The sequence below is a fragment of the Leuciscus leuciscus genome, assembly GCF_965113295.1.
Source record: "Leuciscus leuciscus genome assembly, chromosome: 14".
Taxonomy (NCBI): domain Eukaryota; kingdom Metazoa; phylum Chordata; class Actinopteri; order Cypriniformes; family Leuciscidae; genus Leuciscus; species Leuciscus leuciscus.
The window spans coordinates 34,557,846-34,702,024 of NC_138738.1; the positions used below are offsets into that span (position 1 = coordinate 34,557,846).

The 144,179-nt window shown below is 39.0% G+C and overlaps 6 protein-coding genes across 9 annotated transcripts; 3 read left to right on the forward strand and 3 right to left on the reverse strand.

Moving 5' to 3' along the window:
• Nucleotides 1-2,958: 2,958 nt before the first annotated feature.
• abcc4 (ATP binding cassette subfamily C member 4 (PEL blood group)) lies at nt 2,959-40,890 on the reverse strand. 2 transcript variants are annotated; one of them, XM_082189893.1, is made up of 30 exons: nt 40,651-40,890; nt 39,520-39,630; nt 35,442-35,562; nt 32,941-33,165; nt 32,586-32,675; nt 31,065-31,228; nt 29,754-29,879; nt 28,792-29,041; nt 25,903-26,010; nt 24,949-25,038; nt 24,656-24,847; nt 23,620-23,714; nt 23,173-23,259; nt 20,700-20,796; nt 20,421-20,621; nt 20,049-20,186; nt 19,911-19,948; nt 18,781-18,884; nt 18,543-18,689; nt 14,834-14,913; nt 10,207-10,357; nt 9,993-10,112; nt 9,794-9,904; nt 8,955-9,055; nt 7,881-8,072; nt 7,554-7,799; nt 6,431-6,603; nt 6,222-6,327; nt 5,071-5,205; nt 2,959-3,967 (listed from the first exon to the last, which is right to left on the reverse strand). In XM_082189893.1, the coding sequence occupies exons 1-30, from the start codon at nt 40,734-40,736 to the stop codon at nt 3,878-3,880; spliced, it is 3,975 nt and encodes a 1,324-aa protein (XP_082046019.1). In that variant the 5' UTR covers nt 40,737-40,890; the 3' UTR covers nt 2,959-3,877. The 2 variants fall into 2 exon arrangements, with proteins under 2 accessions (XP_082046019.1, XP_082046020.1); XM_082189894.1 differs by lacking the exons at nt 31,065-31,228; nt 35,442-35,562; nt 39,520-39,630; nt 40,651-40,890 and having other exon boundaries at nt 32,941-33,080.
• Nucleotides 40,891-41,200: 310 nt separating this feature from the next.
• cldn10a (claudin 10a) lies at nt 41,201-58,099 on the forward strand. Of its 2 annotated transcripts, XM_082189714.1 has the most exons (7): nt 41,201-41,357; nt 45,245-45,316; nt 51,793-52,023; nt 54,335-54,496; nt 54,599-54,680; nt 54,773-54,877; nt 56,861-58,099. In XM_082189714.1, exons 3-7 carry the CDS (start codon nt 51,804-51,806, stop codon nt 57,003-57,005), a joined length of 714 nt encoding a protein of 237 aa, XP_082045840.1. In that variant the 5' UTR covers nt 41,201-41,357; nt 45,245-45,316; nt 51,793-51,803; the 3' UTR covers nt 57,006-58,099. The 2 variants fall into 2 exon arrangements, with proteins under 2 accessions (XP_082045840.1, XP_082045841.1); XM_082189715.1 differs by lacking the exons at nt 41,201-41,357; nt 45,245-45,316 and having other exon boundaries at nt 51,210-52,023.
• A 3,294-nt stretch (nt 58,100-61,393) lies between these two features.
• Nucleotides 61,394-67,998, forward strand: cldn10e (claudin 10e). Its single transcript, XM_082189964.1, has 5 exons — nt 61,394-61,818; nt 62,479-62,640; nt 62,717-62,798; nt 62,997-63,110; nt 65,563-67,998. Exons 1-5 carry the CDS (start codon nt 61,587-61,589, stop codon nt 65,918-65,920), a joined length of 948 nt encoding a protein of 315 aa, XP_082046090.1. The 5' UTR covers nt 61,394-61,586; the 3' UTR covers nt 65,921-67,998.
• A 1,496-nt stretch (nt 67,999-69,494) lies between these two features.
• On the forward strand, nt 69,495-72,473 carry LOC309513875 (claudin-10-like; the record flags this gene model as incomplete). Its single annotated transcript, XM_082189965.1, has 5 exons — nt 69,495-69,882; nt 70,729-70,890; nt 70,965-71,046; nt 72,035-72,142; nt 72,245-72,473. The coding sequence occupies exons 1-5, from the start codon at nt 69,651-69,653 to the stop codon at nt 72,471-72,473; spliced, it is 813 nt and encodes a 270-aa protein (XP_082046091.1). The 5' UTR covers nt 69,495-69,650.
• Nucleotides 72,474-72,572: 99 nt separating this feature from the next.
• Nucleotides 72,573-97,994, reverse strand: dzip1 (DAZ interacting zinc finger protein 1). Of its 2 annotated transcripts, XM_082189918.1 has the most exons (19): nt 97,789-97,994; nt 96,724-96,843; nt 95,823-96,449; nt 91,203-91,287; nt 89,889-90,019; nt 89,652-89,810; nt 87,061-87,189; nt 86,923-86,985; nt 86,706-86,834; nt 86,386-86,434; nt 86,237-86,284; nt 84,680-84,739; nt 77,309-77,457; nt 77,028-77,214; nt 76,284-76,437; nt 75,201-75,523; nt 74,981-75,123; nt 74,433-74,607; nt 72,573-72,951 (listed from the first exon to the last, which is right to left on the reverse strand). In XM_082189918.1, the coding sequence occupies exons 2-19, from the start codon at nt 96,724-96,726 to the stop codon at nt 72,869-72,871; spliced, it is 2,697 nt and encodes an 898-aa protein (XP_082046044.1). In that variant the 5' UTR covers nt 96,727-96,843; nt 97,789-97,994; the 3' UTR covers nt 72,573-72,868. The 2 variants fall into 2 exon arrangements, with proteins under 2 accessions (XP_082046044.1, XP_082046045.1); XM_082189919.1 differs by lacking the exon at nt 84,680-84,739.
• Nucleotides 97,995-99,463: 1,469 nt separating this feature from the next.
• LOC309513637 (claudin-10-like) lies at nt 99,464-102,941 on the reverse strand. Its single transcript, XM_082189568.1, has 5 exons — nt 102,526-102,941; nt 102,258-102,419; nt 102,102-102,183; nt 100,352-100,459; nt 99,464-100,249 (listed from the first exon to the last, which is right to left on the reverse strand). Exons 1-5 carry the CDS (start codon nt 102,881-102,883, stop codon nt 100,021-100,023), a joined length of 939 nt encoding a protein of 312 aa, XP_082045694.1. The 5' UTR covers nt 102,884-102,941; the 3' UTR covers nt 99,464-100,020.
• Between the last annotated feature and the right edge of the window lie 41,238 nt (nt 102,942-144,179).

Sequence of the window (144,179 nt, forward strand, 5' to 3'; positions counted from 1 at the left end):
CTTCACATTGGAATACAGAATAAATCAAGCATTGTCTGCACAAACAAACTTTTCTGAGCCACTTGTCCAGTTTTTTTGAAGTCGGCATGAAACGAAGGTTGCGATGGTCTTTTCTTCCCATGTGTGAAGTAAATCTGAGTGAAACGGCTTCTCGAACAAGAACAAATGTAGGGCGGGACTTGATTTTGTTCATCAGGAATTGATTGGATGGTTGTGGTTTGCTATTGGTCAATCAATCTCATGTGAGTGACAGGTTGCCCCGCCCTCACGCCAGTAAACACGTCATCAGAGAAGAGAAGAGAAGAGAAGAGAAGAGAAGAGAAGAGAAGAGAAGAGAAGAGAAGAGAAGAGAAGAGAAGAGAAGAGAAGAGAAGAGAAGAGAAGAGATGTCGTAGAGAGGGGACGTTATTTTGATTATAGATTACGAGGGCACATGAATTTTTTTTAAATAATGCTATGTATGGATAAAGCATTCATAATAAATACTGCAATATTCCATAAAAAAATTTAATAAAATAATTGTTATGGTGATTTTTGGTGGCTGTATGAAGTCTGTTCTCCTCAATTTCACACTGGTATCCTAACAGAATAACCACAGATGTAGATCTTCAAATTAAAGAAATAGTTTTCAAAAATACATATTTTGAATGTGTTTACAAATAGCCAATGGGCTGCAATGTTTTTTTGAATCCAAACGTTCTTCAAAATATAGAAAGTCATACAGATTTGGAATTAAATGATGGAGGAACTTTCATTCCTTTGAACCATGGACATGTTCCACTAATATTAGACAACTATAAAGTGTCCAAATGTCTTCATTTTAAACATTTTAAAGTGTCTTTTTATACCTATAGCTGTCCTGGTAGTAGGACACTTGGCGGGTTGTTAATTGCCTTTTTTTTATAGTAATTATCATAAATTAGGTATCATTCAAAAGCTTAAACGCAAAATGAATCCTGTGAAAATCGTTTTGATTAACGATGCATGTCAAATAATTTAAGAATCTTAATGCAAATTCCACTTCAAATTATGAAAATCAAGGACAGGCATCTGAATTACAAGATAATGCACAAAATTAAAGTAACTCTGGCCTACTTGTTTAAGAGATAGTGTCTGTGTGTGTGTGTGTTCAGCTTTGCCATGAGATCATCGCTGTAAGGGAAGCATACCACATATCTTCCATTATAATGGATCTGGCTATCCTTTCATATCTTCTCTCCATTTTTGCGCATTACGAGAGTGTATTGAAAGTGCTGTTTCAATGGAAAGGTAAAGGCATGCATTCCTTCTTGTGCACACCTTTGAACTGAACACAATAGGATCGTCTACTGCAAAGATCCCACACTTTTGTTTGTCCATCCAGGAGGAGAAAGGCCTACAGTATCGCTTACTCTCCAGAGATGATGGTTACGATTACAGACAAAGCCACAAATGTCGGGGACAAGAGGCTGTGATTCGATGCCTGCTTGCCTAACACATTGCCTCTTGTTCGCAGTCAATCCAGGATTTTGCCTTCAGGTTAATTCCTTTATGCCCTAACATAACTTAGTCTCAAAACACCATGAGACACGGATGACAGACTGTAAACAAATACCTGCTGTCACCCCCGGCACCAAATCTTAAAGACATTATGGGGCGGGATGTAAAGTGACAACGGTTTTCTTCTCCGGGTTATTGGAATACAGGGGGATTCCCAGTTGTAATCAACACATATGGAAATGAAGGTTAGGATAACTCTATGCAGTAGGACATGATAATTATCAGTGTTGTTATTCTACTGTGATTAAAATGAATGCAATTTATCAAGTGCTAGGTAAGTACCTGATTAAATGTAATTTGGATTGCGTAATCAGATTCCAAAAATGAAATACTTGTAATTAGATCACATTATTTAAAAAATAAAATAAAAATAAATCAGATTACAGTTTTTTTTTATTGATTAGCTACATGATTGATATTCACAACATCACTCAGAATTCATTGATTCCCCTAAATTCTTCTCTTTTTTTAATCTTTTAAATTTTCCTTTCTCAAAAGTTTTATGGAATTGAACAGACCGGCCGCTGTAATTTTGACACGGAAAACTGAGAAGTTGCACATCAAGAACAAATACAATATTTAATCTTTTGTTTTGGTTAGTGTTTTATTTGGATTGTTTTCCTTTTCAAATTATTTATTTCTTATCATTTAACTTTTTTATTATTTAATCATTAACTTTTCATAAATGTATGAACCCCCAGCAGTTCCTTCCCAAACCCTAGTTAGGAAAACTCTGACATGATGTAATGTTTAATGCACTTCATGTTGTTGATAATAAAAAATACATAAAAAAATTGAATCATTTTTCTTTCTCTTTATATTTTATTGTATATGGTACAAGATTATATTATTCAAAGCAATGTTATAAAAAAAGCTAGTCCAAAGCAATCTAAAAGTAATCAAAAAGTAGACACACTGTGAAAAGTTATCGGTTTACTTAATTTAAGAGCAACAAACCATGTTGTTAACATGTTGTTTTAAGTTAACAAACCATGCGTAATTGAACAAATTAAGTGATGTGAACTTGACAATTCCACATAACTTATTTTACAATTCTGCATGTTTTTACCTAATTTTGATGCAATGGGTTTCCTCACTTATTTTTAAAAGTTGTCAACTGATCATTTTTTATAGAGCAGATTATATTACCTAAAATGTGTAATGTAATAGATTACATTACTAACAACAATTTGTATCATGTAATTTGTATTCAGTAATGGACTACGTTGTGTAAGTAATCCACCCAGCACTGCCCCTGATCCGCACGTAAATTCCCTAAAAAGCTGTATTCATACTACTAGTGCAATTCAAGCTACATGTTTTTGACTGGTTAGCATGACCAAAACAATTAAATAAAAATACCCATCAAAACACAAATATCAATTTAAGAAAATGATTGAAGAATGAATACAAAAAACATGTTTTGTGTAATACCAAGTGTTTAATCCAAATACAAGAATCTGATATGACACAATTTCAAACACAAATGTGAACATAACTGCAACTTTTGGACAGTAAACACTGATTCTTCAACTCACTGTCACTCAACATCACTTTCATTCTCACAGTTCCAAATTCACAAAAAAAAATTATTATAAAAATAAAATAATTTTTTTTTAAAGTTCAAAAGAATCAAGGACAGCATTACATTTAAAGGGTATATTAAACAAAAAAGTAAAAGTCCAGCACAAGAACTGTCTTTATATTCTATAAAAAAAACAACACATTTTCAGAAAGACTGTTTTCCAGCAAATATGTTTATCTCTAAGCTGTCTCTACAAAGTGTTTATTGTTTTTGATTAAGGCAAATGGAGTGTCATAATAATAATAATAATGAAACAGATGCTGTTTTTAAACTTGACTACTTTCAAGAGCCCTCTCAGTACAGAGTTGTCTTAATATTCAGAAGGCCTGATCGTGTTGTCAGAATCAGCAGCTTTTTAAGGATCATGGAGTATAAAGGCACCGGTAGAACTAAATTAGTCTAAATCATAGCATAGTGTTTCATTTGAGCAAAGGCAAGAAATCTCTTTGGCCCATAGCAGTCCTGTACTATACTTACACATTAAGGCACATATTCATAATCATAATATACAGTGTACAACCAAGTGCTATCACACTGGAGAAATCAGAGCGCTGGTGTAGAGTTGAGCCGGTGCTTCCTCTCGTGTGACTGCAGCCTGTCCTCTCTGGAGATGTTGGCGTGTGTACGCGTCTCCTGCTCCGCTCAGCCTGGTGTCTTGGGCGAGGGAGGCAGAACTTGTGGCTGTTGCCTTCCGCAGAAGCCGAGGATGCTGGGATAGCCGTGCCCCGTGTGCATCATCCACTCTCCAGGCTGTTATAGGGCAGTCTCGAAGATAACCAAGCTGCCATCTGCAGTGGTGGCGAAACCGTTGAGCTGGTGGGCCGGACTGCGGTTCATGTAGGCCTGGAAACCAAAAGAGACAGAGCAAGGTTAGTGAGACGTATATGCAGTGCTGGGTAGTAACCGATTACATGTAATCTGGATTACATAATCAGATTACAAAAATTAAGTACTTGTAGTTGTATTCCGTTTAAGGGAATTTTAAAACGGAATATAATCCAGTAACATTTTTATTGATTCTTCCCAAAGAATCTATCTATCACACATACATATATATATTATGTAAAGAAAAACTTTCGTTAGATGCGGTTAATCGTGATCAAATCGATTTGACAGCACTAATCCAAAACAATCTAAAAGTAGTCAGAATACATTACCAAAAAAGTGTAATGTAACTGATTACGTTACTAACTACAATTTTCATCATGCCATTTTCAATCTGCAACGCACTACAATTTGTAAGTAATCTACCCAGCACTGTGTATATGACCTTTTAATGAGACCTGGAAAGAGATGAAAGGCGTCACTCTTTTCCCAAACCTTCCCTGACAATGCTTTCCTAAACACAGGGGACGGAACACAGGAGGCTGAATGGAAGTAAAAATCCCCCCTTATTTAATATCATTATTATGCAGTAATCAAAACCTCTCATTGTATTTAAAAGCACCCATGGCTAACAATGAGCGTAAAGACAAAAAGAAGAAAAAGCACCTGGTGTTCCGACCCACACCCCCCGCAGATACACCGAGAAAAGTCCCAACAACACAAAGCATGGCCGACAAACAGTTGGCCACACTATCAGATATACTCTCAATTGAGCCGGCATTCAGAGCGCACAAAGGCGGAGTGGTCTAATATCAGGTAGATGTGTGCTTGAAAGCCCCGGCGGTCAGCTCCAGAGGGGCCGGCACAGAGAATGAGCTCACCGGCTGAACGAGGCGGAGAGGAACCCGATCCGAAGGGAGAACAACATGCCGCTGAGGAGGGGGAAACTAATACTGACTGACAGCACAAAGGCCTGGGCTCTTTGAAACACGGCGTATTGTGGGTTTCTGGCACAGGTACATGTGGCACATATTTGGCGACGGGACAGGGCGACATGGACGGGAGACTTCACATCGGTGTTAAACTGATGCGCTCCTGTGGACATCCGGTGATCTGCTCACCTGTTTGGCGGTCTGGAGGAGCGAGGATGCCTCTGCCTTTCCCGTCTGCTGCACCATCTTGTACAAGATCCCCTTCTGGTTCTGTAGGAGAACGTGGGGGGCGTCATACTCGTGGATCCGACCTGCATCCAGAACCTGAGAGAAAAATAAACATCTCGTTTTTTTTATGCTTTCCTTTTAGGATTGAGAACCGGTACTTTTTCCATTGAAGATAAATAAATAAATAAATAAATACTGGAGCCAAACGATTTGTGACATTAGGATCCGGTAACTGTAGTTCGATTCACGAATGAATGAATCGTTCATTCTTTTTAATGAACCAAAGAAAAAAGACTCAAAGATCAGTCATGAGTTGGTCTATTGACTCAAGTGACTACTTTCATTATGTCCAACTCAAAACGAAGAACATGCTATTGTGATATGTGCATTTAATGCTTGTAAGACTTAAAACTGTACATAAAAAGTACTGTAAAGTAATATAGGCTTGATGGCTCCTGGTTATATACTGTAGGTCCCAATAAACACTTATGTAGTATGGAAAAAAGCAGGATGAAAACATAAATTTCATGTAAGAACCATGCAGGTTTAGAAAGATATGAAGGTGAGAAAATATTTTTCACTATTTCTTTAACCCTCATAATGGATTAAAAATCTGCATTTGATTTTCATAACTTAATATTTTTCAACTGAAACCATACTGCCTCTGAATAATAACTTCTCATTAATAAGTGAATGCACAAAAAATCAGTTTTGAATGTTAGTTATTACCACGTTATTACTACATTTACCCCCTTTTTTTATTCTTGTAATTAAGCAATTGAGAAATGTCAAATTTAACATAAATTACAGAAAAATCACTGATCAAATTTCTCAGAATTCTCAACATTAACTGCTCAAAAATGATCCAAATTTATGAAACCTACATTTTCATTTTCTAACAAAACAACATTGATATTAAACTGGAATATTTTCCAAATTAAATATACTTATTTTATTGGGATAATCTTTCACTTTCAGATAAAAGATGATACATTTTTCATGCTGTAACGGTTCATCAGTTGGCATGAATGTTTATGTTTATCAACAAAATTCAGCACCAAATCTACTTTAAGTATTTGAGGTAAATCAAACAAGTAAAAAACTGCACTCACCAGGATGCGGTCACTGTCTATGATAGTGTTGAGTCTGTGTGCGATGGTGAGGACAGTGCATTCCTTGAACTTTTCCCGAATGGTTTTCTGGATCAGCTCGTCTGTCCTGTAGAGCACATGACATACATTTAAAGCTATAGCTCTCAGAGTGGCTTTATTTGATTATAAAGGACCTTCAACAATCTCAGGTAACCAGGTAAAGGACTCACCGAGGGTCCACATTTGCAGTGGCCTCATCGATGATGAGAATACGGTTCTTCCTCAGAATGGCTCTAGCTAGACAGACGAGTTGCCGTTGGCCCACGCTGAAGTTTGATCCTGACTCAGCCAGTTCTGTCTCGAGCTTACCAGGCAACTCCTCCACAGCAGCCTTCAGCTGGACCTTTGAGCAGACCGCATATGTCATAAGTCAAAGATCACTTATTAATGTAATAAGTAATTAATAATTAATGTAAATCTACTGGGGTAAAAGGTCACACTGGGAAATGGATCTATGGGCCCATTGGCAAAGAACAATCTTGGGTCGTTCCACTCAAAAATCGATATAAAAACCAGCTAAAAACCTCTCAGGCCACAAAAACCCAAAATTATTTTTCCATTGGCTTTTGGATTATTGCAGGCAATAAGCTCTATGACCAACAAAAGTTTATGATTCGTACACATGTTGTTTATCATGATAATCCTCACAAATGTACAAACCTTTTATGAATTTTGAAGCCTAAATACAATCGGCAGAAGTAAAAAGCTAAACGTAGGCTAAAGGCGAACTACACCACGATTGCTTGACTTCAATGTCAGCACCATTAAAGTCCGCGTGAACCGGAAGTTGCAAACGACTTTTCTCCAGTGCTGTGACGTATTTCCCAGTGAAAAGGAATATTGAACAGAGGGCAGAGTTTTACTCTAGCGCTCCTCCTCTCCATCTCTCGCTCATTACAGACTAACGATTTGAGGGGAGTGGTTAAGCGCTTCCCAAACCAAGCCGTCAAACCTACGTCATCAGGGAAGGTCCTCCAATGCAGAGGGGAGGGGCATTTTCAGATTTTGATTAAAGATTACGAAGCCAAAAAATGTTTTCTGTGTTTTAACTTGCACGGATTAATTGTTCACCACAAGACTAGTAATATGTGCTAACAAAGTAAATAGGGTCCATTTTGATTTCAGTTGGACTTTAAGCTTCGGACAACTCTTTCAGTCTTGACTTCAGACTGCCACTGACTTCAGAGCGATGGAATCGGAAGTGCTAAAATGTAAACTCGTTTTGGGGTTTTGGCCTACAAAAATTATGTCATCCCTGCATCTCTCTATTACAGCGAGTGTGTGCATGTTCACCTCTTCCAGAGAGTTCCACAAGTCAAGGTCTGAGTGCTGGCCGAAGGGGTCTAGGTTCTTCCTCATGGTTCCTGTGAACAGTACGGGATCCTGCGGGATGATTGACATCTTCTGACGGAGGTCGTGCAGGCCGATCTCTGAGGTCAACACTCCGTCCACGAAGATTTTACCATCTGGCTCCATCAGACGGAACAGTGCTGAAATCAGGGAACTTTTCCCTGCACCGGTCCGTCCAACGATTCCAACCTGATCAATGCAGAGCAGAAAACATCAGTGCGAATGTCCTGACAGACTCGTATGATGATCTGGAGCTGGTGCTGGACTCACCTTCTCTCTAGGTCTGAACATGGCGGAGATGTTTTTGAGGATGACGGGTCCATCAGAACTGTAAGAGAAGTTGACCTTGTCGAAGGTTATAAGGCCCCGATGTGGCCATTCGGGAGGTGGCCGTTTTTTGGTTTCCCAAGGTGCTTCACTTTCTAGCTCTGTGTACTCTAACACTCTCTCCACCGACGTCATCTAGAAGGACACATCATTCAGAAAGCAGATCAATTTATGTAAATATGCCCACACACACACACACACACACACACACACACACACACACACACACACACACACACACACACACACACACACACACACACACACACACACACACACACACACACACACACACACACACACACACACACACACACACACACACACACACACACACAGAGAGGTTTACGTCAGTGGATCTCAACCATTATGACTTCAAGGCTCCTCATTGTCCACAACAATATTTGATATAACAATATTTTTCCGTCGTCTTCGGTGCATTCATATGTGAATTGCACAAGCTTATTTTGTCTTTTAGATCAAAAGATCTGAAAAAACCCATACATTTACGTAGAAATCCGGACAGAAGTGGTTGAAAGTGGACAAAAGAGACGGATTAAAACACCAGGTGTAAAAGGGAATGTGTCTCCCTCGTCTACTTGTGACCCAGTTGACCAAAACACATCTTAATACCAGGTGTAAACAGAGCCATAGACAGCATTCTTACCATCAGCATCAACCAGCAAGTTACTTCATAACGGAGTTGAAATGCACCATATAGAAAGCAACTTGCATGCACATTACAGAAATAGCACTCCCAATTGACGAGTTTGATGTTCTTATGTTGCTAAGCTAACAATGCAATACTCCTATAAGAAGAGTATTTTCAGTAACTCCGCGTTACTAAATAAAACAAGCATTCAATTGACCATAATTGAGAGTTTCTTAAAAGTTATTTATATAATAATAAAAATATTTATGAACAGTAGTTCAGGAGGATTATTTGATTTACCAAAAGTTTGAGGCAGTTTCATGAAATTAATATTTCAGTAAATTCAGATATTTCAAGGTCCTTACCATGTTCTCCACCTCGGCACTCTGTCTAACGCCCCACTGGAACATTCCCATTAGGGTGAGTGCATAAGACAAGGCCAATCCCACATCTCCCGCCCTCATACCTGTGAGAGTCAGACATGATCAACACTTCATTCACAAACTGGTCTTAAAAAAAGAGATTCAGCTGGTACAGTTGGGTACCATGTAAACGCATGAGCTTGAAACGGTTGACATTAATCCTAGGAAAAAAAGATGTTTCCACTGATAATGATTTGAAACATCAATTACAAATTTATTTTCAATGAAAGTTGGTGATTTGAGGCTATATGACCATCAAAGACCATCAATTCTTGAGACACGTCCCACATAACATTTTCCCTTCGTATAGAATAAATGTATGAACGCAATCAAAAATACAGTAAAAACAGTTATTTAAAATTTTTATAATATTTAAGTTTTCTATGTTAATTTTTTCCTGTGATGCAAAGCTGGATTGTCAGCATCATTACTCCAGTCTTCAGCGTCACATGATCCTTCAGAAATCATTCTAATATGCTGATTTGATGCTCAAGATTTTTTTATTATTATTATCAATATTAAAAACGTAATATTTTTTTCAAAACAAAGATACTTTATATATAAACATTATGTATTTAAATTTAAATGAAAGTGTTTAATTTCACAGCTACTTTTTGTCAATCCCATTAGATATTTATGAAATGCAAAATAATTATAATATTTCTCCCCCTAGTTGTGCAGCTTGTGTTGTCTCAGTACTCAAGATCCAGTGCACTGCCACCATGAACCCCGGGGATTGTGTTTTGGTGTGTAGTGTGTATGCTTTGATCTGGATTTCTCACTGTCTTTAAGAAGAAGACATCCAAAGGCTGTGATGGTCACAAACACAGAACACATTCCATCCAAGCGCACTGCAAACCAGCGTGAAGTGGCCAAGAACAAGAACCAGGCCTCTGTAGGAGTACACATAACCTTTTAAACAACACATTTACAAAGTAAGAGCTAATCTGAGTCCTGAAAGTGACCGACTCCTTTACTAACCTGAGTGCAGGTCTTGATGGGCATCAAACGTTAGCTGAAACCTTTCCTCGGCTTTAAAGGCACGAATGGTCCAGAGGCCTTGCAGTGAGGAAGACAGATGGGAGAACACAGGACTTCGAGCTGTAGGAACGCAAATACACATGGTCATCAACATCAGAACGACTAAACGTACAGGACACATTGTGTCACAGAAGACATGCTTGAAGATGCTTACTAGTGGATTCAATGCGCTTGACGTCTCGAGATGTCCGCAGGAAGTAGCGGCGTAGAAACAGGAAGCATATCAATAGGGGCAGCACAGGAATCAAGATCCAAGGGATGACTGAACAAGCCACAGCAATGGTTCCGATGATTTGAAGAAACACCTGTAGTGCATAAGAGCATGAAAAAGGGAGAGATATACATAATACATTTTTTAACATTTAATGTTTCATTGAATACATTTAATTTATAATACAGTAAAATAAAGTATAAAGTGTTCCAAATGGGAGGAGAGCTGTAGAAACACTGCGTCACGGCGGTTGAATGCTGGCTCATTAAAAGCACTTTGTGGTTTTGGCTGCTACTTTTGACCACAAACATTAATCAAAGAACACGGAAGAAAAACAGTGAGGCTGCCATGACAGCATGACTCGACACTTTCCGAGTGAGATCTCACTCAAATTACCCATAATCCCTGCAACCATGTTAACAATTTAAGGTTAGTGTGGGAATGACCATAGACTATGGCAGAATACAAACTGACAAAAGCATTTCTGTGCTCGTGATTTTGGGACTCGCCACATAGAAGATCCACAATAACGTCAGAGTGAGATCTCCCTCTTTAAAACTATTTAAAGAAAACGCTTTGGTCAAAATGCCAGCGTTGTCATGTTCAGTAACGGAATATGAGAATACTGTGTGTGCACTATACAATGTATGCCTACTATTTCACAAAAATAGTATGTGAAACTGTATAAATTATGTAGTTACAACAATTCCAAAAAGTAGTATGCATTGCTGCTGTCGCATGCCCTCATCATGTTGCATGTTTAATTTAGTAAGTGGCATTCAGTGGGGGTGTCTATACAATATGTATACTAGTGGTTCTCAATGCAGGGGCCGGGGCCCACTAGGGGGCCTCAACAAGCCAAAAACTTCTAAGTTGTCCTTAAAATAAGAAAAACAAGTATTAATAAACAAGTATTACCTCCTTAAAACTTTTTTTTTTTTTTTTTTTTTTACCACCACGACGATTCTCATGGCCTTGTAAAAAATGGATAGGTGAGGGAGTTTAACTCTTTCCCCGCCATTGACTGGATTTTCCGGCTTTCCATGTTTTCACTGTTATACGGTAGGGGGCGCTATTACGCATCTTCTGAAAGAGTACTGAATCTCCAGATCAAAACACAGTTGAAGAAGATGCAGGAACAAGCAATAGCATATCCAAGCAGAGGCATAGGTAAAATAACGTGATCATCAACTTTTAACACATTTCATTTAACACGGAATGAAATGTGGACACAGGACGAGCTATAGGACAGTGAAGCTTTGGGGGTGTTGATGGACGCAATCCATTTTTTGATCATCATTCTGAATCTGATCTGGGTGTAGTCTTTAACAAAAACATGTTTTTCTCAGCTTTTTGCTCAAAATGTTGCTTTTTTATAGCCTGGGTTTCCCCATGCTGCCTTGCGCGCAGCACGATTTTATTCACGCTGCTAGGCAGTCTGGATTCCATGGACCAGATTTTCACCTCAGCGTGGGAACCAATCACAGAACGGGGAGGGAGCAGCAAGACGATGACGACGTCTATGCGACACACCGAATCAGTTTGTTTATATCTATGGATCCAACATGGCATCAGACGCGAAGTTACCTTTCGATGCAGCCTTAGATAGTGTTCTAAGTAGTTTAGAACGCAAGTTTATTTCGTCTTCTTCCCCGTCGAATTTCTGTCGCTCTACATACGTCATCTGGTATAATTGAAACTATTGGCTATGAGGTACGTCCAGGAGCATTTGATAGACATTCGTAGCGCCGAATAAACCGCTCTGGGCATTTGTAAACCACGCCTCAAATACGAGAAAATGAACATGTGGTTCCCAGACCACGTCTCAATGAGAAAGAGGTCTGACGTTAGCCAGGCTAGCTTTTTTATGAAACTTACCCAAATTCAAGTGTTGATTATAAAAATGCATAAAGCTAGAATGAAACGTTCTTTAATTCCTATCCAGTTAATCACAAATGACTGGAAAAGTCTTGCAATTCATTAAAAAGAGTGGGACCATTGAACAACATTCAGCTCTTAAAACTTCTGGAATCTTGAAATGTAAATATTCAGAAACTAGGAATGTTGCCCGTAGATTAAAATTGTACAAAAGTTGTCATTATAATCAAATGTACCCGATTTTACCAACACGGAGTCAAGCTTTCGTAGTTAATCTGGTTTTTCTTTTTTTGGGGGGGGGCTTGTAGAAGTTCTGAATGGCCGGTAAACAATTTGTAGCCAAAGTGGCCGGTGAGTGAAAAAGTTAATTTCAAAACCTGCACCTGACCAGTCAAAAATCGCCTTGCTTTAGTAGGAAATCTTAGCAAACTTTTAGTCATCATAATGGTGTCGACTTGTAGTGTTACCGGGTGCAAGAATTCAAAGAGTAAATATTTAGTGGGAGCGAGTTATTTTCAGTTTCCAGTGAAGGATCCAGTGTGTTGTAGGAATTGAATTCCAGACATGTGAACTCGTAAACATGAAGAGAACTCTGTGGCAGAAAATTGGAAAAACATCCATGTTTGTAGTCAACATTTCAAACTGGATGACAACGAACACTGTTTTAGGCAAAACACAGGGGAAAATAACAGAAAGACACTGCCATTCTGTCAGTTCCGCTCAACCTCGCCGAAGTAAAACGCTGTCGCGTACAGGTTAAAGAGCGGTTACCATAGTGCTCCATTTTTACCATAATGCTGTTTACAATTTTCAGTGAAAAACCTACTCTAGCAACAACTGTTTTGTTAATAACCCTCATTCAATCTGGCTGTCTAATGAGTAGGGATACAAAAATGCAGAAGTACAACCTATAGTTTTTATAGAAGCCCTGGAGCTGACAAAAGTCAGCCGAATAACACGTTATGCAACATCCAACAGACTTTTAAAGACAAATAAACAGGAATTTCAAGGTCCAGGTTAGGTAACACAAAGAAAGAGTAAACATTGTTCATTTAAAGGGATAGTTCACTTTGAAATAAATTTTTGGTATGTTTTAGCTTACCTCAAGGGCATCCAAGATGTAGGTGTCTTTTTTTCCGCAGTAGTTTCAATTTTGATATTTTTAGGTCAAACCGTTCTTGTCTGTCAGTCATAATGCAGGTCTATGGTCACGGTCTCAAAACACAAGCACAGAGTCCAAATTAAAACAATTCCCCGTCGTCCAAATTAAACAATTCCCCATCGTAAGTACACATTGATGGCCTAAGACACGAAACGAGCGGTTTGTGTGAGAAAACGAACAGTATTTATATCGTTTTTACCACTTATACGCAGCCATGTCGAAGTGCTCTGATCTGACGTGTGCGCAGACTGGTGCATAGATATATACACACTAGATGTCGCCTTGTCTACGGCAGTTCATTGGAACGAATGTCTTTAAGGCGACATCTAGTGTATATATCTATGCACCAGTCTGCGTACACGTCAGTTCAGATCACTCGGACATGTCTGCGTATAAGAGGTAAAAACGATATAAATACTGTTCGTTTTCTCACACAAACCGCTCGTTTCGTGTCTTAGGCCATCAATGTGTACTTACGATGGGGAATTGTTTAATTTGGACGACGGGGAATTGTTTTAATTTGGACTCTGTGCATGCTGTTTGAGACAGTGACCATAGACCTGCATTATATGACTGACAGACAAGAACGGTTTGACCTAAAAATATCAAAATTGAAACTACTGCGGAAAAAAAGACACCTACATCTTGGATGCCCTTGAGGTAAGCTAAAACATACCAAAAATGAATTTCAAAGTGAACTATCCCTTTAAATACCGAAATTGTAACAATACAAATTGGGTTAAAAATTGTCAAACTTTTTTTAAGTGATTTTACTAAAAATAAAATGAATGCATTGGGCAAAGTTTCTTTCATCTTCACTTTCACTAAACAGAGGAACACAAAAAGTGTATTGGCACTAGCACAAGAAAATGAAACAAATGATATTAACTTCCTTTGCGATTCCTTAAACTACGTGTCGATCTCAAAGTCAAAGTTGTGTATGTATGTGTACACAAAGTTGTGTACAAATATGTGTGTATGTGTCACCAGTGTATGTATCATTCCAAGACTTGAAGGCAGCAACACTGGAGAAATAGTACAAGCAGGATAGTGGTATGCTATTCTTTAGGAAGTATTCAACAATGCATGCTGACTTTGCTGCCACACGAAAGGGAACCAATAGTGAGAAAGGACTGTGGGAAAGGCTAAGTGACTGCAGAGTTTTCTCATCCTGAGAGAGAACAAGAAAGATTCTGCTGCCCCACACAATGAAAAGCTCCTTAAAAGAAAGACTATTGTACTTCCACTCAGTCTGTCAAGCTTCAGACAATAGCGCTCTGAGCACATAAAGTGACGCCTGTCCCCCATGCATTGACCACATTGTCATTTGCCAGGGGAAAAGCCACAATATGTTGTTAGACTACAACACTTGGTTTACCAGAGCGAATAATAATGCGTATGGCCACAAGTGATGGGTGCTCTAATATAGCCACGTTACCAGTGTGCAAATTATACAGTGTTTAACAGACGCTCAGCTACAAAACTTGCTTTACTAGGAAATACTTCTAAGCAAATTAAGCAATAGCAAACCTGGATAAAATCCACAAATGTCCAGGGAAGTAAGGAATCAAGTTGGCCAATGTCTTTGGAGAACCGGTTGAGGATTCTTCCTGAAATGAAAAGAAAAGAGAAAAACCATTTAGCAAACACAACTACTTCCAGAACATCTACTGAGCTAGACAGGACAGCATGAAGAAGGATATCAAGGGGAAAAAACCCTCATTAATACAATGAAATTCTTGAATATAAAATCTTCTAAGCATAATCTTCTATTGTTATTATTTCTTAGAAAGTGACAATAAATGGAATAATACAATAAACAAAACTGCTTTATTGCTTGTTAATATTTGAATAAGCTTTATCGAATCGAAGTCATGACACTCTTAATCTTGAAAGCACCACTAATTAAAAAGTAGAAATGCTGACAGTGACATACTGGGCAAACTTTTCTGTTGCATTATTTTATCAACAAACAACAACAATCCCATAATGCCCTTTACTTATCTAACTGGTTATGATAATACAGGCCATAAAGGCCTTTAACCTACAATTTGAATCACTGAAAGGATAATAAATGACAGATTAAACAAATAATGCAAACAAAGGAGGGCTCAATAAACAATGGCACCATGCTGGATATCTATTTGTCATTTGTCAGAAATGTTTACAACTAATTATACTGAGATTAAAAGTTCCAAAGAACTGACAGACAAACACCCACTAGTGCTAACCATTCTTTATTACTAGAGACCATAGATTATAAATGATAAAGGCTAGAACGTAGAGACACAGGATACAGTAGTTGTGGCAATTAATCCACAACACAAGCTTATTCCAACCATAAAAGTCTTTCTAAATGTGATTTCTGTGAGTGCATCTCGCAGTAATGCGCCTCGTGTGTGCGCTGCTGATAACAGGATCACGGAAAAGGGCTCCAACTGACTCTTCAGCAGTCATAAAAACTATCTATTAGACTTTTGAGACTTGTAAATGCTCTTTTGCTCATGTTATCAACAGTAACACCCCGATAAGGAGACCACGATGACAGAACCCAGGTCTGCTGTTTGCTCTTTAGAAGGTGAGAAGAAACTACTCTATACTGGTCATATCTGGATACCACCATTATCTAGCACAACTGTCATTCTAATACGCTGATGCATTTGTACATTGATAATTTATCCAATGTTCCTTGAGCATAAAATCAGCATATCAGAAGGATTTCTGAAGGATCATGTGACACTGAAGACTGGAGTAATGATGCTGAACATTCAGCTTTACCACCACAGGAATAAATTAAAATTTTAATATATTCAAATAGAAGCCATTTTTTTTAAATTGTAATATTATTTCACAATATTACTGTTTTTACTGTATTTCGTATAAAGCATAACAATCATTACGCCTATGGAATGTCTTTATAATGATAGGTGTTCCAACAGAGTAAGTTTTGATGGTATCTCCAAATAATTTCATTAATGACTGAATAGGTGAAATGTTATAGCAAATAAGGTGCAATAAAAACCATCAGAGGCTTATAAAAGGCAACAGCTCAGATTGTGCTAATAATGCTTTATGACTTATCAATCCAGACCATCATTTTCTATTTTTCAAAACAGCCAGTGAGAGCCGAAGGATCGCACCTCAATCCAAACACTTCACGCGCAACACAGCCAATGTACCTCACTGCATGAGCAAAGGCCTCAAACGCTGCCATTTACACAATACTCCAGAGTAAACACTGAAATCCAGGGTAAACATCGAAGACACAGCTTTACACTTTCCTCCTCCACTGAGGAAGTCTGGGAATCTCTTTACAACAGACAAAGTGCACCTCAAAGACTGTGACTGCTTCTAGATGAATGTCATCCAATACCCAGAAGCACTAAATTAAAGACATTTTTGGACAGTGCACATAATAAGTGCAATAACATTCAACAGCCACAATCCGTACAAAAGGAAAACATAAGACACTTACAAATAAATAGCTAAATTTACCATTGAATTACAGTAACATGTTTCGTTTGCAAATGTACCATGGTATTTTCAGGACACAAAAGAAAACCCAATAAGCAATAGACACTTACAGACATACCACAAAGTACCATGGTAACTATATTATTTTATAAAGAGGTATAGTGGTAATAACAAGGTATTATTGGAGTACAATGCTAACACTACGTTATATTTATAAAAATGATATCATTCAGTAGTTGGTATGTACATTTTCAGGGATTTTCATAATTAAATGTCATTCAAATTAATAACAATTAATCATTAACATTAATAACACAAAATATGTTGAGGATTCCAAACACCATGTGTGGTCCTTTTAATTACTATACATACAGAGTATATACATTTATATAAAGTAAAAATTTAAAATACACATACAACTTCATTAAAACTTTTGACTTTGTGGATGATGAAATGTGTTGGACATTACTTTTGACTTTAAATTGAAGTTAAACTACCATTCAAAAGTTTATATATATATACATACATACATACACACATACATACTTTTATTCAGCAAGGATGCATTTAATTCTATTCTAAATAAAGGCTGTTCTTTTAAGTAAGCAAGTATGTAAACTTAATTTATATATCACCTATCACAGATAGAAATCACAAAGTGCTTTACAAAGTGCAACAATTTAAATAAAAGAACAATAAAACACAGATAAAACTATCAGAGCTAAAAACAAAACATAAAACATAAAAGCCCAATCAACTAAAAGCTTGTCTAAATAGAAGTGTCTTCAGCTGCTTTTTAAAAGAATCAACAGATGTGAACCAGCACATGGTTGTTTTATGTATTTAACATTGATAATAATAATCAGAAATGTTTCTTAGCACCAAATCAGGATATTAGATGCTGATTTGAAATAGATATTAGAAAGATTATGTGGCACTGAAGACTGGAGTAATGATGCTGAAAATTCAGCTTTGATCACAGGAATAAATTGCATTTTAAAATGTATTCAATTAGGAAATAGTTGGTTTTAAATTGTAATAATATTTCACAATATTACTGTTTTTAGTGTATTTTCGATCAAATATACAGTGTTGTTGAGCATAAGAGACTTTCAAGAACAAATAAAAATTACAGACGCAAAGTTTTGAACGGTAGTGTGTATAAGAACACACAGTACATATCCAATGGATATAATACAGCTATACCGGTCAGGTGAGATTCCAGGTGAGTGTTGCTGCATGACACACTGAGACTGACAGGTGAACTGTGCTTTTGACATGTTTATATTAACTCATTATCACACGCAGTGAACGGAAACACTTTTTATTTTTATAAAAATATACTCCAACACTGTTAAGTTGAGTCCACTTTACTATTACTTGCTGAGTATTAAATAACAATTGATAATCTTAATCAAATTACTTTATAAAAATTAATCAATCATCCATAATGAACATCCTCATCTAGTATCAAAGTACCAGGGTACCACTCTACCACAGTATTTCTTCTGATCCCTATATTATTGACGGATAATATATGGAGTCTGTGTATGAGGGATTTCGTATGTGTAACTGCACATCGGTAGAGGTTTTCCAAGAACAGCACAGAACAGATCAATTGCTCGTAAGACTAAGAAAGAGGAAAGGAGGACATTTCACAGGATGTGCTGCCCTCTGTTGGTCACTTTCAACACTGCCTTTCAAACTACCTTGATAAACAGACACAGGAATATAATAACTAAGTCATTCTTATTTTTGAACTCACCAATAGGGTTGATGTCAAAGAAACGGACCGGGGTTTTCAGGATGCTGTTGAACATACGGCTGTGTAATGTCTCCGTTGACCTCACCAGACAGTTAAACATGATCAGAGCACGCATGAAGCCGAAGATGATGGTGGCTCCTGTTAAGCCTGATGATGAAGAGAAGCAAAGATACACAATTTGGAGACATATGAAACATGTATACATTTGTACTTTGGCTGCCTTCGATCATGAGCATACCTGCATAGATGCCCAGATAGAAATCCAGGTTGAGGGGTTGAGTCGCGTTAGTGCCGTTGGTTAAAGTGACGTTTGTGGAGTCCAGCTTCTCCTGCTCTGTGGCCCTGTCAATCACAAAATAATGACATTACAGAAGCTAGTAATAACCAGAACATCACCACATCTGTTGTTTCACAAATTATCTGTGATTCATGTCTGGGGGCATTTTGATCATCACTTAAATCTACACATAACAGGGGGGTTACGTAAAATGAATTGAAAGGTAATTTTAGGTGTTATACCATTGAGTTTTACATTTTTGCCTACTTTGATTTAATTATTCTATATACATTTATGAAGATACTTTTTCAAACCATTTTTAGAGTGACTTTGCCACAAACAAGACTTTAAGTTGAAAATGTGCAAAGAAAAAGATATATAATTGAATGAATATAATGTATTGTTTATAAAAAAATATAATATAATTTAATAATATTTGGTGGGTACATGCATTATATTGCATATAATGTGTGCTGGTCAACTAGTCTAAAATTAAGAAACCCCTAGAAAACAGTAAGAAAAAAACAAAAACAAAAAAAAACATAGGAACATTGTGTGTACATTTAAGATAGGCTACTTAATTTATTATTCCAATACCCAAATATGACACTAAATCCCACAGAAAAAAGGGCTTCTATTTGTGACGTTCTGTCTTTGCATTTGAACATTGCACATTTTAAACAGGACACGCATTAGCTGAATAAATGTTAGCCAATACAAACATATTTATAGAAAACAGATGACAATGTATAGACAGGAGTCACAAAACAAATCACTTATTCTAAAAAGAATATCAAGTATAAGTTAGACGAATCCGACATTTAATGAGGGCTGTGTTAACAGTAAAATACAAAATACAACCATTGTATAATACAAAATGCTTTCTGACATTTTGACAGAAAAAAACACAGGAAAGACAACAAAATTTAAACTTAACCCGTCAATTTTCATTTTACTATTATCCTCTCTCTCTGTGTGATATATGCGTGTGTGTGTGTGTGTGTGCATAAATATATATAATTTTTTGGAGAAAATGCTTTACAGTACTTTAATGCGCTGAAAATTGTAGCTTAGCAGCAAAGAGCACTCACCAATATGAAAGCCACCAGTCCTGAAGGACATAAAAAACCTATGGAGCAGAAAACAGCATTAGCATGAATCTCAGCGCGCGAGCGAGAGGTCTTTCAGTGTGTAACTCTGAACCGCAGTAGCACTGCTATGCCTTTTACCTGTGCCAGAAGGTTGAGGAGCACAAGAAAAATCAACATGACGGCGTTTGCTCCAGCTCGAAAATATTTCCAATACACACGAAGACCAATGGTCCCCTCTGAGCGCGTCTCCTCGACCATGGTTTGCACATGCTCCATCTATACATTACAAACAATTTTAGATGAAAATGTCTAGTCTATGTTCATGATCAGACAGTAATTAAAATCCCACCAATCCACTAGATGAAGCTATTGACCCATCTGATCTGTATATGTGAATGTACAGGGAAAGATCCCCCAAAAATAAACAAGAGAGTGAGTGAATCATGACAATTTTATATTATTCCTCACAATACTACCGGATGGTGGCGGAGAAGTCAAAAGGACACCTACTGGCAGCTGATCGGATTCATCTTTAACAGATGAAGTTAGGGAACGACTGGAGTTCTGGGAGAGAGTCCGAATGCGGGGGGAGCGAGGAGCCTCTCCTTTTTCACTCCCACCCTCCTCTTCCTCATCCTTCTTCAGCAGAGAGGTGAAATCCACTCCTGACTGCTGAAGCTCAGAGTATGTGCCGCTTGCCACCATGTGTCCCTGAGAGCGATAAAAACGATTACATTTCGCCTCATTTATTCACAGATAGTGGAATGCAAATTGAATGAAATGGCTCACCTCCTTCAAAACCAGGATCTGATCGGCAGCCTTCAGGAACTGCAGCTGATGAGTAACCAAGATCCTGGGCTTCTCCTTCAGAATACCACAAATACAGCTGCAAGGACAGTCAGTGCTCTTAATAATCACCTCAAAGAAATGTTAACATAAGAGTGAAAACTACAACAATACTCATGGTTCAATACTTTGAGGTTGGTAAGATTTGTTAATGTTTTTGAAAGAAGTCTCTAATGGCTGAATTTATTTGATCTAAAATATGGTAAAAATAGTAATACTGTGAAATTAATATATTTTAAAATATAATTTATTCTGTGATGACAAAGCTGGATTTTCAGCATCATTACTCCAGTCTTCAGGGTCACAAGATCCTTCAGAAATCATTCTAATATGCTGATTTAATGCTCAAGAAACATTTTAACATCATTAGCACTAGCAGTACACTAGCGGTTACATTTAGTCATTTAGCAGACGGTTTTGTCCAAAGCGACTTACAAATTTGGACTAAATTAAGCGAGTCACCGTGAAGAGGCAAAAACAACGCAAGAAGTGCTCAAAATACGAAGTTCAGGCATTGGTCATAGTAGCATAAGCCCGATAAGTGAGGATTAAAGGAAAAGGAAAGATTTTTTTTTATGAGGTTAAGTGCTCACGGAAGAGATTGGTTTTCAGCTGTCTTTTGAATGTTGTCAGGGATTCTGCGTTCCGGATGAGGGTGGGGAGAGCGTTCCACCAGCATGGAACTGTGAATGAGAATGTTCTGGAAAGTGATTTTGTGGCTCTCTGTGATGGAACCACGAGACGTCGCTCGTTGACCGATCGTAGGTTTCTGGTAGGGACGTCGTAGACTCGTAGGAGTGAGTGAAAGTAGGAGGGAGCTGAGCCTGTGATAGATCTCTAAGCAAGCGTCAATGCCTTGAACTTGATGTGAGCAGAGAGTGGTAGCCAGTGCAGAGAGATGAACAGAGGAGTGACGTGGGCCCTTTTTGGCTCGTTGAAGACAAGACGAGCTGCAGCGTTCTGAATCATTTGTAGAGGTTTAGTTGCACATGATGGAAGTCCAGCCAGAAGAGCATTGCAGTAGTCAAGCCTAGAAATGACCAGGGCCTGGACGAGAAGTTGTGTTGCATGCTCAGTTAGGAAAGGCCTGATCTTCCTGATGTTGTGCAGTGCAAACCTGCATGATCGAGCTGTCTTTAAAATGAGCGGTTGAATAACTTCCCATTTTTCAAAGTCAACGTTTATGTGGTGAAAGTCGACCATGAATGAACAAATAAGCCTGAACCTCGAGCTTAGACTTGAACTCGGGTTTTCTTGTGCACAGTTATGACATATGACAGCACTCCTACATAACAGCTTATTTTTATCAGTTCTTTTGTCTTGTTCTTTGGTTGTTGTATTTCTTACAGATTTCTGCTCTTTCTAAATCAGATACAGATAAAGTAGCACAGTATAGATAACATTTATATGAATGCATTAATGAGTGATTGCCTGTGAATTAGTTATACTTGGCAGTGTCTCTATACTAATAGTGAAGCTGTGGGTTTCATTTGCTAAGAAATACATGCTAGAACTTTTCAGTTTTTAAGCTATTTTATTGATATATCAAAGAACAGTGCTGACAATACTTTTCTGCGCTACTGAATGTTTCTGTGTGCGTGCGATCTGCGTGTGATGGGTGAGCTACTGTCTGTATGTGTGTGTGTTACAGTGCAGCAGGAAGAGTTCACTCGATCAATTTTGAGCATCTAGTTAGTATAATCAAATATACCTTATGGGGCACTCTCTGAGTATGCATTAATTTGCCATTTTAACTGTTGAAAACGGAGCAGAAAAGTGGACTTCAAAGATTTCTTATTCTGTTGCGCTCTCTATAGGCCATGAACAGCGACTAGACGACATCAAGCTTAAAGCGTCATGGCAGGGCATTATAGTACACTGATAGCAGATTTCTCTCCAGTCAAGAGTCGGTTAATGGTTACAACAGTTCTCGAGTCACCTGTACACTGAACTAAAGAAACAGTCCAGAGTTGGAGCCGTCTGTGAAGAACCGATGAGCTGCTAATATGAGCATGCGTAAACCGAGCAGTTGACTCGAAAGACGGAGCGAAATTCGTTTTTTAAATGGTTTCTAATGGTTTAGGTAAAAAGGTGAGTGATTAAGAATGATTTATTCACTTTATATGCTTTAGGCATGTAAAACATCCACGTTTCACATCATTTTTGTATACGTGATGTCATTGCGTGATTACGTAGACGAACTGGTGAATCGTTTTTTTGAGCCTATTAATTGAAACGAACCGTCCAAAAGATCCAGTTCAAGGAAAATAATCACTTTCATGAAGCTTTTATGGTTTATTTGGACCTTTATTGAGTTTGACCGCCCCTAAACACTAAAAGCTCTTATTGTATGGAAAAGAACAGAGTGAAGAGCAACAGAAAAATGCAACAGGATCCGTGAAGAGTAAAGACTTACTGTTCAAACAGGTGTCTGCCCACTTCAGCATCCACTGCACTCAATGGATCATCCAACAGGTAAATGTCAGCATCCTGATACACAGCCCTAAAACCCACAGACAGTAACAGGTCTGCTAAAAATCTAGTAAAACAGCTCCAAAATATACACTTCCTATTAGCAAATATATGTCAGTTTGTTTATATAGAAATGGCTTATGGTTTGATATTTTTCCCATTATATTATACACCTTACAAAGTGTCATTGTTTACATTAAATAATCCATATGTCCAAGAAGCAGTCTTCTGTATGCACATTATGCAATATATAGATGATATATTTTTCTTTTCTTTCTTTTTTTGCTCACACTAATGTATCGGTTAAGGTTAGGAAAGGGCTTGTGTTTAATTGTATTACTGAATAATGAAGAGGAAAAATGGTTGAGTTAACATTAACAGGTTGGGATACCTAGCCAGGTTGACTCGAGCTTTCTGCCCTCCACTGAGAGTTGCTCCTCGGTCTCCGATCACAGTCAAATCCCCATCAGGAAGCAGCTCCATGTCCTATACGACACAGAGAAAACTACAGTTTGCTTAAAATAACTTTAGCTTTATGCTGGTGTAGATGTCAATTTAAAGTTTACAGTATACAGCTTTGGAGTGAGCTACAAATACTGAAACTAGTGCTGTCAATTAAGTGTTATTTGACGTTATTAGTGAATGTTTGCTTTAATACACTTAACAAATAACCCTGATGCATTAAATAGAAAATTACACTAAAAAGGCAAAATACAACACAACAGCCAAATACACCAGTCTGTACGTACATAGACCAAAAAAAAAAAAAGTCTATTAAAATGCTTTCTTCCAACACAAAAATGTAAAGTCTTTGAATGATCATCTTTGGAGGCTCTCAGCAAATACACTACTTTTCAAAAGTTTGCAGTCAGAAATTAATACCTTTATTCAGCAAAGATGCATTAAATCGATCGAAAGTGTTACAAAGTTACAAAATATTACAGTTTCAAATAAATGGTGAACTTTCTATTCGTCAAAAAATTCTGAACAAAAATGTATTACATTTTCCACAAATAATATTAAGCAACAAAACTGTTTTCAACATTGATAATAAGAAATTGCTCCTTGAGCACCAAATCAGCATATTAGAATTATAGAAAACAGTTATTTTTAAATTTTAATAATATTTCACAATGTTACCGTTTGTACCATTTTTCATCAAATAAAATGTAGCCTTGGTGGCATAAGAGACTTGTTTTAAAAAACATTAAAATGTCTTACAGAGCCCAAACTTTTAAAGGTAGAGTAAAAAGTATGTTCTTAATTGTTTAATTTAAATAATCAGCATGTGTACTTAATTCATTTGACGATCCTGTTTAAAACAAAGTAACCAATAAAGTAACCTTACTAAGAATGTAATTTGGAAGTAGATGAATAAGATCAGAAAGGCAAGAGTGTGATGGATGAATAACTAATAAGCATCTCACCCTTTTGAGCGCACAGGCTTTGAGGACCCTCTCATATCGCTGGGGCTGCAGCTCCTTTCCGAACAGTATGTTGCTCCGAATGGTCCCTGGAAAAACCCAAGGCTGCTGTGAGGCATACGTCAGCTCACCTTTGACCTTTATAACACCCTTTTCTGCTGGAAGCTCCCCCAGAACAGAGCTGAGGAGAGAGGACTGCAGGATACAGGTCATGATTAATAACTAATAACACTTGTGGTTGACATGATCACTATTTTAATTGGCAAGCTTGGAAAAATGAAATTATTGTGACTGACCTTTCCAGCCCCCACAGGACCAATAACAGCCAGAAGTTGACCTGGCTTCACAGTAAAAGACAGATTTTGTAATGTTGGAGCATCCAGAGTCTGTCAAGTAGAAAGGAGAAAACATATTAGTCTTAACATGCAAAAAGGGGGAAAAGTGAAACCCTTTGTTACAACAAATATCTATTTCAAATACATTTTGTTCTTTTGAAATTATTATTCAACAAAGTATTCTGAACAAAAATGCAACAAATCAGCATATAAGAATGAATTCTGAAGGATCATGTGACACTCAAGACAGGAGTAATGATGCTGAAAATGAACGATTGTCTAATACACTTTATATACAACTTATATTGAACTTATTTCATTATTAAAATAAAAAGTTAGGCCTATTTCTATAACATCTATAAAAGGTAATTTTGAGGTCATCTGCTGTTGCTGTTGATTAGCAAACAAGAAATTTAGTCTTTTTCTTCCAAGAAAATGGACCCAAACACTGATATCATCCCACTAGGCCGCGTGTCCACCAAAGCGTTTTTTAACCTGCTGAAAACATACATAATGGGAAGAAAACGGCACTTCTTGAGCCATTTCATTGAGTATTTAATAAATACATAAATATATGACGATAAATGTGTTAATATCTATAAACGTAATATTTAGGGATGTGTGAGACTATTCGACTAGTCGATTAAACAATATTGCTGTGCATTTGATTATGATATTTCAAATATCAACAAAATTTAAAACAAACAACATCTACACTAATTAATACATCTATTACAAAAACATTTGATAAAATACATAAGGAAGCAACACAAAAAAGACACTATGCTTTTGGGATCAAGATAAAACTTCCACTGCTTGATGGGCACTATATCGGCTTGAAGTTCTGCATTTCCAAAAGTATAACTCCGGGGGAGGTGTGTGTGTACTTTATATATGTATATACACTGAACTCACCTTGTCCCAGTAGCATATGAGATCCTGAATTTCCACAGATGCCTCTTTCTTCTCCTCCTGAGAAAGGGGGACGTTGGTTCTCACAAGCTCATCGAGCAAGAGGAACTTCTGCACGAGAAAGAAAAACCACAGACGCTTATGGTGTATGAACACAAGATCATCACACAAAAAAACTGCTGTAATAACACTCACACTCACTGACAGTGTAGTTGCAGTAATTGAGTTTCTGTGGTTAACCCAAACTAGGATTGTCCAGCAAGCAGAAGAAATTAGTTCAGTGTGTTCAAATCACAAAATAAATATAATCAGCTTTTTCTAAACAGACACTCCATGATCACAAAATCTGCACGTTCATGTTGGACTTATGCAACAGTAGCTGCGTCAGTGGAAACTTTAGAATAGATCTAAAATTAACCCTGAAAATGATACCAACAGCACAACCAGAGACGACAGAGATTTGTATGCTATTACTTGTGGCAAATAGTCTTAACAATTTTTTTATTTGTTATTTGTATTGAAAGTTGTATTCAAGTATTCATGTTATACAAGTTCTGCTCATTTCTAATGTGCAAGATTGGGTTGGAAATATAGACTTCTCGATTTTAACTGATTCTCATTTTGATGAACCGGAGTCGATTCTTAAATCCCAAGGATCTATCTTTTAGTCTATGCTGTTTTCAGTTCATGTGTACAAAACTTCACTAAACTATGGGTGTATCAGTTTATCGTGTACACAAACTGGGGCACTGGTAAGGACATTAAGGACACTGGATCACTACACATTTGTACCTTGATGTCACATGACGTCACTACTTGAATTTATGAACAACAGCAGAACTGATATTTTTCTTGCATTTATGTTTTTAATGTTATTTAAAGTACATTGTTAAATATTTTGATTGTTACATACACCTGTAACATTTCAACTATAGATTAATTATAAATGTTAGCTAGATTATGTTAAATACCTGTTTGGCCATGTATGTTAATGCTGAAATATAATTAAATAAATAGGTTTTTTCAAAGCCTCTATCCTGTGTTATAATGTGTAGTGATTTGCCTCACGTCACGTGACATACTTTTCGCGCTTCAGAACTTCTGGTAAGGGAACCTAGTGAGCAACGATACTCCACGGTTTTCACAGTGCATTGTGGGACTTTTTAGGGAGCGAACATTTCAGTGCACTGGAAGGATTTTGCAATTGAGGCAACCCGTAAAATGGCCGACTCCCTGATCAGTGCCCAAACTAGGGAGCTGACTGAGACGCACCCATTATTTGTAGCGCACCCCCCATCCAATAAATCGCAATAAGCTTTGTGCTGTTACTTTTGATATGAAACAATTCAAATTATGTCAATTTTATTACAAAAGTCTAACAATAATTAGAGTTTTGTGGCTCTTTAATGTGTCGTGACAGATCGCTGTATTTTAAGCGGCACGTGAACGATCATCTTATCTGCTTTACTACTAGTTACAGCACAAAATAAACATGAATGAACATCAGTAGGAATGTTGAAAGATCTGATACAACTTACTGAAATCCATATCATATCTCATGTTATCGCTCAATCAGTGTTTCAACCACGGAAAGGCGCAATAAAACAGCTTGTAAACCATGTCATGTAATGTTAGAAAAGCCATAAAAAAACAAAGTCACCACAGAAAAGCCATTCAATTGATCATAAACTCAATAGTTAGCTAGAAAACATAGAAAATAAAATTGCTAACTATGGAGCATTTTGCCAAATATGTTATCCAATATTATATATATTTTTTAATTATATTCAAAACTGCCTTGTGTGCAATTTAAACATTTGTATACAAATCAGTTGTTAATTTTAACCTTCAATATTATAGTAATGCACCAACTGACAGGGTTCCCTATATAGTTTACAGCATTAGTTCAGCGAGATTAGTTTAATCAAGATTGAATCGATTCACAAGCAAGTTCTCAGAGTTCAATGCGGGATTCGCAAAACGCTTGCTCTTAAAACATGGGTCAGTACTCAGTTTATTTGGACCAGCTTGCTCCTCAGAATCACAACTTGTAAGTATGAATAATTATTGATTTATAAACAGCTGCAACACTCATAATTAACCTCAAACTGAGTAGCGTATCAGTGAGAAACGTCTTGCGATGGAGGTTCAGGTTGAATAACTAGTTCTTCCACCGTTTCATCATCAGATTCGCGCTCGGATTGATATGGTAAAATCGACGTCATCATTACGGTCTTTACAGAGTGTACAATCACTGAGGACTTAGGAAGTAGCTTGCGGAAAGGAGGGATTTAGAAAGACTGATTCATCCGTCATCCGTTTAAAAATGTGGTGACGTGCAATGTATGAGAACATTAAACAGTTTTTTTTACCTTTGATGCATGTAAACCTGTTGTAACAAAATTAAGAGCCTTTAAAGTAGCATAATAGGGGCACTTTAAAATTGAATCGAATCTTTAAATGTGTGTCAATGCCCAGGCCCTACAAGTTTTGGCCCAACAAAATCTGGTTTTGCCTAATTTTTTGCATATTAATCAAAAAAAATTATTAAAAAAAATTGTCATGGCAAATCTATACATTAAGAAAAGAAAACATGAAGAGACTTCTTGGACGCCATGTTGCATGTTAGTGGCGTCCTGTTGCCAACTTGGAAATTTACATTTTGGATAAAAAAAATGTTGTCAAAATCTCATATTTTGGCAGGGATAAAATAATAAAAGTCATAAAAGAGATGATAAACACATTGCGTTGTGGGATACAATATTGTGTAGTATGCTCTAGGTTTTCTTTTCGAGATTGTAATAATTTCCATGACTTTCCCAGAAATAACTTTAGGTTTTCCATGACCGTGTAACTTCATTGAGACAGTTTTTCTAATGATAGAGGTTGTACCTTGATCCTCCGGATGCTGATGGCAGTCTCAGACACTTTCTCGATAGCAGAGGGGAAGAACAGAGTAACGGTGAGGCGGACGGCACCGTACAGCGACACGGCCACAAACACACGACTGGCAGAGATGGTGTTGCCCACTAGCACGTACACGGTGAAGGTCACAAACAGGATGATTTTATTCGCCGTGAAGAACGAGGCCATGTTCAGGCCACGGAGGTAAGAGCTATTCATGATTTTTGAGATCTCCTTCCTACAAGAAACAAAAAGTAAGAGCTTTATCCACTCATGCCCAAGAATCCCAAATATATTACGTCCTAGAGCTGGATAGTACTTCACAAGGACGGTTTGCACAATAAAAATTCATTCTGTCTTTAAAAAGAAAGTTAAAAAGACAGATCAAATGCAGAGCCACAGATAACATAAAAGAAGCATTGTTTGTGGCAATGAAAGGTTAAAGCTTATCTGAGATATCGTGGCTTCTAAATTTAATACACATTACTAAACACATTAAGTTTTTGACATGCTAGCATTTACTGAAACATGCTATGAAAGAATGTGGACACAACCGCTTCTAGCCATGTGATGTTTTGGCACTGGATTGTGTATGCTGTGAATTCTCTTCTATAGTCAGTTTTCACTTTCATGTCAACTACTGTCATGGCAGAACAACAGTCTTAGAAGACTTTTGCTGAGAAAGTTGGATAGTAAAACCGTTTATATATAGCCATATGAATAACAACAAATCCAGTTTAACGGCACAGGCATGTTCTATCACTCCCTTGATTGACCTAAGATTTTACAGACCTTTAAAATAAAGTAATGTTAAGACTTTAAATCAAAAGAGATAATCAAAGCCCATAAATCCTTTGGCAATGTGCTGGCTTCAGTGAAGAATTCTGCTGACCTATGTCAGAGCCATAGCAGTATAATAACACCAAATAAACGCACAGTATATAATTTACCTTCGTACATCAGTAACCAGCGCTGCAAATGGCTTCTCCCAGGCGTACATCTTAATTATACGTATACCAGATACCACCTCATTCATAGTGCGTATCCTATTGTCAGTAAAGGCTGCGGTCTTACTCCTGTGAGAGAGAGAGAAACAGACAGCGAGTGAGACAGAGAGAAAGATAATGTTTTTGGGCTATATTCTAAAACATAAACGATTATCCTGCAATTAGGAGCATCTTATTAGGTTTAATCTTTGTTAAAACACATTACACAACCTAGAATTGGATCTGACCATGGCCTTGATCAACATTGAAATGGATTTTTGATATTGTGTGCGATGAGTGCTGGTACTAACATTTTTACAAGAAAATTAAAAAGCTGGATAAGCTTTAACTTGCTAATTAACTTCTAAAAATGCAAGAAATTCTGAATTAAAATGTTCAAATAATAATGATTAAAGGTCATTAAGTTCTCAGATTATGATGTGAAAATCTAAAGATTACATTTTTTCGATTTTCATACTGTCAGTCGCCTGTTCTGGCCTTTCTTAAATTATATTTTTATCAAAAATTAAAGTTGTATAAATGTTTGAAGTGGTTGTAATGACAGGAGAATTGGGGGCATTGTTTTCTTAAGAGAACTAAATTGAAAAGAAAAATACATTTTCCTGATTTAACACTTTCATTTACTATAAAAGGGACTTTACTATAACGTCCAAGTCAAAAATGAAGAAACTCTGAAATATTTAACCTTTTATCTCTCAAGTATTTATCATAATATTATCTATGTATTATTTTTCCTTTAAAGTAACATGATTTTTTAAAGGAATGTTTTCTTTAAAATCATATTACGTGACACAAAAGTTCCTCTAACTCAAGAATCATATGGAGTAGAAACCTGAACTCAGACCTCACACAGAAAGAGTGCATGACCCCAGAAGGAAAGAGCGTGTGGTTGAATGTGTGACTCGGTCTCATCGTGTTTGAGCACTGTGGGAACTTAAGACTGACCACAGTAAATTCTTATGAACGTAAATTTGTGCTTGTGTGAATTATTTACATCGAAACTATGATTTTAGAAAAACTAAAATAATTGAAATTACAGCTCGTTAAAATTTAAAGGGCCCAGTTTTTTTTTTTTTGAGGTTTTTAAGAGATAATAAATGTTTTACATATGATTCTGAAGTCTACATGACACTACATGAGGAGTATCTTGTGACTGTAATTAAACCTTTCAATTTCTCACGATTCCTTTTTTCTGATCCATTTAAAAAAAATTTTTTTTTTAAATCCCTGTCAGGAGTAATCCTGAGATTGTACCTGTACTTGGAAAACAGTTTCCCAAACATGGTCTGAAGTGGCATAAGAAAGACCAAAACTGCCATGCCTGCAAGGCATGATGGTCCGATCTCTTGCCAAAGCAAACCAATCACAACTGCGGCTTGAAGAGGCCCTACCCACAGGAAGTGCAGAAAAATAGTCACCTGGGAATACAGACGTAAACAAAACAGCACACAATTATTTCATTATCAAAAAAAAAAGTACCATGTTATTACCATGGGGTTTTGATCTGGCACTATAGCAACACCATGTTTGTTTTGGGGCATTTACCATTCAAAGATTTTAAATATTTATCATTACTCCAGTCTTCGGTGTCACATGATCCTTCATAAATCATTCAAATATTTTTTTTTGATGCTCAGGAAACATTTCTTATTTTTAGCAATCTCAAAAACAGATGTACTGCTTAATGGAATAATACGTAATCGTAATAATATTTGTGGAAACAGTATTCATCAAATAATCCTGAAAAAATGCATCAAAGTTTAAAACAAAAACAAAAAACAGTATTTATTTGAAACCAAAATCTTTTGTAACATTTTAAATGTCTTTACTATCACTTTTGATCAATTTAATGCAACCTTGCTTAAATAAAAGTACAAATTTATATATATAAAAAAATATATATAAAAAAAATTCTGGATGCCATAATAAAATGCATCAGTGTTAATTTATTTAAGCTTTTAAAGAGTGGCACACAACCATAACGTTTACATGTTGAAGTTCACGTGTAAATAATTTAGTGTCGTACTTGGAAATACACAATGTACTGCATTTGTAGTACTATATTTTAAACAGCCCAAGAGCTTGAACTTCAAAGATCTAATTTTGTGTAACACGGTCTGAACAAAAACAGAACTTCCTGTAATTCTTCATAGAACCCTCTGATGTCTGAATACAGGAGAAACGCCTCAACGGACACATTTAAAACAATGACATTCCTACTTTGATTAGACAGAATAAGTGCTCAGCAAGAACATGGTTAAAAATGATGTCATGTGTGGTTTATGGGGCTGTAAAGTAATGTTGCACGCCACAAAGCCAACACTTTACATAACTGTCCATCACATAATGTTGAGACTTGATGAGTGATCATCTGAGGGAAACTCCTCTTAATGGGCGAGTTATGTATGTCAGAAACCACAATGAATAAATACAGTTTAAAACGGTTTAACTAATCATTTTAATTTCCTAATGATCTGGAGTCAGGCTGTAAATGCACAATAGGTTGAGACTATTTGTGATTTCTCCTTGTCCTCTGAACGCTGGCCAATCTGTTACCCGCCCAGTAACACAAGCCCTTTTACAGTAAATCACTCGTGCTGCCTTTGGCTGTTTTAACTGGAAATTGAACAATTGCCTGATCAAACGAATGCCATGTCCAATTCTTTAAATAAATAAAAAAATTCACTGATAAAGACCTGCTTCAAAAACAGGAAATGGACAACCTGTGACCATAACACTTAAGAGGAAGACAAAGAAGTTATGGAAATTTCCTACCTCATCAAACTTGTTGACGTCATTCGACAAAAGGTTAACAATCTGCCCTGTGGTGGTCTGGCCCATAGCTGTGGCACTAAGGCACAGCGCCTACAAGAAGAAAAGATTGTTTGTAAGAGAAATTGTGATAAGGAATTACCCTCAGCTCAGCCAAAAAATAAATAAATAATAAAATAATTTGTATTGCTTAGGCCTACATCTAGAGAGACATTTTTAAAAATATTAATTTAAGATGTGGTACACTTACAAAAAAAAATTAAAAAAAATGGTACTACCATATGATACTAACACTACGGTGGCAACACTTCAGCACTTTTTTTGGAAGGCTTTTAATTTTTTTTTAAGAAAATCTTACCTTCCTGTAGATCATGTGACACATTGCAATGCGGATTTTCATTCCAGCTCTTAGGACGTGGTAAAAGTAGAGGTGGTGGAGTAATGCCAGAAAAAGAGTGGATAGAGAGACACCTGCTGCATATCCATAAGCTACATACAAAGCTGGCATGTCATTGGGGTCATAGCTCTCAAAATACCGAATGAGTTGTCCCAAAAACACTGGTTGGATCACCTTGATCGCCTCCTATAATGGGGAAGAGAATAACATCAGATAATACCAATGTCAAATAATTTATATTTTGTCCTGTTCTACATACTTACAGTTTAGGGCTCTATATGAAATCTGTATATTTCCCACCAAAATAATTTTTTTATATTGTGAACACAAAATGAATGAAATGCATAGTTGATTTTAAAAAAATTGGATGACTAGTAATTTCCTACTACTTAATTTTGAACAGAGATTCTAATTATTGGACCAAAAACCTCCGCACGTAATAACCTAGAACACTGTCTAGCACTGTGCTCTTTGATACCAATCTTTCATTTGAAAGGCACATTTCTAGCATCTGTAAAACCGCATTTTTCCATCTTATAAATATGTCCAAAATACGACATATGCTCTCAATGACAAATACAGAAAAGTAAGTTCATGCGTTCATGACCTCAAGGCTAGATTACTGTAATGCTCTACTGGGTGGTTGCCCTACACGCTTAATAAACAAACTCCAGCTGGTCCAAAACGCAGCAGCTCGAGTTCGAGAACCAGGAAATATGACCATATTAGGCTAGCCCTGTTGTGTCAACACTGCACTGGCTCCCTATTAAACATCTCATACATTTTAAAATCTTTCCAATTACTTACAAAGCACTAAATGGTTTAGCCCCTCAGTACTCAAGTGAGCTCTTAACGCATTATAGTCCTTCACGTCTATTGCAATCTCAAAATTCTGGCCAGATGATAATTACCTAGAATATCAAAATCAACTGCAGGCGGTCGATCCTTTTCCTATTTAGCACCTAAACTCTGGAAGTCTTCATAGCCTTGTTCGGGAAGCAGACACACTCTGTCAGTTTAAACCTAGACTAAAAACACATCTCTTTAACCTGGCATACAAATAACACATTATCAATTTCTATTATTTCAAATCAGTTAAATGATTGTTAGGCTGCATAAATGAGTTCAACCGGAACCAGGAACACCTTCTATAACACCTAATGTTCTTGTTACATCATAAGAAGAATGGCATCTACGCTAATATAAGTCTCTCTGTTTTCCCTGAGGTTACCGTAGTCATCCGGATCCGGCCCATATCCAGATCAGATGCTGAACCTGCACCTAGACACGACCAAAACACATCCCTGAATGTCAGCAGAGACCGTGTCTACTAGACAATCCCCTGTGAAGGCCTCGTCCACATGACAGCCATCGGCACAGATCCTCAGCAAAGACCACAAGAACCAGACAAGTCCTCTGCACATACCCTATGGCCAGCTTCTGCTTCATACTGGCGTGAGGAATCTTCAAGCAAAAGGAACTGGATGAATATTTGAATGCTACCGATCCCGATGTGAATTCTGACTTGAGATGCAGCCTAGTAATATATTTCTGTCATAATTTCTCGAAGTTAAACCGAACTTTTATTTTAGTTGGTTGTAGAGAAGACCTTTGAGTTTCAGTGTATCTGACGACAGTTTTATCAAATGAAATGGGGAAATACTCATGAGGTAAACTATCAGATGCTGTCCTCATATAGTGAGACAGGCCGGCAGATGCTAAAAACACAAGCTTCACACATGCTTGAGTATGTGTAGGTGACGAAATTGCGACATTCACACAAAAGACATACAGAACTAGTGTACAAAAAAAGTGTACAGTACAGCCCTATTTTTTTTAATAGCCCTGAATCATGGAAATCATAAAGGCAGGGGTGGGCGATATGACCAAAATCTTATATCACGATGAGAGTAATTTTATTTAATGATAACGATATATTTATATATTACAATATAGTTATTTTTGCCTTAAATAAGGTTATATCAAAATGTATGATACCATTGAAATTTCATAATTCTCATCACAATTTCGACATCACAAAAAAATAATACTACTAAGTAAAACAAAAAAACTGTTAAGCTTACTGAAGACAAGTAAACAGACTGATAAAATAAGAACAAAGAATCTAATTACAAGCAATAGTGAAAAAACCCTGGATGTCTGACCACTCTTTCTCGGATCTCATGGATATACTTCAACTCAATCTTCTATAAACACTCTTAAAACTGACTCCTGTGTGATGCACTTCAGGAGACTCACAGCAAGCCGGTGAATCATCAACAGAATTTATAAGATGCGCCGTGTCATTTGACAGCCAGCAGACTTGGTTTAAAAATTAAACTAAATGTAGTGTGAATACACACCAGACTAGTAGTTAACTAGAGGGGGGGGGGGTTTACTGCCTTTACCTAGTGCACCATTTACAAAAAGAACATCATGCAAAGTCCCAGATCAGAACGTACCTCTACAAGAGTGAAGACTCCCAGTACAGCATAAGATTTCCAGTAGCACCTGATAATGGCTTTGGTAAGTTTGGGTTTCCTGAGTTCTTTGGTTGCTTTCTCCACTTCTTGGTCCCAACAGCTGTTGGGAAAAAGAAAAAGATGAGGAAGGCTAAATTAAGAAGGCTGACAGAGAGAGAGAGAGAGAGAGAGAGAGAGAGAGAGAGAGAGAGAGAGAGAGAGAGAGAGAGAGAGAGAGAGAGAGAGAGAGAGAGAAATATCATAAAACAATCTGAGAATTATAATTCTCCTTTATTACCTACATTGTGTAACGATATGATTACTTCAACATATACACTTGTTCACTCCTTGTCCACAAAATGATTTAACTATGTAGACATCTGTGACATTAAACATCTTGATTCTTTATTACTCAGCTTAACAGAAAAAAAAAAGCAAACCAAACAAGGTCCAGTCCTGGACCACAAGGGCAACCCGGTGAACAGGTAACATAAGATGGGTGTATGTTGTACATTCCATGTGGGCAACATGATATATGTACTGTAGCATACAGGCCATATGACAAACATCATGAGCAACATTCAAAGCACATAAGAAACAAATCCTGAGCAGAAACTACGGAATTTCTAGCCAAATCAGGAAAACTACTAAAGCGCTCCTTCAAAACAGCTGCTGAGACTCTTCAGTTGATGTTTTCCAGCAGCAAAGTCCGGCAATAAATTCTACATCTGCAAATAACAGTTTACTTCAAGGCAGAACATTTGTGTTTACGCCACGGCTCCATGCTGCTGATCGCAACAAAAGCTTCACTAATTAGTGTCGTAGCCCAGAGCTCTGTGCTAAACGAACCAGCAATGATCCATTTAAAAGTGCATGATTAGAGGTTAGAGAAACGCTGTGTGTGGAGGTGCTTTTTAATGAACGACGGGATTGTGTTCATCGTCATTCATTTCAATGCTTTCACGGCTGGAGAATATGATTAAATGGGAACTTTGTGGGAGACTGCTGATTGTTAGTAGTTTTAACTACTGTACAAAGGGTCAGCAAATCCTGCATCTGCTTATCTGTTCTTGCGTAATAAAACCTCAAGGTGAAGAAAAACCTTCACTAACATGATAGATTAAATCATAATGGGTGAGCAGTGATCTTTATGTTACAGTGAGTGTTATCTGCGGTGTGAACAATTAGTAAAATCAAGACTAAAAGAACAAAATAACAACCATGAAATCTTGGATTGCACAGTAACAAATATCCATGAAAACCGAAGTAACCCATTTTACGCAACCCATTTTACTTCTGTAATGTGACATATTTCTGAATGTAACAGGATATTCAATGAGCAAAAAACATGACACTGGATAAGTAATAGGGAATTTAATTTACTGGATGGTGAAAAGGGGCCATTCAATACCAGAACGTAGGAAAACCAGACATGGGTTTGACTCCCAGGGAATACATGAACTGATAAAAATGTTTACCTTGAATGTAGTTTAAAGGGACTATTCACCCAAAAATGAAAATTCTGTCATCATTTACTCACCCTCTTGTCGTTCCAAACCCATAAGACTTTCATTCATCTTCGGAACACAAATGAAGATCTTTTTGATGAAATCTGAGAGATTTCTGTCCCTCCATTGCCAGCTACGCAACTATCACTTTGATTCTTCAAAAAGTTAATAACGAGATCATAAAACGAATCCATATGAATTGAGCGGTTTAGTCCAAATATAAGCTTAAGTCGCTTTCAGATAAAAGTGTTTACCAAATGAACAAATGTAATGAGAAGTTATGAAATAAATGCATTTCATAGAAGCAAAAGAGGAAAGATGTTTCAGAGGTGGACCAGTTGTATTTGAATTAAGGTTTACAAAGAATGACGAATTGCTCGCAATAAGACGAGGACCTTGTATTTAAGTTGCAGCAATACTAATGTCTGATTTCACGTTGACTTCATGGTCAAATGAGATGCACAGTCACCTCAAGAGCATTAAATCAGAATTAGATCAAAAAAACTGATGCCTGTGCAGCATTTTACACCTTTTTTTGCAGTAATAGGCTATATAAAAGAACATTACAATTATTTTACAAGGTAATATAATATTTATTCAAATGCTGCTATTCATCATTATTTTTTACGTAGGTTATATACATTACGGTGGTTTCTAGTTTTGGACTCACTGTTTAATTAATACTCTTTGTTTGTGTCAGATAAATACTTCTCTGGTCAAATACTGAATTGAGTTCCCTTTCACGTCTTCTTGCACTTGAATGGTTTAAAATCACTTTTATGTTTAAATTGGCAAGACACACATGCAAATGATACATTTTCATGACGATGTCCTGTCAACTGTCCCGAGCGTCTTTCATGCCGACCCCGGGCCATCGGGCAGTCCATTGTCGTATATATAATACGTATGAAAGTATATGTACTATAATTATGTTAGAAAAAGCTATAGCTTTAATGTAGTAAACAACTTTGTATGATCTGCTTGTAGTTGTAGCTACTTTTTCAAATGAGTAGCTTAACTTCTGTTGCACAGCTTTTCATTATGAGTAGCCTGTAGCTTCAGTTTCAGAGTAGGTTCTTCCTGAACACTATAAAACAAAAGCGAGCAGGAAAACCAGACAGACTGTTAACCTCGCGTCCTGCTCTCTGTATCCTCTGCCAAAAGTTCTGCTCTAGCAATAGCAACAGCAAAACCTTCCAAATTATGTGCCCTTCTGTTGTGGCTCCACAGATTATGAGAGTTGCTTAAAGAGGACCTATTATGCTTTTTTTGCATGTTCAACTTTCTTTAGTGTGTGATGCTCCTGTTTGAGCATGAAATAGGTCTGAAAATGTACAAAGCACAAAGTTACACCAAAGGGTGTCACTCTCTTTATCAATCAGCACTGTTTCTGAACTCCCTGAAACACCTCCATTGTAGTCTTGAGTTTTCTTTTGGCAACAAACACATCACAAAATCCCTCATATAAATAATCCCTGCCCATGTGTACGAAAAAATAAGAGGGACGATGCCTGGTTGAGTTGCTTTATTAGTGCGTTGAATCTCGTGGTTATGGTAAGGGGTGTGGCATATCTGAAACAACACAATGATCCAGCTGCCCAATCAGAGCACATTGTGCTTTTCGGAAGGAGGGGTTCATACAGACAGGAACTAAATAGGGGTGCGTTTCCCGTACAATGACGTAACTCGCTGCTTCACTACCATAGTTTGATGCATCGTTGAAGAAATCAATTAGCTAGTCACGACTGTTTCCCAAAACCATATTGTCGCAAATTGGTAGTTCAACCGCGTTGGTTAATGATGTCACGCACTTAGTGAAGTAATAACTTTGAGATCTAGATGTTTTGGAATAACCAGAGCGTTACTGACAGACAGGAAAGAGAGGTGCTGCTAGAATGTAAAATATGTGAAAAATAAGGTTTTTTGAACATTCAAGAATGAAAAACTACTCCAGTAGACCCCCAAAACAAAGCCCAGACCTTGTAAAAAGGCATAATATTGGCTCTTAAAAAAAATCCTAACCCTAAATACTAAATTTTAATGTGTAACTTAACTTGTCCCACACATTTTGTACTACAAACATGAATGATCATCAAATCATGTGGCTTGAGAAACGGTGTTCTATTGCTTTTCGAAGTGATCTGACATTTTCACCTGGCCGATTATCCAAGGAAACTTTTTTGCCTACAAGGACAGCCTTCCATAGCAACCTGTTCCAAGGCACAGTTGTGGTATTCCTTGTGGATATTGAACCTACGGTTTCCTGGGTTACCAGGCCAGATCTTAATCCACTAAGCCATGTGCCCACCCACAGCTGCTTCTAGGAGTACTAAACCAGCCTAAACTAATTCTTTCATTTCAATTTGCATTTATCATTAATGTGTGAATGACTTTCACAAAAACTCAACATTGCATAATGCACTCAATGCACAAACGGCGGGAGCATCACCTTTCCAACATCTAATGGGAACCGCACCAGCCTCTGTTCTCATATTTCACCATAAGTCTTCTGAGGGTTTGTTTGAGAACAGCCTGTTGTTTAATCGGTTTATTCCCAGCGGCTCACTCACCTCTGCAGTTTCTCCCCAAGTCTCTTGGACCCGTCCTCCGGAAGCACTTTAAACATGTCATCTTCTTCAAGTCTTCTCTTAGATCCGATACGGAAAAGAGGGTTCAGCCAGCTGATTGAGAAGAGAAAAAAGGATTTGGTCAAAAGAATGCTTTAAAGGTGTAAGAAAAAGGATGCTAAATTATTGATGAGTGATGATGATGACAGGTGTGTACAAAGTGTACAAACCACATGTTTCATGACAGTGAAAGCAGTAATTAAACACAACCAACACACACGCAGGTAGGCAATCTCTTTAAAACAACAGTAACAGATGCTCTCCTCTATCAGCTTTAGCTTTTGTTCCTGAGAGTGAAGGGTTTGAAAGCAAAGCCTAAAAACCACTTTTTTCCAGATCTAGGCTATTAAGTTAAAATAATACAGAATAACAGTACTAAAATGTGACTCATAATGATAAGTAAACCTGACTTAATTTTCTAAAAGTCCATTTAAAATATTTTCTGATTAATAAAAATGCCTACCAAAGGCGGTGTAACTATTCAGAGATGGCAAAAAAAAAATTTAAAAAAAAGATTAAAAGGCTTTTTTTTTTAAACTTTCACTTTATTATTTCTTTTCTAAAAAAAAAAAAACAAGTCGAAAAATTCTACATTAAAATATTATTTGAAAGACTTTTATCCAACAATTCAAAGTCAGTCTGGTGTAAGCAACAAGCAGGTAATTTATTTTCGCCCTGTGAAAAGAATGTAATTTCAAATATTATCTAATATCTTAAAAGTATACATACATATATATATATATATATATATATATATATATATATATATATATATATATATATATATATATATATTTGTAGTAAGTATAAACGTTTTTCAGAAATGCTTTGAACCAACATGAATACAAAGTTCACTGAATTTTATCATCAGTGTGAAAAGCTTTAATAGCTAAGGTTGAACTAATAATATCTTTAGTTTGAAGAAACAACACACATAAGGAAACAATAACCACAAAGCTTAAATTCTCTGTTTAAGGCTTTAAATTTCACGACAGAAAATACAAAATAGCTTATAAACTGATCATCTGTCCCTCTCTTTCTCTCCTGTATAGATTCGTAAAGGCTTAACGTTACCAGAAAAATATCTGTGAGAAGAGATTAGCTGTTGCGGCCGGGTTGCTTTTCGCATCTTTGTTTATTGGCTCCATGTCGTTCGCCATCCTCCCTGCAGTTCAGCTGAACACTGGTACTCCACGCATAACCTGCGACCAGTCCGAGACATTTATTCTATAAACTGTTGTGTAACTTTCTAACACGCACATGTCAACGTCGGGTACAACAAGGAGGAGGTAAACCCTTCATTTCCTACTGTAACACAAGCGCCCCGCCCCCGCCTTAGCAGCTTAGTTCACTCTGATTGGCTCTCAGGGCGCTAATATGAAAGGCGTTTACATATATATTTTTTGTTTTTCACACTGTTCAAACTAATTTATCTGACAGTGAGAAGATTACAAATCCCACTATGGTGAATAACTATCTCATGAATATTAATTAAAGCATACCTACGTTGCTTGGTAACCCTCCCAATTAATATTCAGGCACCAACGGCGATCATTTCCTATCCTATCCTTGACTTTGCGACCAATCAGACCAACTGGTCGAGCGTCACCTAATTAATATTTATGACCCAAACCTTCACCATAGTAGGATTTGTAGTACATTTTCTTTCTTTGAGGACGATCGGATTCGGCAGGAGTTTGAGATCAACCGAACTCACGAGGAAACGGCAGATTTTCAGAAGATTGCTGTGAGATGCAATTGGTGAAGGATTCAATTTTATGGTTATTACTCTTTTTAAGCAAGTTAAGCAAGAGATGTAGCTACATTTGTAGCTTTGATTGTGTTATTGTGCTTCGGGTTGAGGAGGCTTCTTGTCTACCATCTGTTCTTTATTAGCTCTGCATACACAACCCACTCATGCAGTGTGCTGGAAGCAATCATATTTAATTACAGTGTCTAAACAGAGGAAAACAAAAAGTTACACAACAAATCTAGTCTTTTTAACATATAGAATGTTTCAAAAATGAAAATCATTTACTCTTCCTCATGTTGTTCCAAACCCATATTATTGTTTTGTCTTCTATGAAACACAAATGGATACATTATGAATAATGTAGCTACTGGTTGTTCTTTTCCATTCCATACATTTACAATAAATAGCCTAGGAATACAAGTATAAAACAATAAAAGTATCATACACAGTTCCATCTGACTCTTCCAATTCTTCTCGAACACACCAAAATTAGTCTGTAAAAATAAAAAGATTAGTTTGTGAACAAGATCGAGCGTTTCATAAAGAATTCAAAAGAACGTTTTGTACACTAAACTTTGAATTTTAAAGCTGACCTATTATGCCCCTTTTTATAAGTGGAGGTAAATAAGTTTCAGGTGTCCCAAGAATGTGTTTGTAAAGTTTTAGCTCAAAATACCCCACAGATCATTTATTATACAATGTTGTAACATATTAGACATTTTTGAGTGAAAGGAAAAACATGCTGTTTTCATGCATGTGTCCTTAATGCAAATGATCTGCTGTTGCTCCCCGCCCGCTTTCCAGAAGAGGGCGGAGCCTGTACAGCTCGTGCCTCCAATACTCTGCCAAAAGCTAAAACATCTGTTCTGGTTTTTTTTAATTGCTTTTAATTTGAATCAAGCAACAAAAGAAAAACTGAAAATCACTCACTGCTCTTGATTGAGTAACTTAGTAGCATTAATAAGAATAAATCTCTTACTTGAATGCTGCTGTTAAATGATATGGTGAGGAGATAAACATGGCGGACTGTGTTCTGCTCACTCAGGGCGGGGTCAGCAGTCGTGGGCGGAGCCTAATCATTTGTGACGTCACAAACGCTACAATCTGCAATCTGCTTGTTCTGAAACACTGCTTATGATTTATGGGGATTAAAAAAGAGGAATGGGTGGATTTTTTACCATTTATAGCAGGGAACGGCAACTGGCGGCCCGCGGGCCAAAACTGGCCCGCCAGCAATATTTTCTGGCCCGCCGGATTATTTTGGTAGTCCTAAATGCTGCACAAAACTCTTCCACTACTTGAGAAAAGCCGTAGTCGATTTCACCGCCGCATACTGTGTGAAACGCCCATAGGGAATCATGCGGCGCGGGATTACATTTTAAAGTATAACTGTGCGTTCCCACCGGACGCGAATAGCGCGTAAAATTCGCACCTGCCGCATCTAGTTATACGCTTGACCACTTTGTGTCCATTCGCGCGTCAAAAGACGTTAGCGGTCAGAACTCTGGTGTACTTTGGACGGAGCGGGCGGTCGGGAAATAAAGCGGGTGAACACCGAGTATATTTTAAGCGGTTGCTGAATAGAACCTTGTGGGAGCGGGACGGAAAAAAAAAACAGTCCCGCGCAGACCTCCTTAAACCTTAGGTGTGTATGTGTGTGTCCCTGAATAAATAATAATAAAAAAAAAAAGGAATAAAGTTCAAAAGGCGGACTGTACGGAATGAGGCATGATTGCTATTCACACCTTTATTAAAATGGCTGTAATCTGTTACCACAATAGTACTTGATCTGTTTAAAATGATTTCCTTGATATATGCATAAGGTGTTAAATTTAAAATTTAAAATCAAAATTAAAATTTGTCTAATCCAGTAATTCATTTTTTCTATTTTTGATCTGAGCACAATCAGAAAATCAGAAAACCCGTCCTTATTCGTTTTTTTCATTTCAGTTCAGGAAATAAATAATGGAAAAACAAGTCGTTTTTCATCTTTTTATTTTTGGTTTTAATAAAAAAAAAAAAGATTGAATGAATGGTCCACGGACGGTGACGGACACATCATATTCCACAATAATAGGCCTATATAATGGCGCGTTTCCACCGAGCGGTACAGTACGGTACGGTACGGGTCGGTACCCTTTTATTTGCGTTTCCACTGCCAAAAGTTGAGAATGGTACCAAAAAGCCGAACCGTACCGTACCACTTTTTGGGTACCCTTCCGTTGGGGTACCTAGCACAGTGGTACGGTACTAAAAGGTGGAGCTAGACTCATTGCAGGACGTTGATTGGTTGACAGAGAATCGTCACTTGCGCGTGCTACGAGGGGAATGACAACATAAGAAGCGCCATTTTTTAATATACAGTTTAATATAATACTACTGTTACTGTGTCACGAAATGTAATTTTAAGAGTTTTTCAGGCGAGAATGTAGTTGTTTAAAGCTCAAATCTGTGGTTTATTTATAAAGATGATTTGTTTTTCCCCGGTTGTGAGATCCATGCGATCAGCGGGCGCTCGGCGCTCATGTTTCCCGGCTGGATGAGCCTTTCCTCGGCTAAGTTAGTTCTTCTGACGTTCGCCGATGACTCCGACGGTAGTGGTTAAACATGAGATATAATAATTCGTCTTGTGTAGACCTAACGGGCGATCTTTGGTCTCGTGAATATATAATTCGTTCCCTGTCAATCGTTTTGGCCGAGGGCTAAGTTTAGTTTCATATTATAGGCTATTTGTATTTAACTTTACTGTTGTAATGTTAGACTAGAGCGCAGCATTTGGACATTTGACTGAATTGTTTGCTTTATTTCTTATTGTATAGCTTCTTGTACCTTTTACTTAAACTTTTATATGGGCTATTATTGATAAAACTGAAATTTTACAAAAAGAAATATGGTTTCTTGTCATTTTCTTATTACAAGATTATCACTGATGTTTATTGCAACATTTGTACAAATGCATATATTGCCTGTAATATGTGTAATTTTTTTTATTATTTAAACGAAAAGAGGTAACGTTAGGGTTGTGTTTTAAATTTCGTTTTGTTATAACGTTAAATAGAATAACGTATAACGTGCAGTGAATAATCAATATGCGTTGTGCATGAACCACATTTGTGTCCCTATAATGTTTAATTTATTTAAATGAAAACGAAAAGAGGCAGAGTAGTGTTTTATAACATATTTCGTTTTATTGTTGCTTAAAATGTACATACAGAGTAACAGAGATAACCGGAGTAGCAGAGCGAGCTGAGTGACCTTTTAAGAACGCGCTGTACCATTTGCATGTAGGAGTCGCACATGGCAAGTACAAACTTTGCGTACTTAATATTGAGAAAAGCCTAATGTCGGCGCTTGTCTTCTTGTGACAAACATGTCGAGGAGCAAGAACAAGATCTGCTGTATATGTCATCCATTGTAGTTTACTATGTTCTTCTTCGCGCAAAAATGACGTCGATCGAAACACCACGCCCATCAAGTAAGGGTACTGTTGGCAGTGGAAACGCTAGCCAGATCATGGTTAACAGACCCGAACCGTACCGTACTGTACCGTACCGTACTGTACTGCTCAGTGGAAACGAGCCATTAGAGTATTTAATTTGTATCCATAGGCCTACTCCGTGTAGCTGGCCCGCCATCTACTGGCTAAAAAAAAATATTGGCCCGCGGCCAAAGTTACTTGCCGACCCCTGATTTATAGGGTGGTTGTGAACACACACTGCCGTCACACATTTATGTTCAAAAACATAAATAATTTTTTGCACAATAGGTCCCCTTTAAATTATTACCAACGAGAAGTAGCCTACATTGTAGCTCAATCACAAATAAATCTCATTCCTTTTTGAGAAACACACTGTATGTTCAATCTCTCTCTTCCTTCCTCGCTCTCTGTCTGTCTCTCTTGGATTTCCGATATAGATAAAGCACTGAAACAACAGAAGATGAGAGACCCATAATGATACAGGGCAGGTGGCCACTACACTGATAAAGGTAATGCTGACAGACACAGATCCACACACACTTACACACACGTGAGAAGGGAGGCCCTGAACTGAGCCAGAACTGCACATTAGGAATGATTGACTTCCATGCCATGCTCTGTAAAGCCTAACTTGTTGAGTCATTATTACTTTGCTTAATGTTTTATATGTAAACTTTACTCCAAAGGCAGCGCTGAAAGTGGCCAACTATTGACCTTTGCTCAGTTTGAGTATCGTAAATCATATTCTTCAGGGTTATGTAACTCAAATTTGTGTGGTGTAAATACAGTAAGTGGTGCATTGCTCTTAAACATGTAGAGACATGTTCAGTCAACTTCCCCGGGAATGCTATCATGAAGTCATTCTGATAAACCGTTGTGTCATTTTTCAAGGGTAAATCTTAGTTAACTTGAGGGTACTCTACTCTGTCTGGCATGCAAATATTAACTAGTTTTGTGTGACTCATTTGAGTCTTTCACATTTTTCTAAGAAGTCATGTCATGATGATGTCAGGTTTGTGATCTTTAAGCTTCCTGAAGATGAATGCCCCCATCCTAAATTACTCTGCAATCATAAAAGTGCCACATTCTCCCTTTCGTATGGCAAGAGGGGTGGTAGGGGTGGTAGGGGTGGTAGGGGTGGCGCAATGGATAAGACACATGCCTTTGGTGTGAGAGACCCGGGTTCGAATCCACTGTGAGACACCAATGTGTCCCTGAGCAAGACACTTAACCCCTAGTTGCTCCAGAGGCGTGCGACCTCTGACATAATTAGCAATTGTAAGTCGCTTTGGATAAAAGCGTCAGCTAAATGAATAAATGTAAAATGTAAATGTAAGATTAATTTCACACATGTAATTTGCAACAGTGTAATTGCACATTGGAGGTGATACATGTGTTTAATTTGGCTCAATACAGAGATCTCGAGGGAATCTACATGGTTGTTATGACAGCAGATATTTGGTTTGACGTTCTCGCTGACCTTGTATCACTCAGCAACAGCTCACCTCAAAAACAATTACTGGCTGTTTTGAGTCATCCATCCCCACGGGCACAAGAGAGAATGTCTCTCTAACATGTTCAGGGGAAAAGAAGTTGTTAGTAATTTTGTATTTTATTTAGTTGCTTAACTGATCTTCACTCACTGGCCACTTTATTAGGCACACCTATTCAACTGCTCATTAACACAAATATCTAATCCGCCAATCACATTGTAGCAACTCAACGCATTTAGGAATGTAGACACGGGCTGTGTCCCAAATCGCTCACCTATACCCTAAAGCAGGGTTTCTCAAACTCGGTCCTGGAGGGCCACTGTCCTGCACAGTTTAGCTCCAACCCTGATCAAACACACCTAGCTGTGAGTTTCTAGTGATCCTGAAGACATTGATTAGCTTGCTCAGGTGTGTTTGATCAGGGTTGGAGCTAAACTGTGCAGGACAGTGGCCCTCCAGGACCGAGTTTGAGAAACCCTGCCCTAAAGGGACATTGCTGAACACTGTTGATACTTAAAATCCCAGACACCAACATAGTGTCGGCCCAGGGACCTGTACCATGAAGGTAGCTGAACAAACTCGAGGTTACAGGATTAGTTTTGAGTTGACAAAACCAAACCGATGCTATCAGGCTTTATTGGTACCATGATGCAGCTCATCAACTTTCTCTGTCAACTCAGGCTTTGATCCTTAAGCTATGATTACTCCACACGCGCGTGCACATAAAAGAGTGACGTCGACACTGAACAACCAATCGCGGGTCGAGAGCGATATATTTTTCCGCGGAGGAGCAAGAGATAATCATTCAGAATTACGATGAATTTAAATATGTATTTCAAGCTCGAAACAATACGGTCTCTGCTGCCAAAGCAAGAGAAGACTGTTGGAGAAAGATTGCTGATTGTTAATGTGTAAGTTAAACAAATACGTTCTATATTTATGTAAAATGATTTATGTATGTATGTGTAGCCTATATGTGTAATATAGCCTATATACTATTTTTGCTGCATGCAATATTTTTGCTATTTTTGATACATGCACATTTTTATATACCGGTATATTATAAAAATAGGCTATAGGCTATATTACACATAGGCTACACATACATACATAATTTTACATAAATATAGAACGTATTTGTACTACTAAGAAAGCTAGGGAATCCTATCATAAGATGAACAGAATAATAATAAAGATAAAAAAAAAATTCTTAACATGTATTATATTGTATAGTACATTTGTGCAATTTGCTTTTTAAAAAAAAAAAAAAAAATGTGTTCATGTGATGTCACCCTATCAATATATCTTACCGGCAATTTTATAAAAGCCCTCTTTTATCGACAAGGCCGATACATGTCCGGGGAACACTATTATTTAAACTATTCATGTACTCCTGCAGAGCGAGGACCACCTTACGAATGGTTCGACAAACCGTGTTTTCCCCTATAGCTTCTGTGCGTCACCCACCGTGCAAGAAAAAAAAAAACGCAACGCAATACCATTTGCGTTACAGTAAGTGCATAAATTCGACGTGTTAAATTCTTTATGTGCGGCTCAAGAAGTTCGCAAAGATAAGACATTCCTTCCGCGGAAAATCTGTATCTTTCATACAAATAACTATCAGGAAAGGCAAGGGGATTTTGTCTGGCTAAAAACTCTTTCTCTACGAAGTGCTCGTCAAACAATTTGCGCTGAGATGTCACAGGATTTGGAAGAAAAGGTAAAGTCATTGTAACAGACACTTGTAATAAGTTACGTCACCTATATGTTTCTTTGCTCTCAGCTGATTGGTCAAACTTCAGTCTGAGATCTTGAATCCAGAACATAACCTGCCCCGGAGCAGGTTAGCCGTGCAGCGTAAGATACCATGGCAACGAACACCGATTAAAGCCAAGCTACTTTCATAGTACCTAAAACCCAAGCTACTTTCATAGTACCTAAAACCCAGGGTTGGCGGAAACTAAACTGAAACATAGCTGGCTAGCCACCTAAACCGGCTTCATGGTATAGGCCCCAGATCAGGGCCACATATAGTAAATGTGGATTCAACACGCCCACATATGTGTTGCTTCCCGCTACTCTCTCTCCAGCGCTGGAAAGCTTTACAATTATTAATGCGGGTCCTAAAACTTTTACCTGATCATAACCCTTTCTTTTTCCAGTGATATTCCTCTGAACCTTTTTTTTTCTTTTTTGAAGGGATCGTTCACCCAAAAATGAAAATGTTGTCATCATTTAATCACCCTTAAGTTGCTCCAAACCTGTATGAGTTTCTTTCTTCTGTTGAGCAAAAAAAATGTTGGTAACCAGACAGTTGACAGCACCCATTGACTTCCATAGTAGAAAAAAAATACCCAAATAGTTGCAAAAGGGGGTCCAACGCGTTACTAACAAAGTGTACCTAATAAAGTGGCTGGTGAGTATATAGTACAGTAGTCAACATGTGAAGTGGATCAAAACCTTTATCAAAGTTTTACATGAATTTTTAACAATACCTGTTCCTGTCTTAGGACAACTGTGATGCAACACTTCAAATGTTGACTTCTATATATATATATAGAGAGAGAGAGAGAGAGAGAGAGAGAGAGAGAGAGTAGAGAGAGTTATATCTTTATAAAGATATAAAGATTTGACATTGAAGAGGGAGCAAAGCCTTTTGACCCGAGACCACATGTTTTTGTTTTTGACCAGTAGGCCACTACCTAGCTACACCATAGCAACCACATAGAAATGCAAAAAAAATTTTGAAAGTTATTTCCAGAGTTGTGCTTTGTTTCTGCACTGCTCTTCTGTGGGGATGAATCTGGCAGTTTGTAAGGCCAATTCATACCTATTTTCCGTTTTAGCGAATTAGTGGCTAATTTGTATGAATTGTATGAAAAACCCAGACAACTTCCGGCAAATTTAGATTTGCTCTGCAAGTAGTCTGGCAAAGAGCTCATTCAAGCCCATTTCTAATCCGTCGAAATCGCGGCACCAATCAGAAACGTTGAGGCGGGCTTTAAACAATGACGATCGCTCTGATTGGTTTTAGGTCTATCCAATTGCGACCAGAGGCATTTGAGCGACGTCCGTTGGTGAAGCGCACCAACTTTTAAATGCATTATTATATTCAAATTGCAAACACATGAGGACAGTCTCCATGAAAGACCCACTGGCAGATGAACGTGCTGCTACATTTCTCTCCGAAACGGTAGGAAATGTAATTCGATTAGAGGATTTTAACAAGATGATTGATAGGGCAGTTTACGTGACAGGACGCACGCGACAGATCCGTCCGATAAAGATGACAAAGTAGTATGTCCCAAAGCTTGCCTACGTTTTTGCTACACATTCAAAAGTAAATACCTTTTCTTCACAAAAAGAGTACATACTTTTATGGCGTAGTGTAACTTAGGCGAATTGGGACGCAGCATATGGCTTTACACGATGTCGATCGCTCTGATTGGTTTTAGGTCTATCCAATTGTGCCCAGAGGCATTTGAGCGACGTCCGTTGGTGACGCCCCTTTGGAAATGAGTTATTAATGAAGCTTTGCCAGACCATAACTCAGTAACTACTGAGAATGGTCTGATTTTAACCAGGCTAATGAATTTGTACAATCTCAGTTGTATGTGTTATGCTGTATCTGCTTATGCCCCACTAGGCTACTCAGGCCAATAAGAGACAATGAACTACTGTTCTTAATTTTTTATTATACAAATGTGACCTTAAAATAATAAAACTGATCGTCTGAGATCAGGTAAAAAATATATAGATATTTCGCCTGTTCTGAACATTTGAAACATTTTGTAACAGTTATTATTGAACAAAGCCTCGTTTACTGAAACCACATGACTTTTTACAGTTTCTTCAGAATTTAACAAATTTTTGTAGCCTATTTATATTGTAAAGGTTTCGTTACATTCCCGAAATAACGCTGTTGTTTTGTTGACCTAATAAGTTATTAAATGAAATGATCAATGTAACTGATACTACCTTCAAACATTATATAATTGTAATTTATGTGTTCTTGGCTGAGCCGAGCAGCTGTTGACTGAAGAAGCCTCACTGTTTTGGTCAGGTCAGGTTATGTTTTGTAACTCCCTCTGGGGGACTGAGGGAAACCTTTAACAGGATCCTAGCCTGAGAACAGGCAGGAAGACCCATTTGACCTCTGCTAACTGGAGCCTCCTGGTTACACAAACATGCTCTCCAACTCACACATACAAACACATTTACCATTTCAATATTCTTGCCAAATGCTCCTTTTTTATTAAACAGCAGTAAAACACCGGTGACATTTTAGAAAAGTGAAGATCTGTTATTTTAAGCTCAAGGTGTAGTGTTCACACAGGAAGCATGACTGAAATTCTAGACAGTGTGGATATTTTACATGCACTCTCTCCTGCGAGTTTTGAAGCACACTTTTTAACACATAAAAACATAATTGCAGGACCAATGCAAAAACATGAATTGCAATGAAAGATAAAACTGGTGCTTATATAACAATACATCATTTTTTATTCATTCTCGTATCACAGAGGATTCACCCAAATTCTTACAGTACCTCTAGATGGCAACGAAACCTCAGATTAGAACCTCAACCTTGGTCCAAATCTTGGTTGTTATAGTTAAACTGAAACCATAAAAAACATTTTTGATAATAAACATCAACTTAAATAAGAAACTTTTTTTTTTATTTAACCGTAAACTTATTTTATTTTCATACAGTTTAACTTCATATGCTAAAATAATTAAAATTAAGACTGAAATAAAATCATTGTAATAAAAAATTTAAACATAACACATAAAAAAATTTACTAAAAGTTTAGCTAAAATGAAAAATAAAATATAAAAATAAAAACGAATAAATAATTTTAAAGGGTTAGTTCACACAGAAGTGTACATGTGTATATCTACATCAAAATTTTTTGAAGAGACTCAATCACTTTATATGATGAACAGATTGAATTTAGGCTCATGCGTGTTCGCTTAACGTGAGAGAACCAATGAGGTTCATTCTCTTGTTACGCAGCACTTTGAGCTTCCGCAAGAGGTTTGTTCTCGCGCTGGTCCAAATGAATCCTAAATACAAAATGACAGACTTTAAAGTTCTATCTCTCACATCAGACCCTTATCTGAACATTTTTCCTCAATATCCGCTAGAAGCATTGACTTTTCAGGCCCTTCCAATAACACCCATCTTTTATGTACTCACCTCCTGACCTCCAGCATCTTTGCAGACTCTCTTAAAATGATTCTTGCAGAGTGATGTTTGGGTGGGTGTGTGTGTATGCGAGTGTGTGTGGTGTCGTGGGTAGTTAATGTGAAAACAAAAAGCTATTGGTCAGCTGTTGAAAAGGTTAGTAGCCAGAGCCCTCCCTGCTGAATATAAAGCAGCTTTGGGGGGGAGACCCGTCAAACAAACGGTTCAGTCCAGACTCAGAACCCCTTACGGATGAACTGAATCCTGCTGAGACCAGACTCTTCTCTGCATTTAACTTTAATAGAACATTGGGAAATGGGTAATATGGGAACCGAGATCATTGCCTTCATTTTTACCATATCTGGATGGATTCTGATCTCCTCCACAATCCCAACTGACTACTGGAAAGTGTCGTCAGTGGATGGGACGGTCATCACCACGGCAACATTTTGGTCCAATCTCTGGAAGACGTGTGTTACGGATTCAACCGGAGTCTCCAACTGCAAGGACTTTCCTTCAATGCTCGCACTGGATGGTACTTTATTACTTACTTTTATTGACTTTTATTGACTTTTTATTTCTTGCCTGAATGAATGGTCTGAATGTGTTTGTGAGTTATTGGTCCCTTTTCCTTCTCCCAGAAGATCCTGGTGTCTAATTGTTCGGAAAAAGAGTAGCATGGTGTTGGATTGCCCTTATGCTGCTTTAGCCAGAAGCTTCCACAACACAAACAAACCGAAGCCAAACCGATCACTTGACCATTTAAACAGGGAGTTTATTGTGTTATGATTGTGCTTAATGCATTTAACATGATGCTGACACCAGTTTAAGAATGCAATCATTTGAGCTCTGTGGAGGTAAAAAAGAGAAACAAAATGATCTGCTTGTCTCAAACTTAATATTTCTGACTTGCTACTTCTGTTACAACCTGCAGGAATGTACAGTATTATCTTAAGGCAAGTAGAAAAATAGTGTTTATAATAACCACACTTTAGCTTAATTATGTCTGGATGGCACACCCACAAACAGGAGAAAGCACACAGACACAGTTCCCTCAGGCTGCCGTGCAAAAGCAGGTGGTTAATAGGTCATGTATTGAATGTTTAATGCATAATTGGCTTGTTTGAGGCGCTGCATATTTGTGATGTGACCTCTTTGACGGCTAACTGGAGAGTTTAATCAATCAATCAATCAAATTTTATTTTTAGAGCGCCTTACAACAGCCAAAAGGTGCACAAGGCGCTTTCCAGTAAAAGCATCAATAGACAACAGAAAATAAAACACAAATATACATAAAAAATAGCAGTCGAGTCAGAGTTATGTAACACAGTTACGTGTTAAAAGCTTGTCTGAACAGATGTGTTTTCAACTGCGATTTAAAAACACTCAACACGGTGATGCTTCGTAGGAGTGTTGGTAAAGCGTTCCACAGATTAGGGCCCTGGACGGCAAATGACCGGCCTCCAAACTTTTTATATTTGAATTTGGGAAAGATGAAAGATGCTACATGTGTTGAGGGAGATCGTGGTGTCGTCTCTGTATGCTTGCTAAGGTGAGGGTGCGTATCAATCTAGTTCAGTAGTCGGGGCGCTGATCAGGGAATCCGCCATTTTAAGGGCTTTCTCAATCGCGAAATCCTTCCAGTGCACTAGAACGTTCGCTCCCTAAACAAATCCCACAATGCACCGTGAAATCCTGGGAGCATCTATGTTCCCTTACCGGAAATTATTTCACATTTCTGAAGCACGAAACGCGCGAGCCAACTCAATGAATATAATGACACGTGATAGAAGATTTGAAAAGACAAACCTCTTTTTATTATATGTCAGCATAAATCACCAGTGAACACATATGTTACAGAACAATGTGTTTATACAGCGTTTTAATCAAAAATATATATGTCCTGCTAGTTGTCGATTTATACCAGCGGTAACATGTTGCTGGAAATTGAGTAATCACTGTCCCAGTGAGTAGTGGAGCAGGGTCCTTACCAGTGCCCGGATTCGTGGACACGATATGCTGATTCACGAGCTGGGGAGCGGATTGAGACGCACCCTGAGGGATTGTTAGCCTGTTGCTATGTGGTTGCTATGGTGTGAGGCCCATTTGCAATGTACATTACTGGGAGTATCAGTGACATCATAACATAGATGAGGTGTTATCGAAGTTGCAAGAATGGCTTGTGTTAGTCTCGGTAGCATCAGTAAGAATGGGTTGAAAATAATAAGCCGATCTGTAGTGTTTTGTGTAGATGTATTCCATCATTTTCCAGACCAAGTTTATGAATTTATGACTTTATACCTATTTAGAATGACTTTTACCTTTAGCTTTTATTGTAGATTTTCTCTGTAAAGAAAACTTTAAATATTTTTTTATATAAATAATAGTGAATAATAATAATAATAATAAAAGGTTTAAAATACATTTTCTAATAATTTACAATCATTTTAATAATTCAGTTATTGTATTATATATACACACAATTTATTGTGCTTTACATAAAAATGATTTAAAAATAATCATAAAATAATCAGAACAGATTAAAGAAAATTAACAAAAATAAAACTAGATTTAATTTGTATTAAAAACCAAATAAGCAGAAATATAGGCAAAGTAAATAATTATGTTAAATTATAAATTTAAATGATACATTTTCAGTAACTGTATAACATATAATTTTTTTTGTGTGTTGGCACCAGTGAAAATGTTAGTGCAAGCAGAAATCTGATCTACTGGCCCGACCAGGCAAGCAAAAAAAAAAAAAAAATCTTCCTGTTTATCCCAGTGATTGTATAATAAATTATTCCCTGATATATATATTGCTTCTGCTTCTGCTGTTCCTGCAGCTTATATCCAGGTGTGTCGTGGACTGATGATCTCAGCTGTGTGCCTGGGATTTTTTGGAGCTATCCTGGCGCTAGTGGGCATGAAGTGTACTAAAATAGGGGGATCAGAGACCACCAAAGCCAGGATCACCTGTCTGTGTGGACTGCACTTTATTCTCAGTGGTAAATGTTGCCTATAGGTCATGGTTTCTTTTCTAAAGCATTTGCAATTCCCACTTTTCAGAATGAGAGTGTCCTGTAACTATACACCCATCCTCTGTGCAGGAATCTGCTCTTTGACCGCCTGTTCTCTCTACGCACACCGGATCACGTCAGAGTTTTTTGACCCCTTATTTGTGAAACAGAAGTAAGCAATAGCATCCCATTGTAACATTCTTCCTGCAATTTCCTTTCTCATTACCTATTACCAGCACCAGTGTTTTGCCTGTTTGGATTTAGGTTTGAACTCGGGGCGGCCCTGTTCATTGGCTGGGCAGGATCAGTTCTCAGCATTCTTGGAGGATTTATCTTTTGCTTTTCCATGTCAGAGGGATTCATTATCAGGTCTGATTCTTAGATTGTCCACATGCATACTGTTTCGCCTGTTTTTAAGGGGTCCTAAAATATATATATACATATATATATATATATATTTAAACCTCCTATTGCATTCGGGTCCATCTTGACTCAGAAGAGGTACATAAATAAATAGAAAAAAAAATCCATAGTTTTTAGAACGAAGATGAAGATGGTAAGATGTGTATTTTGACCGCAAGTAAGATGGTCAAAATACACACACTTTTCCCCCCTAGAATTTTTTATCATACAATGTTAGAGATATAACCATTTAAACTAAATTTTTAGGCCTTTTAAGTTCGGGTCCATTTTGACCCGAAAGTGAACTGTGGCTTTTTTCTTACATCTATTTACATCTAGATTTGTCTAAAATTACTTCCGTAAAAATACATTTTGTTTATAAACATTGCACGCTCATGCACACACAATAATTCTAAAATTGAAATAAAATGCCAAACTAATTAATGTGTTTGTAGAGCAAAATTTCATTGACCAAATGGTCTAAATTTGAAAAAGGAAAGAGGGTTTGGAAAAGAAAAAGTCCATATTCCACTTTGCTGCCACCTATTGGTGAACCATTGCAGCGTGAAAAGGAGATTAAAGCTGTTTATCGTAATTTTTTTCATATGAAAGTAAAAGTGTTGGCAAGTAAAATTTTTATATTTTGTTTGAAAACATTTCAGAGTAATATTGATGTTGTTTTGTTAAAAAAAATTTTTTAGGTTTCATAAATTTAGAAGTTTTGACCAGTCATGAGTTATAAGTTTCAAATAAATGAAATTAAATCCACTGAAGTGGATAACAATATATCAAATAAATGTTCCCATAAATATTGATTAAAATATATATTTTCTTGCATCTCATTGGTTTTTGCTAGTTCTTGAAAATTTTTAAATTTCAAAGATTTATTTTATTTTATTTTAAAGGGGGTAAATGAAGTAAAAGCATGGTAAAACATGGTAACACTTAAAACTCATTTGTGCAATAATGAGAAGTTACTGATACAGTATGGTTTTATACTAAAATATTAAGTTATGTTGTACAAGCTTACGTTCCACCGGGTCCAAACAGACCCTGGAATGAAAAAGGCGTATACAGTTTTTATAATGCATTAGGAGGGTTTAAAAGGAATTTCATTTGGAATTTTCATGTCCGCATCCTAAAATATTAACAAATGAATGTCCATGTTTACATGTCAAATACACCTCTTTGAAACATAGCCCATCCATTCACAGTAATTTTATTTTAGTATGATATTTAAAAAATATATTCTTAAACATCAGAAAAACTAACAACTTAAAATTGTGTCAAACTGTTTCTTAAAATCAATCAATCAATCAACTAATCAATCAATCAATCAATCAATCAATCAATCAATCAATCAATCAATCAACCAATCAATCAACCAATCAACCAATCAATCAGATTGTTAATAGGAATGCTTCGCCCAAAAATGATCATTTGATGAAATTTCTTTATTCTGTGCACACAGATATTTTATTCTAATGGTCTGAGAGAAGGTTGTGCAAAACATTTTTAATATGTTATTCTACACTGTAAAAAAAAGTTGCTGCCTTAATTTTAAGTACAATTAACTTGGATGTTTAAGTCATTTACATTAAAGTGATTTTAAAACGAGTTGAATCTTGTATAATTGATAAAAAAAGGTGAAAATTGCTTAACTTATTTTGATAAGTAAAGGCAATGTAAAAACGACAAAAAAATTCTGTATTGTTCTATATTATTTATATAATAAAGTAGCTATTATTTTATTAATTATATTTCTATATAGCTTTAATTTGTTTAGTTTTTCAATTTCCGTTTTAGTAATTTTATTGTTTCAACTTACTTATACTTTTTTTTTTCAAATTACTACTAGTTTTTGATTATTATTATTTTTTATAGTTTTGATTTTAGTTAACAATAACAACACTGGTTCTAATATCTTGAAATCATTCTCCTCTCTGACAGGGAATACTCCTACAACGGTGCCACGTCTTTCATATCAAAAAGAACCAAGATCACTGCGATGGGCAAGAGCCCTGCGACTCCTCGGAAAGATCCTCCAGACCAAAGCTTTTCTGGCAGGCAGTTTGAGAGGAACGCGTACGTTTGACTTCAGCATCCTCAGTCAAGCTGGAAATGACAACAAGTGAACAAGGCCAACAAATACACACTGTGTAAAGTCAACTATCAAACAAATCCTTGAATGGAGAACCTGAGGTCATAAGGCTGCTTTCATCATTTGAAGACTGCACAGAGGCAAATGCCATATATTATAAATATATATATACCCTGTATATATGAGTAAATCCAGATATTTTTCTTTTTCAGAGGCTATTTTGGTTAAGATATATCTATAGACAATACATTGAGACATTTTTCAGTTTCAATCCATATATATTAGCCATTAGAAACCTCAAGAAAGTTTCCAAGTATGACATTGTGAAACAATCAGCAGATTTCTTCACTTGGGACTTTGAAGTAAGTCAGGTGAACTGATGACAGAGAAGACGGGGAGAACAGCTGCGCTCCACTGACCACAGGAACATGCTGTCTCAGTTCGGAAATTGCGCCGGTCCTGGAGTCTCTCTTCACCTCCTGATCAGTGGAAACTCGAGACTCTGACCCCAGTTTTTAGAGCTGGAGCTTCCGTGAGCGGCTGCGGGTTGGCAGAGTCTCCTTGTTCTGTCGGATTCTTCCTTAAACAAGTGTGCAGTGTCTCTGTGCTTTTTGTAAGAAGGTTTTCAAGTATTTTAGGGTCAGTAGTCTGTTTTTATTTTTTTAAAGAAATGAACACTTTTATTCAGCAAGGATGCATTAAATTGATCAGAAGTGGCAGTAAAGACCTGAAAAAAAGATTTATTTAAAATAAATGCTGTTCTTTTTAACAATGATAACACATTTTTTGAATGTATTAGATTATTAGCATATTAGTATGATTTCTGAAGGATCATGTAACACTGAAGACTGGAGTAATGATGCTGAAAATTCAGCTTTGTATCACTAAATTGCATGATTTAAATACACGCTGTATATGTTCAATAGAAAACAGTTATTTTAAATTAGAATAATGTTTCAAAATATTACTGTTTTTACTGTATTTTTGAGCAAATAAATGCAGCCTTTGTGAACATAAGAGACTTTTTTTTAAAAAACATTAAAAAATATGTTTTTCAGTGTAATCTGATTAACTGATTTTTGGATGAATCTCCCAAATGTGACCATCAAAAGGAATAATAATAATAATAAATAAGCTTATTGAAAACCAAAGTGGGATGAAAGATTAGGACAATTCTAAGGACCCTGGCTTAAAAAACAACAACACTTTATACATTCAAAAGTAACGTTCCCATAACATTTGAATAATTCTAAAATGAAAATGTTTTTTTTATTTTTTTATTATATTTTGAACGTTCAGAGAACATTGTTTTATCACAGTGCCACAAATCTGCACCAAATCTGAATACTTAGGCTTACAGATTTGTTCAAATATCAAATTTAGAAAAACACTTCTTATAAACAACCAATGACCTTCATCAGGAGTGATTGAGTGTAGAACTGGCCACCAGAGGGCATCATGGTCTTGTTTAAGACTAACAAGAAAAGACATCTCTGACTGGCCCTTCCACTGAAGATAATGTATCTTAGTAAGAGGTGAAGTGCTGTTTCTAAAGAGTCATCGGGATAATGGCTGAGGCTCTTCCAGCAAACAAAGGCGTAATTCAACATCCCAGTCTTGGCTTCATTAGTTTAAACCATGAAGAAAGCACTGATCTCTATATTCTCAGAAGGTCGTTACATTCTGCAGGAGACAGAACAAGCAAGTCCCCTCAAAACCTGATCAAAGTTCAGAACGCAACATCAAACGCCGGAATCTGGGACAGTATATTACAACACACACACACACACACACACACACACACACACACACACACACACACACACACACACACACACACACACACACACACACACACACACACACACACACACACACACACACACACACACACACACATACATACGCCTGATAACTCTTAATTAAGTCTCTTGAACACACACACTTTTATGAAATTAATAATGTTATGAACCCTGCGGCTATTTTGTGGAAATATAAAGGCCCTTTTGAAAACGGCACCCTGTACAGCACCTAAAAACAGATCATCTAACCTGTGCACAGCCTTGTGAAGAAGAAGTACACTTAATTGTATTGAATGTGCACTTGTAGTGTATTCAAATATTAAAAGTATATATTTTTAAAAACTTGACTTGCAGATAATACCTATTAATGAAATAAAAGGCAACTTAAATGTACTTAAAGAGAGTACACTTTCATGACTTTGTTTTTTTTAACACAGTTAAAGGGATCGTTCACCCAGAAATACAAATTCTTTCATAATATACTCACCGTCAAGTTGTTCCAAACCTGTATGAGTTTCTTCTGCTGAACACAAATATATTTTGAAGAATGTCAGTAACCAAACAGTTTTTGGACCCCATTGACTTCCATTGTATAGGCTATGGAAAAAATAAATACTATGGAAGTCAATGAGGTCTATCAACTGTTTGGTTACTTCAAAATATCTTCTGTTGTGTTCAGCAGAAGAAAGAAACTCATACAGGTTTGGAACAACTTGAGGGTGAGTAAATTATGAAAGAATTTGTATTTTTGGGTGAACGATCCCTTTAAGTACACTTTTAAAAAATCCACTTAACTTCAAATTAAAACATTTAGTTTAAGTACATTTTAAATCATTATGTTTTAATAATCTTTTGAGGTGCTTTAAAGATGCATTTATTTTGATGTGTTTTCTAAAGCTCAAGTAAGGTACTTAATTATAATTTTAACTGAAGTGTGTTATTCAATATTACTTTCAAGTTATTTTTTAAATGTAATAAATTGCAGCTTCATCATTACAAATTTGTACAGATATTTCAGTTTCAACAGAAATGACATTACCATATAATTACGGGTAACACCACATAAGGGTATATGGTTACACTTTATTTTAAGGTGTCATTTTTGCAGTGTAATTATATATTTAAGGACTGAGTAATATTAAGCAACTATATGTACTTACTATAGGGTTAGGGTAGGATTTGGGTTTGGTTGAGGGTTAGTTGCATGTAATTATGCATAATTTACTGTTATTTCTACACTGTAAAATCTAATTAGTTGGACTTACTTAAAAAAAGCATGCAAACGATTGCCTTAAAAGAACAGGTAAAGTGAAATAGGAATAGTATGTGGTACTGACAAATGCTCAGTTAGTATAGTTCACTTACACAAGAGTTCTAGTAACTAAAAAAGAACTTTAGAGAGTACTTGATAATTTACTTTAAATAAAATATAATTGTTACCATTGTTGTGTTTTGCAGGCTGAATGAGGAAGTCTGTGTGACTCAAGTATGATCAATTGCAAGATTGTCACAAAAATAGAGGGATTATATAATAAAAGTTTCACAAGGTGTTTAGGACATGCGTGTTAGCAACAAAATTATAAAAGGTCATTAATTGACATGAATATAGTTTTTTAAATATATTTTTATATATATTTATATATTATTATTTATATGTACAGTATATATATCTCTTCTCTTCCTTTGAAACCGATGAACTGATTTCTTGTTGCATTCGCTGCATCAATGGGAAGAGAATTACAATAGTGTGAAGTTCCAAGTGCCCAACCACAGGGATCACTAATCGCCATAATGGTGATTAAAAACATTTTAGGAAAATAAACATCAATTTATGAAGTCAGCTTATGTGATGTTCTCTCAAATGTTTCAGTTGTATTAGAATTTCAACATTCAAGATGACTTTGGGAAATGAGAGAATGCAAACAGAGAAAAATAACTGCAGAATTGGAGGAAATGAGTGAAAAGTCCATTAAGATTTTTTCCACCTCAAAAAACACACTCAAACCAATCAATTAATCTTAACTTGGGTTTTCTTAGTAAACAAAGCATAGTATGTGAATAGTACAGATTACTAGATTTTTACAATTAAGTTAAGACATTAAGTAAAGTTAACTAAAAAGTGTTAGTTAGAATCACTGTTGGATTTTACAGTGTATGGTAAGTACATGTAACATATGTAACAAGGACACTGTAAAATAAAGTGTTACCTAACTATAAAGTATGTATAATTACATGCAACTAACCCTACGAAACCAAAGCTTTAGTAAGTACATGTAGTTAAATACATTTTAATTGCAGTTAACATAAAATTAAGTGTGTGAAAACATTAAATTCAATTTCAGAGTGTACTTCTTTCTATTTTTTTTTTTTTTTTTAACAAGGCCCCTGTGCTGTGTTTCTAGAAATTAAGATAATGATGAATAAGGGGTTTAAAATGACTGTCCGCCTGCATGTAGTGTGTCCTCTCGTTTATGAAATATGAGCTGAAAACCGAGGTAAGCATTCTCTCTGTCCTCCATAAACTTACAAACAAGACCCTGGGAACATGGAGAGTCAAACATTCACATCAGCACAAAACAGAAGTGAGTTTACTGGCCTGATAGAGCAAGAGATCCTCATGAGGAAACAGTTTTATGGATCACAGACTGACATGATAATGCAAATGACAGGCAGAGAGATGCTGGAAGTGACACAGTGTTGAGGACTAAGAAAGGCTACAAAGTGTGAGGTAGGTCGATCAGATAGACGTCTTGGAGTGTGAACCAGAGCAAAGATGAAGATCCGTGCTATGCAGATCTGGGGATTCCTGTTAGCGCTTCTGGGCTGGATCTTTGTCTCCTGCTCCATGGCCATGGAAGGCTGGAAGATCTCCTCAATCGGGGGGCAGGGTGGGAGCGCCATCATATCAGTGGGCTGGTACTGGTCCAGTCTGTGGAGGGCCTGCTTCACGGACTCCACTTCCACATCCAACTGCTACGACTTCCCTGTGCTGTGGTCCGTGGAAGGTATGGGCATTATTAGAGTCTTTGAATCTACATGTACAATTCTTTTAATGGCTATAATGAAAAAATAGACAAAATACATTCATTTAATGTGCTCTGAAATCTCAGTGGAGGGCAAAAGTGATGTCCGGTCTAGGAAAATTAGTGAGTATTGTGATTTTGTAAGAGGATTGTGTAGTTGTGCTTGGAGTCAATTGTTTTATTTGTGATAATGCAATGAAACATGCTAAATTGTGCAGACATCATTTTTGGCCAGGCTGCCATAAAAAAAAAAATTATGAACACATGCAAAAACAAGAGAGAACCAATTAAACATAAATAATTGATTATGTTCAACTTTTTCCTGTGAGCTTTTTAATTTTTCGATGCATTTTTTTTGGGGGGGGGGGGGGGGGGGGGGGGGGGGTAGTCAAATAAAAGCTGTAGTTTGCTTTTTTTTTTTTTTTTTTTTGGGGGGCCAAATAATTTTGTCTGATAATTTTGTCATATTTAAATATTTTTTAAATATATTGAATATTTTCCTCATATTTTGATGGTTTAATCAAACTTGTAGGGTCTTTAAAAACATCACTTTTTTGCCACTATCGATGGATGGATGGATGGATGGATGGATGGATGGATAGATAGTATTATAATAAGTTCTTTTGGATCTTGAATGTTCAGGTTACCTTCAGATCGTGAGGGCTCTGCTGATGTCCGGGATGGCTGTCGGAATGCTGGGATTTATCCTGAGTCTCGTAGGGATGGAATGCACTTACATTGGAGGAAAAGACAAGGAGAAGAACCGATCTGTGTTCACAGGAGGCATCTGTCATGTAACCAGCGGTAAATTTCTTTGTAAAATACAGCAGAACCATGGTAAATTAGGTTTACACGTATTTTACTGAGTCTGTTCTCTAAGGTATGCTGGCTGCCTCTGGTTATGGAGTTTACGCTCACAGTGTTTCTGCAGAGTTTTTCAACCCTAGATTTGATGGATTGGAGTAAGTATATCAAGCACCTGATCCTGTTTTATCTATCCTTGTAGTCTTATACTGTACGTTTCCTGAAATCACAATCAATCAGAATTAATTTTGCAAATATATTTTCTTTTCAATATTTAATTTACTGGTTGTGTTGTATATTTAATTTATTAAATATATTTAATTAATGTATCATATTTAAATGTGGTAATATTTCAGATTTGACTTGGGAACTCCATTGTTCCTTGGATGGACAGGATGTGCTTTTCAGATCACTGGAGGGATTTTCTTCCTAGTTTCAGTCCGCAAGGTCTGGTCTCAGACACACAGCAGGTAAGTGTTCAACCTCAGAATAATACAAATAATAATAAATAAAAAAAACATAATATTTTTAGACGTGCCAGTGTAAAGTGCAAACTATCTATATTTAACATAGAAAACTATAAATTGCTGCAACAAATAAGGGCTTTCTTGTGCGGCAAATTGGTAGTGCTAAAAATATAATGGTTTTTTTTTTCATGCATCATAAGTGGAGAATCTTCATGCATCAACAACAAGGCCAAAATCCAAGAACACAAAACAACACCCTTAAAGGGTTAACACTTTACAGGTTGAATTGAATAATCATGTACTAATTCCTGAATTAATACTTTAACATGAACTCATGATTAGTGAAGATATGAATCATGAACCAATGAAGAGCGATCCTTAACTACGACAGGAGTCATAACGATTCATGCATTAATAACAGCAGCCTTAACTACATGTTAGTGCATGTTTGATAGTTAATGGTAATTGACGCTAACGCTACTTAATTAACATTTAGGGGTAAACTAAACCAATCAGGCTCCATAAGAATGAATAAGAAGTAGGACTACTCTGACTTTGAATTAAACGTGATTTAATAGGCAAAAAGCTCAACATGAGCTTTGGAAAATTATAAGTGATCTAGCAGGAGCTTTAAACAGCTTTTTATAGCGTATGCCATTGAAAACACGGTAGGCTAAGTCTATCCCTCACAGGCACAGCCTCGCTCTAACTATACTGGCGTTTTAATCTAATCAATGTGGACTGCTTTACTAAACCGAATTAATAATTAAAGACATGTTTGCATGTGTGTTGTATTGGGATTTTTCAGGGAGTAATGTACTGTAATTAACTGTATTTCTTGTCATTTAAATGTATATGCTTCGATTAGCATTAGCTTATGGACGCGCCCTATTTTACATGTACCGTACCTTGTGTGTCTTAACAGGTATGTTTGGGCTTTCTTTTGAGTCCATAATGTTTAATTACATAAAACAACTAAAAATTATTTTTATCTTTGGTTTTTGTACTGGTGGTTTAAAGGAATAAGGATGGCACTCTTAGTGTATGTTTACTCACATTTTAGTTAATGATTTGTAAGTGCGTCATTGTGTCATGACTTTTCTTTGAGGGGCACATCATTACTAACTCATTATACACTGACATTAGCTCATCTTCTGTTAATGCATTATTTTGTCATTAATTTACTTGGGGGCACATCAGAATTAATTCACTGTGAACTACTTACTAAATTCAACTAATGATTTATCATCATAAACTTCCTATCAAATACACATGTACTAGTACAACTAGTATTCAGCCCAGTTCAGTGATGTTGTGCGGCTTTTCAAAAAGTCAGAGAGTTGAGGTATGGTATCATCATGGCCTGTGTCTGCATGGACAGTGAACTGTACTGATACCAGCAATGTTCCCCTGATCTTAGGCTTAGTGCATGTTTCTGGTTTGGTTCTTTTTTTGGGAACCGATTCCTCAGAATGTTTGTAACCAAGCAGATCTCGCCCCCCATTGAATACCATTGTAGGAATAAAATAATATGGTGGTCAATGGGGGGCGAGATCTGCTTGGTTACAAACATTCTTCCAAATATCTTCCTTTGTGTATAGCAGAACAAAGAAATGTATACAGGTTTGGAACAACTTGAGGATGAGTAAATTATGACAGAATTTTCCTTTAATTCAGGTATTAGTACATGATTATTCATATACCTTTATTGTAAAGTGTTACCCCATAAAAGTATATTGAAAATAGTCCATATGACATGTGCGTAAGTATAACAAAGCTATACGATACATTAACATGATGAAATGGACGAAATTTGCTCTTAAATCTCAATTGCGTCCATCTTCCAATTAAAAAATTGTGCCTCACTCCATCATTTACAACATTTGTAACATTACCCAACTGAGGGCAGACTTTCTGTTAATATTGAACTGCCTTTTTTGTTTTTACAAAAAGTTATCATATTACTTTAAAAGTCTCATTCAATAATAATTGCACAGGGGAACTTCTCACGAAAGATTTCCACCTTACACATTCGCACGCAAATTAATTTGTTCCTAACTTGTTCTAATGTTAATGATTTTTGGTGTATTTTAAATGAGTGTCTGCGTTCCCAAAGACAGTCCTCTGCATAAAACACACCCAATAAGGACTTTCCGCACACCCTTTCCTTTGTAGCCTTTCACTCTCAGCAAACATATGACGCTCTATAAAGACAGCAAGCAAGATCCTCAAACAATGCCAACGTTTTTTTCATACATTTAAAATACTTTTTAGTAAGAAAGCTGAATCATGATTTATTTGTGAAAACCTTGATTTCACGTAGAGTGTAGGTCATATGGAGTACTTTAATTGTTGGTTTATGTTGGTTTGGTATTGCTCATTGTCATTGTAAGGAAAGCTATGGGAAGATGACATTATTCCTTTTATATTTTAATATTAAAATGTTTGTCCTCAGTGCACCAGCTCTCAGCGTTCCTGTTGTGGAGAGCAATGTCTTACGTTCTTCTCACGCAAATATTTCCATCATATCTGAACTCTCTACAAAATCCAACATATCAGCCATATCTGAGCTCTCCTCAAAGTCTGAAACATCACCTTCGTCAAATGTTCCATCAAATACCACCTCCAGAACTGGACGTCTCTCAAGATCGCGACACTCTGATAAATCAAGAGGCTCTGTCAGATCAGAAGTGTCACGGTCAGTGAGATCCACACGGCCCTCAATGATCAGCAGATTACATTTAAACAGCAAGAAAGTGTCCTCACCATCTGGAGCCACTACACATCTCTTCAGCAAGAACTCTTACCTCTGAAACATTGAGCTTAGCCTTAGATTATTGGATCCGAAAAAAACCCTGGTTCAGGAAAAAACACATTGGAAATGACTTCTAACCAGTTAAAACGTCTCAGGTTGCATATGCAACCCGATTAACTGAGAAGGGGAATGAGACGCTGCGTCTTTAAAGGGAACGACGTCAGTATGAATGGTGTCTGAAGCATGTGTACAAGCCAATATTCATTGGCAGATGGCAGTCTGTGACGTCACACACGGAGCGCATGTGCGTATAAAATTATTTTGTTTGAAGGAGACGCGCAGGCAAGCCTGAGGCATGGCAACGAGACGCAGCATCTCTATCCTCTTCTCAGGGAACCTGGTTGCATTCGAAACCTGAGACGTTCCCTTTCGAAGTGGAACTTCAATGCTGCGTCTTGTTGATGCTTTAGGCAACCAATACCAATTATGCTGAAGGAATGCCTGCCTCACTGAGCTGTGATTATGTACAAGCAGAGTGGGCATAGCACTAAATGACTCTACGGGCCTAGGCCGGAGTCAAGAGCGCGTCAACCCCAAGGGCGCATCCTATGTGCCTTGAATAGTGGCATCACTCCCTAAAGTCAGAGTGCACAAATGCTAGTGCACCTTACTCCCTGTCTCTGCGGGACAGGCCTCAGCCTAGAGCCCCAAGCAGAGCTGCAGGGGAATACACAACATCACCTCTCTGGCATGCCTCTTAGGGAGCAGTCTACCAATGGGAGCCTGCGAGGTCCTGAAAACCTCAGTAATCGGTGCTATCAGACTGAAATACTGAGAAAGGCGCTGGACAAAGAGTGAACTGCTACTTGTTTTTCTAAAATGCAGTCCATCTCTACTCTGTCCCAGCTACCACCTTCAGTATTGCTACCCATCCCAGGAAGAGAACATATCCCTAGCCAATTATGATTGGGGAGAGCGGCAAAGAAGAGAATAGGACGCATATGCAACCTACTTCAATTCTCCTTTACCAAGATCATACACTGACTTGAGTAAAGGCACTTCCAAAACCTGCTATAGGTAGAGAATTAAAATGCCACACTATAGTAGGTATGGCTATATCCCCACCCTAAGGTGAGCACATATCTCTACTTCAAATCCAACCATAGATGGGGAGGGAGGTAAGTGAAATGGAAGAATACTTGCAGACTGCCTCCCATATTTTCATTTTGCTTGCCTCAACCCTAAGAAGGTATCTGTCTTAAGGGAGCGTTTAGCCTATACTTAAAACTCCAATTAACAACTGGAGAGGGTGGAAACCAAGCAACCAGCCACAGGGAAGTATACAATTCTACTTTAGACCCTAACATATGGGAGAATAAGGAAGAGAGGTAGTTGGAGAAAGGTACTTTTTGGATATCAGAGCGGAGCAAGAGAGAAATGCCAAAGGTAATTTACCTCTGCTCACAGCCACTGACCAATGCTACTCTCACCTTGGGGGGCAGGTGAAGGGGACAGGATGTCCTCAGACATATGCTCATCCTAACTAAATCAAAAAGTATGTCGAAAACACGGCTTTCAGCGTGTAATATAAAACAGGGGAGCAATTTCTGATTCTTGTTTTTCTTTGAACAAAATCTGTTTTCAGTGTTTTTTTTCATCAGTCTTGTTGTTTTTCTGTCCACTTTTTGTCGATCCCTTCCCTGAGGTCTTGACGACTCCTGGCCTCGCACCTCCTCTGCCCCTTTACTTCTCGGAGGGGGGACACGAGTGGCTTGCCTTCTTACCCAGTCTCCAGTTATCCTACGACAGGTCAGGAAGGTTGGAGGTTGAGGGAGATGAATTGGATTGGAATATACAGTATATATGTATAGAATACTGTATATACACTCAAAAAAATGATTCAAGGCCTTCTTAGGTATGACACATCCAAAATTGAGTTGGACCAACTCGTTTAAGTTGGTCATAATTGAGTTGGACCAACTTGTTTAAGTTGGTCATAATTGAGTTGGACCAACTTGTTTAAGTTGGTCATAATTTAGTTGGACCAACTTAATTACATTTCATTGCATGAATTAGTTTTTTATGAGTTGGGGCTATACATATTTATTGGGTGGAAATCCTGCCCTCAATTAAATTGAGTTTGTCCAATGAGTTATTTTTTTGAGTGTATATATATATATATATATTTATAGGCACGCACTTTCTAATGAACTTCCTGAAGACAAAAAAGGTGATGAGGTGTAACTCAGGCATCTTTTATATGCACGGGCGCTGACCTGTCAATGAATATTGGCATGTATGTACTCGTGCTTCAGACACCGGTCACGCTGATGGCGTTACCAGCATCAACACTAAGACGCAGTGTTGAAGTTCCACTTCAAAAGGGAACTGCAATGTTCAACATAGTTCTCTAGATCATTTTTCCTTTATTAGCTCATAACAATTGCGCCCCCTACAAATAAACACAGTGTTAATTCAAATCTCAAGGAACTCTCCAAATTATGGATTTAAATGCATGCATTTTTGTAACATGAACTGAAAATTGTGTAAAATGACATGCTGCCTGGAATCTTTTTGAGCAAAAATGTAAAAAAAAAATATATATTTTTGATGTTTCATTCATTCATTGAGAAAAGTAGATCAAATATTTGCAGAGAGCATATTACCCATGACTTACAATGAAATGTGAAATGTGGAACAACAGTTTGTGCTTTGTCAAAACTACTATTCATTTTATGTTTTGTGGAGTTTGTGGATGTAAAAAAGCAATGCAAGAAGACAATAAAACATTTTAAAGATGTTTTAAACAAACGTTTTTTTATTTATCCATTTTCTTCTCTTCTCCAGTGCAATGCAAGTATAGGTCTAGGGGTCTTATCATTATCATTATTCGTTAAAAATAAAACTATTAAAATCATTTTTGTTAATTGAAATAGAGCTGAAATAAAATATAAATATTAGAAAATAAATTTGAACTAAACAAAAATGAGAAATGTTGCTTTGGCAACAAACTGAAATTAGTTGAAGCAGTAAAATTACTAAATAAAGTAAACAATAAACTACAACTAAAACTACAGAATTGAGCAGTTTCACTAGCTTTGTTTCCTTTTCTACAACATTGCTGTATGTTGTTTATACATAAACAGCATCACTTTCCCTGTACGTGCAGATCTACAGCAATATTTTATAACTTATGTTATATAAGCCTGTATATAGAAGATAAATATCTTATTTAAGAAGAACACTCGACCAATATGATATTGAATACCTAGCCGAACACACACAGGTCCTCCACTAGTATACTGTTTTTACTGTGGACATGAACAAAACCTTAAATCTTTTACATTTATAAACTATCAGACTTCTGGCCTGAAAATATGATAAAACAGGTGAAAACCCAAATTTTCCACACATCCTTTAATTTTTCATCGTTTCGTTTCTGTTTCCTTTATCACAAATGATGTCCTGGGAAAGGACAAGTGATGTCCTTTTAGGGACTTGTGACCCTGGTTGTCAGATTCAGAGATTTGATAGAACTCATGGAATGCGAAATTGCTTATGAGGTGAAACAATGTAGTTTTACCAGTTTTAAGCTGTAATGTGCCGAAAAAGCATTGTGGATGCACTGGGTTCAGATACCAAGACGGGAGGAAGATGTCCTTGAGGGACACACACCACCATGTAATTTTATTCCATGTTGACTTGAAACTTCTCAGCAGTTCAGGGAACTGTCTTTCCATCGCTCTTTTAACTTTTCTTCCATTCATCCGTCGCATGAAGCCGGCAGCATGAGGCAGCGAACAGTGGCGATGTATGTGGAGATCGGCTGCTTTGTGTCCTGTCTGTGTGGCTGGGTGTTGATCTGTTCTACTCTGGCCATTGAGTACTGGGTCTTCTCTGAGGTCAGCTCTGTGGTTCTGACCACCGGGAATTACTATTCCAACCTCTGGATGGACTGTGTTTCAGACACCACAGGAGTATCTGACTGTAAATACTACCCTTCCATGATGGACCTGTCTGGTGAGGAATCACTGCTTACACTTTATAATAAGGTCTCACTTGTTAACATTAGTTAACGAATTAACATGGACTAGCAATGAGCAATATATATTTACATCATTTATTAACCTTTGTTAATGGTGCTTAATAAAAATGTTCATTTTCATGTTAGTTCACAGTGCATTAACTAATGTTAACAAATACAACTTTTGATCTTAAAAAGTATTCGTAAACGTTGAGATTAACATTAATAAGTATTAATGAATGTTGTAGATATATTGTTCATTGTTATATGTTATGTTAACAAATGAAACCTTATCGTAATGATATTGAATCACTCTTCAAACTGAGAAATTGATTCATTTTAATAAATGGCTCATGCTCTCAGTAAAATCTATTTAAAAAAAATAATATATATATAGGGTGAATGCAGGTTGATTGGGAAACTTTTTGCCATTAAGATGACTAGGAAAAAGTGTTAAATAAAAGCTTACTTTTATTTTTATTTTAATATTTTTTCAGCAAAAACATTAAGCAGCAAAACCGTTATCAGCATTGATAGTAAGAATTTCTTGAGCAGCAAATCAGCATATTAAAATGATTTGTGAAGGATCATGTGACACTGAAGACTGGAGAAATTATGCTGAAAAATTCAGCTTTACCATCGAAGGAAGAAAAACATAATTTCAAAATATATTATTATAAAAACTGTTATTTCAAATTGTATAATATTTCATAATATTACTGCATTTTTAATCTAATAAATGCAGCCAAGTTGATAGATAATATTATGATCTTTCTCAATCGGGAGGAGATGCTGTCATGTGTTTGGTGAATATTAATATGCTCTCTTTGTGTGGTTGTTAGTTTTCCTCCATGTGTCCAGGGCTCTGTCTGTGGTCTCTGTGATCTTTGGGTTCTGGGGAGCTGTGCTTGCCCTCATTGGGATGAAATGCACCAAAATTGGAGGCTCTGAACTCGCCAACGCCAGAGTTACATTCGCAGCAGCATTGACGTACATGGCATCCGGTATGAATGTTCCTTCATAATAATTTTTGCATAAAGCATAAATTGAGTTTCATTAACCGATGTCTGTTTTGCAGGGTTCAGTGGTATGATAGTCTACTCCTGGTGGGGAGAAAAAGCACGTTCAGAATTTGTGGATCCATATTACTTACAAACAAAGTACGTAATTATGACAGTTGTGTTTGTCATATTACTGTATGTCTAACTTTGAAAGTGTTCATTATATATATGTTTATTTTTTTTTAAATAAATACATGTCATGATGTACCAAAGGGCTTATAGGGGTCATATAATGAGGAATCAAATATCTTTTGGTCTTCTGAGACAGAATTGATCCTTGGATCATGAAAAAAAAAAAAAAACAGTTTATCAAAATGGATGGATGGATGGATGGATGGATGGATGGATAGATAGATAGATAGATAGATAGATAGATAGATAGATAGATAGATAGATAGATAGATAGATAGATAGGCAAAAGCAATGCAAAAGAAAACTTTAATTCTAACGGCCAATTCACACTGCACTGACAGACGTCGACCAACGTGGACAATCACCAGATTACAGTACAACATTTTTCAGACATTCCAAGACCCGACAAACGCTGATTCAACATACAAACTGCAACAGACGCCAACACACACTGACAGGAGTAACACACTGATCCGACAAAACCCTGGTGCAGTGTGATTGGCCGTAAGATTCTAAGACAGTAATTTGCATTGACAAAGCAGCCAGTGAAATAAGAGAAAGTGACAGTTGGCTTTTTAAATTAAGTGACTGTGTAAAACACTTTTTTAAGGGTCAATTTCACATGTTATTTCAGTGCAATGTTATTTTAACAAATAGTTATTTAAAAAATGTGTGGCACACGACGTAGACGTAAGACATTTTTAGTACTTCGTTGTCGTGTAAACGTACTCTCAATTGCAAAATAGACTTAAGCTAGTGGTAGACTTATGTTCAATGAAATAGAAATGTAATTCAACATTAATACCATTTCATTTCATTTCATTAAAATTACTTAAAATAAATTGTTCATCAATTGATTCTTAATCATCTGTGTAACTCGATAAAGAATTAAAAATGTTAAAAAGGAAAGCGGTTATGATGTGGTCCTTTAAAATATGTGCCTTTTATTTCTCAGGTATGAGCTCGGTGCCGCTCTCTTCATTGGTTGGGGAGGTTCGTGTCTGGTTATATGTGGAAGTGCAGTCATGTGCTATTTCTCTGGGAAAGAGTCATTCCCCAAAAGGTCTGACCCGTCACACAGTATACATCTACTGTACGTGGAAACAAGCTAAATACGGGGGTGCAATGAATATGTGGTTAAATTGGTACCTTTTTTCTTCCTCAGATTCAATAAACAACTCATAAGACCCCCAACCAAAATGACGGGACGTACCAGACGTGCGTACATGCTGCCCGTCTCGTCCAGACCCACAACAGTCTTCATCCCTCCTTCATACCAATCATACAGTGAGAGAAGAGGAAGTAGAGAAAGTGGAGGGAGGAGAGGAACACAAGGAAGCCAGTCATCAAGAACCGTCAGACCCATAAGGCCTCCTATAGACTCAGCTGTGTAACATTTGCAATGTTTGTTGACACTTTTCCAATAAGAGAGCTTCTCTAATGCAAGAAATTTCAATATAACAGGAGAGCAAAGCAAAGAAGAATCTTTGAAGTGTTATAAAAAGTGAATTTAATAAATCATTTAGCATATAAACAATCAAAAAATACGAGGCAATTATTTTAAAGTGCAATATCCCTTAGATGTTCCTCAGTATTAACTGTACTTGTACCTTTATATTTCATATAAAGTACCTTTAACACTGTCAATATCAAACTCGAGGAATGAAAGGCTGTTTTTGCACTGCTGTCCCTGAATAAACACTAAGCCTGAGCTACAACAGATACTGGGTATTACAATTATGAGGTTTATTAGCTTGTGAATGTTTTGGTATTGCTCTGCTGCATTTTCTTATATCTCATCTGAATCATCCCAGTCACTGACGGTCACTAAGCTGCTCTTGAGAGTGCTGCTGGTTCCTGCGTCTGTGAGGCCTGCAAAACACAAAGAAAGAAATCAGAATCACCGTCCGAAGACTAGCAACAGGTGTTGAGCTGAAGAGCCTCTGCTTATAAGAGAGGGGTCACGACTCACGAAACACTGGTTCAAATGTCTTTTAACACCAGACAAATATACTACGGGTGTGCTCACACTTCAGACCGACTCTGGTGCGATTGCTCTGTTAGTGCGGTTCATTTGAATAAGTGTGAACGCTGCCATCCGAACTCTAGTGAGGTTTGACTGAAATATGAACACAACACAAATCGAAGACATCTGAATTAACCAAAAACAGGACGTGATGTCACAAGATACGACCCTAAAGAGGACAGAATGCTCAAGCATGCCTGTTTTTTCTCATCATAAGAGCTATGTTGGCCATTACAGTTCAGTCCAGCAGATCCTCGTTTGTGTGTGTAATAGAGGAATTCCTGGAACTTTTTTAACTCCTTTACATGTTTTATAGAGGCCAGCTTTACTGACTGCACAAATTAATGTGAGGTTTATTCGGGGGTTTTTTGGTAAGTACTGTACATGACAGAAAATATTATGGATATTTTAAAAAGGTTCATTGAAGTTGGTAAGTAAATAAATTGAACAGTGACTCACATAATTCTTCAAAAGTAAAAATACTACTTTCATATTATAGCTAATTTAGCTTTTGTTTACAGTAAAATTAAGTTGTAAAAAGACTAAATTAAAGGTTAGGCTGTTAGATATGGGTCATGGACTTAGCCGAGGCTTTGTCTATTTATTGGTAGCTCTGCTTTTTTTCTATGTATGTAACTCTCTCATGTACTCGCTCATTATATACATTTAGTACATTTTGAACATAAAAAAGTTACATAGTGTAGCTTTAAGGAAAAAAAACAAACATTTAAAAATATATTTTCATATGGCAAACAAAGGCAACAAAGGCTCATAATGGCAACAATAGGAAACATGTTTCAATGTGGATACAGAAAATATGATGCATATTTAAAATGGTCCATTGAAGTTGGTGAGTAAATAAATTGACTGACTAAAGGTGATGATACACAGGGCAACTTTTTGAGCAATGTATCTAGGCAATGTTGCCGTCAACGGGCAACCAGATGAGACACAGGGCCCACGACTGATCTATTTATCCAGACAGAAATGTATTGCCCATTTTCAATGGGAAAGTGCCCAAGCAACAATCGCTCAGCAAGATTGCCCAGCAACATTGCTCAAAAAGTTGCCCTGTGTATCATCACCTTAACCGAAATATCCGAAATCTTTGTCCTTGTGGGGATATTTTTTGGTCCCCATTAAGAAAACATTTTTTTTTAAATGTGAAAATGCAGAACGTTTTTTTTTTTGTTGGTCCATATACTTTTTTTTCAGTGTAGCTTTTCGGCAAGCAATCTGAGTCTCTATGATGTAAATCATTTATAACCATGACTTCTTATTAGCAAACTCCTGAAAATATGTTTAGTTAAAAAGGAATTCTATGTACCTGGCTTGTGCCCTTTGCCCGTCGATGAGCCCCACACACTAGTGCTGGTGTCCAGACTCTTGTCCAGGCTCTTCCTGATGACGGGCACGGGACATTGGCTGGGTTTGGGTACAGCGGGCACATCCTCTATAGAGGAGATATCCCAGTCATCATCGTCATCATCTTCATCTGTGTACTGAAAGCAACAGAGCAGAAAAACAACACTTTACAAATTTGGCATAGAGATAAAAACAGCATTTATTTAAATTAAATATCTTTCTTAACATTATAAATGTCTTTCCTGCCACTTTTGATCATTTTAATGCGTCCTTGCTGTATAAAAGTATTAATTTCTTACTGAACCCAAACTTTTGAATTGTAAATCTACAATATTTCCTACAGTTATGTGATGAGCTACATTATTTGATTGAAGTGCAAAAATATCATAATATCAATATAATATAAAAATATTTAAATAAATAACCTGTTCTCCATTGTTGTAGATTTCAGTGCCATGTTTATGCAACATAATATAAACATCTATATCTGTTTAAAGGGGCAGATCTCACCTTTAGAACTTTCTTTACATCTTGCTTTGTATTTTTGACAGCTGTTGGCTTTTCCAGGAATGTATTAACGCCCCCTGCTGGTTTCTTTGGGCCTCGCGTCGCCAGCTGTTTTTCAAGGCTTTTGCCAATAGCTTTGACATTACCTACAGAAAACACACACAATACAAATATAAAACAAATCCAATGCAATACAACAACTGACATTAGAAGCGAGTCTTACTGTGAGTAATCTTCTCCACATTTCCATTCTGGTCGGTGTGTTTGTGCAGCTGTGAGAGGCTGATCTCTTTGATCTCGCTGCCGTCGGTCCACTCGCTGTCGCTCTCGCTCAGAGCGGTCACATCTGTCCTGTTCGCACTGATCACGGGAGCGGCGGAGCGCACAGCAGGAGTGTGAGGGCTCGAGCGCTGCTGTGTTTTAGCAGTCTGGGCTTTGACTGCGGTGCTGTTGACCAGGACAGATTTCTTCGGTGTTTGAGGGGCTTCGTCCTCAGACGTCTCCTCTTCCTCGGACGAGTCTTCATCAGAGCTGAATGGAGGGGTTCTGCAAGCGAGACATAATATTTACATGTTCAGACAACACAGAAAAAGCCACTCGATCTAAGTATCAAAATACTGATAAAGAGTGATAACATAAAATCAGTGATCATTTAAGCCAAAGTGATATCATGAACAGCAAACGAAATAAATTGAAGTCAACAGGAAATGGCATTTGCGAAGCACTTCACTTCTGTAATGTGATGCATGTCTGATTGAAACTTGGTGGTGTTCGTCAACTACTAATAAAACTACAAATATTATACATTTCTGTTCAATAAAATAAGCATGAACTAAAATAAAATAAAGTATAAATAAACGTACATTATGCCAAGGCAACATTTTCAAGAAATTCTAAAAATAAAATGTAAATAAAATTTGTAAAAACTAAATACACATATAAAAAAAAACGAATAAAAATGACAAAAACAACAAAATTACTATAACTTTTACTAAAAATAAAATGATAACAAAAATGTATAAATAAAACAAATTCAAAATATGAATAAATACTATATTAGTATATTAATAATAATATAATGACACTGTTGATTGTATTTTTGTAAAAAAAAAATCATCCTCATGGATATGTTAGCAGAATACAATTGACAGAGTATTAAAACAATAAAAACCTTACAATAATGTGCATTATAAGACAAGGATTTCTATGATTTCTTTTATTTTACTTATTTTTGTGTGATTTTATTTTAAATTTGAAGTACATATCTGAAGATAAAACCTTAACACTGCCATGAGCTCCTCCGTACCTGTGATGCTGCAGTGGTGTGGAGGTCTTGGGCAGCGTGCTGGTTCTGCTGCGTGGGACTGGTTGTGGAGTGTGATGCTGTTTGGGAGCAGGACCTGACACCACACGAGTTACTGTTGATGGAAAACTGCTGGATCTGGGTCTGGACTGCATCACTGCAAATGAACAAGAAAAAAGCTGCATCCTTACTGAAACAAGTGATCCAAGAGAGAAACAAAACATCAACTAAAATACAAAGCTTTAATACGTGCGTATTAAACCGTGTATTTGTTCTTCCTTGTCGTTCATTCATCATCTTCGAAATTATTATTCACAAAGCATTGTTTTGCTTTGCCTCAGCTATGATCGAGAGACATCCACTCTTGCATTTTGGGGGCGGAGCAATGAAGGGAGGGGTGTGTTTGTTTGGGTTGATTTCAAATATCAACAGTGTTTCTCAGAAATCGTTTGCTGCACCTTTTGGCAGCGTGTTCACCAAAGCATTTCTGGCCAACTGAAAACACCAGGCACTGAAAACGCACAGCTGTGGGAACTTGAGAGCGTTTTTTTCAGTTGAGACGCTTTGCTTGCTATGATATGGAATAACCTAGCGTTCAGCATGAAATAGATGCTCAGCACCTCGTCACGCTGCTGCCGTTTTAAATACGTGCCGCTCACATTGAATACAACTGGAAAAAACGCTTTGGTGGACACACGGCTTTAATGCCTTGTTCTCAGCCTTGAAACTGCAAAGCTAAATCCTGACCTTGTTCGTGTGGTTTGGGCTTGGCTGGCTGCTCCGTGTTTCTCTCCTTCACTCTTTGCTCTAGTTTATGGTTGATCTCTTTCTGCGCCCTCCGATACGCTGGATCCTCTTCCTGTCTCTTCTGACGATCAGTGATAATCTGGACCATGGTGCTCTTATACACCCCTTTAGAGAGACCATTGACTCCCTGAACAACACCAGAGACATTGAGGTTATACAGTGCTATGGCTTCTCAACTGTCATAAGTTTTTTTTTAACTCATGCAGTTTGACACTCAGTACCTTGATGCCTAAGTTCTGCAGTCTATCATCCAGGTTCTGCTGAGCTGCCAGACGCATGTCTCTCCTCAAACCCGGGTTCTTCAACAGCTCCTGCACTTCCTGCTGCCACGACCGGCTCTCCTCGTGGCTTTCAGAGATGCTAGAAGAATCTGAAAATATAAGATGAATGATTATGGTAACATGCTGGATGGCACATCTTCTGGAGTACATTTTCTGTCATTCTACAATCGCTGTGGCAGATGCTGCCACTCATTGTAAAAAACACTTTTAACTTGGAATAGCAATGCTCTATAATGCAGTTGCATAGAGACTCAATTAAAATTATGAATATATACACAATACCGTTCAAAAATTTGTGGTCGTAAGAATCTCTTATGCTCAACAACGCTGCATTTATTTGATCAAAAACACAGTGAAACTAGGAATATTTTTATTTCTATTTTAATATTTTAAAATGGCATTTATTCCTGTGATGGTAAAGCTGAATTTTCAGCATCAATACTCCAGTCTTCAGTGTCACATGATCCTTCAGAAATCATTCTGATATGATGATTTGCATCTCATGAAATATATCTGATTATTATCAATGTTCAGTATTCTTTGTTGAATAGAAAGTTTTTAAAGAAATCATTTATTTGAAATCTTTTGAAATGTCTTTACTGTCACTTTTGATCCATTTAATGCGTCTTTGCTGAATTAAAGTATTATTTATTTATTTTTAAATCACACTAACCACAAACTTTTTAACAGTATTGTATATAAATGTACAATTTCATTATAAAAAAAAAAATATGTCACCTGACCACTTCAGATGTTAATATTAGCTGCAAATATGGATTTTCTTTATTTAGAAAACGTCTCGGTTACGTATGTAACCCTCGTTCCCTGAGTAGGGAACGGAGACGTTACGTCGGATGACGACGAATGGGGTTTCGCTTAGAAAGCCTATCAACTTCGAGTATATAAAACGAGCCAATGGCAAAGAAATGCCATGGGTCTGCGGAATTTGCATAGCGTAACTCCGCCCCACCCTAGGGGTATATAAGGAAGTACGCTGCAACATGCAGATATGTCTTCGCTGAGGAGCCGAGACTGAACTCAGGCGTTCCAGCGGTACAGCGGAAGTGGCAGGGAGACGTAACGTCTCCGTTCCCTACTCAGGGAACGAGGGTTACATACGTAACCGAGACGTTCCCTTTCGTTGTCACTCCGAGTTACGTCGGATGACGACGAATGGGGTTCCCAGTGTAATCACGCCACCTCCCGACTGTCCTCCAGTGCCCTGCGTAAGTGTGAGCTCCCTGTCGTGAGACTGGCACGGACGAAGGACTCCTACTTAACACAGGATTAAACCAAGGTACACTGGGAAGCATATCTCAGTGGAAATATGCAAACATGCCCAACCCAAAGGGGGGGACTTGGAATACACATATGACCCCGGAGGGCTGCATATGGAGAAACACTGGGGTATCCAGCCGCAGGTGGAATATTTCAACCCCAGGGGTGGCAAGGTGGCTTGCCAAGGGAAAGACACATGCTCAGAGAGGCTTACAGTGGAAATACACATGTGGGGGTCGCCCAGAGGGGGAACCATGCACATGGAGGCACCTAGCCAAGCGCGAAAGCTGCCGGTGGCAACTCTGGCGATGACATCGTCAGTGCTGGAGGAGACTCAGGGCTTATGAGGCTCACCTGAGGAAAATCGCACGTATCCCATCCGTGGAGAGGAATGGCGAGCAAGCGAAGACACCTGAGCAGAATCTGTTACCGGCTAGTTGAAGCGAGTACATGAGAAGAAACTGGCTCCACTCGGAGATTATAGAATCTCGCGAATGTGTTAGGTGTCGCCCAGCCTGCAGCTCTGCAGATGTCTGTTAGCGAGGCGCCATGCGCTAGAGCCCAAGAGGATGCCACACTCCGGGTGGAGTGGGCCGTCACACCAAGGGGGCATGGTCGACCTTGCTGCTGGTAAGCCAAAGCAATGGCGTCCACTATCCAGTGAGACAACCTTTGCTTGGAGAGAGCCTTTCCCTTCAGCTTCCCACCATGACAGACAAAGAGCTGGTCAGAGGTCCTGAAACACTGCGTTCTGTCTACGTAAGCACGGAGGGCGCGTACTGGACAGAGCAGTGCCAAGGCTGGGTCTGCCTCCTCCAAGGGCAGCGCTTGCAGGTTCACCACCTGGTCTCGAAAGGGTGTGGTGGGAACCTTGGGCACATATCCAGGCCGGGGTCTCAGGATCACGTGAGAATTAGCCGGCCCGAATTCCAGGCACGCTTCGTCAACCGAGAATGCCTGCAGGTCCCCTACCCTCTTGATAGAGGCCAATGCAACCAGGAGCGCTGTCTTCATAGACAGGAACTTAAGCTCCACTGATTGCAGAGGCTCAAAGGGAGCACTCTGCAGGGCAGTTAAAACCACTGAGAGGTCCCAAGAGGGAACGAGAGGAGGGCGAGGAGGATTCAGTCTCCTCGCTCCTCTCAGGAACCTGATGATCAGGTCGTGCTTTCCAACGGACTTACCTTCGACTGCGTCGTGATGTGCGGCAATGGCGGCAACATACACTTTCAGGGTGGAGGGAGACAGCCTTCGCTCCAACCCTTCTTGCAGGAAGGAAAGCACGACACTGATCGGGCATTTCGTGGGTTCTTGATGTTTAGAAGAACACCAGTTGACGAAGAGGTTCCACTTCAACGCATAGACATGTCTCGTGGACAATGCTCTAGCGGAAGTGATGGTAGCCACCACCGCTGGTGGTAGGGTACTCAAACCTACCTCGTCCCGTCCAGGAGCCACACGTGGAGGTTCCAAAGATCGGGATGAGGGTGCCACAGGGTGCCCCGTCCCTGAGAAAGCAGGTCCTTCCTCAGAGGAATAGGCCAGGGAGGTGCTGTCGCGAGGAGTACTAGTTCTGGGAACCAGGTGCGGTTGGGCCAATACGGGGCAACCAATATTACCTGCTCCTCGTCCTCCCTGATCTTGCGCAAAGTCTGCGCAAGAAGGCTCACTGGGGGAAACGCATACTTGCGTGGGCCCCGCGGCCAGCTGTGCGCCAGTGCATCCGTGCCGAGCGTGCCCTCGGTCAGGGAATAAAACAGGTCGCAATGGGACGAGTCGTGGGAGGCAAACAGATCTATCTGAGCGTCCCCGAACTGATCCCAAATCAGCTGGACCGACTGGGGATGGAGTCTCCATTCTCCAGCGAGAGGCCGAAACCGAGACAGCTCGTCGGCCGCACGGTTCAGCTCTCCCGGGATATAAATGGCTCGAAGCGACCTCAGATGCTTCTGACTCCATATGAGGAGGTGGCGGGCGAGTTGCGACATACGGCGGGAGCGTAGACCACCTTGACGGTTGATGTACGCTACTGTGGCGGTATTGTCTGAACGGACTAGTACGTGTTGACCCCTGAGCAACGCCCGGAAGCGGTGCAGGGCAAGGCGTACAGCCAGCAACTCGAGGCAATTGACATGCAAAAGGCGTTGGGGACCTGTCCAGGAGCCCGCGGCAGCATGTCCATTGCACATGGCGCCCCAGCCCGTGGTGGAGGCATCCGTTGATACAACAACATGCCTGGAAGCTCGTTCTAAGGGCACTCCGGCCCGTAGAAAACTGAGGTTCGACCACGGGGTGAAGGTCTGACGGCAGGCCGGAGTCACTGGGACTCGGAGCGTGCCGTGTTGCCATGCCCACCTCGGGACTCGATCGCGAAGCCAAAGCTGAAGCGGTCTCATATGAAGCAACCCGAGCGGCGTAACCGCGGCTGCGGATGCCATATGCCCCAGGAGCCTCTGAAAAAGTTTCAGTGGGACCGCACTCTTGCCCTCGAATTGACGAAGGCAAGTCAGCAGTGACTGTGCGCGCTCGCTCGTAAGCTGCGCGCACATGGCGACCGAGTCTATATCCATACCGAGAAAAGAGATCCTCTGCACGGGGCAGAGTTTGCTCTTCTCCCAGTTGACCCGAAGGCCCAGACGAGCTAGGTGCCGGAGCACTAAGTCCCTGTGTTCGCAAACCTGATCTCGAGAGTGAGCTAGGATCAGCCAGTCGTCGAGATAGTTCAGGATGCGAACCCCGTGTTCCCGAAGGGGAACAAGGGCTGCCTCGACGACCTTCGTGAAGACGCGAGGAGACAGGGCTAGCCCGAAAGGGAGAACCGCGTACTGGTATGCCTGCCCCTCGAAAGCAAACCGTAAGAACGGTCTGTGTCGAGGAAGAATGGAGACATGGAAGTAGGCGTCCTTCAGGTCGATCGCTGCAAACCAATCCTGCGGCCGCACACATTCGAAAATGCGTTTGGCCGTGAGCATCTTGAACGGCATCCTGTGAAGGGAGCGGTTCAAGACGCGCAGGTCCAGGATTGGCCGTAACCCACCGGTTTTCTTCGGTACAATGAAGTAAGGGCTGTAGAAGCCGGACCTCATTTCGGCTGGAGGGACAATCTCGATCGCACCCTTCGCCAGTAGGGTGGCGACCTCCGCTCTCATGACAGGGGCATTGCCACCGACCATTGTGAAGCGGACTCCCCTGAAACGGGGAGGAGATCGCGCGAACTGAATCGCGTAGCCGAGCCTGATGGTCCTGGCGACCCAGCGGGACAGTCTGGGAAGCTCTAACCAGGCTCCCAAAAACTGTACCAGCGGGGTCATGCGGACCACAGACGTACCCTCGGTGGTGCAGCGAGGCGGAATGACCGGCCCAGGCGTGGGTGGCATAGCGGCCCGGTGCGGGGGCACGGTCATTAACCGCGTCCTGCCAGAGGATGCCAGGGGAGGACCAGCGTCCCACGGGGGCATGCTCTGGCAGGGGTCTGGCGACAGAGGGGGATGAGAGTGGCGAGGCCCGTGAGCGTCGCGCACTGCCATCCGAGAACTCTGTGTGCTCAGAGATGGGTATGTCAGTTCTGTCTTTAACCACATTAGGGTGCTGCCCGTCGAGGGACGAGCAGCGGGGGTGGGAAAACCAAGGATTCTCCCCCGGCCCTCCACCGGGGGAAGGAGCGGCCCTGCTACCGTCTCCTGTACAGAACTGAACGCCAACTCTGAGCAGCCCGTCTCAGGAGCGCCGCTTGGCCTGGCGTTTAGCGGGGCGCGGGGCTGGAGGGGGCTGTGACGCCTTCCTACGGCTTCCTCCACGAGGCGGCCCAGATGGAGGCTGCTGCTGGGGCCGTCCGGGAGGGAGGGGAACCGCGGGAGGGCGTCCACGGCGGCGAGCGGGCTGAGGCGCCTGTGCCGACGGCTGGGGGGCAGCAGCGGGCCGTCGGGGCAGGACATGCTTGAGAGCCTCAGTCTGCTTCTGGGCAGCCGAGAACTGCTGGGCAAAGTCCTCGACTGCCCCGCCGAAGAGGCCAGCCTGGGATATGGGGGTGTCGAGGAACCGGGTTCGCTCGGCCTCCCGCATATCAGCCAGGTTGAGCCACAGATGTCTCTCCTGGACCACACAGGTGGACATCACCTGACCCAGGGAGCGTGCGGTCACCTTCGTCGCCCGGAGAGCGAGGTCGGTGGCGGCACGCAGCTCATCAAAGAGCCCTGGGTCAGTCCTCCCCTCGTGCATGTCACGCAACATCTGGGCCTGGTAGACCTGGAGTGTTGCCATGGCATGCAGTGAGGAGGCTGCCTGCCCCGCAGCTCTATAGGCCTTCGCCACAAGGGTGGAGGAGAACCTACAGGCTTTGGAGGGGTGCTTTGGGTCACCGCGGGAAGAAGCACTCTGAGGACACAGTTGCATCGCAACAGAGCGTTCAACCTGGGGAACCCCAGTGTACCCTTTGACAGCCCCCTGATCGAGAGGAGGAAAGGCGGAGGAGGCCGTCGAGCGATCACGGGAAGACAGGGGTGCCTTCCAGGACCTCGAGACCTCCTCATGCACATCCGGGAAAAAAGGAATCGGGGTGGGGCGCTGACGAGGATCAGCGGCCGCACCCAAAAACCAATCGTCCAGCCGCGAGCGCACTGGACCGGGTGGCGGGGACCACTCAAGCCCAATGGCCGCGGCTGCCCGGGAAAGCATGGCCGTCAACTCGGGATCAGACTCGGGCAATGCTGGGACACCCGAAGGTGGCAGCACAGCCGAATCTTCCTCTCCCGAGGACTCCTGCCCACCTTGTGATGCAGCAATCGACATAGAATCCTCCTCTGGAGCGCCGAATGAGACCCGCGGCAAGTCAGAGGACTGTACCGCGGGCTCATTCGGACGACTCGCGGGTTGCACGGCGCTAGAGGACGGTGTGGAGCGTGGAATAGTCGGCGCTTTGTTCCACACCGTAACCCTCAGATCACCCTGGCCGCCAGCCGAAGTACCAGCCCTCTCGGAGCTGCTAGATCGGGGTGCGGATGAGGGGACTCTCACACGAAGATCATTGAGTCTCGATCGCAACCGTGCGATGGGCATGTTCCCGCAGTGGGAACATGACTCATCCACAAACGCTGCCTTAGCGTGCTCAATACCCAGACACACAAGACAGCGATTGTGCCCATCAGAGTCAGAAACTAGAAGACCGCAACCAGAAGTGCACGGGCGAGGCATCTTTAAAAAGACGTGCCGCGTGCAAGCTCTTTTAGAAAGGAGATTTTCTCCACAAGTGTTGAAGCGACCAGGGAGATGAACACACAAACTCTGGCAAATCACTGCACAGATAAGCAGGGAATGTGCACTCGCTGGAACTCGCTGTCACACCAACACCTGGAGAGAGGCTCGTCTCGAAGAGAATAGAGATAACTCAGAATTGGCTGTGGAGTGAAGTGAATCAACTTGGCTCCGAAGCGAAAACATATCTGCATGTTGCAGCGTACTTCCTTATATACCCCTAGGGTGGGGCGGAGTTACGCTATGCAAATTCCGCAGACCCATGGCATTTCTTTGCCATTGGCTCGTTTTATATACTCGAAGTTGATAGGCTTTCTAAGCGAAACCCCATTCGTCGTCATCCGACGTAACTCGGAGTGACAACGAAAGGGAACTATAATTTTTTATATTGTTTAAAATTCTTTATTCTGACCTTGCATAAATAGGAAAGAAGAAAAAATGCAAAAATTAAAATGTAAAATGCACAACCGAAAAAAAAGAAAAAAAAAACTGTAAATGCCACTGCACTTGTACAATGTCTCTTTTATATTTTTTAAACCCGTAAATAACAGAGAACGGCAAACAATTAAAATATGTTAATTTCCTGTGGCTCCACATTGACATTCCCTTTCTCTTGCTCTGATCTGTCCAATAATTACATGCATGCTGTAACATCTGTGTCTGTTTACTGAGGAGACAGATCTTTAGTTTGCTGGCGACACAAGCTCAGACTGAACACGCAGACCTAAGCAACAGATCATGCAGACAGGGTGCGAGCATGCCACTCAATCACTACCGCTTTACCTTTCTCCTCCTCAGACAGCTCCACTATAGGATCCAGTTTATGGCCTGAGCTGGACTGCTCTAATAGGACAGCGCAAAGAGGTCAGAGAAGAGTGCAGGGGTTACGGAAGGACTGAGGCATATTCAAATCTAAACCCCTGGCCTAAAACATCTCATTTTGCACTGATATTACCCATACTGACCCCATTAAATCACATTTTGTGGCTGTTTGTTAATACATGTACATTTGCTTTGAAGCCATCCATATGCAAGTGTCCACCAAAAAGACACATGCTGGGGATGCTGCGTCCCAATTTGCATACTGTCCATCCCAACTAGTATCAAAAATTAGAATGAGTGTGTCTCAAATTGTAGTATATTGAAATTAGTATTCCAAAGATACCCGGATGGTCTACTTTTTCCAGTTAGAATCCGAAGTGCAGATCCGTGCACACTCTGACGGCTAATGTTGCCCATCATTTATTGCACGTTGGATTAGATTAGATTATTACTACAAACACAAATAACTACAAACATGGCGGATGTGCAAGACAAACAGTTAAGTAGAGAGGATTAAATAAAGGGGTTTGAGTGATTAATAATCAGTTTCTAAATTGACGTAAATATGTTATCCACATAATATTTAATCTGCAAAAGCATTGTGAACTTTCATAAAGATTCGTTTGGTCATTAAAGGAGGGTTCTCTGCATGAAAGACCGATGCCTAGAAGATCAACGGTAGGAAATTAAATTAAATTGAATGTGGAGGATGTTAACTGTGACAGATGATTGACAGGGAAGATTAAACCATGATGGGATGTATGAAACTAAGCATCAGAGAGGTCAGTTAAAGATGCAGTTATGATGAAGTAGTATGTCCCAAAACGTACCTACTATTCTGCTACTCATTCAAAAGTATGTGCTTTTTCTTCACAAAAACAGTACATACTTTTAGGGCATAGTATAAGTAGGTGAACTGGGACGCAACAACGGTTAACCGTTAGCAGATATACACGACTGTTAAACATTTTGGAATCAGTGAGATTTAAAAACAAAAAAGAAGAAATTAATACTTTTATGCACAAAGGTCGCATTAAATGAATCAAATGTGAAAGTAAACACATTTATGAGTAAGAGTAAAGAATAGCTCTTTCGGCGTTATCATCTCATGTGTCATTGAGTAGAAGGACACGTCACATCCTTTTGATTTTCCCGGCAAAAACGTTCAGTGTCCTTCACATAAAAATCATTCTACATGCTTTAATAGAGAACCAAGGAAGTTGGGTCTAGTTTTTTAAAGATTTTTTAGGTTTGTTTACATATTGGCATTGGCAATTTAAAAAAAAGTAATTAATACATGAAAATTCTTACATATAGCCCATTTTATGTTTAAAAAACAGCATGATGCGATGTCACTGTGACCTGGGCAACCCAGCAAGACTAATTTAAGGAAAAAAAACAATAATAAAGCTGCATGTAGATCCTCTGCTCCAAAAGCCTGGCATTACAGTGTGCAACACCATGCTGAGATAATGCTTATCTGGACATTGTCTAGCAATATGTCATGCAGGAACTTACCACTGACCACTACTTTAGCTTTAGTCTCTGGAGCCGGGGCAGCAACCACTGAAACAAAAATGTATTCCGATTAAAATTAGGAAGTTAATTTAGCACTGATATATTAAAAAGTTATTTTACGTTTGTCTAAAAACATAATATTTACATACCGTCACGCTGTACTGTTATTGTTGGCGGCTTTGACGAGATCTGTTTCATCTGTAAAAAAGAAACGCATGTTATTTGCTATTACGAAAACACGTTATCTGAGCTCTGTGACTTTAAATTTAAATGTTTCACTGAAAAGACAACATGCATAATGATAAGCTGACAGCATAATCAGCATGATGATAATAGCTCAAGTGTCCGGATATGTTCCCACATGTACACTCCTTAAGCTCGAACCTAAAGATTACACTGTGGGCCGCTGCGCTAATACAGGATATCCTGAACAATCGAGGCTCTTCCTGTGCCGAGTTACAGTACTGACCTGCTTGTTGTGGGAGGCAATGATCTGCTGCTGTTCCTGCAGCCTGTGGCTCAGCTCCTGCACCTGTCTGCGCGATTCCTCCCTGCCTTCTGACACAGCAGAGCGCAGTTTGAACAGGTCCTCCTGAAGCTGATGAACCAGAGAGAGACATTACGCATATGCGCACATGTGAGTTATTCCCATATTTAAAGAGCTACATGACCTCTGTGATACCTACCAGACTTTTTTCACTGTCATGGTCCTCCTTTATTTTTTGCATTTTCCCTTTCCACTTCACCTCCTGAGTAAAGAAATTTGTTTATTTTATAACTACAGCCATATCTATTTCAAATGATCTGAATGCTGCATCTCTTACTTGTTTGTGGAGTTTTTGTTGAAGTTTAACAGCTTCCTGCCATTGTTCATTGCTGGCTGATGGACTGGGCTGTGTCAGTACCGGCTGAAGGCTTTCCTGCATATTTTTCTGCTGCAATTTGATCAATTCCTAAGGGGAGAAAAGTAAACATATTAAATGTAATTTCAGCACAATCACATCACATAATATCAATAACTTTTTACCTTATTTGATCAATTTAACTGATCCTTTATAACATTGTAAATTAAAATCCAGCCAAGGTTTATGACATTATATTATATAATAATTAGTGCTGTCCATCGATTGAAAAACAATTAACTAATTAATGGCACATTTTTCTGTAATTAATCGAGATTAATCGCACTCAACATTAAAGTTTTTTTTAATATTTTAATAATTTCACATTTAATCTACAAATTAATGTAGAAGCAACATAAAGACAGTAGCCTATATTTAAAATATTTGTTTAATAGCATCTTATGAAAGATAAAATACTGCTAACGTCTCTATGAAATATTTTTTTCTCAAGTTTAGCCGTTACAGCCATTCAGCATTACAGTATAATTGAAATCTATAAATTTGAACATTTATTAGGCTTTAAAAAAATATAACAACTTTTAATTTAAGTGACCTTAAGTGAACTTAAATCTTCACATAAACCCATTATAATAAATGTCACATTTACCTATGCCCTTTAATATATCAGGGCTCAATTTTTTCTATTGACCCAGTCAGACCACTTCAGATTTTTACTTGCCTAGTAGAAATGTACAAAAAGTTATTGTTTTCATTGTTTTTGACCCATGTAACCTTGTAAAAAACGCTTTAAGATTTTCGGGTAGGTCTAACAGGAAGGATATATGCAGAAATTGAATACAATACATTTTTTATTAAATATAGATTCCTTATTAAAGCTACAAAAGCTTATTCAGTCAAGAGCAATGAGTGATTTTCTCTTTTTCTTTTGTTCTTTGATTATCCTTATAGACAGACAGCAGCAGGTTTATTAGGATGCTGTCACTTTAAGACCTGCCACAGATCCCATTTTCTCAGAACTCTTTACGTTCATTTAACTCATTTAAAGCCCTCATTATGCTTCTGCGTCAACTCCACGGCGTAGCTACGCCGTCACTCCAACGGCGTCGTGACCGTTTTATGGTTCTGCGTCGGGTTGCGTTGCATCGCGGTGCATTTCACCGCCAGAACGCTAGGGGAGTGGTGTGGTTCGCGAATCTCTTTCCTAGTTTGTTTTGGTTCCATGCGCCGGTTCCGCTTTTTCATTTCCGACAATGGCGAGCGAAAGAGAGAGAGTGTTGTTGCAGCTGGAGCTAATCAACGTTGAACAACAAATGATTTTATTGCAAATGTTTAATCGTAGAAGAAAAAGACGTCAGCGAAGGTGGTCTGTACGACCAGTGCACGAAGACAGGGGAAGGATTGGCGAATTTGTTACGGTTGTTCGACCGCTGAGGGACTTGGACGAAGAAATGCACTTTAAGTATTTTCGGATGTCGAAAGGTCGATTTGACGATCTTGTTCATCGTTTAAAGCCGTTAATACAGCATCAGACTACACACAGTATGCCTATTGACCTCGCTCAGAGACTGGCAGTGACTTTAAAGATTTTATCTTCGGGTGCAAAGATCACCGGGTTGGGCTACAAAATGGGTTCGACCACGGTGCCATGGCAGGATAATGTAGTGTCCCGTGGCAGACTTGGTTAATTACTTGATATCCATGATGTACCCGTGAACATTGTATTGTAAATAAACAACAAACTTTTTTTCAAAACAAACATTGATTTGATTGATTGAAGTTTATTTCTAGCAACAACAAAAAAAGAAAAGAATATATATAAATATATACATATACACTACCGGTCAAAAGTTTTAGATCGGTAAGATTTTTAATGTTTTTAAAAGAAGTCTCTTCTGCTCACCAAGGCTGTGTTTAGTATATAAAAAACAATAAAACAAAACATATTTTATGACAATTTAAAATGACTGTTTTCTATTTTAATATATTTTACTCCGGAAATGATGTATAATCTGACCAATCACAGCCCCTGCGGTCTGCGTCACCGCGACGCGTAGTTACAATTTTTTGGAGGTGCACGTCAAGCTACGGCGGAGGGGTCGCGTCGAGGTTCGCGTCGACGCAGAGGGGTCCGCGGGGGTATGCCGTCGATTCGACGCAGAAGCATAAAACAGGCTTAAGACTGTCCTTGTGAGGATACTCAACAAAATGGGCATTTTGGCATAATTTTGTGTTTCTGTCCGTTCAACCGCTGACTGAAGCGGCTTTCTGTGCGCACGAATCACGTGTGTGTGTCACACATACACAGAAGTGCGCCAGTACACCACTGCGTTCTCTTTTGTGTCTTATCACGCTTGGATGGTTTAAAAGCGTTTGCATGAATAAGAGCGTGAGCGTGGTCATATAATGTAATGCTAGCCAAAGGATGACTGTGTTAATTGTGTTAAATATTTTTAATGCGTTAAACTGAAACAATTAACACATTAATTTTGACAGCATTAATTATATTATATATATGGTGACCAATAAAAGCTTTGTCTGAAATAAAAACATACGGTTTCTAGGTTTCTGTTCTTTTGATGCATTGACTCCATGTCCCGTTGACAAGCTTGCTTGATTTCATCTATTTTGCTGTTCATCCGCATTTTCTCATCCTCCCTCCATATTTCCAGTTGTCGCTTAAACTCCTCCTGCCTTTGAATAATCTCTTTCTCCTGGAAAAAATTGAGAATGAAATACTTATTTTAAATAACAAAATATACTAATAAAAACATGGTGTGGTCTTCTCTAACCTGTTTAGCAGTGTAGTCTTTCTGCTGTGTTTCCATTTGGGACGTGACCAGGGTCAACTGCTCTTGTAGTTTGTTGATCTCATCTTGTAACTTCACAGTCTGAATTTTTTTTTGATTATCTGTTATCAGTTCTGGAAAACATCAGATGCTTGAATCACCCTTGTGAAAAAGAAGTGAATTGCATTAAATGTGAACTTGCAATGCCGTGTATGTGCGGCACAGGACAAGTTTTGAATTTCTGAGAGCGGGCGCAAGAGGGAAGATACTGATATGTGTGCGGGAAGCAGGAGAAAGAAATGACTCGTGGGCTCCTGAAAAATAGAATTATCTATGTGGCGAGCAGGAAGAGGCCGAGGGCCGTAAGAGAATGGCTTGAGGCCGGTGGCGTGAATACTGATGAGCGACACCTGCGCGACGCACCGGACTCGTATCTCTCACGGAGGAGCGGAGGCATAAAAGGAGGAGCGACGACAGTGAAGGATGAGAGAGGCCAGGTCTGGATTTATGTTGTGTTTTGTTATATGTGACATCGTGGTTGTCTTTACTTTCATTTTGTATTCGTTTCATTTATTGTATTAAAGTTGTTGAACGTTTGCCGGTTCCCCCCTCCTTCTTCCCACAACAACGAACTCGTTCGGGGAACGAGGGACTCCTGCCGACTGCCCGAACTCGGAGGAGCCGTCGCCGTCCACCAGGTGGCGGAGGAGTGTTGAGCCCCTCACGGACGACTGCTGTCACATATAACAAAACACAACATAAATCCAGGCCTGGCTTCTCTTGTTCTTCACTGTCATCGCTACTCCTTTTATGCTTCCGCTCCTCCGTGAGAGATACGAGACCGGTGCGTCGCGCAGGTGTCGCTCATTAGTAATCACACCACCGGCCTCGCGCCGCTCCCTCACGGCCCTCGGCCTCGTCCTGCTCGCCACAATCTAATAATAACAGCACATACAAGTCTGTCACTGGAGGTCTTAAGCGCTGTGTGTGTGGAAATTAGAAATAATAGCCTAAAGACTCCAGAACAAGACAGAATCTAACTGGACTGGGACTGAAAAATCAGCGTAGACCTCTTCCTATGGGCTTTTGCTTGAGGAAATGGGGCAAAACGTGAAAAACTTTCGGGTGGGAGCGGGATAAAATAATACATATTTTTAGCTGATTGCATTTAATATAAATTTAAACTGTAATACATTGTCACTGACTGAATTGCAATTAACATGCAGTATAGTGTCCGAAAACATTAGCTTCATTTTGATATTAATTCTGTAATAAGTACTCTTTTTAAAAGTATGCTAAACACTGATGGTCACTCACTGATATCAAACTCCGTAGGGTGTCTGCGCTGCGTGTGACTTTGCAGGAAAGAGGCATTCATGAAGGCTTTCTCACAATGTTGGCACTGAAAAACAAAAACAATCAGGGGCTTTATTAATTTACATGACATCAAATCTGTGAAGACCAATACTGATTACGTTTTCTTAAATGGCTTGCTTCTCCTTTTGTGTTCCATTGAGAAAAGAAATTCATAAGGGTTCGGAAGAAGTTGAGGTTGAGTAAATGATGATTTTCGGATGATCTAATTTCTTTAATGACAATCAACAGGTCGAAAAAAGCAAATGAGCCTGGGAGGATCATTGCTGAAGGTCGGAGTGAACACAAGCCTCACCACAGCTGTCACTCACACTCCGCTCAGGAATGATACCAAGAGACAATGTGGGCATGTTGCCATGGAAACACCGGGTGGTGCAGGGTTGATGTTGCATCTTATCGCCGCTCTACCTCTCGCTCCAATTCACTGATATGTAGAAAATCCACAACACTGCACATCACACACCACATTTAGCATCTAAAACACCCGTCTGGTACTCTCATTCAAATTTAACCACACTGCCACTGATACCCCTCAAAAACAAATGCTCTGGATTAGCATTTTTTTCTGCAACAAGAATGCCCCCGTAAAACATCCACTGTGTGACATAATTGCATTGCTGCACTGACATAACTTCCCAAATCAACTGTGAAATGCAATTATGTTTTAAGGATCCAGGCAAACAGGGATTCACTGGTGTCAATCTGCAGCCTCAGCAGGTTTTGTATTACAGAACCAGAGGAAGAACCTCACGGAAACAGTCCCATTTCACCCCAGAGTCGAAAGAAATAATATATATTGCAATGAGAAAAATTAAGGCTATTTACAGTTTTTTCAAGATTTTTTTCAAGACCCACCCTCCTCCAGTTGCATACTGTTGTGCGAAATAAAATGAAGGCTAATTGTCATAATTGTAAGTAGCCTATATATTATGGTAGTATTCATTGAAATGGTTTGTATTTATTCTGTATTTATTCATTGAGAATCATAATTTTGTTTGTTTAAAATAGAGATCACGATTCTCCCATGATTCCGAATAGACAACTAAACAAAATAACATGTCATTTGCTAAAGGTTCTGACTAAATGTTAATTCCTGCAGTCAATCTAAAAATATTAAATTACTTTGAATGATTTTTTTTTAAAAATCGTCTTGAATGAATGATTTAATGCTCTGACAGCGTTTTTGAACAAATCTACTAAATGAATGATTCAATGACTCGCTCATAAATCCTTCACTTTTTTCATTACTGGATGAATCAGCATTTTTTAACAAATCTTTTGAATGAATGATTCAATGACAATGATAATCGATACAATCTTTATTTGACGTGTTAAGTTAATTTCAAAAGGTATTTTAAAGGTATTTCTACTTTGATCGCTACTGTAGACATCAGTGTTTATATCCGAACTATAAACTTCTTTCCTCGTATGTCTGTGATAATTTGAATGTAACAACAGAAATAATGATGCGAATACATAATGTTTGTGAAGCTGTGTCATACCTATATATGTCACAGTGTTGGTTTATGTTCCCTGGTCTCCACTAGAGGTCCTCTTCCCCCACGGTGTCATTCACATTATAAACTACATTTCCCACGATCCTTGTCTGCACTCATCACTGTTCATTGTACTCAGCTGTTCCCCATCATCATTGTTAGGTTCTGTGTATAAATACCCTGTCTGTTTTAATGTTTGTTACGGAGTCCTTGTTATGTATCACACCACTTCGGATGTCTGTTCTACCTGGTTCTGTTCTTGCCTGTTTCTTGGTTTGTTTCTTGTGTTGGATTGCCTTTTGGATTTTGACCTTTGCTTGGACTGGATAATGATTTACGGATTACCCTATTAAATACTGCATTTTGGATCTACCCCTGTTTCCTGTGTGTGGATCGTGACAATATATGTCATGCTCTCTCTGGGTCAGCGGCAGCGAAAATACATATTTAAATGTGATCGTAAGGTTTAATAGACATAGCCGAATCGCTGTCATTTAGGAATAAAATCACGTGGGTGTTTGAATCGAGATCGTAATATTTTAATAATTCGTTGTGCAGCTCTACTGGAGATTACAGTATTACTGTACAGTCTCATCTTACAGTAATGAGAACAACTTATGTTTACATTATAGTAGTGAAAATTTGGGGAAAACGTGCTTAACTTTAATGATATTTGTCATTGACAATTCTTATATATATATATATATATATATATATATATATATATTTATATATGTTAAAAAAAAATTTTTTTTGTTAAATTACATTTTTCCCATTTTGACATCAATTTTATTACATTTCCCTTATTAATACTCATAGCATAATGAAAAAAGCATCTTATTCTCAGTACTGTAATACAAAATAATTAGACATTTAATATTATACTGTAATACAAAATAATTAGACATTTAATATTATACAATTATACTGTATTACAGTACACTGTATTACAGCAAAAAAAATTCATTATAATATCAATGCAAGACAATATTAACTAAAAATAGCTCTCGTTTAATTTTTGCAACATACAACTTCTAATTGTCTGATTTTGAGCTACATTTTGGTAACCACTTCACCGCTCTCTGATGAAATCCCTTCATGATCCTGAAATAAACAGTAAATCATGAGCGGCACTTTCATTTCGATTCTGCTGTCAGGCGCCTGTGCTTCTCCTAGCAACCACATGAAACACCAGGAGTTGCCTTGGCAACAGCTGGCCACAATCAGGAAGGGACAGTTGCATGATTACAATGAGCAAACATCTGATATAGCCATGAGACAAAGACTGTAACATACATCAGAGAATTTTCTAAGATGAATGCAGCATGCAGTTTTATTTCAATGAAGAGACGAGTGGGAGGGAATGATGGGGGATGGGCGCTTTGATTTGTTTCCTCCACTTAAGGCTCTTTTATAAGTAGAGTACAAGTCATCATCACCGGCTGACACCATCTGCTCTATTCGCCAAATCCTGAATGCTGTGTCCAAAAAACACAGCGTCTGGTGATTAGCTAATCCTGTCCCGGCCTGCTTGTCCTGATTATGGACTTAAAAGTGTTGACAACTCTTAATTCAGGATAGAAACTTATTTACATACATCTGCTGGATACGAAAAGCACAAATTACACTAGTGATGGTAAAGTACTATTAACATTAAATCAACTATTAACTATTAATGTTAATCACTATTAACATTAAACATTAAATCAACATTTTAGTCCGTTCTCTTTAATGCCATCTATAAGCTAATATACTCCTAAAGTTAACAAAATTTACTTTTCGGCAGATATACACATTAAAATGTTCGATGTGGCAAAAAAAACAAAAACCTGTTGACTCATTGTAATACACTTTTTCCCCCAATAAAATCAAATTCTATGAAAAAAAAATGAATGAGCGCATCAATATGTCCCACAACAACTTCCTGTTTCAATGGGACTTACACAACCATTCCAAAAATGTGAGTTTTTTTTTTTAAAGGCTGCTTTTTTGAAGTTACAGTCAAGGCATTTATAATGTTAAAAGGATTTCTATTTCAACATTTTTAACATTAATAATAAAATGTTTTACTTGAGCAGCAGCAAATCAGCATATTAGAATGATTTCTGAAGGATCATGTGACACTGAAGACTGAAGTAATGATGCTGAAAATTCAGCTTTATAAATTACATTTTTAAAATATATCAAAATACAAAACAGTTTTTATAATAATAACAGTATTTTACAATATTACCGTTTTACTTCTTTCAAAAATATTAAATGAAATAAAATAAAAACGTATGACACAGGAAAGAAAACTGTACTTTTCAAACTAATTAATGGGATCTATGGCAAACTAGAGATGGGTAACAACTAATTGAGGGTGACTAGTTTTTCCTAGACTTAGTGCTCATATCCATATTTTTAGTTTTGCTATTTATAGCGGCAATGCTCTAATTAGCATGCTGATTGCTTGATTGGTTGTTGCTTAGACAGCTCACTGCTGCTATAGTATTTATGATTAATATTTGAAATTTGCCATTATTTCTGCCGTTATTTGCTTCTTTTTTTTTAAAAGTTTTAGTAATTTTGACAAAAAGTGCTTTCATTTTAGTGCTGTCAAAACGATTAATCGCATCTAACATAAAAGTTTGTAATTATATATACACACACATTTATATTTACATACTTTTATGCAAGATGCGACTAATCGATTTGACAGCACTATTATAATTATTTTAATTTCTGTCTAGTAATTTTTTTACTTTTAGTGTCCCATTTAGTTTTTCAAGTGCAATTTGAATTGTTTTTTTAAGTGATATTTATATTTGATTTAAGCTTGATTTCAATTAATGAATGATTTTTAATCATTTTAGTTTACAATAACAACACTGATGGGAGTATAGCATGCAAATTGAGATTCAGCTCCTTCACGCCATCAAACAGTGAGAAAAGCACACGTTGAATTCCCTGGGGACAGTGAACAGTGAGACTGGGGTGGAAGCAGAGTCTGGCCTTGGGGGGAGGCGACAGCGACAATGAAAATGCTAATACACACATTCACACTCCACCATGGGGCTGTACAGACCTTGTGGTAATTGGCACCGATCCCCGCGCTGAACATGGCTTGCTGAGAGGCAATGATCTTCTTCCTCTGCTTCAGTTCCTCCTTTAAGGTCTTGGCATCCTGGCTTTTTTTCTGCAGCTGGACGAGGAGCTGCTCTCTTCCCCGTGCCTCCGTCAGGAGTCTCTCCTCGGCCGCCTGCAGACTGACGCTCAGGCAATCCTGGGAGTGCAGCAGGTACTCCACAGTGAGCTGGGCCAACCGGAAGAGCTTGATCAGGGCCGGGTCTACAGGGCTTTGACAGCGGTGGCAGCGCTCACCCTCCACGTTGCAGAACGTCACCGCTGTGATGTGCTCCTGTAATGCGTGGAAATCCATTTCGCAGGCCACTCGGTCCACATCCACTGCATTGATCCGACGCCAATCCACATTCTCACGCCGGACTCTGAACTTGAAGGGTGGGGGAATGCTGGTGCTGGTGGCGGCTCCGGATGAAGTAAGCGGTCCGGACATGGTGGATGCAGCCGGTCTGCTCTGGCTGCCGGATGAGGGCTGACTCTGTGGAGAGCTCAGCAGAGACGGGATCCCTGCTGAGGAATGAGTTCCCGGGGGATCTGACGGGTACGGGTAGTAAACGTTGTCATAAAATGGCTGAAGGGGAAACAAAGAGCAAGGTGAAATTTATAATTCCAGGCATATAACATTTAATTCATAAACAAGCCGGTTTTTCAAGGTCACACATAAAAAAAACATTCCTGATCGATTCCACCACTGAAAGCTAACCATTACCAGCTAACAGCAACAACACAGGTCCACATGACTAAATGAGCGTTCATTAAACGCGAGAATGAAATGATGAAATCGTTGATATATTTATTAAATTCCACCTTATTTTGCGGCTTCGTGGTGTCTGTTGTCTCCTTACCATCTTGCGGTTTTTGTGAAGTCTTGATGAATGATCAGAGCGGCGCGAGGCACAGCAGTGTCAGAGCGTCCTGAGCGTTTCTATGGAAACAAGAGCGCGCGTCCCACTTTGCACAGCACACTGCACGAGAACAGAGAGGAGGAAAGAGCACGTGCATGTTAAAGGTATTTTGGGGTTTTCCTGTTTATTTGTCACTCAAGACAGATCGTTATTATTATGTATTAGTTCATAAATTCGAACATTTGAACATAGTTTTCTTCTGCGAAATGATGTACAAAAAGGAAAAAAAAGTTATTTTTATTTTATTTTATTCACTAGCCCAAAACAATCACACATCAGGTATTTTTTTGGCTTTGTTTGACGTTTTAAAATAGCAAAATATTTATATTTATCTTACGTTTGCACTAAATTTATATTAACCTTAAAGAAAATTAAACCTGTTTATGCATTGCGAATTATTGTATTATTTAATTACATTGTTTATTTACATAAGCATATAATAAACGTCACTTAAACAAATACCACGTGCCATGTCAATACTTAAATAATGTATCTCTATTTTTCGCATTAAAACAATGTATTTTTATTCATTGCGTTAATGGGAATTAATTCGGGGTTGTTAAATGTCATGAAAATAATATCACGATGCAATCGAGGAAAATCTTAAGTGTTCAAATGTTTACTCTTTTCGTTTGTTATTAAAGAGAAATGTGACGTACACATGCTCTTGGTTTACCCATAAACATGGAGCAATTTTCTGTTACACAGACTGAACTCGAACGAGAGTCTCTCCCAGCCTTCTTCTCAGATTACTGCCCCTTAAAAACATCTCAAGTTGGGACAGGCTCAGTTAAGAACAAAAGGGGGGCGGCGTGCACAAGAACGACACAGAGAGAATGGTCAAACCAGAAGAAAAAGTTTTAAGTTTTAACCCAACAAAACGATAACATGAAGTTCGTCTTCAGCCATTTTCACAGCAAACCAAAGTATTTCGGCGACTCACTCACTCACTCTCTCACCCATCGGCCGCGGAGTAACGGGAAGGACAGATGCAATGGCTCTTACCTCTCGAAGTTTTTGCAAAGATTCCAGTTAGAAGTGCGTCGAATCCTGTCCATCCGAAAATCCGCTTCACCTCAGCGCTGTGAATCAAACAAACGCCACACAGTTGTGGGAAACTTTAACACACGGGCAGAAGAAGCAAGCCCGACAAAACGATTCCCCCAAAACTGTGAGGAGGATTCAGACAGAGCCGCGTGACGTCACAGCACATTCCTGGCGCGAGCCTCATCTCATCTCTGGGGCTCGAGGAGGGGGAAGGGCAGGCGAACATGAAGGAGTCCCACAGGGAACATCCACGGGCCCGAGAGCAAAATCAATTATGAGCTTTATTGACAACTGGGCTTTTCTTTTATTCTTTTATACCAGACATTCAGAAATATGCTCAGGCATAATTCATCAACACCTTATCATTTAGCAAGAATATAATTTTCCACCTCTTTCCCTTAGGCTATGTATTTTGACTACATCATGTTCCTTATATATAGTTACTATATATAGTTAGCCTATATTAACAAGAAATAAAAAAATAAATAAAAATTAGCAGGATTCCTAACCGGATTGAAATAAAACAGATTTAACTCATGACAGGGTGGAACCTAACATGATATAACTCTTTGAAATTTTGAAATGTATTAATTTATGAAACTTGAACTTTTGAAACTTTTACAGTATACTTGTTTTCTGTAGTTTTATCAAACACAATGCTCATAGCACATAAAATATTTGAGTTTAATATTTGATCCATTATATTAAGATGTATACATGAAAATATACAGCATAACAGGAATGAACCGTGTGTGCTTACAATAATTTTCCACCTCTTTCCCTTAGGCTATGCATTTTGACTACATCATGTTCCTTAATAGAAAAAAAAAAAAATAATAGAAAATATCAATCAAGCTGCTTATATACCTAGTCAAAACAGTTTAACCCTAAATATACAGTATGTTCACAATGAGAAAATTTGTATGAAACGTTGCCAATTCAACGATCATCATCATCATCATAAAGTTAGTGTTTCTTAGTGAGTGACGCCATCCAGTGGTATTTATTTTACAGTGCTTGTTTGAAGAACATTTCCAAGTAGGCTCGTTAGAAATGATCAATTCTATTTTTTGTCATTTGATTAATCTTCTTTAGATGTTGCTTTACACTCTCCTGGTGCTCCCTATTAGTCTGGTGAAGCTTATTTATAAGCAAATTGTGGTATTAACAGTGGAATGCAGAGATATTGTGATTTACACTATAGGGTGCGGATGGAATAGAATACTGAATACTATACAAACAGTGCATGCTGTTATTTTAACTGGGGAGCAAATAGCATCTACATGTTCAATATAGCTCCAAAAGCTTTTATTCATAGACCTGAATCGTGAAATAATGAGACTATTGCTTGATATTAAATGCTTGAAAATATGCATTTTCAAAAAGACCATTTTAGATAGGCTACCATTAGGTAATAATGTACTGCAAAGCAATGTTAATTTTCTTAGTTAAAACATTTTCATTTTCACTGATACATTTTCATTCATATTCACAATCGCTGTACCAATACCCATCCAATGATTGACTCATTTTTTGTTAATAGATAATTATAGAAAATGTCTCACAAAAAGAAAAAAGAAAGAAATAGCCTCAAAGGACAAGATTTTTCTAATGTGTAATATTTATTTATTAAATCCTCTTAGTTTTTTCCATATACCGTCCACAAATGGTGGATTTGAAAGAAACTACACTGTAAAAAAATAAGTTGACAACACGTTTTTACATTGCTTTAACTCATCAAAATATGTTCAACTTTTTTTATGTTATACAAGATTAAACAAAACATTTTTAAGTCAGCTTTGTCATGTTGAAATTACTTTCATTTCTTTCACTCAAATGAGTTTCACAATTTTATTTTTATTTTTATTTTTTATTAGAATTAGAAACACTCAACAATTTCCAGATGTTTCTCCTTTTTTCTTTGGTAACACTTTACAGAAACATTCTGTACATTAGCATTTTAGTTGTTGTAATAACATGAAATAATACAGCATTTAATCATTTATAATGTTGATTTCATATTACATTTTACATTTAAAGTAATATAAATTAATATCAGTAAATGTATTAGGAAAGAAGATTAATAAACAATGGGCAAAAGAATGTTAATAAATTAACATAGATGAATGTTGTAAAATTTGACACTACCTGATTTTATTACTGTTGTGTTATCGTTTCTTAAACACTGGGTTACACAGCTGAGTCTATAGGAGGCCTTATGGGTCTGACGGTTCTTGATGACTGGCTTCCTTGTGTTCCTCTCCTCCCTCCACTTTCTCTACTTCCTCTTCTCTCACTGTATGATTGGTATGAAGGAGAGATGAAGACTGTTGTGGGTCTGGACGAGACGGGCAGCATGTACGTACGTCTGGTACGTCCCGTCATTTTGGTTGGGGGTCTTATGAGTTGTTTATTGAATCTGAGGAAGAAAAAAGGTACCAATTTAACCACATATTCATTGCACCCCCGTATTTAGCTTGTTTCCACGTACAGTAGATGTATACTGTGTGACGGGTCAGACCTTTTGGGGAATGACTCTTTCCCAGAGAAATAGCACATGACTGCACTTCCACATATAACCAGACACGAACCTCCCCAACCAATGAAGAGAGCGGCACCGAGCTCATACCTGAGAAATAAAAGGCACATATTTTAAAGGACCACAACATAACGCTTTCCTTTTTAACATTTTAAAAAATTTTATTGAGTCCCACAGATGATTAAGAATCAATCGATGAAGTATTTCAAAGTTATTTTTAATGAAATGCAGAATGCAATGAAATTGTGCAATTGTTGAATTCAATTTCTATTTCATTGAACATATGTCTGTTGAAAGCAATCTCTTTTGCGATTGAGCTTGTCAGTTTTATCAGAGGTTGGCTTGAGGCCCGTTATCATTGGCTTGAGGCCACAAAATCACTTTCTAGAAAATTCTCATTCACGGTTCCATCCTGGTGGAATGCTCTCCCCACCCTCATCCGGAACGCAGAATCCCTGACAACATTCAAAAGACAGCTGAAAACCCATCTCTTCCGTGAGCACTTAAAGCAACACTAAGGAACTTTTCCTCTTCAGTCGCCCTACAGGTTGGAAGCGGAATTGTCCATTACCGCTGTCGTAAATAATTTCGCCGCCCGCAGCCTATACTGTCGCACGCTCGCTCGCTGTTTATCCAGCACTGGCTTTGGAATGAATGATGTCCACAGACAAGGTAGAGTATGTTCCATGATTTCATGAAAGTATGATGTATTGCGACATCAGAAACGAAGAAAAACTAAATAATGACAATTGTAACGCTTGACGTAAAGCAAGTCAAATTTGTAGTTTTCTTATGTCTCATTCGAACTACAGAAACGCGACCCGGTTTGGCAAACTTACATAGTGTGGTTATAGCTGATATAGGGCTTCAAAGCGAATCCAGAAGTGCCTTTCACCCTGTTACGACTTGATGAACCACTGATACGATTTTGGAAACATTATTTTAAGGTAAAAAATTTTCCTTAGTGTTGCTTTACCTCATAAAAAAAAAAAAAAAAAAAAAAATTCTTTCCTTTTCCTTGAATCCTCCCTTATCGGGCTTATGCTACTCTGAACAATGCCTGAACTTCATATTTTGAGCACTTCTTGCGTTGTTTTTGCCTCTTCACGGTGACTCGCTTAATTTAGTCCTAAATTGTAAGTCGCTTTGGACAAAAGCGTCTGCTAAATGACTAAATGTAAATGTAAACGTTTATGTCTCGTGACGCTTTTGTTTGCTCCCTGCTCCAAGTACACCTGATGAACCAATCAGAGTGAGTATCAGAGTAAGCAGCCCCGCCCCATTCTGCAGGCTGCAGCCAAATCCTTCTTTCCCACTGTGTGTGTTCATGTGTTTGGGAGGAGTCGTGGCTTTGGAGACGCTCTGAAGTGAGGGTGGGATCAAATGCCTTCGAAGCTAGCTCGCTATTGCTAGCCACTCCCAAAATTGCCTACCCTATCTTTAATCGAAATGTCAACAGTCACTGTTGCTTATTTCACTGGTTGCTTCGTCACTGCAAATTACTGTCTGTATAAACACCACTTAGATGCATGTATGTATGTATGTATGTTGCGGCTTCATTTCAATAAATTGTATTTTTGGACTCAAAAGACCAAAGATATTTGATTCCTCATTATATGACCCCTATAACACCTTTGGTATATCACGACTAATATTTTACATCAACCACTATAGTGGTAAAGTAATGTGTAAAGTAAAGTAAATGACCAATATAAATGTCATAATTACGTACTTTGCTTCTAAGTAATATGGATCCACAAATTCTGAACGTGCTTTATCTCCCCACCAGGAGTAGACTATCATACCACTGAACCCTGCAAAACAGACATCGGTTAATGATACTCAATTTATGCTTTATGCAAAAATGATTATGAAGGAACATTCATACCGGATGCCATGTACGTCAATGCTGCTGCGAATGTAACTCTGGCGTTGGCGAGTTCAGAGCCTCCAATTTTGGTGCATTTCATCCCAATGAGGGCAAGCACAGCTCCCCAGAACCCAAAGATCACAGAGACCACAGACAGAGCCCTGGACACATGGAGGAAAACTAACAACCACACAAAAAGAGCATATTAATATTCCTGCAATATTAATTATCCCTTTTATATCAAATCATGAAATAATGTCTCTGTTTCAACAGATGTTTTCCTCACCAGACAGGTCCATCATGGAAGGGAAGTATTTACAGTCAGATACTCCTGTGGCGTCTGAGACACAGTCCATCCAGAGGTTGGAATAGTAATCCCCGGCGCTGAGAACGACAGAAGCACTTTCTGAGACGACCCAGTACTCAATGGCCAGAGTGGAACAGATCAACATCCAGCCACACAGACAGGACACAAAGCAGCCGATCTCCACATACATCACCACTGTTCGCTGCCTCATGCTGCCGGCTTCATGAGCAGAGAGAGAAACTGAGAGAGAGATATATGTGCACTGCTGAGAGGTCAATGGAGAAATAAGATTGATGGCAGTGTGTCTCCTCCTGCCTTTGGAACCCTCCTTTTGCATTTTACAACTGGTTTGTAAACTACCTAGTTTTACCTCGTCATCAGTTTTTCATCCTCAGAGGGCATTCCCAGGCTATCACAGATTCTTGGTATATCTAGGAAAATGGTTTCGAAGAGCTTCCACTGCACTATAACGTCATGTCTAATGATCTAGAACAAATTAAAGTGAGCTTTATACAAACCAAGCCGATATTAAATAACATCAAAGCTTATTTCTTAGTTGAAATTAATAAGAAATTAAATTAATGATGGTTGAAAATGAAATGAAAATGAAATGACATATATGAAGAGTTCAGATGCAAAAGCCTCTAAGTGCCATCTTAAATTTTCTTCTAGAATGATCATTTTTATCAAGCTTGTATATTTAAGTTCAGTAATTTCACTTAAATGGCAATGAAAATGACCTATTAATTGTCATTTAAGTGAAATTATTGAACTTAAATCTACGAGCTTGATAAAAATGACCATTCTAGAAGAAAATTCCAGATGGCACTTAGAGGCTTTTGCAGCTGAACTCTTCATATATTAAATAAAAAATGTTGTGCTAAAACTGACCATATGAAAATATATATAAGTATAATGGATTTTACACAAACGCTGGGTTCAGAAACGATGCCAGTGTGATTTTAATATCATAATTACCTTTTATTTTTATAGTTTATAGTATTTTTAGTTTTGTGGTATTTTTATGTAAAATGATTTATTAAATTTTTTAAAGATTTTTAAGCTTTGAATTTTATTTAAAGTTTTTGTACTTTTAGTATTGACTTAAACTTTACTGTTTAAGTTACTGTTTAATTTCATTTTAGCCCTATTTTTATTATTTAATCCATGCATTTGAATAGTTTTAGTTAACAATAACAACACTAACTGATGCCTTTCCATCTCTGTTTACTGCTTTATAAAACAAAAAGTGTCTTCTCTAAATATTTTTTGTCTGTTAATATATTTCTTGAGCCTCTTGACTTGACCCAGTTTCTGTTGACGCATTCTGTTCCTGATCGTACCTGTGTGTGTTTTCATGATCTTGTGTGTACAGGTTGTCTTGTTTTTGAAATATAATCTCTGACAGGACATCAGCTATTGGATATGAAGTGTCCTGGGAATACTGGGAGTTAAGATGTTTATCTAACATGCAATGTGTGCAGTGTTTATGTATAAACAATATTTGGCTATTTCAGTGCAACCAGCATAAAAGGAGAAAATCAATATAAATAAAGAGTCATATGAAAAATAAAAGATGAGTCAATTTAGTCTAGATCTTGTTCGGATAAGAATCGCCTGAGGAGTGTAAACACTTCGGCTCGGTGGCGTTTTCAGCAGAGCTCTGTTTTTTTTTTTTTTTTTTTTAATGAAGGGGTTAAGGTTTGGCTGGTTAGCATGGCCTAGTTAGTAGCCAACGGGTAGATGTTGTAACTACAGCATCTGGCAAAAAAAACAAAAACAAAAAAAACATCTTACAACAAGCCACGTGCTGTGCTATGTATTCTGAAGAAATAGTTTTAAATAAGAATAAAAACTTATAAATCACAAAAATGTTATTATGCTATATTATGTTTGTATGTTTTGTATGTTTATCAATGACATCCTGACTTAACATGAAATAGAAATGATTAAGTTGATAATCAAGATGAAGTAGGTCTTAGTTGAATAGTAAAAAAATAAAATAATCTTATCATAGGCCCTGTGATAAAGGGGTGTTTGTGAGTGACAGGATGATACAAACCTATTTTGAGTGAAAACAGCCTATTTTAAGATAAACCCTTTCCATCTGGCCTACCGCATATATTCCACCAGGTGGCGCATTTCTGCTTCTCTTTTTAAATGTTATTCTCACCAGCCAAATGTGTTTTAGTGCTGCTGAAATCATGCACGTTGTTGTGGGTGTTTTTTTTTGTTTTTTTGTTTTTTACGTGTGCACACCTGTATTATTTAAGTATTTTGTAATTGTTAAAAAATATATTTATTTAAAACAAAGTGATTATTTTCCAGTGGAGGACAGTAACGAAGTATTTTTATTTTGGTAAACTTTTACTTTACTACCGTCCCGTCCCAAATGGCACACTTCATGCACGTTCAGTCTCAAATCGCAGATGGACGCTGACCATAGGGGACGCTGACACTTGTTCTCTTACGAGAGGTCTCTCGTACTTGCGTAAGATATCTTACGCTAGGGGAAAACCTCTTTTCCTCGAGATATTGAAGCCAAAAATTATCCTTAATTTTGCAATAATGTAAAACGCATTGCAGCAGCATGCAGACATGGGCGAGACAGCTCGCGCGCCCATTGGCTGCTCTGCGGCAACTGCACCAGCCTATCGATAGAGGCTCCTCATGACGTCAGAACCAATGAGGGCGCTTCGCGCCCATTACGTCATGTCCCGCCGAAATCGGGTGGGGCCAGGGCTATAAATACGGCCCAGAGAGGCTGGTTTGGTCAGTTTTTCATCTCTTCAGCGGGCTCACGCATCGCTGGATCCTGAGAGGAAGCCGCGCCGTCTGATTGCAAGCACCCAGCGGGATTAGTCTGCATCTGAAGCTGCCGGTCGACAACTCGCCGCCTTCAGTCGCCGTTCCTGCTGACGCTTTCCGGCGTACATATCCTTTTCTCTGTTACTGTGTTTTGTGTATGTGTGTGTGTTCGCCGCCGCGACACACACTCTCATTGCACTAAAAGAGACGGGCGTCTTTTTCATGACGCCCCTTTCCCCCCCAACCCGCAAAGCTCGCCGGTGCGCCCGCTTGCCTTGCCTGCTTGGAGGATGATACCTGCTCTCCCTCTGTTCGAGCCGCGCAAACTGCGCCGTTCACAGGGGATGTCAGGAGCGGACGGTCACGGGGCTAGCTTTCTCTCTCCCTCTGTTCGAGCCGCGCAAAATGCGCCGTTCACAGGGGAGGCTGGAAGCGGACGGTCGGGGTTAGTTTTTCTTTACGTACAAGAAAGCTACCCTGCCTCTGCGCCCCATTCACGCGTCAATCACCAGCGAAAGGAGAAAATAGCGTTTTAGTCCCGCCGAGGCTGGACTGACCTGAATTTTCTCACACATTTCTCAGTTCCCTGATCAGGCGACTGGAAATATAAATATTGCAGCGCCGGCAAGCAAACGCCGAAGAAAACATGTTGACGCTGTTATATGCTCGTGCATCTGAGAGCCTTTGTGTTCCCCCCTGTGGCTCAGTGGCGGAATCTTTGGTTTTTCACACGAGAGACCGGTGTTCGAATCTCGGTCTAACGGCAGATTAATTATGCCTCCAATGCTTCGCTCTGTCAGTTCCCTGAAAGGCGACTGCAGATGTGCATTTTGCAGCCAACGAGCGCGTTGTACAACCCGCTCGCCTGCACCCAAACACCGTTTCTATGGTTCCCGTGCGTCACTGGCGAAAGGAGAAAAGAGTGATAATGTCCCGCTGCGGCCGGGCCGAATTCTATTTCTCACACATTTCTCATTCCCCTCTGAAGTTCAGGCGACTGGAAATGTCATACTGCAGTGAGCGAGCCTGTTGTAATGCACGCACGCCTGCAAACAAACGCCAGCATGTTGACGCTCTCTGTTTCTATGGCAACTTCTCGCTCGTTCAGTTCCAGTAAATGTTCCATTGTATTCTGCAGTAAACAAGTCGGCGACACAGCCCGCTTGCCTGCACACAAACGCCGCTTTACGGCTACCCAGATAAATCCCATAGAGTGTATTTTCTGGTGTTCCGGCCACGGCAGATGGTGTTATGAGTGTAGACAAAATGCCCACTGCCCAGTGCTCATTCCTACACAGAAACACAGCCCGTCGCACAGGGCTCGCGCACATGAAATCGACCCAGATCGATTGCGCATTAAATGTGGTAAATGTGCCCACTGCCCAGTGTCCACAAACACTACGTTCTGCATGTCTCAAGGTTTCTGTAAAACGAAACCAACATGCATTCGCTCTGCTCAGGCAGACAATGCTCTCAGTGTTGTAAATGTGCCCGCTATCCCACGCCCACATTCACACATAGACATGACAGGTCTTACGGGACTCGCCCAGCCCTCCCCCTCTCGGTTGACCACCGCAGAGGAGTCGAGCGCGGGCAATCTGCCCGCTGTTATCAGCGCGCCCCCTGCCTCAAATGTCATAAGCGCGACGCTTATGTTGCAGCACACTGAAGCCCCTCTGTCGCTGAGCGACCAGAGCGCGCTTCGCATTCAACCCCTAGCCATTCGTGCAAACGCATGGGCAAGGCTACCCGGGGTTTCGAAGTGGGTGCTAGACATTATAGAAAGAGGCTATTCGCTACAGTTCGGTCGACGCCCGCAACGCAAAGCGGCGCGAATCGATACTACGGTGAGAAAGGAAGTAGCACACCTACTTCGGGCCGAAATAGCGAAGTTACTGAGCAAAGGGGCTATAGAACCCCTATCACAAGCTCAGAGCGAAGGGGGCATGTACAGCAGATATTTTCTGGTACCCAAAAAAGACGGAGGTCTCAGACCCATTTTAGATCTAAGACGACTAAACAAAGCACTTCTGAAACGACGGTTCAGAATGCTCACGACCAAGAAAATCTTGAACCAGGGGACTGGTTCATGTCGATAGATCTGAAAGACGCTTATTTTCAAATACAAATAGCGTCATGTCACAGGCGATTTTTGAGATTCGCCTTCGAGGGCCAGGCATATCAGTACACAGTCCTGCCATTTTTACCTCGCGTATTCACGATGTGCATGGATGCAGCGCTCGCACCCCTCAGGCTCCGAGGCATACGAGTGCTGAATTATTTGGACGATTGGCTGGTTCTAGCTTGATCACAGTCGGAGCTCATTGAACACAGGACCATATTACTCGATCACCTCGAGAATTTAGGTCTCACAGTCAATTGGGCAAAGAGTTCACTGTCTCCCAGTCAGAAAATATCTTTTCTGGGCACAGATCTGGACTCGCTGTCTATGACAGCACAGCTGTCGCCGCAGCGCAGACTAAGTATTCAGCGCATGACAGAGATTTTTCGCCACGGCGCTTTAGTCCCGCTCAAAAAGTTTCAAAGGATGCTGGGTCTCATGGCTTCAGCATCCTCAGTGCTTCAGCTGGGTCTGCTTCGCATGCGCCCTCTGCAGTATTGGTTGAAAGCGCGCGCCGCGCAGAGCTTGGACCTCCGGTCTCGCGCGCCTCAAGGTCGATCAGAAATGCGTCGCAGCTCTGAAACCTTGGACAGTGACCGACTGGTACCGGTCAGGTGTAAGCCTGGGGACTTCCTCGAGTGTGAAGGTGATGTCTACGGACGCCTCAACCTCGGGATGGGGAGCGCTGCTCGAGGGCAGACCGTTATTCGGCCAGTGGTCGGAACGGGAAAAGCTTCAGCATATAAACTGCCTGGAAATGATGGCAGTCGACAACGCGCTGAGGCGCTTTTGTCCCCAGATAAAGACACCACGTCTTGGTCCGTTCGGACAACATGTCAGTGGTGGCTTATATAAATCACCAAGGAGGTATCAGATCCAGAATCCTTCACAGGCTGACGGAACGCCTCCTGGTCTGGGCTCAGCACAATCTGCGCTCGCTCAGGGCAGCGCATGTGCCCGGCCATCTGAATGTGGGACCAGACAGACTGTCCAGAAACAATCTGCCGACAGGAGAATGGTCTTTACATCCACAGACAGTCAAAATGCTATGGAGGACATTTGGCAGAGTGGAAATAGACCTATTTGCGTCTCAAGAGCTATTAGACCTAGTAGCTAAATAGAGCTATTTGCGTCTCGACACTGTCAGGAATTCTTCTCCAAGAGCAGGGATAGACCTATTTGCGTCTCAAGAGCTATTAGACCTAGTAGCTAAATAGACCTATTTGCGTCTCCACACTGTCAGGAATTCTTCTCCAAGAGCAGGGATGCGCTGGCTCACGTCTGGCCCCGCTGCCCGCTCTATGCGTTTCCCCCTGTCACGCTCCTACCCCAGGTGTTAGAGCGAATCAGGGAGAGCGGATGCCCAGTGCTACTCGTCGCCCCATTTTGGACAAACCAAGTCTGGTTTCCAGTCCTGATGCAGCTGACGAGTACCGCCCCGTGGCCGATACCGGTGAGGAGGGTTCTCCTCTCGCAGGCGAACGGCTCGATCTGGCATCCTCGCCCGGAGCTTTGGTCCCTACATGTGTGGGCCATCAACGGGTACCCGTTAACCTCCCAGCGGGAGTGTTAAACACGATCACGCAGGCTAGAGCTCCATCTACGAGGCGGCTCTATTCCTCAAAATGGTCTGTGTTCACTAGCTGGTGTACAGCGAGTGGCACTTCACCCTCACGCTGTGGGGTGCCGGAGGTTCTCTCCTTTTTACAAGAGCTTCTGGATAAGGGCAGAACCCCATCCACGCTCAAAGTTTATGTGGCGGCCATAGCAGCGTTCGCTGAACCACCGCTTGGCCAGTCATTAGGAAGGAACGATCTGGTCATTCGCTTCCTTAGAGGAGCTAAGAGGCTGAACCCTCCCAGACCACCCTCAGTTCCCGTTTTGGACCTTTCCACGGTTCTGGAAGCCATGAAAGGTGCCCCATTCGAGCCAATACAGTCAATAGACCTGAAACTCTTGTCTTTCAAAACAGTGTTTCTTCTGGCTCTCGCTTCAGTGAAGCGCATAGGGGATTTGCAAGCGCTCTCAGTGAGCGCGACGTGTATGGAGTTTGGGCCGAATGACTCGAGAGTCATACTCAAACCAAAGCACGGATATGTTCCTAAATCCCTCAACACACCGTTTAGGGCACAGGTTATCTCCCTGTCGGCCCTGCCGGTATCTGAGGAGGAAGGGGACGCAGGCTTCCTTTGCCCGGTCAGGGCGTTAAGAGCCTATGTGTCTCGCTCATCTGTTTTCAGACAGACGGAGCAGCTCTTTGTTTTGTTCAGCGGACGTTCTAAGGGACTAGCTGCGTCAAAACAGAGTCTATCCAGATGGATAGTTGATGCTATAGCGCTAGCTTACACATCCAAGGGCCTGCAATGCCCGATATGTGTCAAAGCGCACTCCACAAGAGGCATGGCCTCGTCGTGGGCTTGGTCCAGTGGGATTGCCTTGCAAGATATCTGTATGGCGGCAGGCTGGGCCTCCCCGTCTACATGTATAAGGTTTTATAACCTTGAGGTTCCCGCTTTACAAGCTAGGTTGCTCTCGGTTTAAATTTTCAGTATTGCCCGCTCGAATCCTATCGGCTCAGGATGCTGAAACCGCTAGAGCGTCGATCACTGATCGTATATATACTTCTGTGGGCAGTGCGTAAGTCCCCCATATCTATCAGTCCAGGCCGTGTTCGCCCTGGCTGTGTGGAACACTTGATATAATATGCTCTTATCAGAGCTCTATATTACAGGAATGATGCTATTCTAGCCCCTCTTCCCGGATTCTCTGTGAGTCCCTTGTGATTAGGCACTGTATGAGCCCCTGGCACCTGCCCTTGGGACTTTAGTGTTATGTCTCAAGCACGCACGGCGTTTTACATTGTGTTCCCCTAGCGTAAGATATCTTACGCAAGTACGAGAGACCTCTCGTAAGAGAACGTACTCGGTTACTAACGTAACCTCGGTTCTCTCTAGAAGAGGGAACGAGTACTTGCGTATCTTGCCGTGCATGCGTCATGTTCTGATTCGCTTCAGCGATGAAAAACTGACCAAACCAGCCTCTCTGGGCCGTATTTATAGCCCTGGCCCCACCCGATTTCGGCGGGACATGACGTAATGGGCGCGAAGCGCCCTCATTGGTTCTGACGTCATGAGGAACCTCTATCGATAGGCTGGTGCAGTTGCCGCAGAGCAGCCAATGGGCGCGCGAGCTGTCTCGCCCATGTCTGCATGCTGCTGCAATGCGTTTTACATTATTGTCAATATCTCGAGGAAAAGAGGTTTTCCCCTAGCGTAAGATATCTTACGCAAGTACTCGTTCCCTCTTCTAGAGAGAACCGAGGTTACGTAAGTAACCGAGTACGTTTTCTTCACTCTTTCCAGTTAATATTGGTATGTTTAAAAGTGCTCATTCGGTTAAAGTTCATTGAATAATAAGCACAGTGTGTTACTGAATTGATTATACACATGTATGTTGCATATTGTAAGTTTTCTGTGACTTTTATGTGACGCACGTGGAGCTAACTAGTGATTTGTGCACAGTGTAACGTTATAACGTGGAAAGAGGTCTGCGCAACGGATAATATTCTTATCAAATTGTCCCATGTGTTTCCAGGGTCAATAAATAGCCTACAGTAATTTTTTTGAAGCCATCCTTCTGTCTGCTGTGTGGAATATCTTATGTACAGAACTGGCTAAACATCACGCTGCACACGACATTACGTCACATCTGTACACATAAAGAAGGAGTCTCGGCTAGTAGGCTATGTTGCCTGTGAGGATGTTGGAGGTGGAGATTTATTGCCTTTTCTCACAGCACTTGATATAATTAAACTTATCAATTTGATGGCGGATCCAGAAAGGTTCAAACGACAATCATCAGTGCAACTGGAGATTCACCCGTTGTAAAACGTGAAAGACTTTTCAAAAAGAGAGACTGCAACCGGCCCATGCGAAAACAAGGACAAATATCAGAAGGGCATTAAATGTAGTCACGCAATGCTGATGTTGTTAACATGAACAATTTGAGAACAAAGTATAATTTGCACGGTTTGACGTGATATGAGAAGCGATCGTTAGATTTAATCGGCGCGATTTACTGCAATGCTTTTTTCCCCTTAGTTGGTCAGAACAAAAGTGGATGGTACTTGTTCAGATGACATTTTCCAGTGAAAATTCTTATGTTGGTCATACTTCCAAAAAGTAGAATCTGTGATTGCGAACGACAGTATCCACACCACCGGCGCGTTGATTGACAGTCGCACATTCTCCTCAAAACATTGGATTCATCCGCGCTGTGCCATGCCGAGGCACAACGCACGTAAAGTTGATAATTCCGCGAAGAACTGTAATTGCAGATTTCGAACAGAGATTGAGACAAAGAGGAAAAACTGCGGACTGCAGCTTTAACTTGAGTACATTACGTTTTTTAATACTTGAGTACATTAAAAATCAAGTACTTCTGAGATACTGTGATATATCTAACAAATTATTTTCTTTAACAAGCCAGGAATTGTCACTTTTAAAAAAAACTAAATCATGATACTTTAATTTGTTCTTGTTGCAGTACCCCATTCAATTCTTTTGTAGTATTTCACAGAGAAATGACACAATTAAAGAGTGCAGCTTCTCCTCAGAGGAAGGTGTCAGTGTCTCTGCGCTCTTGTTCATACCAGCATTCGTTTTACTTGAGAAAACATTACACTGTAATACAATTTTTTGCTGCCTTAAATCAACTTGGATGTTTAAGTAATTTTAACTTAAATTACATTAAACTGATTTAAATTAGTTGAATCTGATATAACTTGTTTAACTATACAAAAACATAATGTTGTCATAACTTACTGATTATTTTTATTTTTTTATTTTTTTAACTACAGTGTACTGCCTGTTTAAAAAGATACATCAAAAGAGGACAGCCTTATTTGGTATTATCCTGTCAAGCAAGTAATGACAGCATTTTAAATGGCTCTAATATCAATTCTGATATGAATATCAGTAACGCAAGGAAGCTTTCGCTGTGGGATACCTGGATATCACATTAAAGACTGCCCCCAAAAAATGAGGTAAATGTTCTTTGACACAGTCACAGATTACAATTATTGTGAGTTTAATGTCACACATTATAATTGTCTACAATAATCAGCTCTTTAAACTCTTCGTTCAGAAAACATAAGAGCATTAAAAGAAGCATGGACCTACAGATTTGTTGGTCAGGGTCACGCATGGGGCAGCAGGAGGAGGTCTTTTCCTTAATTTGTTCTGAATCTCATATTGTGGAAACCCTGGTTTTTAAATTTCACTCTGGCAGAATTTCAGGAGCACTGTTGCTGGACCCGCTCCAGCCAGCTAAAGTGTTCCCATTAAAACCAAACAGACATCAGTGGCCAACCATCATTTCTCAAACGGCTCTTCCCGTTTTCCCTTCCTGGAATACTCAATTATCTGGCCCTTATTTAATAAAATACAGCTTTAAAATGATCAATCTCAACATGAAGCTGCCCATATTCCTCCCCAGCACTCCAACCGCTTTTACACTGACATTTACGCACCATTTACTCACAGCACACGCTGCTGCTCTGCCACATTTACGATTCATTTAGGGCCATTTCCTCCTTGAAGGCTTGAAAACCCTTTTTGAAGAATATTTGTATAGAAAAGAAACATTGTCCATTATGTTCAGTGTGGTGAGGTCAGTGAAGAAACCAGAATAAGCAACAGATAAAGTCTGATCATACCGTGTTCATTCTTTCATGGATCGTCTCAGAGCTCAAGACACACTTCGTTCTCAATCCCTCCTGAAGCTGCTGAGACCCTTAACTGAAATCTGAGGTGCTTTAGTTAAGATGACAAGAAGACATGCGGAAATATAAACACACACACAGTTACATTCATATACAATTTATTATACCTTTTTTGTGCAAAAAAGCAGTTTGCAGTGAAGAAGCTTCATTTGGAGGAAAGAAACGCTTCAGTAACCACATGACAGTTCATCTTTGTTCTGACAGCCACACACACACACACACACACACACACACACACACACACACACACACACACACACACACACACACACACACTATATGCAACGTGTGTCTTATTAAGACTGACTTTGGCCTCGTCAAACAAGAAAAGAAGAAATATGAACAGAATCGCTAAACACTGTCTAACATCTGGTTTAACAGAAACCTTTTCATTTTCCTCAGTAAAGATTACTTAAACTGCATCACTGTATAAACGGAAACTTTCATCCTTCATATCTTAGAGTGAGTTATGATGCAGATGGAGTTTTTAATATCCATGTGACAACAGCCGTCGATATTTCATTAAGATGAATGTAAGCAACAGTCTAAAAATGTCCCATGACAAATCAGCGTATATGAAATAAAACAAGATGTGCAGACGGACACTGAATAACCCTCTCTGCCTCACAGCACTGATGAAAGAAATATTATCCAGATCAGTTAAGATCATATCAGTGCTGACACTCGCTCACACGCGACACGAATGATGACTTTGAGATTTCTGTGACTTTGAGGCTGTTTTTGAGCAGCATTCCTCCGTGTATGAGTGTAGCGAGTGACCTGAGGTCGAGAAGAGAAGGTGGAGCGTTGTGGAGCGTCCACTGCTGTCAGAAATGAGAAATGTCTTTGTCCATCCCAAATGACTCAGTCCTGATAAACTATGAGTCTTACCCTCAAGTAGAGACACGGCCCAATAACATTTCATAAGACATCGGTCTCGTCTCTGTAAACTGAGGGGAAATGAACAGTTTTATTTCATTGATCTTCACTTAAGCTAGAAACAATGTTTTGACTTGTGTTTCCAACTCTCTGAAGAATTAGTCTTATTTTTATCTTTTTCTGCTGGAAGCATCATGACGCATCACTTTGACATGAACAGCAAATTCTTGAGACTCTAAAGCCATCAACACAATGTCTAAAATGGGTAATTAATACCACAGCAAACATAATAAGTGCATTAGGGGTTCTGAGCGGTGTCTTTAGATGGAGTTTGATTTGCATAATAAATGAAGTCAGTTATTCCCTCGTTTCATCCAAGACCATTATCTGTTCATCAGCCTTACCTGATCAGCTGGATTTTCCTCATGTGAAACAAGATAAGAGGAACTCGGGTTCAAATTCCCTCCAGTATCAACTTGAGTGAGAGCCATGAACTCTCTGGCTGCTCTGATATGATCGGCAGTATTAGTTCATTAAACAAGAAATTACTATTGAATAACTTCCATTTTAGACACAGTAGCCTATTACAAGTTACTTTGTCTAGTTTTGTTTAGCCAATGAAAGTAGTTCCAATGAAAGTAGTTCCAAATGAAGCTACAGATTTAACCATGCACGTGTTTGAGAAACACAGTAGTGGTGCTTTTTTCCTGAATTAATCATTGTTTTTTAGCGTTGTCGGTTGGGCAAATGAAAACACAAATAGCCAAATATAACCAAATTACATTTATTTTGAACGTCGCAACAGATATTTATCATTCAGTGTAGTGCTTTCAAATGTGACAAATTTATATTAATTAATTTATATTAATTTATATTACAATTTGAATGAATGTTTTAATATTTATATAAACACACATGTACTGTATATGTTACAGTTGTGGTCAGAATTATTGGCACCCCTGGTAAATATGATCAAAGATGGCTGTAAAAAATAAATCTGCATTGTTTATCCTTTTAATGTTTCATTCAAAAAATGCGAAAAAAAAATCTTACATTTCATTGAAGGAAAAGAATTGAAAGTCGGGGAAAAAATCACATTATGAAATAAATGCTTTTCTCCAAAACACTTTGGCCATAATTTTGGCACACGTTTATTAAATACTTTTTGCAACCTTCTTATGCCAAGATAACAGTTTTCTCTGGGATGAAATGCGAGATGAGTTTGGAAAACACCTGACAAGGGATCAGAGACCATTCCTCCATACAGAATCCCTCCAGATCCTTCAGATTCCCAGCTCCATGTTGGTGGTGCTTCTCTTCAGTTCAGGTCTGGGATGGTCATGGCAGAAGCTTCATTTTGTGCTTAGTGACACATTTAGTTGATTTTGATGTTTGTTTTGGATCGTTGTCCTAATGGAAGATCTAACCACGGCCCATTATAAGATTTCTAGCAGAGGCCATCAGGTTTAGATTTTTTATCTGTTGGTATTTGCTATGATATAAGATAACATGTATCTGAACAAGATGTCCAGAATCTCCAACAAAAAAAATAGGCCCACAGCATTAAATTTCCAGTAGTAAATTTAACACTGGGCATGGGGTACTTTTTATCCCTGTTTGCACCGAACCAATCTGGTGTGTTTGCTGCCTAAAAGCTCTTTTTTTGTTGTTTAATCTGATCATAGAATCCAGTCCATTTTGAAGTTCCAGTCATGTCTGACAACTGAATATGCTGGAGTTTGTTTTTGGATGTGCAAGGAGGATTTTTCTTGAAACCTTCCCAAACAACATTGTTCGAATTTATTAGTTTTTTTACTTTCTGACCCCAAGACTCAACTAATCTCTGTAATTGGTGAGTATTTGGCCACTCAAACTTCCCTCCTCGCCGTGCATTAAGACAATATTGACACACGTTCTCTTCCAGGCAGAGTCATAACATCTTTAGTTAATTGGAACTTCTTAATTATTGCCCTGATGGTGGAAATATGAATTTTCAATGCTTTAGCTATATTCTTACAACCACTTTCTATCTTGTGATGCCCAACAATCTTTTGCTGCACAGAACTGTATGTTTGTTTTACTCATTGTGATGAATGATTAAGGGAATTTGTCCTTTCTGTCTCCTCATATTTATACTCCTGTGAAACAAGAAGTCTAGACAATTTCATATTCCTAGTCACCCTGGTGTGCTAAAAAAAATGTAAATATCAATGGGAATACTTCAGAGATATTTTACTCATAAAGAATTCTAGGGGTGCCAATAATTGTGGCCAACATGTTTTTGGAGAAAAATATTTATTTTATAATTCTTTTTTTTTTTTTTTTTTTACTTTCAATTGCTGATGGTTTCACTTTTAACTTATACAAAATATGATGTGGATAACCAAAGACTGTTGTGTCTTGTTTGATTTAATTTGATTTATTTGAGCTACATAAATATTAATTCGTTAAATCCCCTCCTGTTTATTATATTCATAAATGAATTAAAACATTTAGCAGAAATTATACTGCACCCTTTTCCCCTTTTTTAAATTAATTATGTTGTTATATTTTATTATTTCTTTTATTTTTCTTGATCTGTCTTGGATTTATAATGGTTCTATTGTGTTGAGCCTTCCATGTCAGTTTCTTGTTGAAAATTGATTATTTATGCCATTTTGCTGACATAAAAAAAAACCCTTGTCAGTCGGAACGCAGCTGGTCACTTGCAGACTTGAATGAGTAAATTGTTTTGAATGAATCGGCTGAGTGAATAATGGCCCTGTCCGAAATGACACACTTGTGCACTTATGTTCTTGCAAAGGAGGCACTCACAAGCACTTAAATTGACAAATGGGACATCCTACGGTCTTGTGGACTTAACGGACACATGCACACGGCAGCCATTGTGAGGCCACAAGACCGTGGGTGTCCCATTTGTCATTTTAGGTGTTTGTGAGTGCCTCCTTTGCGGCCGATATGTGCCCTTAATGTGCACTTTTGCGGAGCTTCAGACCTCTACCCAACAGTCAAAGCTACATTACATCATGAAACTGTGGACTCTGAGGAAGATCGTGAGGATTCCATTTGGGACAGGGCTAATGAATGAGTGAATGTCCCCTTTAAAGAGTCATAAAGACAATTTGGCGCCACTTACTGGTGTACTAGTGTAACAGACTGCACACCTGGAATGTGCAAACAGTTCAGTGCTGTTGGACTGTATCTCAGCACTATAGGGACTGTAAAAAAGCCCATGTTCAGTTTGTGTTCATTTATTATAAAGGCTGTGCAGCTATTATGTTGGTCATTGATTTGAATGTGAGGAGGTGTGGTTTAATCTGAGATCGCGTGAGAGCGGATAATATTTTCCATTCGGATCCTGAGGGAAAGCTGAGGTCCTGCAATCTTACCTGTAAAGCAGTAAAATAAGATAGATTAAAATCTCTTTCTGCATTATTAACCCTTAAACAGGCAAGAGTGGAAACTGATAAGCAACAAATAATTTCATGTCATTTTTTATATCATCTGGAGTAAATCATATCCAAAAGAATTTTTGAAAAATGTTATGTATTTTGGATTTTATGAGTTGTGACTCCCAGATCACATTGCCTGTTTAGGGTATAAAAAAAGGACCAAATCTATAACTGTAACTGCCATTGATGTTTAAAACAATTATATCCTATACTTCAACTCATATAATGTTGACATATTATATATCATTGGAAAGCTTACAAACTCAAGATTCAGCCTGTGAAAACCGTTTTGAAATCGGACCTTGCGTTATCATAAAAATGGTAAAGGAATTTTGGTAAAATGGTAAAAAAAATTGGATTTACAGTAGGCAGAGCCGCCTTAACCTAATGTTAGGCCCCGGGGCTGAGAAGTTTTGTAGGCCCCCCATCCCCTCAATTTATAGAGTCCCATTTATAAAAAGTGTAAAAGCCTATCTAGGTAATCTAGCCTACATCACAAAATGCATTAGTTTCTTTCGAGACCTACAACAGTGAGTTTTTTTATATTGTTTTTAATTTTAATATTGTTATTAACATATCACTGAGCACATAAACACAAGACACTTTATTTAACAACCACACACAGCAAATTTCAACTTTATGCAAATAAGAAGTGATTTTCGCGAGCGACAACCAATAGGAAAGAAGCCTTTCAGTGGAGCTCAGCTCCCGTCACAGTCTGGAGTGCAGTGCAGGCAAGACAGTTCAAGGGCGATTTCACTGTTTTATATGATTTGACTGTAACTAACCACAAACATGGATATAATAAAATAATGCATGGAAAAGAAACTGTCGACAGTCTCAGTGAGTTTAATTCATTCATTTATAGTTCGAGTGTTGTAGTTTTATGATACAAGTTTAGCACTGCTGCAGTTCATTTTACAGTTTCCCCTGCATTATGTTGACTATTAGGGACAAGAAAATTGATTATTTGTCAAATTCGGATGACGTTTTAGTAATTTATGACAGTATGAGTGAGTTTAATTTGTAGATTGATCGATCGTTAATCTAGTAAATGATTTAATCCCTGAACACTGCTGTGTGGTAATATAAAAACACTCTCCCAACAGCATACTGTTTCTTTTGAGCCTAATTCCTAGTCAAATTAAAATTATATAGTTGTATAATATCACTTGTGATGGTGTTTTGTATAGATGTGGCCAGACGAGCAGTCTCATTCGCGCCGCGGGACCTCTAGACGCGCGTAAACGCGTCTTTGCATTGATTTAACATTGAAATCACTCGCGCCAGACGCTCTATTCGCGTTTGGTGTGAACGCACCATAACAATAACATTAGAGCGACAGCACTACCAACGTCCACAAGCGACTAGCGACATACAGCGAAAAAATCTGACAAGTTAAAACATGAACTTTTCAGCTCATCATGAACCTGAACATGGGAGGCCCCTGAACTTGGGAGGCCCCTGAGCTTCAGCCCAGGTAAGCCCGTGCATTAATGCGGCCTTGACAGTAGGTCAGGCTGACTAATTGATCACAGATAACTTGAAGCAAATCATGTGACCAGCATACTCAAGACAGACAGGCTGTATCAGTTTAACCTGTAAATTTGATCATTTGTAAAAAAAACAACAACAACCTCAGAATACAAAGATTGTTACAAAAATGAATACAAAGTTAATCCCTTTTTTATACCCAAAAGTGGCAATGTGACTCAGGTGTAACATATATTTCAAAACGTGCTAAATAACAACATGAACAACATTTTTATAAATTTTCTTTTTCAGCACCTTAAGACAATGTTCATAATTAATGTTAGCAGTGTTAGTATTATTTTTTCAAAAGAAAAGTAAGTTTAATATATATTTACTTATCTCAAAATCTGAATGTCCTGCACCACTGGCAGCCATGTTGGATTTAGGTCAGGCTGACTAATTAATCACAAAATGTTTTTAACAAATCATGTGACCAGCATACTCAAGACAGACCAGGCTGTGATAAATGATAAAAGGATTTGATGAAAAAATCATTCTTACGCCCCAAAAAAGACGACAAAAACTATGTTACACCCAGATCACATTGCCAGTTTTAGGGTTAAACTTCACGCTGAAGTTTCCATAGTGATGATTCTTGAAGATTGTGAGTTACATTTGAATAATATATTTCATTATATTATTATTGTGTCACTTATTCAATGTTTAGCTTGATGTACGGCTGCTACATTATATTTGATGTTATATGAGAGCGCGGTTACCTGATTGTGTGAGATATTATGTTAATAGTGGCAAACGTGATCAGCCATTATATTGTTAATTGCACATCTACAGTTTTCTGTTACTGATTATGTTATTTGTTTATTGTAGAACCACATTTGAGAGTCATACATCATCCTAGATTTATATACACCTGCATTTATTATCACGGAGGATTCATCATGCATCGGGGGGCCTGAGACTGCAGCTCAACAGCCAACTTCACATCGCGGACATCTGAACATCTTAAAGATCTGTAAAGACTAACACGGACTGCTGCAATCATTGTAATCACTGCCTAATCACAAGACCAGCTAACATCTGTATCCTTGAAATTCAAATCTGTTGAAATAACTCATTTTTTATTATTTTGCGCAGGCCTACGCTCTTCATATGTAAATTTTCTTTGCATTTGTGTAATCCTTTGATGGTTTATATGTACACAGTGTATTTGATTATTGTTATTCAACATTCTTAAGAGTAAAATAGTACAATTTAGTACAACTGCCTGCTCTTCATTACTCTCGTGGCCATTGGACATCAAAATGTGGTAATCGACCCTCTGAAACGGTTGGCATCGTAATGGTAATAAGTGCAATACAGTTCCTTTTGTACCATAGACAGTATGTTTTGTACAGGGATGTCCAATTCAACGACTGGAAGTCATTTTTGGATGATAAACGCAGAATCTCTACGCAGTGGCACCGAGTCAGCAAAGGTAACCATTTGGCCCGATGGTGGAAAAGCAAATATAGATATTATTGCTGAAATGTGGCTTAAAATCCATAAAAAGTTATACACTTTTGTTTTTATTGCTCGTATAGTAAGCCTACCTCAATAATTCTAGCGGTGGGTTTGATATGTGTGAATACAAACTGTTTATGTCTCAAACATGAAAAACACGAAAATGTGTGCACTCTAAAGTATGTGCAAAGGGAATACTTTATTGACGGAACAGTTTTCAGAGCAAAGAAACTGTCACACAGTAGGACATAATGAATATTTCACTGCCGGTTGGAATGGAGAGTAAAAATTCTGTCTAATTCAGATCATATTGCACTTAATCAATCTTTAATCGATTTTGATTCCACAAACTCAAATAGTATAATCTTGCCCAAAATGCACAATATATTGGAGTATTACACAATGGTTGCATATTATTTTATACCTACTTGTAGAAAAATGTTTGGTTCCCATGAATATATAGAACCTTCATGGAAATAAAGAGTTAGTGGTTGTAAGTTGGAACTCACAGTGTTTCCTCAGTAATTGAGCATTTGCAGTCTTTGATGTACGCTTGTCTGCTGAAGTTACAGAGGCAAGGCTGACATAACAAGCTTTTTCTTTCTCAAAAGATACAGTCCAGAACGCTCTGCCTCCTGAATGTTGTGTGCCTGTGCTCAGTGAAAAGGTTTTCCTTTGAAGAACTCCCCTAGGAAAGGAAACCCCCAATGTGTTTTTCACCGATAATGATTTATAGGGATTCATTCTCAACCTTTTGGCTGCTCACCTTGCCTGCTGAGATCTATAATCCTCTAAAACTCCTGTAAACTCTAAATTCCTCAAATAAACATTCATAAAACAAAATAATGACTCATAGCAGAGTTTTGACAATCTACTTCTTATTCAATGGAGCACAGGCATGATGATACAGCCTTGACATGCTGTTAGACTTGAGTTTTTTTAATGATGCTTTAGTGGCGCTGCAAGCCGCAGAGGAGTTTCTGTGACATAAATGGGCTGACAGAATTTTTTTATATATATAACAAATACTTACTGGAGGACAGGATTATTCAGCTGGAGCAAAATCACTCTGAAAGGCGTCAAATAAATTTTTAGAAGGGATAAAATTTGCATTTGTGGACCTAAAGTGAATTTTTAAAGGAATTTATACCGACTCTCTTGTGTAATATGCCAGTGGACAGAAATATATTTCAGCTGACAAAGAAATTAATTCCAAACACGGCTCACGGAGTATCCTTTAACAAATGTAATATTTTTAAAAGGCATTTTAAACTATATTCTACATTTACTAATGTATTAGTACAATCAAAAGTTGTATCTGTTAACATTAGTTAATGCATTGAACTGACATGAACAAACTTTATTTTTAATAACATTAACAAATGTCCCTGTAAAAAATGTAGTGCTCATATAGTTAGATCATGTTAACTAATGTTTACAAATGAGACCTTGTTGTAAAGTGTCCTCTTTTTTGTGTGTTATTTTGCACTGATAAACTCACTGGCATGTGTAATCTCAGGCACTATGAGATTCTCATGATGTTGTGTGATAATTTATGTCTTCAGAAACTCCTCATGCTCACAAGCTTCCCACAAGCCTTAAGAAAAAAATATTTTGCAGGCAATCCCATAACAACCCGTTTTCCTTAGATCCAAAGGGGAGGGTACAAATGCCATCAGAGTTATTAAGATAGACTCGAGAGGATAGAGAGTGCACTTACGACACTTACACTCTGCACTCCAGCAATCTTACTGCATCAGATAGCACAAACATGTGTAAGGCATGTCATTTGTTAAAGACTGGCTCATGGTGTGTGGCTTCCCCTATCAGTCCAGAGCTATGAAGTGTGCAGCCATGCTTATAGCTAGATGTGGTTGCAAAACTGCAGATACCTTACAAACTGATGTGCAATACTGAAGCCCATGATGATGGATAGACTAGGTACAGAACTATATTGCACATTGTTATTGCCCTCCCACACACACACACACACACACACACACACACACACACACACACACACACACACACACACACACACACACACACACACACACACACACACACACACACACACACACAATCCATTTGTAATCCTTTCTTGTTAAATGCCTACTGTACCGCATATTAAGGCCTCTGAATGGTCAAAACTTTGCTAAAAAATGTAAACATAAGGAAAACTTTTTTTAGTAATATTTTAAAATGAACACTTACTGGACTGAAACTTAAAAGAAAAAACTTAAGTTTACATGATTACTTAAAATGTGGCTTAGGAACATTTATTTGTTCATTTCTAATCATCATTGGATTGCATTGCATAATGTGTTTTGACCCCAAAAATACAAACTACAGACCACTACAACTGCACCAAATTGCATATTTTTCACATTTTGTTTTTATCCTAATCGGTATATGAGCTCCATATTCTGCTATACTGTATGAGTCATACAAGCCTGATGTGTCAAATATTATACTCATCAAAGAAAGTTATTTTTCGGACTATTATTTTATTTGACATGGTGTCATTCTAATTAAAATGAAGGTGTGCGTTTTTTTATAGACATGATTTTGTACTGCCGCAGTAGTAATTTGTTTAAAATTTCAACATCTTTTTTTTTCTGTGGAAAAATCAGTTTAAATTGTATTTGTTGTATGTACTTTTACGTTGTCTCATTTCCAAATGTCCACTGAAGGATGGAATCCTAGTAACGCCACTGTTGATTATGATCAGGCCAGGCTGCCCAGCAGGGAGGGCACAGAACTCTTGCCCGTCTGAGATCCGGCTCAATGCCACCGCAGTTCAGCATGCTGGGTGAGAGAGCTTTAATGCCATGCCAAGCCCTCCAGAGGGGATGGAGTTGGCACGCAACCAGGCCAGCGGTGGCGGAAAGCTAAGTTCTGCGAGACTGGAGGGTGGCACAGAAGCCTGAGAGAGAACAGAGCAAAGCCAGGGACAGAACCATGCGACAGGGGCCTGGTGCCAAGATCCGACTCAGAATTAGCCTGTATGGTTTAATTCAACCAAATGTTCTCAGCCGAATATATTTAGAATTATAGGAGAGTTCTGTTTTAACTGGATTTTTGGGATAATTTTTTGGTATCTGGTTATTTTGTCCAAACAATTCCCCTGAAAACAATTTTTAAATGCCCCTATTATGCTATTTTAAAGATCTCTAATTTTGTTTTGAAGGTTTCCTACAAATGGCTTACATGCATCCAAGGTCAAAAAACACTTTAATCTTCTCATAATATACGTGTGTTACATGCCTGGACTCTGCCCAGCTCGCATGTATGCTCTGTGAATCGAATTTAATACTTCCCTATAGCATGCAAAAAACAGTACACCAAAAGAGTAGGATGTCCGAATACATATTGGAAAAAGAGTAAACGAAAAGTCCCCAGATGACCTACTACTTCCGGTGAGATTCTGAAGTGTGCATTTGATGGACTCTTGAATGGATTGATGAATGGTAATGAAGCGACGCAACTGACGCTGGTAGGTCATGTGATAATGATAACATGGAGGATGTGGTACATTTGGATTAAATTCATACTACCCACATTCACACTATATAGAATGTACTTCTTTAATGGTCGCGAAGTAAATTCATATTCAAATGTAGTACCTACTCAGACAAGTACTTGATTTTGGACGCAGCAACAGTTACCCGCTCTCACTCTGATCACACACACCTGCAGCCAATCGCCTTCTCGTTTGGACTTGTATTTCAACTTTTCACTTTCAAGTCATGGTCTGGCCTTGTTGTTTGTTAAATGGACTCACCTTTTTGCAATTGTTTGTTGGAAAAGACTAACCTGGAATTCAATACACTAACACCACTTTAGCACACAACGAGAACTGACAAAACTGCACAAAACAGAGAGGAAATATGCATAAATATGATAAACAGGTGAACGTATTCAGTACCCAATCTTCCTCATTACCTTGCTCCTCCGTCCTCCAGCCTGTGACCCGGAAACCGATCGAGCTCAGCCATCTTGAAGGACATCTCAATTCTCTAATTGCACTGTGAGGAGACGAGGAACGAGGAGTGAGGAAGCTTCCAGAGGAGCTGTGAGCGAGGATGCACAGGTCTATCCTATGAGGAAGTTTTTCTTGTCATAAAGCCTGACGCACGTATAAATTCTCCTTCCCCTTCACTTATGTCACAATACATTTAATTTATGCTTTACCTTTGTAGTTTAAATAAACCATATATCACACATATTTCAACAGGGCATCTTGCTTTATTATTATTATTTATGAATTTCTTATATAATCAAACTTTAACAACATAAGGGCAGATCCTTTGAGCGCAGCTGATGACGCAGTGAAGTGACGCTCGAGTGATCAATAGTCCAATATACAAATAAGCTTTCCTTCGATTCCTCTGTACTAATTTTCTTTCTTTGCAGCCTTCCCTCACATTCTACAGGGGGTGGAGCTGAGCAAGGAAATGAGGATGCAAAAATTTGAAATGAGAAGCATCCCCGGTCTCTCTAAACCCTTCCTTTCCGAGAGCCTACTCTGCTCTGATTGGTCAGATGGCCCAATCTGTTGTGATTGGTCTACACGCGTGTGTCGAAAAAAAAGAAAGTCCATTACCATATCTGAATTTCAGCTCTGGAGGCTTCCTCAGTGCTTGATATAGTGATACGAACAGTAATGATGGCGTCAGTTCCCCTTCATCAGTCACTACTACGTAAGTCAAGGCTGACGAATGGGGATCAGCACCTCAGTGCGTTTCAGCACCTCAGAGCACTTCTGAAAGAGCTAACACGGTCTGTCTGCTTCTTTTTCAAGATGTCATTCAGATCGTGTGTTTCTGGATGCGTCCAATGTTTGACTCCGGCTGACGGGCATGATCGCTGCATCACGTGCTTGGGCTATAGGTAATGGTGCTCATAGATGACTCATGTTCCTCTTCCTCCCTCACTACCCTCGATGGCGGAGCAGCTAAGGGTTACATGGAGATCCCCCCCGGTGAAGAGGTCTGTGGCGATGCAGCTGTGTCCCAAGACCGCTACCTCCTGGCGGGGAAATCCGCACCTCCCCTCCCGGGCGGACAAGGCTTACTCAGCCTGTGGAGAAGCTGCCTCTGCCCTGTATGCCATGGCGCTCCTGCAGGTCTACCAGGCCAAGGCGCTCAAGGAATTGCAAGAGGGTAGTTCCGACCCACGGGTTATGCAGGAACTGCATACAGCGACAGACCTTGCCCTCCAGGCGACGAAAGTCACTGCACGCTCCCTGGGTCAGGCGATGTCCACGTTAGTGGTCCAGGAGCGACACCTGTGGCGCACAAGGTGCGGTTCCTCAATGCCCCCGTCTGCCAGGCCGGCCTCTTCGGCGACGCTGTGGAAAACTTTGCCCAGGAGTTTTCCGCAGCACAGAAGCAGACGGAGGCGATTAAGCACACCCTGCCCCGACGACCAGCTGCTGCCTCCACCCAGTCGTCGGCGCCCCCCTGCAGCCACCCCCGTCCCTGCTCAGCCTAAGCAGCAGCCTCCACCCAGGCAGCAGGTGGCCGGCCGCAAGAGAAACGCTCAGCCTGCCCAGGCCCCCGCTAAATCAGGCGGCAAGCGTAAGGGCAAGCAGCCCTGAGATGGCGACCCAGCAATGGAGGAAGTTGCTCTCTGGGAGATAGTGTCCGCACTTCTCCTTCCCCTGGAGGAGGACCGGGTGGAGAATCTTTTGTTTCATTTTGTTTCAGTTCCGCCTGTTTGGACCATATTTTAAATAATAGAGCAATTTTTTCCATCTCTGGGTCACAAGAGGGTGCGGATTGCAGTGAGGCTGCCATGCCTTGCCACTCCTTTCCCCCTCTTCCATCGCCAGCGGGTAGCAGTGTGCGGCTCGAGGATGCCACCAAGCCTTCCCACAGACCGTTCCTGCAGTTTGCGTTCGAGGGACGGGCATATCAGTACAAAGTCCTGCCCTTTGGGCTGTCCATGTCACCACGCGTCTTCACAAAAGTCGCGGAGGCAGCCATTGTTCCACTCCGAGAACGTGGCATTCGTATTCTCAACTATTTCGATGACTGGCTGATTCTGGCTCAGTCTCGAGATCAGTTGTGCGAACACAAGGACATGTTGCTCCGCTCCTCAGTGGAAAAACAAAGATGCGATGCATCTGCTGCTCATTATATGCTCGCGCTGGGATGCACAGCAGCTGGTGCAATTATCGCATGCCGATGTGCATTGGCTCGTTTAGTTTCACTCGAAGTAGATAGGCTCGCAAGCGATCCCCATTCGTCAGTCTTGACTTGACATCTCCATTCCCTCCTCGGGGAACGAGGGTTACTATACGTAACCGAGAAGTTCATCAATTTGAGCCCGAGTCCTCATCCTTTGGAAGTGCATACAAAGTGGATTTGCTTTCGCAGTGCAGAAAACAGCATCTTCTTGACATGTCGACAACACAAACCAAACTCTTCCAACTATAGTGTCTTTTATGGCGGGTCAAAGTAGAAGTTGTTCATTGGCAGCCAATGAAGACCATAGGTTGCATTATGCAAATGTATTACAAACCTACATATGTTCCAGCAGGAAGTCAGACTGGAATTCCCAACGACTTGTTTCAGGCAGTTTAGAATCGGCTCTTTCTTTTGGGAGACAATAACTCCATTTATTGTGCAGTTTGATCTTTGAAACTTTGCAGACCTTTTACATACACAAACAGATATATTACATGAAACTACATGACAGGTAATACCCAAAAAAGTATGATAGGGGCACTTTAAAAGACCCTAAAAGTCTAGTCAACAGTTTAGAGCTCTGTTAATAGAAAAATAAATAAATATATATATAAACACAGGTTACAGCTTATTGGATCAGCAGCTCAAATCTTAAGTCAGCACTGCTCTTTGTCAAGCTCACACACAGCTATCAATCATCATATTAGACCTGTCTCTGTCACCCACAGCAAAATGCTTCACCAGGAGACCTTGGTTCAACCAACCATGTTGTTCAAATTGTGTGCAGCATGTATTTATTGTATTTTTTAATTTTTTATCTTGTTTCCCCACTTCAGCATAACAATGCACCATTGCGCAGAGCCATTCGTTGTAGTAACGCTATGTTATTAAAGACCAAAGCATGTGGGGAACATGTGGTTATGAAAAATATTTCAAATAAACAATAAAATATAATACCAATGATTTTTGCACATAACAAAGAAAGCAAGAGCTTGTGATAGAATGATTCCAAAATGGTTTTGTTTGCGAAGGTTATTAAAGCTGTTTGTTCACTGAAATTACTGTTGAAATATTTTTGAAGTGGGTTTAAAAAGTCCAAGTAAGACATTTTAAGACAATAGAGATTTGGAGTTTATAGGAGTTTTATAATTGTACCTGTATATTATTAGTATATATATATATATATACTATATGCTGTTACAGAACTTTTATATTTCAAATAAATGCTGTTCTTTTGATTTGCAAGAAATGTTTGCAAGAAATGCATCAGCATATTCGATTGATTTCTGAAGGATCATGTGACACGGAAGACTGGAGTAATGATGCTGAAAATTTAGTTTGCCATCAAAGTGGCAAATGCTTGCTATACATTTAAAATATATTAAAATAAAGAATATTTACTGTATTTTAAATTGAAAAAAATATTTCACAAGATTACTGTTTTTATTATATTTTTGATCAAATAGTGAGCCTTGGTGAACGTAAGATAATGAAAATCTTATTGACTCCAAACTTTTGAACGGTATAGTGTATCAGAATCAAGTATTATAAGGCATCACTATACTGTTGCTCATACTAAGCTGTGCTAAGGACATGAATGTTGTGAAATTGTGATTGTTGTGGAGGAACATTTTGAGCAGGAATTGGAAGATATTCATGCAGTCCACCTAAAACAGCACTTTAGATCCATTGAATGTTTTGCAGAATCTCAAGCCCGCTCTCTCAGGGCTGTATATCTGCAATGGTGAGAGACGCTGACTCAGTGATCTTTGGTGAACCATTTCTCAACCCGCTTGGCTGACGGCACCATAAAAATCACAGCAGAAGCAGAGAGCATCATGGCGCATTAGCAGAACGGGCAAACGGCCTGCGATGAGACACACATAGAGTAAAACCGGCGGCAGCGCTCCATCACTCCTCCTCAGCAACAGTGCATGATCCTTCTCAAGCTGTCAGAGAATGGGAGAGAAGCCCAGAAATTCAAAAAATTACTCACATACCTGTTGCGTTTTTGGATTCTCTCAAAATCTCTGGCACCTCTTAAAGAAACAGTACACTCAAAAATTGTAATTGTGTTATTTAGGGCGTTTACACGGCAACAATGTCCTAAAAACGGAAACGTTTTTCCTTCGCTTTTTATTGAAGAGTTTCACGTACACACGACAACAATCCCTGTTCACACGGATCCGAGAAAAAAATGACTAAAAAGACTGTATTATACATGCCAGGACAGTAGTTGGAACTTTGTTGTTATGGTTGTCAAGTACTCACGCATGCCTATAGACTGAAGGATGCATTCAATTGATTAAAAGTGACAGTATGGACTTTTACATTGTTACAGAAATGTTCTATTTGAAATAAATGCTGTTCTTTTGAACTTTCTATTCATCAAATAATCCTAAAAAAAGGACGATTTCCATAAAAATATTAAGCATAATAACTGTTTTCAACATTGATAATAAGAAATGATTCTTGAGCACCAAAACAGCATATCAGAATGATTTCTGAAGGATCATGTGACAGGAGGATCACAGGAATAAATAGCATTTCAAAATATATTCAAATACAAAATTTAATTTTAAATAATATTTCACAATATTGCTGTTTTTATTGTCTTTTTGATAAAATAAATGCATAAATGCAGTCGAGTAAATTACAATATAATACTGTTGGACGATTTTTGGCCCTTCAAAAGTTTGTGCACCTCTGGTTTGAACCATAAAGAGTTCTGACTAAACCTGTGACGAATTGTTTAATTTGAACTTTCTGAGAATACACAAACCCCTCTTGAGTAATCTAGAGGAGTGCACTCCAAAAAATAAAAAAATAAACCCAGCAAGGTTATGAACCTTAAAAGCACCAAAGGCACTGAAGTGTTAAGTGCTCCACTTTTGCAATAAGTCAGTAACCCCCCTTTGAGCAACCTCTCTTTTTCAATCACTTTCTCTGAGGCCCCCTGGGAAGTCTAATAGTCGGCATTATCAAATCACATAATCAAACAAACAAGGGAAAAATCACGATTATGTATACTGGACCCTCTGCTAATGCCCTCTTCCCTCTGTAGTTTCTCTTTCTTTCTGTCTCTGTGCAGGCAGAACAAGAACACTGATTACTTCTCTCAGCTGGGGGGAATGCAGGACTAAAGCTCATTGCTGCTGCATTAATCAAAGTTCTGTATGGATTTCTCTCAAAACCGCAGGCCTACACGTTTGCAGGCTGATGCTTTGGGCGAGTGCGTATACTGTGAGCATAGGAGCTTTTATATTGGCAGTGTTGATGGTTCTTGCTCTATTATGATCTCGCATTTCCTTTCTCACTGTATTATTCGCCAGTAAGAAATTGTAGCCTATGCAAATCTGTGGCTTTTTTAGGTAAAAAAGATAATTGCGACTTTTTATCTCACAATTCTTGATTTTTTGTTCTCGCAGTTTTGTTTCAATTATGCAGTTCAGACTTTTTTTCTCAGAATTGTGTGATAGAAACTTACAATCGTGAGTTAAGTCAGAGGTTTTTCTACGCAATTGTGACTTTATATCTCGGAATTCTGACTTTATAACTCACAAATTGTAAGTTTCTATCACACAATTCTGAATGCGAGATGTAAACTTGCAAATGCGAGAAAAAATATTAGAATTGTGAGATAAAAAGTCACAATTACCTTTTTTATTTTTTCATTTCATTAAAGCGACACTATGTAACTTTTCAACCTTCATAATATATCGACTTACAATAGGTTGAATGACACGTCTGCCATAGCCTGACAGGGTCTGTATCGCTTTTACTGGCACTATGTAACTTCGGGGTTCGGGTAGTAACAAGAGCACAAAAAGAACTACAAAATTCGACTGCTTTACGGCATACGTCACTTCCCCCACCACTTCGTCAAATTTGGACGTGAGAGGCCAACCAGCGTTTGTTTTCGGCTTTCGTGCGTATGTTTTTGTCATGGGGGTTGTTTACACCTGGCCACTTCATGCATTTTCTCAGATCGGATAGCTATCCGATCGTGAAAAGTCCAGGTTTAAATGCCCTCCGAAACGCATTTGAGACGGATTTGAATCCGGTCCCTCAAACCACTTCAGGAGGAGATCTGAGACGCATTCCAGACGAGACTGGACAAGTGTAAATGCATATGGTTTTGAAACCACATATGTAAATTGTACTCCTCCCAAAAATGCAAAAAAAAAAAAACAAAAAAAAAAAACATGTGACAGCGTTGTATAGGCGATTATGTTATATCCAGATATGACGACGCTCTGGAACACGCATCACCGCAGATGAGCAACTGCATCAAGCCAACATGCAAACTATCGCAAATCAAAGTGAAAGCAAGTCAGTCGCAGATGGGAGTTTTACTTACTCAAACATGTTCTGAGGGCAGAAAGGAAAATGATTGGTTTACAGCTTCAACCAATGAAACTGAAGCAAGGGCGGGGTTTAGACGTTTGAATTTGAGATGCGCTGCGGAGGGATTTCTTGAAGAATAGTCGGAATAAAAGACACGTTCGTGGGAGAACGCATTTATTGCAAGGTAAGTGAATTTACAACTATATTGTGTTACAATTCAACATCCTCTAACGTTTACTAAGATAATAAGCGAACATTTAAAAATGCAAAGAACTAATCATCGTCTAAATATCGTATTGTATGCATTTTGATTTGACTGTTTCATCAGTCGACCAAAACAAAGCTGCTTATGGGGTAACTGGTGTAAAACATGCTTTTCCAATGCTACCTCGCTGTCTGTTAAATTGATGTGCGAGAACAGAACTCGTTCAAATTTTCCGCGATATTTCAACGGTCAAAATGATACATCTCCCGCGATCGCGCTGCTCTCAGGGCAGGAGTAACGTTACTCGATAGATTCAAATTGCTGTTATTTTTAGTGTATTACGAGCTCTCAGGGCAGGAGTATAGATTCAAATTGCTGTTATTTTTAGTGTATTACGAGCTCTCAGGGCAGGAGTATAGATTCAAATTGCTGTTATTTTAGTGTATTACGCGCTGCTCTCAGGGCAGGACTACTCAATAGATTCAAATCACTTTTATTTTAGTGTATTACGTGCTGCTCTCAGGGCAGGAGTACTCAATAGATTCAAATCACTTTTATTTTAGTGTATTACGCGCTGCTCTAAGGGCAGGAGTACTCAATAGATTCAAATCACTTTTATTTTAGTGTATTACATGCTGCTCTCAGGGCAGGAGTACTCAATAGATTCAAATCACTTTTATTTTAGTGTATTACGCGCTGCTCTCAGGGCAGGAGTACTCAATAGATTCAAATCACTTTTATTTTAGTGTATTACGCGCTGCTCTCAGGGCAGGAGTACTCAATAGATTCAAATCACTTTTATTTTAGTGTATTACGAGCTGCTCTCAGGGCAGGAGTACTCAATAGATTAAAATCGCTGTTATTTTAGTGTATTACGCGCTGCTCTCAGGGCAGGAGTACTCAATAGATTCAAATTGCTGTTATTTTAGTGTATTACGAGCTCTCAGGGCAGGAGTATAGATTCAAATTGCTGTTATTTTAGTGTATTACGCTCTGCTCTCAGGGCAGGAGTACTCAATAGATTCAAATCACAGTTATTTTTAGTGTATTACGCGCTGCTCTCAGGGCAGGAGTATAGATTCAAATTGCTGTTATTTTTAGTGTATTACGAGCTCTCAGGGCAGGAGTATAGATTCAAATTGCTGTTATTTTAGTGTATTACGCGCTGCTCTCAGGGCAGGAATACTCAATAGATTCAAATCGCTGTTATTTTAGTGTATTATGTGCTGCTCTCAGGGCAGGAGTACTCAATAGATTCAAATCGCTGTTATTTTAGTGTATTACGCGCTGCTCTCAGGGCAGGAGTACTCAAAAGATTCAAATCACAGTTATTTTTAGTGTATTACGCGCTGCTCTCAGGGCAGGAGTATAGATTCAAATTGCTGTTATTTTTAGTGTATTACGAGCTCTCAGGGCAGGAGTATAGATTCAAATTGCTTTTATTTTAGTGTATTACGTGCTGCTCTCAGGGCAGGAGTACTCAATAGATTCAAATCGCTGTTATTTTTAGTGTATTACGCGCTGCTCTCAGGGCAGGAGTACTCAATAGATTCAAATCGCTGTTATTTTTAGTGTATTACGCGCTGCTCTCAGGGCAGGAGTACTCAATAGATTCAAATCGCTGTTATTTTAGTGTATTACGCGCTGCTCTCAAGGCAGGAGTACTCAATAGATTCAAATCACTTTTATTTTTAGTGTATTACGCGCTGCTCTCAGGGCAGGAGTACTCAATAGATTCAAATCGCTGTTATTTTTAGTGTATTACGCGCTGCTCTCAGGGCAGGAGTACTTAATAGATTCAAATCGCTTTTATTTTTGTGTATTACGTGCTGCTCTCAGGGCAGGAGTACTCAATAGATTCATTCACTTTTATTTTAGTGTATTACGCGCTGCTCTCAGGGCAGGAGTACTCAATAGATTCAAATCGCTGTTATTTTTAGTGTATTACGCGCTGCTCTCAGGGCAGGAGTACTCAATAGATTCAAATCACTTTTATTTTTAGTGTATTACGCGCTGCTCTCAGGGCAGGAGTACTCAATAGATTCAAATCGCTGTTATTTTAGTGTATTACGCGCTGCTCTCAGGGCAGGAGTACTCAATAGATTCAAATCACAGTTATTTTTAGTGTATTATGCGCTGCTCTCAGGGCAGGAGTATAGATTCAAATTGCTGTTATTTTTAGTGTATTACGAGCTCTCAGGGCAGGAGTATAGATTCAAATTGCTGTTATGTTAGTGTATTACGCGCTGCTCTCAGGGCAGGAGTATAGATTCAAATTGCTGTTATGTTAGTGTATTACGCGCTGCTCTCAGGGCAGGACTACTCAATAGATTCAAATCGCTGTTATTTTTAGTGTATTACGCGCTGCTCTCAGGGCAGGAGTACTCAATAGATTCAAATCGCTGTTATTTTAGTGTATTACGCGCTGCTCTCAGGGCAGGAGTACTCAATAGATTCAAATCACTTTTATTTTTAGTGTATTACGCGCTGCTCTCAGGGCAGGAGTACTCAATAGATTCAAATCGCTGTTATTTTTAGTGTATTACGCGCTGCTCTCAGGGCAGGAGTACTTAATAGATTCAAATCGCTTTTATTTTTGTGTATTACGTGCTGCTCTCAGGGCAGGAGTACTCAATAGATTCATTCACTTTTATTTTAGTGTATTACGCGCTGCTCTCAGGGCAGGAGTACTCAATAGATTCAAATCGCTGTTATTTTTAGTGTATTACGCGCTGCTCTCAGGGCAGGAGTACTCAATAGATTCAAATCACTTTTATTTTTAGTGTATTACGCGCTGCTCTCAGGGCAGGAGTACTCAATAGATTCAAATCGCTGTTATTTTAGTGTATTACGCGCTGCTCTCAGGGCAGGAGTACTCAATAGATTCAAATCACAGTTATTTTTAGTGTATTATGCGCTGCTCTCAGGGCAGGAGTATAGATTCAAATTGCTGTTATTTTTAGTGTATTACGAGCTCTCAGGGCAGGAGTATAGATTCAAATTGCTGTTATGTTAGTGTATTACGCGCTGCTCTCAGGGCAGGAGTATAGATTCAAATTGCTGTTATGTTAGTGTATTACGCGCTGCTCTCAGGGCAGGACTACTCAATAGATTCAAATCGCTGTTATTTTTAGTGTATTACGCGCTGCTCTCAGGGCAGGAGTACTCAATAGATTCAAATCGCTGTTATTTTAGTGTATTACGCGCTGCTCTCAGGGCAGGAGTACTCAATAGATTCAAATCACTTTTATTTTTAGTGTATTACGCGCTGCTCTCAGGGCAGGAGTACTCAATAGATTCAAATCGCTGTTATTTTAGTGTATTACGCGCTGCTCTCAGGGCAGGAGTACTCAATAGATTCAAATCACAGTTATTTTTAGTGTATTACGCGCTGCTCTCAGGGCAGGAGTATAGATTCAAATTGCTGTTATTTTTAGTGTATTACGAGCTCTCAGGGCAGGAGTATAGATTCAAATTGCTGTTATGTTAGTGTATTACGCGCTGCTCTCAGGGCAGGAGTATAGATTCAAATTGCTGTTATGTTAGTGTATTACGCGCTGCTCTCAGGGCAGGAGTACTCAATAGATTCAAATCGCTGTTATTTTTAGTGTATTACGCGCTGCTCTCAGGGCAGGAGTACTCAATAGATTCAAATTGCTGTTATGTTAGTGTATTACGCGCTGCTCTCAGGGCAGGAGTATAGATTCAAATTGCTGTTATGTTAGTGTATTACCCGCTGCTCTCAGGGCAGGAGTATAGATTCAAATTGCTGTTATGTTAGTGTATTACGCGCTGCTCTCAGGGCAGGAGAACTCAATAGATTCAAATCGCTGTTATTTTTAGTGTATTACGCGCTGCTCTCAGGGCAGGAGTACTCAATAGATTCAAATCGCTGTTATTTTTAGTGTATTACGCGCTGCTCTCAGGGCAGGAGTACTCAATAGATTCAAATCGCTGTTATTTTTAGTGTATTACGCGCTGCTCTCAGGGCAGGAGTACTCAATAGATTCAAATTGCTGTTATGTTAGTGTATTACGCGCTGCTCTCAGGGCAGGAGTATAGATTCAAATTGCTGTTATGTTAGTGTATTACGCGCTGCTCTCAGGGCAGGAGTACTCAATAGATTCAAATCGCTGTTATTTTTAGTGTATTACGCGCTGCTCTCAGGGCAGGAGTACTCAATAGATTCAAATTGCTGTTATGTTAGTGTATTACGCGCTGCTCTCAGGGCAGGAGTATAGATTCAAATTGCTGTTATGTTAGTGTATTACCCGCTGCTCTCAGGGCAGGAGTATAGATTCAAATTGCTGTTATGTTAGTGTATTACGCGCTGCTCTCAGGGCAGGAGAACTCAATAGATTCAAATCGCTGTTATTTTTTGTGTATTACGCACTGCTCTCAGGGCAGGAGTACTCAATAGATTCAAATCACAGTTATTTTTAGTGTATTACGCGCTGCTCTCAGGGCAGGAGTACTCAATAGATTCAAATCGCTGTTATTTTTAGTGTATTACGCGCTGCTCTCAGGGCAGGAGTACTCAATAGATTCAAATCACAGTTATTTTTAGTGTATTACGCGCTGCTCTCAGGGCAGGAGTATAGATTCAAATTGCTGTTATGTTAGTGTATTACGCGCTGGTCTCAGGGCAGGAGAACTCAATAGATTCAAATCGCTGTTATTTTTAGTGTATTACGCGCTGCTCTCAGGGCAGGTGTACTCAAATAGATTAATTCGCTTTTATTTTAGTGTATTACGCGCTGCTCTCAGGGCAGGAGAACTCAATAGATTCAAATCACTTTTATTTTAGTGTATTACGCGCTGCTCTCAGGGCAGGAGTACTCAATAGATTCAAATCGCTGTTATTTTAGTGTATTACGCGCTGCTCTCAGGGCAGGAGTACTCCGATTCAATTTGACTTCAACATGCACTAACTGTGATAGGCACAATATAACTGTGTCTTTAGTGCTGTTTTGAGGGCATTATAAATGTAATTTAGTTTAAAGATCTTAAGATTTTTACAAGTAATTTTGTTTACATTGGTTCCACGTTACAATAAGGTTTCATTAATGTCCCTTGCACCAAGTTTACTCTACAAAAGAAATAGTACAGGAAATATTTTAAAATGAGGATGAAACTGAAGCTTTCAGGTGAAATACATTTTACATTTTGTTTTTTTATGACTATCAGCTTACATTGAAACCAACATCTTGTAATTCATTTGCAGGAAGACCTACAGATCTGGAGAATTTAAGGAGGAACTGACAGACATTTGACCAGGCGACCCGTAGCGTTGGGCCTGGTTTAACAGGAAGCCCATTCAAGTTCAATGACACCTGTCTAAAATAAAAATAATAAAGCAATTAAAAACCTCTAAGAATAATGATATGAGCTAGTCAAAAGTACAACAGTTTAATGATAGGCTACATCTTTGCTCTGCATTTTTTTTGTGATATGTTTCTGTTTTATACATTTAATTCACTGGAAATGTTTTGTAATACTATAAAAAAGGAAAGTCATAATTATGCTTGAATTGGTTATTTTGCACAATTGGACCAAAAGACAGTTCAATAAAAATATAATTAGTAAACTAGTTATTTACAATCAATTTTTGTTCAGTCATTAAATGAAATCAAAATTCCATAATTTTGTAAGGACTGATTTCCTACAGGGGTTCAGGCTGCAAGACTGCCGAATGACTAAAGAAACGTTATCAGTAAGATGGTGGAAAACTGTAGATTTCTTGTCCATTACCACCCACAGCTACTTATATCAACAACGGAAATAAGTTGTTACAAGTAGTAGTTACAAGTTGTAACAACAGCTAAATATGTGGCAGATTGCTGCTATAGAGTGACAATATTGTTTTGCAATAGGTAGCACTTCAAAGTCAATAACTAATCAAAACTAGTTGGCACATTATATGTAATTGAAAGGGTCTAATGACACTATATATGGTTACACTTAAAGTTACAAAATAGATGTGATGATAAAAACTTATCCCATCCCAAAAAACCATTAATTGTACCCCCCATATATGTAAAGTGTTTCCTGAGAGATATAAAGAGAGGGAGAGAGTGTAGAAAGAGACAAATAGAGCCAGAGAATAAAAGGGACAGAGAAACTGTTATAATCTTTGATGCCTTCCTTGACCATGTGTCTGTAACCCAAATGTGAGACGTTCAAATCGACTAATTAGATAATTAGAATTTCCCCCATTGTAAAAGGTGTGTCAATTCGTAGACCCCCGACGTACACACATTTTGACCTACAGGCCTTGAGCACTATCAGCACCTCTGCCTTTAGGAATTCCAAATGGTACCCTGGGGTAAGAAAGGGGAATTGAAACAGTAAAAGAAAATGTTTTTGTTCATTTTCAAATATCTTTAATTATTTTCAATCTTACACTTTTCCACACAGACTTAAAATTGCAATCCTCTCTCTAGATTTTTCTAACCATGTTAAACATTAATGATTCATAAAACATTACATTTTTGGTATACAGTACAATCAGTACAAAAGTTTTCTGGAAGTGATAAGCACTAACAGGATGAGAAGAAACCTAAAATGCTTTATAACAGGTGTGGTTTGATGTTGCATGAGTTAAATGGTAGTCTGATCCTTTATCTGTTGCTGGTAGAGGGGTAAATGCACATTAATTTAGTGACATTCAAAAGAGACTCGCTTATGATAAAGACAAACAATCTCTAAATGATCACTAAACTTTTGCCATGAATTCAATCGGCTTTTGATAAATGTATTTTTTAGAAAATCTTAATTTTTTATTTTGGAAAACAGAATGGTGGGAAAAGTATGGAAACAAAAATATTTTTCCATACTTGGAAATTACTCTAATCAAATGCCAAACTTTTCCAAATTGCCTAGGAACCCTGAAATTAAGTGTCTTTGTTTCTCTGCAATACTCAGTGGAAAATTAAGTATTTGAACATAGATCCACATTTTGCAATCACATTTATGCATCACAAAGTCAACACTGAGATTGTGTGCTTGTATCAGGTGGAACCAAACGCTCTCCATCTTTGCATCCAGGCCTTAATCATAGACTGGGTAGCATCAGGCATCTTCAGTGTTGGCTCATTTTATTCATCCAGTTTCTGCCAGCTCTTTCAGGTAACTGAAGAATGAGATACAAGAACAAGTTAAGGTAACACTTTACTTGAAGGGGTGTGCATAAGACTGACATGACAACGTCATAATCATGACATGACACATGTCATGAATATGAAGGAGGTTTTATGCATGTTTATGACAAATGTCATTAAGTGTCATTCGCTCAATTATGACATTTTTAATGCAAATATGACATTGTGTGAGATGTCTTTGTTATGGCAACTTACTAAACTTTACTAAGACAACAAAACCTGTCATGAATATGTCATAAACATGACATAGCAGATTAATTATCAAACTTAAGAAACCACTTCGCTTTATGGGTTAACATTTCATGTGGTTGGTTTTGACATTGGCTGTCATGAAGCCATTATAACATTTTAATGACAAATTAAATTTGTACCACTGTAGTTGAGGTCAAGAAAAACATTCATGACACAGTTATAATGGCCTCATGACAGCCAGGGCCCTATCTTGCACCCAGCGCAAGTGACTTTGTACACCAACGCATGTATCATTCCTATTTTGCACCCGCGCAAAGCGGACTTTTCCCTCCACAGAAGCACGTCGGTTAACTAAGAAATACACTTGCGCTCCCGGGGGCGGATCAGCGCAAAGAGGAGGCGTGTTCCGGCGCAAACGTTCCTTCATGCTATTTTGCAGGTTTAGAAAACAATTGCGCCACTAACCAGGAAAAAATAGTTTAAAGTCAGTGGCGCGTTGCGCATGTTATTCATAGGCTATTTTAAGGGCGCATGCTTGGCCATAATCAATGTAGCGTGTGCACAACGCGCACTTTGATTCTCTCATCTACACAGAAGCAGCAGTTTTCATTTTTGCAAATCATACATTATTACGATAGATAGATAGATAGATAGATAGATAGATAGATAGATAAACAATTTATTATAAAAGCATACATCTAGCTTACACATTTACCCAAATTAACCGAAGTTAATTTGGGTGGGTTTCTCCATTTCAATGTAACTTCTCTCTTTTACGGCCGTGACGAGAGCGTTGCTCTCCTTGGCTGTGAACCGCAGCTGGCGCGCGCCTGGCAAATCCGCCGTTACAATAGCAATCCGCTATGGAAAAAGCGCATCTGCTCTTAAAGGGAATGTGAGATGACGCTCTGATTGGTTTATTTCACGTTACGCCCAAACCACACCTATGAATAATGAAGCTACTTCAGACCAACCCATTTTAGATTTGCGCCTGGCGCAAGAGTCATTTATCCCGCCGGGAAAATAGCAACAGCGCCGAGACCCGCCCACAAAGTTACTTGCGCTTTGCGCTTTGACACTTGCGTTTCAGATCGTTAAAATAGGGCCCCTAATGTCAAAACCAACCACCTGAAAGTTTAATGAAATGTTAACCCATAAAGCTAAGTGGTTTCTTAAGTTTAATAGTTAATCTGCTAGGCTATGTCATGTTTATGACAATTTATGTTGTCTTGGTAATGTCAAGTTGTCATGACAAAGACATTGACAGGTTTTGATGTATTGGTTTATGTCAAGTTGTCATAACAAAGACATCGCAAACAATGTCATATTTGCATTAAAAATGTCATAATTGAGCGAATGACACTTAATGACAGTTGTCATAAACAAGCATATCTATTGCTTCATTTATGACCTCTGCCATGTCATGATTATGAAGGTTTCATGTCAGTCTTATGCACACCCCTTCAAGTAAAGTGTTACCCAAGTTAATAATAGACCAAAAAGAAATGGTCTACTTATGTAACAACAAAATGATTCAAAATAATCAAATATACCCTTAAAAATGTGTAGGGCTATAGATTTACTATTACTAGACTATAAAACCAGCAAAAATATAAAAAGGAAAAAAAGAGTATTTTGTACTGTAGCCTATATTTTGGTATTGTGGGACAACTTTGCTTTAGTTTTACAAAAGTGATGCCCTGAAGAATGCCCTGGGAGCTGACAGCCATTTTTACTGAATATTTTTATGAGTTATGTTTTTTTAGTTTTTTTTTAAGAATTAACAATGATTAGTTATAGAGAAAAATATAATTATTCTAGAACTGAGCTTAGTGTATCAAATTATTAGAGCACATAGTATCATTACTACTGTATATTCCTGCAATACAGGAATATTACAGGACTTCATTTCTAGGAAAATGCAAAGTTTTCCTTCCCTGACAGCTTGGAGTATTGCGCTAAAAGAACAGCGATTTGAATCTATTGAGTACTCCTGCCCTGAGAGCAGCGCGTAATACACTAAAATAACAGCGATTTGAATCTATTGAGTACTCCTGCCCTGAGAGCAGCGCGTAATACACTAAAAATAACAGCGATTTGAATCTATACTCCTGCCCTGAGAGCAGCGCGAAATACACTAAAATAACAGCGATTTGAATCTATTGAGTACTCCTGCCCTGAGAGCAGCGCGTAATACACTAAAATAACAGCAATTTGAATCTATTGAGTACTCCTGCCCTGAGAGCAGCGCGTAATACACTAAAAATAACAGAGATTTGAATCTATTGAGTACTCCTGCCCTGAGAGCAGCACATAATACACTAAAATAACAGCGATTTGAATCTATTGAGTACTCCTGCCCTGAGAGCAGCGCATAATACACAAAAATAACAGCGATTTGAATCTATTGAGTACTCCTGCCCTGAGAGCAGCGCGTAATACACTAAAAATAACAGCGATTTGAATCTATACTCCTGCCCTGAGAGCAGCGCGTAATACACTAAAATAACAGCGATTTGAATCTATTGAGTACTCCTGCCCTGAGAGCAGCGCGTAATACACTAAAAATAACAGCAATTTGAATCTATTGAGTACTCCTGCCCTGAGAGCAGCGTGTAATACACAAAAAATAACAGCGATTTGAATCTATACTCCTGCCCTGAGAGCAGTGCGTAATACACTAAAATAACAGCGATTTGAATCTATTGAGTACTCCTGCCCCTGAGAGCAGCGCGTAATACACTAAAATGACAGCGATTTTAATCTATTGAGTACTCCTGCCCTGAGAGCAGCACGTAATACACTAAAAATAACAGCGATTTGAATCTATTGAGTACTCCTGCCCTGAGAGCAGCGCGTAATACACTAAAATAAAAGTGAATGAATCTATTGAGTACTCCTGCCCTGAGAGCAGCACGTAATACACAAAAATAAAAGCGATTTGAATCTATTAAGTACTCCTGCCCTGAGAGCAGCGCGTAATACACTAAAAATAACAGCGATTTGAATCTATTGAGTACTCCTGCCCTGAGAGCAGCGCGTAATACAGTAAAAATAACAGCGATTTGAATCTATTGAGTACTCCTGCCCTGAGAGCAGCGCGTAATACACTAAAAATAACAGCAATTTGAATCTATTGAGTACTCCTGCCCTGAGAGCAGCGCGTAATACACTAAAAATAACAGCGATTTGAATCTATTGAGTACTCCTGCCCTGAGAGCAGCGCGTAATACACTAAAAATAACAGCAATTTGAATCTATTGAGTACTCCTGCCCTGAGAGCAGCGTGTAATACACTAAAAATAACAGCGATTTGAATCTATACTCCTGCCCTGAGAGCAGTGCGTAATACACTAAAATAACAGCGATTTGAATCTATTGAGTACTCCTGCCCCTGAGAGCAGCGCGTAATACACTAAAATAACAGCGATTTGAATCTATTGAGTATTCCTGCCCTGAGAGCAGCGCGTAATACACTAAAATAAAAGGGATTTGAGAGTACTCCTGCCCTGAGAGCAGCGCGTAATACACTAAAAGAACAGCGATTTGAATCTATTGAGTACTCCTGCCCTGAGAGCAGCACATAATACACTAAAATAACAGCGATTTGAATCTATTGAGTACTCCTGCCCTGAGAGCAGCGCGTAATACACTAAAATAAAAGCGAATTAATCTATTGAGTACTCCTGCCCTGAAAGCAGCGCGTAATACACTAAAATAACAGCGATTTGAATCTATTGAATACTCCTGCCCTGAGAGCAGCTCGTAATACACTAAAATAACAGCGATTTGAATCTATTGAGTACTCCTGCCCTGAGAGCAGCTCGTAATACACTAAAATAACAGCGATTTGAATCTATTGAGTACTCCTGCCCCAAGAGCAGCTCGTAATACACTAAAATAACAGCAATTTGAATCTATTGAGTACTCCTGCCCTGAGAGCAGCTCGTAAAACACTAAAATAACAGCGATTTGAATCTATTGAGTACTCCTGCCCTGAGAGCAGCGCGTAATACACTAAAATAACAGCGATTTGAATCTATTGAGTACTCCTGCCCTGAGAGCAGCGCGTAATACACTAAAATAACTGCGATTTGAATCTATTTAGTACTCCTGCCCTGAGAGCAGCGTGTAATACACTAAAATAACAGCGATTTGAATCTATTGAGTACTCCTGCCCTGAGAGCAGCGCGTAATACACTAAAATAACAGCGATTTGAATCTATTGAGTACTCCTGCCCTGAGAGCAGCACATAATACACTAAAATAACTGCGATTTTAATCTATTGAGTACTCCTGCCCTGAGAGCAGCACGTAATGCACTAAAAATAACAGCGATTTGAATCTATTGAGTACTCCTGCCCTGAGAGCAGCGCGTAATACACTAAAATAACAGCGATTTTAATCTATTGAGTACTCCTGCCCTGAGAGCAGCGCGTAATACACTAAAAATAACAGCGATTTGAATCTATTGAGTACTCCTGCCCTGAGAGCAGCGCGTAATACACTAAAATAAAAGTGAATGAATCTATTGAGTACTCCTGCCCTGAGAGCAGCACGTAATACACAAAAATAAAAGCGATTTGAATCTATTAAGTACTCCCGCCCTGAGAGCAGCGCGTAATACACTAAAAATAACAGCGATTTGAATCTATTGAGTACTCCTGCCCTGAGAGCAGCGCGTAATACAGTAAAAATAACAGCGATTTGAATCTATTGAGTACTCCTGCCCTGAGAGCAGCTCGTAATACACTAAAATAACAGCGATTTGAATCTGAGTACTCCTGCCCTGAGAGCAGCGCGTAATACACTAAAAATAACAGCAATTTGAATCTATTGAGTACTCCTGCCCTGAGAGCAGCGCGTAATACACTAAAAATAACAGCGATTTGAATCTATTGAGTACTCCTGCCCTGAGAGCAGCGCGTAATACACTAAAATAAAAGTGATTTGAATCTATTGAGTACTCCTACCCTGAGAGCAGCGCGTAATGCACTAAAAACAACAGCGATTTGAATCTATTGAGTATTCCTGCCCTGAGAGCAGCGCGTAATACACTAAAATAAAAGTGATTTGAATCTATTGAGTACTCCTGCCCTGAGAGCAGCGCGTAATACACTAAAATAACAGCAATTTGAATCTATACTCCTGCCCTGAGAGCTCGTAATACACTAAAAATAACTGTGATTTGAATCTATTGAGTACTCCTGCCCTGAGAGCAGCGCGTAATACACTAAAATAACAGCGATTTGAATCTATTGAGTACTCCTGCCCTGAGAGCAGCGCGTAATACACTAAAATAAAAGTGATTTGAATCTATTGAGTACTCCTGCCCTGAGAGCAGCGCGTAATACACTAAAAATAAAAGTGATTTGAATCTATTGAGTACTCCTGCCCTGAGAGCAGCGCGTAATACACTAAAATAACAGCGATTTGAATCTATTGAGTACTCCTGCCCTGAGAGCAGCGCGTAATACACTAAAATAAAAGTGATTTGA

Excerpts from the sequence above, each read along its gene's own strand:
- dzip1 (XM_082189918.1), bottom strand. Across the intron at positions 89,811-89,888 it reads AAGACTACACTGCTAAACAG|GAGAAAGAGATTATTCAAAG; the intron begins GTTAGAGAAGAC and ends AATTTTTTCCAG. Across the intron at positions 86,285-86,385 it reads AATAACAGTACAGCGTGACG|TGGTTGCTGCCCCGGCTCCA; the intron begins GTATGTAAATAT and ends TTTTTGTTTCAG.
- abcc4 (XM_082189893.1), bottom strand. The coding sequence starts at position 40,736 with ATGGCGAACGACATGGAGCCAATAAACAAAGATGCGAAAAGCAACCCG. Across the intron at positions 18,690-18,780 it reads CTATCTGGGCATCTATGCAG|GCTTAACAGGAGCCACCATC; the intron begins GTATGCTCATGA and ends CTTCATCATCAG. Across the intron at positions 7,800-7,880 it reads TGTTCAGACCTAGAGAGAAG|GTTGGAATCGTTGGACGGAC; the intron begins GTGAGTCCAGCA and ends TGCATTGATCAG.
- LOC309513637 (XM_082189568.1), bottom strand. The coding sequence starts at position 102,883 with ATGCAAAAGGAGGGTTCCAAAGGCAGGAGGAGACACACTGCCATCAAT. Across the intron at positions 102,184-102,257 it reads ATTGACGTACATGGCATCCG|GGTTCAGTGGTATGATAGTC; the intron begins GTATGAATGTTC and ends TCTGTTTTGCAG. Across the intron at positions 100,250-100,351 it reads AAAGAGTCATTCCCCAAAAG|ATTCAATAAACAACTCATAA; the intron begins GTCTGACCCGTC and ends TTTCTTCCTCAG.
- cldn10e (XM_082189964.1), top strand. The coding sequence starts at position 61,587 with ATGAAGATCCGTGCTATGCAGATCTGGGGATTCCTGTTAGCGCTTCTG. Across the intron at positions 62,799-62,996 it reads CCTAGATTTGATGGATTGGA|ATTTGACTTGGGAACTCCAT; the intron begins GTAAGTATATCA and ends GTAATATTTCAG. Across the intron at positions 63,111-65,562 it reads TGGTCTCAGACACACAGCAG|TGCACCAGCTCTCAGCGTTC; the intron begins GTAAGTGTTCAA and ends GTTTGTCCTCAG.
- cldn10a (XM_082189714.1), top strand. The coding sequence starts at position 51,804 with ATGGGTAATATGGGAACCGAGATCATTGCCTTCATTTTTACCATATCT. Across the intron at positions 54,681-54,772 it reads CCCTTATTTGTGAAACAGAA|GTTTGAACTCGGGGCGGCCC; the intron begins GTAAGCAATAGC and ends GTTTGGATTTAG. Across the intron at positions 54,878-56,860 it reads TCAGAGGGATTCATTATCAG|GGAATACTCCTACAACGGTG; the intron begins GTCTGATTCTTA and ends CCTCTCTGACAG.